Raw genomic sequence first — 121896 nt, 5'->3', positions numbered from 1 at the left:
CCTCCTGATGTGGATACCATGCACCCCAAGGTGCCCTGCTAGCAGGACATTCCCAATGCCTCTCCCAACAGATAACATCATGCTGTAGGCCTCATAGCTGTAGTGGCATCTTAATTCCCTCTGCATGCCTGCCTGTAGCCTTGGCCTACCGCCACACCAAGGTGGTGATTCCTGCTTGGCTTGGGCAACCCAGAGAATTTCTCTGCCACCCAGTGCGCTCCAAACACACCTCCCCCAACAAAGTCTGAACCCCAACCCCCAACCTTGAGGACAGAGCTCCCACCTTGAAAGTTTATTCTTACCTTTGGCACTCTCTCTCTCTCTCAACCCTAGAATTTTTAGAGTTATCCCTGTTAGAGTTAATAACTTTTTTTAAGTTTACTGATTTATTTTGGTGGGGAAAGGGGCAGAGAGAGAGGGAGAGAGAATCCCAAGTAGGCTCTGCGTTGCCAGCGCATAGCCCAACACGGGGCTTGAACCCACAAACGAGGAGATCATGACCTGAGCCGAGATCAAGAGTCAGATGCTTAACTGACTGAGCCACCCGGATGCCCCTAATTAATAACTTTTTATATCAAATTTACCCTGTTCAAATTACTGTTTGAAAATTTCTTCTGCCTCCTGAATGGACACTCACTGATATACCCACCAATAGCAGTGTGGATAACTACACTGGATATCCATGCAGTGAAATACTATGCAGACAGCAATGACCAAAAACAAGTGATTGCTACATGCAACGCTGTTGAATCTCATGCATGAATGGAAGGGAGGGACAGAGCTTGGCCTCACCCAGCAGTGCAGAGTTCTAAAGCCTCTCCAGCTTCACCTCCCAGTACAGAGTCCTCTGCGCAACCCCCTGGCCCCCCCACTCCTTGGTGAAGGCCATGACCATGTCCTCAAAAGTCACAGGTCCCTGGGACTGGGACACATCTGTCCAGCCAGACCTAGGTCATCTCCTCTCCATCCTTGCTTTGAGCAGATTCAGGGGAGGGGGCAGAACAGGCAGGATTCCATAGTGCCCAGAGATGAGAGGGACCTCGGCCCGAACCGAGAGGCACTGGAAGAGTGGACACACATTCCCAGGGAACTCCATCCCACCCACAAGACTGCTCTTCATCCCTTGCACCTTTGGTCTATCCCTGCCTTGGGGACATGCTCTTCTTTCCCCTCCACTTTTGCCAGCCCTTATACCACAGTCACATTATGTTCAGCTCCTGATTCCCCAGGCCAACTGCCCCTCCAGTCCCACCCAGAAGTCCCTAGACAGCCTAGACTTTATTGGCTCAATGCTACCTACCCCTCTAACCACTTCCTATCTCAGTGGTAACTCTATCCCTCTAGTTGCTCAGAGCTGAAACAAAGGGGGCCCCCATAATCTTCATCTGGGGTCCACGATCTGATCACCCTTCACTCTCCCACTGCTGCCATCCTTGTTTCCCATATCATGGCACTAGTCCCTTAACTGAATTGGCTTCTCTCTCACCACATCCTCTCCTCCATGTTCTTTTTGCCCCACAACAGCTAAAGGGGTCCTGCTAAAGCTTTAGTCAGTACTCCAGATATATACAACAAGGAATTGAAAATAGGTACTCAAAACGAGTACATGTACAAGATTATTCATACTTGGGGCACCTGGGTGGCTTAGTCAGTTGAGCCCCACATTGGGCTCTGTACTGGGCATGGAGTCTGTTTAAGATTCTCTCTCTCCCTCTGCCCCAACTCCCTGTTCACATTCACTCTTTCTCTCAAAAAATAAAGGTAAAAAAATTTAAATGTATTAAAAGAATGTTCATCCAAAACAAAACAAAACAAAACAAAACAAGACAAAACAAAAAAAAGTTCATACTCAAAATAGCCAAAGGTGGAAACAACCCAAATGTCCATCAACAGAGAAATGGATGAATAAATTGTGGGATAAACATATAGTGGAATAGCGAATAGCATTCAGCAAAAACAAGGAATGAAGGACTGACAGATGCTACACCAGGGCAGATGGCACTCCAGTACTATCTACATGCTAGGCCTGCTCTGAGCACTATACTCAACACCCCCCCACCCTTCCCTATACCAGAAGCACAACTATCCCCTTGACAGATGAGGAGACACAGCCCAAGAAAGGTCAGGTCTCCTGTGTGAGGGCAGTGGGCTAGGTACACACTATGCCCTATACCAGTGGACCCATCCCCTTCTCCTTGGAGCATCAGCTTTGTTTGTGACATACTTTTCTTTCAAAAGATCCATACATTAATTATAAAGCAAACTTCACATCATACAATAAACAAATAAACACTCTTCCAGTCACTTTAAAATAGAGAACTTCTAAATTAACAGATGTTCATCCACATAATCCTGTTTTACCACCTAAACCACACCTGGGAAGTCTCACCCACCCGTGCCCATCACCAACTCCAACGCCCCTCAAGTGAGCACCATCTTTTGGAGAATCAAAGGCTTTTCTGGGGTCTGCACAGGCCACAGTCTCTTCCCACACTGGCAGATGCCTATGGGTGGACCCGTCTCCTAATGAGCCATGGGTACTCAACGAGGCAGTTCACTTTTACAGGAGACTTGTGTTTTCCCATGGTCTCAGAAATACTAAGGGTATCTGAACAAGTGTCTGCCCACGAGTATGTGCTCCACCCACTTCCCATTCTGTGAAGGCCCCACCCATCCTGTCCTGACTCTGCAATGGGCTGTCTGGACCATGTCTGCCTTTCCTACTCCCCAGCACTAAACACACCCTGGAGACGTCCTCTCCTACCACATCTGCTGTCCCTTCAGATCTGGCCCCTCAAGCCATGAATAGTCCCCCCATTCTTCCCCAAAGATCCCCCCACCCTATACCCTTCCCAGAATGTTCTGCCTAGCCTACCCTTCCCAGAAGTCCCACCCACCTCACCATTCCCAGAAGAACTTCCCACCCTACCTTTTCCAAAGGTTTTCCCCTGCACCACACCATTCTCAGAAGTTTCTCCCTGTGGGCCTCCTGTCACCCAACCTCTCACAGCAGAGACCTGGCCACAACTCCAATCCATGTGGCTCTGCCTGGCCTTCCTTGGATGGGTGGCATGTCAGGAAACACAGGAGACCCAAACTCAGTGAGGTCTCACTCCAGGGCAGCCGGCAACCATGTCCACATCTCCTCAGAAACCCTTCCCCAGGGACAAGCAGTCTAGAGAAAAGAGCCAAAGAAGAAGGAGGGAGACAAACATGAGATGCCTCTAGTTATCAATATTGTTTGTCACCACGGCTCATTTACTGAGAGAGAAAATCTCATCTTGAATCATTAAACCTGAAAGCACAGGCCCAAAGAGGGAAGGGGGTGGAAGTGGAGCCCAAAGAGGGAAGGAGGTGGAGTGAATAGTAAGGGAAAGATGGGACAAGAAGACCCTGTGGACTTGGTAGTCTTTAAGAAACTTCACCACCTAAGTCATCACTATAGCCTCTGACTGTATTTGGAAAGCTCACATGCTTATGTGCCAGGCATGATTTATTCCCTAGGCCAGGATCCGTTGTTCCTGGGATTCATGGCCCAACTACAAGGGCGTCTACCACCCAGACAGGGATCCCTGCCACAGCAGCCACCCTATAAGAACAGAACAAAAGCATGGTGCCTCTACTACCTTTCACTTAAGCAGTGGGGTTTTTGTTGGGGGATGGAAGGAAGAACTGGGGAAGAGTTCTGACACATGACCAGTGCTACTCTAGTCTGAATGTTTGTGTCTCCACCAAATTCATATTGAAGGCTAATCCCCAATGTGGTGGTATTTGGTGATGGGCCTTTGGGAGGTGATTAGGTTATGAAGGCAGAGGTCCCATGAGTGAAATTGTGCTCTCATAAAAGAGACCCGAGAAAGTTCCTTTTCCTCTTGTGCCAGTGGAAAGATGGCCCTCTGTGAGCCAGGAAGCAGGCTCTCACCAGACAATGAATATGATAGTGCCTTGATCTTGGACCTTGCAGCCTCAAGAACTGTTAGAAATAAATTTCTGTTGTTTATAAGCCATTGAGTTGGTGGCATTCTGTTACACCAGCCCAAACAGACTAAGAAAACTACCTAAGCATATTTTGAAATAAAAGTAAGGATGGGGCGCCTGGGTGTCTCAGTTGGTTATGAGTCCAACTCCGATTTTGGTTCAGGTCATGATCTCATGGTTCATGAGACTGAACCCTAATCAGGCTCCTCCCTCTGAGCACGGAGCCTGCTTGGGATTCTTTCCACCCTCTCTCTCTGCCCCTCCCCGCTCACTCTCTCTGTCTTTCTCAAAATAAAAAAAATAAACTTTAAAAAAAGGTAAGGAGAGGAGCACCTGGGTGGCTCATTCTGTTGAGCATCCTACTCTTGTTTTCAGCTTGGGTCATAATCCCATGGCTCATGTGATCGAGCCCCACATCGGCTCCGTGTTGACAGTGTGGAGCGTGCTGGGGATTCTCTCTCTGCCACTCCCTCGCTCAGGCCCTCTCTCTCTCTGTCTCTCTCTCTCTCAAAATAAATAAATAAATTTTAATTAGAAAAACTTTAGGGGTGCCTGGGTGGCTCAGTTGGTTAACCCACTCTGGGTTTCAGCTCAGGTCATGATCTCACAGTTCATAGGATCGAACCCCGCATCAAGCTCTGTGGTGGCAGGACAGACCCTGCTTGGGATTCTCTGTCTCCCTCTCTCTCTCTGCCCCTCCCCCACTCACACTTTTTATTGCTCTCCAAATAAATAAATAAACTTTAAAAAATTTAAAAAATATTTTTTTAAGTAAGGAGAAAATTCCTTATCAGATGTTAAAACTTATTACTAAGCCATGCTAATTAGAGTGGTGTGGAACAAAAAAACCCAGAAACATCAATTGAATAAAGAATAAAATATGTGTGATTAGGGTGGGGGAGAAAAAAATATGTGTATGATCTGGGCACCTGGCTAGTACAGTCAGTGGAGCTAGCAACTCTTGATCTCGGGGTCTTGAGTTTGAGTCCCACATTGGGTGCAGAGTTTACTTTAAAAAACAAAAGAAAAAGAAAAAAAAATGTGTGTGATCTATCAAATAAATATTAATTCATTGTGTTTCTAGTCTGGGGCGGGAATAAGAAAAGTAGATAATTATGTTTTAAACCTTGCAAATATAATAGCAAAAAGAGTGAGTGCCCCAAGCTGTCTGGGCTTTGGGGAGCAGGGATTTGTATAAGGTGCTGATGAATCTGTAAGTCTGCACATCCATAGTGAGATCATGACCTGAGCCAAAATTAACAGTCAGACACTTACTGGGCTGAGACACCCAGGTGGCCCATACATATTCTATTATACATATCCTATTACTTAGACACTTTGGTTCAATTGTGTCTATATGTGCTGTCTTGATGGGGGCAAGTTACCTGATTAGGGCTTGTTGTGTCTTTTTATACACTGGACACTCCAGATTGTCTTCCCACTCTCCTTTTCTCTCCTGATTCCAGCCCCATGCTGTGCCCACCTTCTGAGGCTCATATCTCACCCTTTCCCCTCACTCCCTGATCTCTTTATCTCAGGTCTTCCAACACCAGTCTCCCCTTAGTGTGTCCTGACTTGGTCAAGCATCTTTGAAATGTCTTATTAACATGCTATTGGATGACAGCCATTTGTGCATTCCAAGGGGTTAGGGTCCAGGTATAACTAGCACGAAGACCTACCACCCAACATGGTGCTCCCCTGTGACCAGAGGCTAAGGCTGTACCAAATCCCCCAAACATATAAGTGAGCAAGAGAATTACCATATCACTTTGTAGTCGCACCTGTTGAGGGGCCCCAAGTCTGGGCTGTCCAGGCCTGCAGTGAACCTAATTCCTGGCCACTTGACAGTGACCCCATGGACTCTATACTGGGTATGTCCAATATGCACTCAGTGAACTGGCATTTCCTGTTTTTAAGTTGTTAGCATGAAGCAGAGGAAGAGGAGGTGTCATCTGAACAGAGAGATAACCCTTGTTATACTTCCATACACTACAGGAATAAAGACTGGAGCCATTTCCATTTGGGGAAAGACAGTGCTCCCATTCCAGGTCCCACTAGCCTTCTCTCACCTAAGTGAGAGAGGTCATAGTCAACAGGGGCCAGGGCTACAAGGAAATACATTGAGAAATGCCAGGGAAGGCAGTGGGGTCAAGAAAAAGAAGAAAGAAAGGAAGAAAAAAAAGAAGAAAGAAAGAAAGAAAGAAAGAAAGAAAGAAAGAAAGAAAGAAAGAAAGAAAAGAAAGAGAAGAAAGAAAGAAAAGAAGAAAGAAAGAAGGGAAGAAAACTATAGGAGTGGAGATATACTCCTGAGGCGCAGTCGCACTAAAGACCGAGTATTCATTGGAAGATTTAGTATGCTCCTCTCCCCTGTCACCCATACACCACATCAGTGGAGTTCCAGTGTAACAACAGTGCACTATAACTAAAACAGATGCAAGACACAGACTCTCTCCAAAGAAGAATACTTACCAGAGCACAAAGTCTAGAGAAGAGACAACAACTAGGGCACTAGAGGAATTTGAAGGCTCCAGCATCTCCTGCTACAGCAAACATTAAACACAGCCCTCCTCCTATCCATATTACCATAAATCCTCATACAAACCTCCTGTCGCCTTAGTTCCTCTTAACAAACATGTGTCTGGTGTTCAACAACAAATGACAAGGCATGTCAAAAGGCAAGAAAAAAGGCAGCCCGAAGACACACAAAGCAGTCATCAGAATGACACTCAGATATGAACAGATGTTGGAATTATCAGACGGGCGTAAAATAGCAATGATTAAGATGTTAAGGGCTCTAGATGAAAAAATTGACAAAATACAGGAATAGATGGATAATGTGAGCAAAGAGATGGAAACTCTTAAGAAAAGATCAAAAGTTAGGGCTAGAAATAAAAAACACTGTAATAGAAACAAAGAGTGCCCTCAATGAGCTCATCAGTAGGCTCAACCCAGCCAAGGAAAGAATCAGTGCTCTACACAATTCAGCCCAATGCGAGTGTTTACTACTATCTGTTTTGCTTTTACTGATATGGGAACAGGAGCTCACAGATGTCCAACCAAGTGGTTAGGGTCCAAGCACCTGCCACAGACAACACCCCCCATAACCCCCCATCTCCCGTGCCATCTTGTTCAGGGTAGAATGGGAGCCAGGTATATGTATTGGAGCTATTTTGTGTACAGAGGAAGATTTGTTGCTGCTATTCATTTCCAATTCATTAAATTATGAATTTATCAAACAATGAGCATTTCTCTCAATATTAGGCATCAAGATCCCTGTAGTCTAACTAATTCCACATTATAGGGATGATTTTATATTATTTTATTTTATCTTTTCAAGATTTTATTTGTCAGTAACCTCTACACCCAACATGGGGCTCAAATTCACAACCCTGAGATCCAAAGTTGCAAGCTCTAGTGACTGAGTCGGCCAGGTGCCCCCATACGGATACTTTTTAAATAAAATTAAATGTCTCCAAACATTCAAAGAGCTATAGAGGGAGAGGGGAACTGGCTTCCTGTGTGGCGACCAGACTCTTGGGGCCAGTCCTATAGTGACTGGAGGGGAGTAGCCGGTCCTTCAGGCTGAAGGAGCAGCCTTGGAATGTCAGGCAGGTTCAGCAGAGGCGGGCATCCTTACGGGGATGGGCATGTCTTGTGGGTCCACAGCTAGGACTTGTACAATTGCTAATTACAAGAACAGGTAAGGGCGTGGCACGTCTGGAGAGGGTCAACTTGTGCAAAGACTGGAGCACGAGTGGACACCTGGGCCCGCCTTTGGAGTGGCAGCCATCTGAAGGCCATGGGCTTGCTCTGGCTGCCTTGTATAGAGTGGCTAGTAGGGAGTCTGAGAAGACCTGTATGCCCTAGACAGGTAGGGTGGAGGGGAGGGGAGGGAAGTTTCGTCTGCAGAGTTGCAGAGCCCTGGGGTGGGGCAGGGGGGGAAGGTAAGCATCTGAGGGACACTAGTTGGGGTAGCCATTGGGACAGGGAGGCGGGTCCTGGGTCCCACAGCCAGAGCTTAGATTGTGTCTGCCTTCCCCTGCCGACTCTTGTAGGGCCTGATGGCCTTTGAGGATGTGGCCGTGTACTTCTCCCAGGAGGATGGGAGCTCCTGGACACAGCCCACGTGATGTTAGAGAACTGCCACGTGATGTTAGAGAACTTCGCGCTTGTGTCCTCGCTGGGTAAGGCCCTGGGTTTTCCGTGGGAAGCTCAGTCATTGCCAGCACTAACCCCTTCTCTCCTGTTGGCCTGTGAGCAGCCTCACACCAATTGGCTGAGTGTCCCTGTGCCACTGTGGCGCCTGTGTCTAGGCTCGGCCCCTTTCATCTGGTGCTGCCAACACGGTTCTCCTCACGGGGACCATTGAACTTTTCCTGTGAGTCCTGCCCCGCAGTGAGGCATCAGATGACACCATCTATGTCCCACAAAGCCCCTCACTCCTGCCATGTCTTGGGCAGTAGGTTGTCCTGAGCTGGGCCTGGCCCCTCACTTGCTTCTGTTTTCTCACAGGACTCTCTGCCTCACGACCCCGGGTGGTCCTGCAGCTGGAGCGTGGCGAGGAGCCCTGGGTTCTCAGCGGGACAGTTGTGACACCAGCCAGGAATGCTCAGAGAAAGCCCAGCCCTGGTGAGTGGGGGCTCAGAGGGTGTGAGCTTGGGGCTAACCAATGGCCAGGCTTCTGTCCCCCGTTTCCCTGCTTTCCTGGACACTTTCATCTCCTGCTTCCGGCCTGACTCCCTCCTGTTTTCCTACCATCAGCCTCTCCTGGCGGCTCTGGCCTTGGCTTGCCATTCAAGGGGTAGCTCCCAGGGTACCCCTTTCCAGGCACTGGGGCACAGCCTCTATCTACCAGGTCTCTCCTGCTCCTGCCCTCATAGAGTTCACCATGCTAGGGAAGAGGCTTGGGGAAATAGGGTTTGTGAGTAAAGCCTATAGGATTCGGTAGCCTCAAGCAAAAGCAGGCTTGAGGAGTGCCCTGAGATGGAAGTGAACTACATACAGGAAAGGTGTCTGGCCATGGCTTTTCTCCCCAGCTTGCATACCTCATCCTTAGAATCCCCCTTGCTTGCCCACTAGGCCTTCCCTGATCACCTCCTCTTGGCCAGGATGACTCAGTATATATCTTTTCTATGCCTTCGTCTGCATATGACAGGTTGTTCTTGAAGAAGCAGCATTACCAGTGACCTTCCAGAATGGTTCCCCTCCAGCACCTACCTTCACTGGCACCTGTGAATGTGGGAAAAGCTCAGTGGGTTGGCAGGGCACCTCCCTCTCTCAGGAGAAAAAGTCCACAGGGGGGGGGGTCTGTATTTTTGGAGGATAGACTTCTCCTATGCCAGAGCTCTGGTGAGGCTACTGTTAACCTTGAGCTGACCTCACCACTTAGGACTCCACAGGATGGCCAACCCAGGGATTTGGCCATCATAGAAGCCCTCTCGCCAGGCCAGCACCCGAGGGCATCTGATAGGTAGAAGCCATACTCATAGGAGGCCAGTAGCAGAGTCCTCCCATGCATCCCAGACCTCGAAGTTAATTGTGCTAGGTAGGGAGGAAAAGCGGGGGTGGATTGTGAGAAGCCTCATGGGCTCCCTACTAGCCAAGAACCCCCTACCTGGGATCAGCTGGGCAAGGCCCTCCACACAGGCCCCAGCTTCCTCTCCGGGGAGAAGCCCTTCGAATGCAGAGCGTGCACCAAAGTGTTTCTGAAGAGCTCTGACCTGCTCAAGCACCTGCGCACCCACACTGGAGAGCGGCCATACGAATGCTCTCAGTGTGGCAAGGCCTTCAGCCAGACATCACACCTGACGCAGCACCAGCGCATCCACAGCGGTGAGACACCCTATGCGTGTCCGGCCTGTGGCAAGGCCTTCAGGCATAGCTCCTCGCTGGTGCGGCACCAGCGCATACACACCGCTGAGAAGTCCTTCCGCTGCAGCGAGTGCGGCAAGGCCTTCAGCCACGGCTCCAACCTCAGCCAGCACCGCAAGATCCACGCAGGCGGGCGGCCCTACGCATGTGCTCAGTGTGGCCGCCGTTTCTGCCGCAACTCGCACCTGATCCAGCACGAGCGCACGCACACGGGTGAGAAGCCTTACACCTGTGCCCTTTGTGGTGCCGCCTTCAGCCAGGGTTCCTCCCTCTTCAAGCACCAGCGCGTGCACACGGGTGAGAAGCCCTTCGCCTGCACACAGTGTGGCCGCGCCTTCAGCCACAGCTCTAACCTCACGCAGCACCAGCTGCTGCACACTGGGGAGCGGCCCTTCCGCTGCGGGGACTGTGGCAAGGCTTTCGCCAAGGGCGCAGTGTTGCTCAGCCACCGACGCATCCACACGGGTGAGAAGCCCTTTGTGTGCGCACACTGTGGCCGTGCCTTCCGCGAGCGCCCGGCCCTCTTCCACCACCAGAGGATCCACACGGGAGAGAAGCCCGTGCGGCGACCTCGGCGTGGGGCAGGCCTGTGCCCCCAGGCCAGGCCTTCTTCAGGGGCGCCATCAGAGGGCACGCTGGGCAGAGTAGCTGGGCCCACTCCCACCTCAGGCCCACCGGCAGTTTCGAACCCTGCTGACGCCTGAGCTCACGGCTCTAGTCTCTCCCAGGCTGTGGGAAAATGCCCTTGTTCCCTGCACATTCTGGAGAAGCCCTGTGCGTGCCCTGTGGTGCCGTCTGCACATGATGACGATATTTGCCATTTCAGCACCAGCTCACTGCAACTCTAAGAGATCTGACTACAGAAGGATCAGGGGGATGGACGTGGAGGCTGGGACTTTGGTGGGCAGAGACTGGGCAATCAGAGTGCCGCTTCATGCCTGTTATGACTGTGAGCACTCAGGTGAGGAGGGGAATGCTGGAATGTTGGGGAGGCAGTCCTAGAAATTTCTGACGCCCGCGCACATACTGGCCAACAGGCTGACCCTCAGGATATTCTCTCAAGACCTCAGTTCATCAGAGGCTTCTGGGAGCGGGCCCAGTGGATAGTAAGTCAGGTTGGGGTCTGGTGTTGGCCTTGGGCTCTGAGCCTCAGTCTCCACCTCTGGGGAAAAGAAAGGAAGAGAGAGGGAGAGAGACTCAGGCTACAGAGGGTATTTGCAGCACCTTGACAAGCAGGATCTCGATAAGGGCCAACATGTGCCAACTGCCAGCCCTGCGAGATGGCTACTATGGCTGGTATCCCCACTTCTCAGTTGAGGAAACTGAGGCAGAGAGTGGGAGTGTGCCGCTGCACAGAGCAGAGCCCAGGACTTAAATCCAGGTCACAGGCCCAGCTCATCTCTCTGCCCCCACGCTCTGGCACTCGTGCTCTAGTCTGCCAGTGTGAAGGCTGGGCGATGCCAGGCCTGGCTTCCTGCACATGGCAGTCCCACAGGACGTGGAGGAAGTAGAGGCGGAGGTCCCTGGGGTGGGAGGAGGGAGGCAAACATCAATGTGTTCATTCAGGTTTCACCCGAGCCTCAGCCCTGGCCATGCCCTGTTGTTACCAAAGTCACCATTACAGGGGTGTTTATATCCCCACTGCCCTGGTGAGAGGTGACCACGATAACAGGTTGGAGGAGACCGGATGGGACTACTTGTTTCTGCAGGGTCAGTGGGCAAGTGCCCACCTGTGCTCTTCCCTCAGTTGGAAAGAGGATTTGCTGTTACCTAAGGCCATGTGTGTGTGATGCCCTCCCATCATGGGACACCTCCACGTGGCTGGGACACGTGGTGGACTGGGGCCCAGGTTTCTCCCTGTGGCCCTCAGCAGAGCAGGCCCGGTCTTGACCTCAGGCCTCACCCCTAGGGATGTTAGTGGTCTCTTTTCTTGGGAACAAAAAAGAAAAGACCAAAAATTATAAGTTGGAGTGGATGTACATTGTGTAAATCCCTGCACAGCACTGTGGAAATCCACAACCTCAGTCTCTCCTCCCAGCCTCTAGTCATGGTTCAGAAGGGTTTAACAATAACATCTTTTTTTTTTTTTTAAGTGTATTTATTTAGGTGATCTCTACACCCAACATGGGGCTTTAAGTCACCACCCCAAGATCACGAGCCAGTCAGGTGCACCTAACAACACAATTTAAGTATGATCATCACAGAACTTTGAAGCTTTGGCTTCAATTCATGTCCTTTTGAGAGTCTAAAGGGTAGAGATGAAATTTGTCTATTTTCCAGTGAGGTGCTAGGACGTATCTTCTTGGCAACCCGAGGTGTCGGGGGGGGGGAGTGTTCTAGGAGACTTGGGCAAGGTGGACATTGTGAGGCTGCCGCAAGTCTCAGCTCTGCCAGGAGAGGAGTCTGTGGATCCAGGCTTGGGAATCTGAGGCAAGGTGGTTCTGTCGTCCCATCACCTGCAAGGTTTGGCAGCCATCTGCCACACAGAGTGAGCACAGACATGACATTTCCCTCACTCCTCACCTGCCAACAGTTTCAGACCCATCTTCTGCTTCTGGAGCGTCACAAGTCCTACAAGGAGGGGAGATAGGGTGGCAGGGAGAGCTGTCTTGCAGCATCTGGCTCTCCGAGATCCTTGGAGTGCAAGTCCACTGAAGTAAGCCTCCTGGTACCCTGTAGGGTTCTGAGGAACTGCCCACCTCTGCTGTACTCATCCTCTCTTCTCTAGTGCACACTCTGGTCTTATCCCCTCCACACCTTCCCCCAGATTCACCACTACGAGGGAGCCTTGATTAGGTCACAGACTCAGTCTGCACAGCTGTGAAATGCAGACACATCCCTCAATCTAACTGATAGAGAGCTTTCTGGGGAAAGGAGCAAAGGCATGTGTCAGACACCTAGTGGGTATTCAGCAAGTCATATACAATCTTTTCTGCATCTTTTTTTTTAAGATTAAAAAAAAAAAGGTTTACTTTTGAGGAGAGGGAGACAGGATTGGAAGCTGGCTCTGTGCTGACAGCAGTGAACCCAATGCAGGGCTTGAAGTCACAAACCATGAGTTCGTGACCTGAGCCGAAGTCAAATGCTCAACCACCTGAGCAATGTAGGTAGCCCCAAGCTTTTCTGCATCTTGAACTGAAGTTCCTGGAGCTGTTTCCAACCTAATCCCTCCTGATCCCTTGAGCTCAGCCTGTTCCCTGCCCATCTCCCCACTAGTCTCCTTCCCACCTGTGTGGTTGGCTCCTGCTATCACTCATTGACTCCACCTTCCTCAAATCCACGCCTCCCAATGCCCATGTCTGGTCAGTGGCTCCCATCTGGATCCTATGGAAACAACTATGATCACCTGCCTTCCCCCACGTCTTGGCCCTTACATTGCCCTCTTCCAAACTAATGTGTTCATGTTGGGTCCTATGCTGCCAGGCTGACCCCTCTGCTCTTAACCTAGAGCTGGCTGTGGCTTCCCTGGCTTTCTGGTGCAAGATGGATAAAACCAACACATCTTACTTGGTTCAGAAACCCAATGAATCCACAGGGAGGAGAGTCTTCAGAACATAAACCTACAAATAGGAGGATGGAGTAAGAGGTGTCAGGAAATGGCATTCTGAAGCTAGAATCAGATGGGCATGGGTGAGCTTTCACTGATTTAGTGAAAGCCACATACAAAGTTGGCACCGGGGGGAAGTGGAGGGTGGTCCCTTCGGGCTTATGCTGCAGAACTCCAGAGGACTTGAAGACAGCAGCTCAAGCCCTGAGCCCACTTGGACTATATACATCATAGAGTTCTTCATGACCACTAGACTATAACAGCCCCCACAATGACCCAGGTGTCACTTGCAGTATCTGACCTCTCAGGGCCTATGTCATCTCAGTCTTGACACGCACATGTTCCCCAGCCTACAACACCCATAACGGTCAGGTGTGATTCCTGCCATGGAGAGGGCACAGACCACTTCACTGAGGATTAATATGTGCTATTCCTCTTTTCCAGGTCTACAGGTCTTAACATCACTGGGCAGCACCTAAAGCCCCTGACATGGGTGGAATGTACTAACCAGAGGTCCAGTGCCCTCAAATTCCTATCTGCATTTATCCTAATTCCAAAGAAGCCCTTCCAGTTCTTCAGACAGTGAGGACTACACTTCCCCTAGGCTTTGCCACTCATGACAACATCTCTTTCCCTTGGCCTACAGTTCACAGTTCCCATAATGATCAAGTAACATTTAAAGTCCCCAACACAGCATGCACTACTCTTTTCTGAAACTAGCAAAAGCGTGTAGCTGCCTACAGTGCCCAGAGGGCTCTTCTGGCCCCTAAGACACTGGATTTCGTTTACCAGAGGCCTCTGGACCTGTTCCACATCCTTTTTGCAGGTGCATTCTAACATGGATGCTCTTTTTCCAGTTATTTGCTCACATTTCTTGGCTTAGCCCGATGTCCTTGTCATACTGCCATGATAGCACATCTTACATCCTACAGACCATACACTTATCTGCTTTGCCTGAGGCTAGCCTCATCTCTCAACCCTGGAATGGCTTCAAGGCTGCTGAATCCTATCATACTTCTGGCCTTGCCCAGACAGGGCCATTCCTTGAGGCTTGTCAAGATCCTTGGTAGGGAAGCAGGGGGAACCCTGAAGTAAGGTCTCTGGAGGACAGTAGGCCCTGAATTCCTCGCTTGTATCTCCACCCACTGTTGGGGAGGAAGAATTTCCTCTGCCCTTCAAGGTCTCTCTGGCTTGTCTAAGAATCAAATTGACAAGAGATATGTTAACAGGAGAAAAATCTAATTTGGTATATATACAGTGTGCACACAGCCATAAAATTCCAAAGACAGGCAAAAGGAGGCATATATCATACTAAACAGAGGAAGGTGTAGGGGTCCATGACTGCAATAGGAAGAAATGCAATTTAAAGGAAAATGAAAGGGGCGCCTGGGTGGCTTAGTTGGTTGAGCGTCTGACTCTTGATTTTGGCTCAGGTCACAATTCCAGGGTTCTTGATCAAGTGCTGCATTGGGCTCTGCACTGAGAGTGGAGCCTGCTTGAGATTCTCCTGCCCCTCTCCCCTGCTCTCTCTCTCAAAAAAAATTTTAAAAAGAAGATGAAAAAGTAAATATTTGGGGGGTGGGCATTCGGAAACAGGACACAAGAATTCGATTAAAGAGGCCTTCCTAGGTTCCTCCCTGTCATAACGTAGTTATCTGTGGTGATAGCTCTCTTAGAGCAGATCCTCTATCAAATCCTTTTAGACAGTAGTGGGAGAGATAAAGAACTGAATCTGCCGGGTTTGTATTGCTTTTATCATAAAATCATCTTTATGCCAAAATGGCCCATCTTAGGGCTGCCTGCCCTTAGCCCTACACACGCAGACATGTGTGTACACATCCAAGTTTATTCTCACTCCACTACTGGGCCCACAGTCATCTTACTCTCTTCAACTGGGGTTATGGCCAGGCTGCGATTCATGATAACCCTCAGCAGATTTGTGGTGGAGAGGATCCTGCCAATATGAGTGGTAGTCTGCATTGGGCACTGCCACTTCAAATGTGGACAGGCCAGATGGTCAGAGTCTCCAGGTTCCATTGCACACGGCCTGGTACGTGTCCGGTGTCAGGGGCTGGAAAGTCTTAGCCTGGTTGTCCAACACGAACAAGGGGTCAGCAATGACGCCTACATTGAAGCCCTCACGCACCAACCGGGACTTCACCAGTTTGAACGTGCTTGTGATCTCCAGGGCGTCCTGCAGGGACAGTAAGCATAATCCCTATTGTGAGTCCCTGGCCAAGACCTCCCCCCCCCCCCACTTCCACCACCCTGAGCTCACCTGGATACGGATGAAATGGGGTGCAGCATAGGCAGGGAGCCAAGTGCGGACATGTTGGTACATCCTCTGACCATCGAAGGTCTGGCCTGGGGCCAGCCGCACAGCAGCCATCCCCACCTTGCCCTCACAACCTGAGAAGCACAACAGTCATTCTCCACTCACCCACCTCACAGTGCTCATGGCTGACCCTCTTCCTTGGCCCATCTCTTCTCACTGGCTGTGCCCCTGCAGCTCCCCCACCTTTAAAATCTGGATAACACCCACAGACAAAATCCAGATAAAATCTGGATAAAGCTCTTGGAGGTTTAATGAGTCGAATCCTCCACACCTGGTACAGAGACGCCGTAGACGTTCACCTCCTGCAGGAAGTCCACAAGGGATAAAACGCTCTCCACCTCCCGCGTAGATACGTTCTCACCTTTCCATCTGTGGGGTTGAAGCCAATGCTTGTGACCACAACCCTGGCAAACAGGATGCCCCGCCTCTTGCCCACCAAGCCCCTCCTCCAACGAGATCTGATTGCCGGCTCTGCTCAACTCTGGCCCCTTCAGGATCGGGAAGCCCCCCCCCCCCGCCCCCCCCCGGAATCCGGAAATCCCGCCTCTTCGCCCTGGCTCCCTCAAAGAATCGGGGAACCCGGGCCATCCGCCCTCCCAGTTCCCTGGGGACCCGACCGGAAGGTGTCCCCCAGGCGGTCCCGAAAGTAAAGGAAGCCTTCTCGGTCCATGGCCAGCACGTCTCCGGTGTTGAAGTAAACGTCGCCCCTGCGCCGCACATTCCGCACCAACTTCCGTTCCGACAGCTCTCGTGCCCCGCGGTAGCCCAGGAAAGGGTGGTGGCCCACTATCTGGGTTAACAGGAGCCCCGCCTCCCCTGGGGGTAGAAGCAGGAATTAGGGCATTAACAATGGTAAAGAACCTCAGGAGCCCAGTAGCCCCCAGCCAGGAGGTTTCCAACCATGATGGACTCCCTCATCGAGATCCTGCCAGAGAAGAGACAGAAAGAGACCTGGAGTTACAGAGGGAGGGAGAGACAGAAGGAGGCATTGGGATGCCTAGAAAAAGGATAACAAGCAGGGCACCTGGCTGGCTCGGTCAGTAGAACATGTGATTCTTGATCTCGGTGGTTAGTTCCAGCCCCATGTTGGATACATGAAATGAGATTACATGAAATAAGATGAGATGAAATATAAAATCTTAAAAAAGAAAAAGGATAACAAGGGTTAGAGGAAGGACAGAGACAAATGGTGCTGGGAAAAAAGAGATATAGCCAGGACTGTGTAAGACCCCCAAGAGAGAAGACCCTAGGAGAAGATATTGACAAGAGATTGATGCCTGGGAAGACATGACTTCCACCGAGAGCTCAAGAGAACAACTCAAATAGACACCCAGAGACCCAGCAGAAAAAGAGATTGAGGCAGGGTAGCTGGGCAGAACTGAGAGACAGAGGGTCCCAGGCAGTAGTCAGACAGGCCAAGGACAGGTTCTGGGTGAGGCAGTAGACACCACCACTGAGCACTGAACTCAAGGCTTTGGGCAACTTGTTCCAGCCAAGAAGCAGATGATCCCCGTCCTTCCCACACCCAGGGAAGGCTTCCTGACCCTCGTACCTAGTCCCACAGGGATGCAGAATCCCTGACTGTCTCTGACAGGCTCCTCAGCCTCCGTGTCAAATTGTACAAGCTCAAAGGGGGACAGCATCTGAGTGGGGGATGGAGAAGGGTCAGCAGAGGTCCTGTGAGCTCAGCTTCAGTCAGGGCCACTGTCCCACCCAACCCACTCGAAGCAAGCAGCTCATCTTGCCCAGGGCCCCACAGCGGCCTGGATAGTTGACGAAGCCAATGTTGCCTTCCGTGGAGCCATAGGTTTCCAAGATCCGAATGGGGCCAAAGCGCTGCTGAAAGGACTCCCACACATCTGCTCGGAGTCCATTGCCCATTGCCAAGCGGATTGTATGTGTCCGGTCCTCTGGTCGCTGCAGGAACATCCCAAGAAGAATGAAGAGGAAGTGACCTCAAGTGTGCCCAGGAACCCTTACCTACAAAGGCTATCTTTCCATCTTTCCATCTTTACCTGGGAGGTGATTGGAGGGTCTATACCTAGGGCATCTACCAAGGGTTCTTACTTGGAGTCTGTACTTGGAGGGTTACCTGCAGAGGTTACCTGGGGGGGAGTTACCTAGAAGCCTTACCTGGAGAGATACCTAGGGGTGACTGCAGGGCTAATCCAGGTCCTCACCTAGAGGAAATACCTGGGATTTTATATAGGGGTAGTACCTGGAACTTTTACCTGGGGGAAGTTATCTGGAGGGGTTACTTAGGGGCCTTTCTTAGAGGTAAATTGGGGAGTGACTTGAAACTTCACCTTGGGGAAGGTGATACCTGGGGGCCTTATGTGGAGCATTTTACCTGGGATCCATACCTCATTGCTGTATAAGTTCACATCTGGTGAGTTTACCCTGAGCCACCCCCTGTTCTAGGCTCTTTATATATGTTTTATTCTCACAAACATTCCCTCTGAATTATTTTCCCCATTTTCCAAATGAGGACACTGAGGCTGCTGAGAGAGGTGAAGTCACCTGCCCAAGGTAGCACTGCTGATCATCAAAGGAGCCACGATTGGAAACTTTGTGTGAGATTCATCATCTGTGGCTGTTACCTGGGGAGTTTTACCTAAGGGACCTTGCTTGACTCCTGTATGTGAATCTACCTGAAACCTTTACCTGGTATGACATCTGGGATTTCATACCCTAGGTGTTCACCATGGAGCCCTAATCTTAGCACCTCACCTGTGGAGTGTTACACAGGTACCGCAGGACCTCGCCTACATACAGGATCACAGTCACACCATGCTGCCGACAGTCATCCCAGAAGCAGGAAGCAGAGAACTTGGGGGCCAGGACACAGGTTGCTCCTGAGAGGGGAGAGAAGAAAGGGTTTCAGGTCATGCTTCCATGCCACTGTGATAAGCTGCTCTGATCATATGACCGTGACCCTCTGAAGCACAGGTTTTGGAGCCGATCTGTGTGTCCCTGGTGGAGCCAGGACTACCTGCATGAGACGAGCATAGATGGGCATGGGTTCGAATCCTATCTTCAGAATGTGTACCAAGCTCAATGCTTGGTACAAAGTGAGCACTGCTAAGTAAGGGCTATGGATATTAACCATTAATGATTATTAGAAATGTTTTATGAATGTCATAAAGGTCTTCAAGAACTGGTAAAACCCGGGGGAATGTTGATAGGGAGTTTTCCAAATAAAGCTCCCCAGTATATAAATCATAAGGTTGTACACCTGAAACTAGTGTAACATTGTGCCAACTATCAATCAATCAATCTCCCCTATTTATCTTAGCCTCTCTAAGGTAGGATAATAGTTATGGGCTGCCCTCAATGTGATGTATTAGGAAGTACAATGCACCCCACCAAGGTTCTTGCCAACAATAATTGAACTGAATCTAATAATTGAACTGAATCTAATATCTCTAGAGGGAATTTCCAGGGGAGGGGCACCTAGGTGGCTCAGTTGGTTAATAGTCCAACTCTTCATTTTGAATCAGGTCATGATCCCCCATTTTGTGAGTTCGAGCCCCACGTCAGGCTCTGTGCTGGCTGTGTGGAGCCTGCTTGGGAGTCTCTCTCCCTCTCTCTGCCCCTGCCCACTCCTGTTGTCTCTATAAATAAATAAATAAATAAATAAATAAATAAATAAATAAATAAAACTTTACAATCTGCAGGGTAAAGAGGAGCAAAGAACACACAAGTATTGTGAGGGGACTTTAACTGTAAAAAGACAATTAGACAATTGGGAAGATTTGAACATGACCTGTGCATCAGATGATATTAAAGTTACTGTTAATTTTGTCAGGTGTGATATCACTATGGTGACAGGTTGTTTTTTTTTTTAAGCTTTATGTATTATTTTTGAGAGACAGAAAGAGATAGAGTGCGAGCAGGGGAGGGGCAGAGAGAGAGGAAGACACAGAATCTGAGGCAGGCTCCAGGCTCTGAGCTGTCAGCACTGAGTCCAATGCGGGGCTTGAACCCATGAACCATGAGATAATGACCTGAGCCAAAGTCAGACGCTTAACCAACTAAGCCACCCAGCCACCTCTACGGTGACAGTTTTTGTCATTATATATTAGAGATACATACTGATATACTTATAAACAAAAAGATACAGTGGCTAAAATTTGTTCTAAAATAATCCAGAAATGAAGAGGGGAATTATATATGAAATAAAACTAGTAACATGTTAACAATTGTCAAGGGTGGATGAGGATATGTGGGATATCATCAAACTATTTTCTCTACTTTTGCTTACTGTGTATATTTGAAAGCAAAATGCTGATGGTGGCCGAAGCTGGGTGGTTGGGTACATGAGGATCATGTAGAAATATCTAGAAATTTGTATATGTTTCAAAATTTTTATAAAAAATTGAACAGAAAATATTGGAGAGGTCCCAGTCTGAATTGCTAATCAGGTGTCCAGGATGATAGCCCAGTGGAATTCTTGGTGAATACCTACCCTTCACTGACTATCCCAGCACTCATACCACCTCATTACCTTCGGACCACAGCAAAGCCATTAGGGATTGTCTAAGTGACCAAGTTTCTGTCCAAGTAGCCCTGGGGCCTGCTATTGTGTGTCCCTTGTCAAAGGTGAGAACCTTGGTGCTGGGTAACCTGTGGGGACTTGTCACCCTGAAAGCCCACTCTGATATTGAGTCTGGAGGTCCCATGGATTGGAGAGGTCTTCAGAAAAGGTCTTACCAAGCTCCAGGCAGCCAAGAATTCCAAGGATAAGCCCCATCACATGGTACAGAGGCAAGACTGTGTAGACCACGTCATCAGCTGTGACCCCACCCAGGGACAGCATCTTGCACATCTGTAGCAGCCGTTCCTGTGTGACAATGGCCGGCTTTGGGAGTCCTGGCGAATGGAGTGGGAAGGGTGGGTGGTGAAAGGACAGTACAAGAGGGACCAGCATACAGGAGTGGGTCTCTGTGGTCAGGTCTGCAGTGAGAGGCTTGAGGCTCTTAGAAGATGGTCAAGTATGGGGATTTGAGGGTGGGCTCAGGGAAGAAAAATTCCAAATTTAGTGGCTGTTTACTGGGCAGAAGCAGGATTCTGGCGCTGACCGTTGAATTCACACTGGGGATCAGAGTTCAGGCCAGGTGTCACAATCAAAGGGCAGGATGGGTTTCAGAGGTCAAGTTTGAGGCACATGTCAACTTGGGGTCAGAGCAGCATAAGGGTTCAGAGGTCAGGGCTAGAGTTGCTGGGCACCCTCACCAGTGGTCCCTGAGGTGTAGATAAACAGGGCAGGGCTTTTTGATGTGATCCGAGCACGTAGGTCAGCGGGCACAGGGTCGATGGGTGCAACGTCAAGAGCAGCCCCCAGAGCCCCCACTCCTGGGGTTGGGGAGGAGTGGCTGAGGTAGAAGCATCGGATGTTCTCTGCCTGTAGCTTGGGAAGGACCTCTTCCAGATTCTCCTGGAGGTCTGCAGGGAAAAGAAATTGGGGAAAGGCCCATATCTGACATCAAGAGGGGAGACCCAAGACCCAAAGATAGGGGAGAAGAGTCTACTGCAAGCAATACAGAAAGCAGCCCCCAGAGAAGAACTTTTGCATTCTTATGTAAAGAGCCCCATAATTAGTATTTGTTGGCAAAAAGGATCAAAACAGACGTGGTGAAGAAAAAAGTCAGCCCCCACCAGGACCACTGAATAGCAGTTCTCCAAGTCTGTCCCCTGCTCCATCCCCCTCTGTCCTCTACTAGCCTCTGAGGTCCTCACCTGGGTCCACCACCAGCAACCGAGCCCCAGAGCTCAGTACGGAGTGTAGCAGGGGTGCCCCCCGGGCATGTGGATTAATCCAGGCGACGGGGCAGCCCAACTTGGCCAGCCCCAGCCACAAACCTAGGGCCGGAATGGTCTGGGAGGCCAGCACTAGGAGGGCGGCAGGCTCCCCAGCAAGCAAGCCTGTGAGGCTGCCCAGCTCGGCCTTCAGGGCCCACACTGCCTGGCATGCTCTCTCGTCCAGCTCCCTGAAGGTGACCGAGCGGCCCCCCGGACCCTTCCACACCAAGGGCGCCCGGTCGGGCTGTGCTTGTGCTCGCCGCTCAAAGGTATCCACAAAGGTGTTGGGCGGCTGGCGGCTCATGCGCGCCTTGATGTTCAGCCCCAGGTGGAGGATCCTGAAGATGTAGGCCAAGTCTGCAGGCAGCCAGCGCAGCCCTGGGGGTGGCCGTGCGGGTAACACAGCCAGCATGAGTGCCGCGGCCACCAGACTCAGCCAGTGGGGCATCCAGGGGTAGAGCCAGGGCCGCGCCAGCATGGCCAGGCCGAGCAGCACACAGAAGATAGAGTCCCCCAGGAGCCAGCGCAGTGCCAGGGCCACCGCAGCAGGCCATGCGGACTGTCCCAGGCCCAGCAGCAGCAACAGTAAAAAGGCCAGTCGCAGCCAGACGCCCATCGCACCCGCTCCGTTCTCAGAGAAGCTTCCACAGAATGGTAACTTCTGCCAGGGGCTGCCTGGCTTTGATCTCTGACCCTTCAGCCCCACCCCCTAGCAGTAGCCCAGGAGCTGTTGACTGCTATGCTCCTGCCCTCTGGACTCTACCCCCAGCCATTTTGGACCTGTTTGTTTCACTGTGCCTACCTCCTACCAGGTACATGGCAGGCACCGAGTAAATACCTGAATGAACAAATCCAGTGCCTGAATGCAAACCCAGTTCTGATGTCCCCATCCCCACCCATGGGCTGCGCCCTATGACACTGTGCTTCACCCCCCTGGCATGGATGGGGACTGTCTTCGGGGTTCAGGAGGCTGAACTCCCCCTCCCCCGGGGAACATGGGCAGGGCAGTTTATGAATGGTTGGACAGAAAAGCCTTAACCCTTCACCTTTGGGAGGCAGTCACAGAGGGGGAGCTCAGAAAGGCGTTGCCATTGACCCAGGAGCCTACAGGTCAGGGCGGAGCACCACCCTCCAGCTCAATCCCCTCTCCACCTGCTTCAAATCCTTAAGACAGGTGCCGCCAATGCTCTGGAGTAAGAAGAGTGACCGCTTTCTTGGCTGGCAGCTGAACTGATGCGGGGTCTTGTGACACTGCTTCACTACTGGGTATCAGTATCTTCAGCTGCCCAGTGGGCAGCCCAACGGTCCTGGCTGCTGCTCCCACCTCCTGCCTGGCACTTCAGAAGTTAATGGCCGAGGCAGGTATCCTGGGGCTCAGATCCCCACATGGTAGCCTAACCCCAAAGACTCCCTGGACCCCCTCAAAAGTAAGGTGCTCAACCATCGTGCCCATCAGAATGGGGGAGGGGGAAGACTCAAATCCAAAGGACCTTGAGATTCCGGAGGTGGGGGGTGGTGAGATCTAGGGGGAAGGGCCTCAATTCTGCATCTTGGACAGCAGCAGCTGGGATTCTGAGGGTTTCCCACATGCGGCCTCTCTCTCCCAGACCCATCTCAGGCCTGGCCTACACCTCTCCCCACAGGGCAAGGGCTCTAGAAGAGTCAAGCACCAGTCATGTGTGCATCCCACACCCTCCCTGAAATGGCCAAGCCTACCGTCCTGTCTCTGCCCAGAGAGCCCAGTAGGTGGCAGCAGTGTTGCCCAGAGCCGGGGGCACTGAGTCCTGACTGCTACAGCCAGTGTGTGAGGGACAGAAACGCACCCATCCGGGAGCTCAGAGCTTCCGGGTTTCGGACCCATGGCCCACAGTACTTTATTAGAGAGCAGGAGTCCCGAGGCCCGACCCCAGTCCATGATGGGTCCACTGAGCCCCCTTAAACACCAGATTGAGGGAGGGGTAGTTCGGGGTGGGGAGCCAGGGTTCTTACCCAGCTTGACACTGGGGCAGAGAGGAGCAGCTCCAGAACCCACACTCACGCAAGGAGTCAGAGCCACAAATCTTGGGCCTGGCCCAAGGGTCTGAGCGCCCAGTTTAGGCTGGAGATGATCCAGTTCTCAGGGATGGTCGGGTCTCTGACCAACCCCATCCCCAGCCTGCCACTATCAGGAGGGTCCGAGTACGAAGGAGTACAGTAGTAAGGCAGGCTGAACCCCTGGTCAGGTCTGGAAAGAAGGGTGGTAGCAGAGGGAGGGCCTGTGCTCTGGGGAAAACGTGGTTTGGTAGTGGGAACGTGGTCAAGGCGTCTAGGCAGGTGTGAAGCGGCTCGGCAGGGGTGTTACCGGTTCCGCAGTGGTCGTGGCCTAGTTCCACAGGAGGTCGCGGACCTGCAGGGGTTGGCCTACAGCGCGGGAGCGTGGTCAATCCCGCGGCAGGCGTAGCCGGGCCCAGGCCTGGATCAAGGTGCAGGGTGCGCGGCCAGGTGGCGCTCCAGCAGCGCGCGGTGTGAGAAGACCTTGCCGCAGGCGGGGCACGGCGCGCGCTCGGGCCGATGCGTGCGCATGTGCACGTTGAGTGAGCTCTTCTGCGTGAAGCGCTTGGCGCAGACAGCGCACTGGAAGGCGCGCACGCCTGTGTGCGTGACCATATGCTTCAGCAGGTAGTCGCGCAGCGAGAAAGATCGCCAGCACACGGCGCATTGGTGGGGCTTCTCCCCTGTGGGCGACAGGGCATGCCGCGCACGTATGTCATCTGGGAAGGAGCCCCGGGGAGCCTTTGACGGGCAGGGACTCCCCTCTCCTCCCAAACTGCCCATCAACCCTGAATCCCCCTGCCCTTAAGGGACACCCCTTCCACTCCCGGACCATTCCTCACTCCTGGACCTTCCGGCCCAACAGGGAACCCCTCCCCCACCCGGCCATGACCCAGTATGTTTCCCCACTCAGCGGGGATGCCGCTTTCCCGGACCCTTACCGTAATACCAGGATACCACCGTCAGGGGCCCTCAACTCTAACAGGTATCCTCCCAACAGGGAATCCTGCCGGTCTGGGACATCGTTGCCTGACAGGACTTCACCGCTGAGGTCTCCCCCACCTCCAGGAACCTCCCTTCCCCTAACTCCTGCCATGCCCATGGAGCATTCTGTACTTTGATCGCTGGCCACCATTCTGGTAACAGTCCGGCAAGGCCCAGCACACTTACACTGTGAGGGACGCGGGCATACCTGCCTGGTTCCTGCTGGAAGCCCTGTTGCCCAGAAAACCCTTGTCTGCTGGCAGCTATAATGTACCTGGGGTGCCAGAGTAGGCTGCCCCCTTTACCCTGATCAGAGAAGGGGGAGGCTGGCTGTATTGGCCCCTAGATTCATCAGGTGTTAAGAAAACAAAAAACAAAAAACAAAAAAAACCCACCTATCTCAGCGGCAGAGGGCTGCAGGGCAGTGCCTGGGCAGGGAGTTCCCCCAGACCAGGCCTTGCACCTGGCTAAGGCCACATGAAGCTGGCAAATCTTGGCTGGTACTACCTTGGGGCCCCTGACAGCTCTCCACAGGCTACATCTATATCCTCTCTCCTTCAACCCCAAGACAGCCAGGTAGGGATTTAAAACTAAATCACATCTCACTCACTTCCCACTTCAGATCACTGATGCCTTCTCCAACATTCACAGTGAAATCCCAAGTTCCTGGCCCTGCAGAACTCCCCACTCCACTCCTACAGGTGTTCCAGCTAAACCTTTGCTTTTCCTAACAACATCCAGTTTGGCCCTGCAAGCAGTCTTTGACATTCCATACCCCTGTCCTCTACCTGAGCCTCTAGGGAGCACCCTGGACACCCTGTGACACATCCAGGACCTGCCAGCCACCACCTCAGCCCCTAGCTCCATAATCTCCAGTGCACCATCTAGCACACTCTCTACCTCTCCCTGAGCCAGTAAAGAGCCACCTCCCAGACACCCCAAGGGTTTAGGGGTACTCTCAGTGGTCTTCGAGGAGCTCCCCTTTCCTCCCTCTGCAGCTGTGGGGTCCCCACACTGCAGCCCCATCTCCCTCCAGCCGCGATCAGGCCACCTCTCTGCCAGCTCCGAAGGCTAGGCCAGCAAACCCACTCTCCCCTCACATCCAGTGCCAGTCACAGGACCCACTGACAGCCAGGGAGACCAAGGAGACTCCTCTACCTGGCCACATATTCCTGCCAAGGCTCCATCCCTCCTGCCCATCCCAAGCTTCATCGTGGTGACTAAAAGCTCCACTGCCAGCTTTCCAAAAGCTCTGGGCAAGTTCCTGCTCCTTAACCTAGCCTGAGGATTCTCCCTGCACCAATAAATTGAAATAGGGGTTGGGCAGGAGAACCTGCTTCTCCATGTGGATGGGGTTTCCCCTCCCCCCCCCCCCCCCCCCCCCCCCGCCACACATCGCACTTGGGGCTCAATTTCCAGGTTCCACTGGGGTCAAGAAAAAGCAACATAACTACATGAGTGCCTCCACCCCACTTGCCTAGTGCCCAATCACCCCTCAGGCTTGAATCTCCAATGACCAAAGGGCTCAGAGACCCATCCTGGCTCACCCGAGTGGATGAACATGTGCTTGGTGTAGTTTTTCCGCGAGCTGAACGTCTTTCGGCAGTGACTGCACTCATAGGCAGGCGGCTCGGAACCCGGGGCTCTGGCAGGGGTGGCCGAGGGGGCCACAGCGGGAGCGGTGGGCGGGGCTGGGGCCTCCCCCGGAGGAGCAGGAGCGCTAGGGGCCGCATCTGGCTGGAGTGTGGGATAGAAGGCGGAAGGGAGCGCAGGAGTAGGCCCCGAGGGTGCGGGAGGAGGTTGCGCAGGTGGCCCAGGAGCGCCCAGATGAAAGGGGAAAAGTGAGACAGGTGGCCCCTGGGTCTTCACGCCTGGGGCTCGGGATCCAGACAGGACACAATCAGGCGGGGCCGGCGTCTCGGCGGGACAGGCTTCCGCCGCGGTGCCATCCTCATCTTGCCAAGCGGAGACGTAGCTCTCGGGGAACACATCCTCGGCCGCCGAAGCGCCCCGAAGAAAGTCCCTGCCGGCGCCGCCATAGTCCGAAAGGCCGGCGGGTGCGGGCGGCTCCTCGCACGCGCTGTCAGGGGCGGCGGTGAGGAAGCCGGCAGCGCAGTCTGGGAAGGAAGGGGGCGCTTGGCCCTCTCCTGGGCCGCCGCTTTCGCCGTCCTCGCCGTCGGTTTCATCATCGGTGTCCTCCTCGCCGTCACCGCCGTCGTCTGTGGCCGCGGGAAGGGAGGGGTCGACTTCCGACCCCTCCGCCTTGGTGGGCGCAGTGGGCGCCGGCAGCTGCAAGCGCGCCGGCTGGCGCTGCTTGCGGCTATGCGCGGCACCGGGGTGGCCCGGAGGGCGCGCGGCCAGCAAGTGGCGCAGGCGGTGGCGTAGCTGCGCAGGTGCAAGAGGTGGGGGCACGGGCGTGGGCAGGGGCGCGGGCGCGCCGGGGACCGGGGCTCGGGCGCGGGCGATGATCTGGGTGCACTCGTCTATGACCGTCTGGATGCGCAGCACCGACGCGGCCGTGAGCACCTGCAGCGCTTCGCCTTGTGCCACTACAAGCGAGCCGCTGTAGAGGAACTCGACGAGCTGGCGCACCGTTTGCGCCGGCACCACTGGCGGCACGCGGATCTCGGAGTGGCCGAGCAGCAGCTTGTCCTGGAAGAAGGGCGAGCCGGCAGCCAACACGCAGCGATGGGCACGCAGCGAAGCCTCACGGATCCGCACAGTCACGTCGCAGAAATGACCACCCAGCCGCTGCCCGTTGAGGGTCTCGAGCAGCGAGCGGGAGAAGTTCTGCAGGTGTATGTGGTGCACCGCCTCTGCTGCAGCCATCTGCACCGGATGGGGGGGGGGGGAAGGTCAGCCAGGCCCCCCCCCCCTCCCCGCCTCATTGTCCCTGCCCCTTGAGCCCTTATTGCGGGACAAGGCCCATGGGCGCACCATAGTCCCAGCCCTTCCCAAAAGGCCCCTCGAGCCCTATTCCCATATAGAGGACTACCCCCAACTCCCACCCCCAGACTCCAGGACCTCTGCAGCTCCACCTAGGAAACTCCCGGCACACCCCTGGGAGAAGGTTGGGAATACCAAATATCTGGCTCCCTCCCAGTCTTGCTGACTGCCCAGCGGAGCTCAGCTTCCCCTATACTGGTTCACACCCCCCTCGCCCTAACTCCAGTATCCATAAACCTTCCCCATGTCCCCCTTCCAGGGACCAGCTCTGTGGAGAAGAGGGCAGGGATGCCCATCCCGAACTGGCTGTCACACCTTATCCACTCCGCATCAGGGCTGGCTGTGATTCCTCCCACTCTCAGCTTCTTTTTGATCTCCCTTTACTACATCATCCAACCTTGGAGCATTCAAGACCCTGTGGAGACCAAAGTCTGTTGCCTCGGAATTGGGTTATGTTAACTAGTGTATGCAGAGGTCTTCGCAGGGGCGGGATGGCAGACCTGCCTCCTGGGCTAAGCGTTTCAGGGTGTGCGTGGTCACAAAGGGTTGAGAGTAGGTTGGGCATAGCCTGGCGGGCATTCCACAGAAGAAAAATACAAGGTCTCTGGCAGACCCCAACGCAGCAGGTAGGGAGGTGCCCCCTGCAGCCTGGTGCATCTTGGAATCTTGATATAGCCTGGAGGGCACAAGGTGTGGGTGTGGTGTAGAGAGGGGGCTTGTGTGGACTTTGAAGGGTGTGTGGTTGGGAAGGGAAAGGTGGAATAGCAGCGGCCTCCAGGTGAGCATGTCTGAGCAACCCGGATGATTCTTGTCAAAACTTTAGCTTCCTAATCCCAGCACTGCCCACGCTCAGACACCAGAAAGGGGAGGGGATACCGCTCCCCAGGGGACTCTGGGAATCTGAGAAGCTCTGATACTTCACCCGTCATCACTCATCAAGTAGGCACCATGCTCACTAGGCTGTTTCCCCTCTACCAAACAAAGATGAGTTTGGCTCATCCTGTACTCAAGCCACACACAACTCCAGTCTAGGGGAGGACAGTCGGGACGCAGGTCACACCCTGACACTCACTCTCACTCCACCAGCCTAGCTCAGGCGGGGTCACAGAGCCCTGGAGTGTGGCTTCTCTTAACCTTCCTGGTCTAATGGGGTCTCAGACTCACCCCCTCTGGCTCCTCTTACCCAAACCACCTTTCCTCTTCTGGGTCCAGACCCCTCCCTTTCTTGCATGTTCTATATCTTACCCTCAGATCACTTCGCACACCTCCACTGCCCCGGTACCATTGGTGGAGGCTGATGGGAGTCATTTCCTTGTGTTACCCGCCCCCCCCCCCCCCGGTCTATTCCCCCACGCGACAGCCAGAGGGAGCCTGTTCAGACCTGACAGATCGGGACCCTCCTCTGCTCAGAGCCCTCCATGGTGATGAATTAATTCTTGGCAATTCGTCAAAAAAGCCAAGTCTTTGCACATATCGTTATCTATGCCACAGCACTTTTCCCCGTCTTTATTCACCCACCGTCTAAAGACCTTCAAATCTGTGTCTGGGCGACTGGGGCAGAAACCTGCGCATCAACCCATACGACTTGAAGCCTGCCTTTTCCGACCCACCTCCACCCTGCTCCCGGTCTGTGATCTCTCAGTCCAGACGCAGCAGGCAGGGTCTTCTTGGCGCCTCAGAACAAAGGCCCACCCTCCCGGGTATGGCGCCGCATTCTCGCTGCCACGCCTTTGCCCACGCCATGCGCTTTGCTCCAAGCACTCTTTCCCATACTCTGCTCCATTGCTCGCTCCCTACCCTAACCCCAAAGCCCCCTCTCTGATCCGCTCGGGCTGCCCCCGCTCCAGACCCGGCCAACCTGTATTTCCCGCCTCCGCGCGCTAGCCAGAGCCATGCCCCCATCCTGCAGCGCCCCCTCACGTCCACAGCGTGCACTCCAAACCTAGCGCCGGCGCCCTCCCTTGGGCACGCCCCGGCCTGCCCGCCGGCCCTGCAGCAAGGGGATGCCCGCCCGACCCCACCTCCGGCTCCTTCTCAGGCACCAGGCCGGGACTTGGCCTTCTCCCGCTCACCACCGCCAAGGCCACACTTTCAGGCTGCGACGCCGGCGGAACCGAAGTCCGCAGCCGCTGTGGCGCAGGGAAGCGCTAGGTCGGAGCACGTTTCCGGTGTTTCTATGGCGATCAGCCGCCGCTTCAGGCCGGTAGGTGTTGAACTTCCTGCTCTCGACTGAGTCGCAACTAAAGTCGCCGAGGCTCGGGCTGCGGGGCAGCAAGGAATGTCTCGGCCAGGACACGCTTCCGGCGTCGCCCTAGGGACTGGGATGCGCCGGGGCCTGCGCTGTCAATCTGCGGGCCACGCCCTCGTGCGCTCCCGGCTGTGTAGAGCTGCTGCAAGGCGACAAAGGCTGGGAAGGCGGTCTGAAGCCCTAGATGGGTCTCGGCTGGTTTAGACTCCATTGCGACCCCAGGTGGCGGCCTTCTGCCCAGAGCAAGAGTGGAGGCAGGAGTAGGGCTCACCCCTGGTCCATCGGACTCCAGCCCTTGCGTGGACTGCAGAAGAGATATTCCTGCAGCCGAACTCCACACCCGCCGGTAGCTACGAGTGGAATGAGGGAGCAGACACCACCCCAGGCCCTGGCTCCCATCTTCCACCCCTTCCGCCCCTCAAGCCTGTGTCCCAGGTAGAAGGTGGAGGCAACCTGTCTCTATGACCCCTACCTCCTCACACACACACCAGGCCCACCCGCCCCAGGGCGAGTAATGAACGAACGAATGAATGGATGTTGAACTGAATGCCTTCTGCACTCAGCGCTCTGGGACACACCTCAGAATAAAAGGAAAGTGGGGGTGAGATGGATAGTACATCTGCCAAGACTGTGGTGTCCAGCCAGACTCCAAAGATCAGAAGTCACTTTAGGGGACAGAATATGTGGGAAGAGTTGTGTGGAAACAGACTTGGTCTGCAAAGACCCTGAGGTGGGGCTAGCTACCCAGGACACCTGTGAACCAGGCTGGATGGTGAGGCTGGAGTGGTGGGCTGGCCTAGCCTTATGCTTTGTTCCTGGGGTCTAGAGGCAAGGCAGGAGGACGTAAAGGTCAGAAGATTTCCCTGAGACCTCAGTGGACCCCATGCCTTATGCAGCAGGTGTGGGGTCCAGCATGGGGGGAGGGGTGCTGACTTAGCCTCCAGTATGGGGACAAGATCAGAGGACCTGCCTCCCACCTTGGTCAGCTGCTGGGCAACTGTATTGGGCACATCTATAGATGTGTTGAAGTTAGAAGGATTCCAGGGGCTTTGAAGCTGGAGGGGGGCATGTGACAAGAAATATAGGGGGAAATTCTAGAATCTGAGAAGAGGACCACATGACAGCTAGCAAAAAAAAAAAAAAAAAAAAAAAAAAAATAGGGGCCCCAGTCTACAACTGCATGGAATTGCAATCTGCTAACTACTTGAATGAACTGGGAAGCTGATTTTTCCCTAGAGCTTCTGAATAAGAGCCCAGCCCCGCCCGAAACTTGATTGCAGCCTTTGTGAGACCTGGATCAGAGGCCACTGCCGGGGTGTCTAACCTGCAGAACAGTAAGCTAATAGATGGGTGTCGTTTTAAGTTACTGAATTTGTGGTAATTGTTAAGTAACAATAGAAAATGAATACAGCTGCCAGAGACTTAGGGCCTGCACACAGTAAGTGTCTGATAATGCCACTGTGTTCCTATCTGATGAATCTTTTCCCCTTGCCTCTCTCTCTTGCTGAATGCTTCATTTCTGCCTCACCAGCATTTATCATCCAGCTTGGTGGTCTCATTACTCCATCCTACAAGCAGAGGCACTTGGGGGTGAGAGAGGGAAACAAACATCCAGACACATGGCTGGAACAGAATCAGGCCAGTAGAGAAGCATGTATGAGGTCTCTGAGGAGGGAGGGTGGCTTCCCTAGGGTGAGGCAAGTGGGAGTTGCTATGGAGATGGCGGATGTTGAGAGTGGAGTGGGGGAGGACCAAAGTCCCATCTGCAGGTTTGAAGGACTGAGGGGAGGGTAGTGGATCTAGTGGGGCAGCAAAACAGGAGGCTTAAAAGACAGCAATGGCTGCTCAGACCTCAGTGGGAAGGCCAGAAGGGGACAGATACAGACTAGGAAGGAGAGGACATGGGTGGCTTCAGAGAAGGTCTTAGTGTTGAGGGTGAGATGGAGTAACTGGCCCAGTAGGAGGCAGAAGGGAGAAACACAAACCCTGACCCTGCTCAGGCAGCAAGGGAGGTGGGAGCTGCAGCCTCCAGTGACACAAGCCTCAAGAAGACATCTATTTTGCTTTCCTCTCCAAAGACCTTGTCTCAGTAGTTGTGCATGCAATTGGAGGAATAAATAGTATATCAAAGGACACAGGTTTAATAAGCCAAGGAGGGGTCAATGTGACCTGCAAATATTGAAAATCCTAAGCCAGGTCCTAGAGTCTTGGAACCAGTAGGTGATGAGAAGAGGCAGGTGACACTGGCTGACAGACCATCAAGGGAAGAACCTGTAAGGTTGCAATGGTCACAGACACATGAAAGGAGAAGATATTAAGCTCCTAATTGACTGGGCCTCATCAGCCGCCCGGGGGAGGCAGGACCTGCCCCTCACCCCCTACCACACCCTTACCACCACACACACAGCTTAGGTCAGAAGGCTCAGTCTCTACTCCCAGCTCGGAGTTCCCAACCTCCCTCCACCCTCCGTTACTACTAGGCCAGCTTCTCACACAGGGCCTCCTTCTGTGGCAGCCACTGCCCCCAGGTAAAGCCCAGTGTTCAGTGCTAGCGGGGCTGGATAGTGCCAGATGTGAGATGCAGGCCCCAAGATTCACCTGAATTCACACACTTCTATCTGTCAGGAGCTTCCCCTTGCCAGGGGTCAGACATAAAGCTCGTCTCTGGAAAAATGCTTCCCAGTACAAGGCAGATAGGGTAGAGATTGAGGGACGTCCCAGGCAAGGCCAGTACCAGCAGTGGGGGATTTAGCTCTCCTGACAGGACTGAGAGGAAATGAGGAGCCTTTTGGGATGGGGGAAGGGCAGTGGCAGGATCCCATTTCTAAACCAATAAGGTCTTGGAAGTTGCAGCTTGGATGAGGGCTGGCAGGAAACCCGGACCCAGGCCTTGGTGGAGTGTATAAAGGTGATGGGAGCAATGGGTCAGATGAGGCAAGGTGCCTATAGGACTTACCAAAAAGAAACATCCGGACAAGGATCAAGGACTGTTGAGGAGGGGGTGGAGGTGGAGATGGGGGTGAGGAATATTTGCAACATAGAAAAAGTTTAATTTGCTTTCATATGTAAAAAAACAAGAACATCCTACTAGTCTGTGGACCAAAGCCTGAGGAAATCACGTAGGAAGTAGGAGACCTAAACTAAATAATCATAATAACCCAACTACCATTGTCACTTCTGGGTCCCTTAACCGGGTCCTGTACTGGGCCTTTGAATTAATTTTGAAAATTAAAAACAAACAAAACAAAACAAAACAACAAACAAAACAAAAACCAAGAAACGCAGAGTACAATATAGCGTTTACAGTACAACATAGCGTATACAATATAGCGCTCCTACACTGGAGTACTCACATCCCCAAATTAGCAATGTTCTTGTTTTGTCCCTTTTGTTTTTTGTTTTTGTTTTTTTTTTGTTTTATGTTTTTTGTTTTTTTGGTCTTATTTTTAATAAACACACACACAAGAAAACAAAAGTTAAAATTTTATTTTCTTTTTTTTTAAGTAAAGCCTTTAGGCAAAGAAGAAAGCCCCTCGAGGTGGCACACCTGGGTACTTCTGTCCCTTAAAGGCCTCTTGTTTTACTCCAAGTTAAAAAAATTTTTAAATGTTTATTTGTATTTGAGAGAGACAGACAGATAGACAGACAGACGTTAGCATAGGAGGGGCAGAGAGAGATGGAGACAGAATCCGAAGCAGGTTCCATGCTCTGAGCTGTCAGCACAGCTGATGCGAACTCACTCACCAGCCCTGAGATCATGACCTGATCATAAAGATTAACTGACTGAGCCATGAGGCACCCCTACCCCCAGTTTAAAGGATCCACTGAATCCAGATTAATATGTTTTTTTTTTTACGTGTAACAATTTTTAAAAAAAATTTTTTTAACGTTTATTTATTTTTGAGACAGAGAGAGACAGAGCGTGAACAGGGGAGGGGCAGAGAGAAAGGGAGACACAGGATCCGAACCAGGCCCCAGGCTCTGAGCTGTCAGCACAGAGCCCAACGGGGGAGGGGGGAGGCTCCAACTCATAGACTGTGAGATCATGACCCGAGCGAGCTGAAGTTGGATGCTTAACCGACTGAGCCACCCAGGCACCCCAAGTTTACTTATTTTTTTAATGAGCCTTAAACTCACCACCCCTAGACCAAGAGTTGCATGCTCTTCTGATTGAGCCAGCCACGTGTCCCTAAAATTCAATCATTTTTAGTAAATTTACCATGTGTGTAATCCTTAGCATCCTCCTGTTTTAAAACATTTCTATCATCCCCAATGAGATACCTCCACCCATTTGCTGTGATTCCCTATTGCCTGTCCCAGGCAACCACTAATCTAATGTCACCATAGATTAGCCTGTGCTGGACATTTCACATCAATGAAATCACACAATACGAGGTTTGGGTCACTTTGCTTTAGGCTTCTGTGCCACCTAGATGTTGTTAAATTTGTTTAGTTGGATTTTTTGTTGTGCCCTTGGCTTTGGTCTAAAAAGCATTTCCCTGTCACGGTAGGCAACTGAGGCAGAAAAGTCTCTAGCCCTGCTTCTTTCAGCTGCCCTCCTGCTGGACCCATGCCCTCCTTCATGACTTGGTCTATTCTCCATGCTACCCTCTTTGTGCTTGAGACACTGTATCTATCCTTCTCTTTTAACGTCAGGATGCATCTTTTAAAAACGAGGGTGGTTTCCTAGTTGCCTGTCTTTGGAAGCTTCCTCATTCCTTAGCATGCTTGGTCCCCATCCCCAAGTCACCAACTATTCACAAATGAGCTTTGACAGGTGATTTGTCTCTGCCAGGAACCCATTCAGAACTGCTCAGGTTCCTTGCTCCCTGTTGGTCTAGAAGCTCCCTCACCCTTTTAAAATTAAGGTGAAATTCACATAACACAAAATTAACCATTTTAAAGTGAACAATTCAATGGATTTTAGTATAGTTACATGTTATGTAACCAGCATCTCTATCAAGTTCCAAAACATTTTGCTCAATCCAAAATAAAAACTTGTTTTGGAGCCTGGGTGGTTCAGTCAGTTAAGCATTTGGCTCTTGGTTTCAGCTCAGGTAATGATCTCATGGTTTGTGGGTTTGAGCCCCACATCAGGCTTTGTGCTGACAGCATGAAGTCTGTTTGAGATTCTCTCTCCCCTCTCTCTCTGCCCCTGCCCTGCTGTCTCTCTCAAAATAAATAAATAAACTTAAAAAAATAAATAAAAACTTGTACCCATTGGAAGTAACTCCTCATTTTCCCCTTCCTCAGCTCTTGGCAATGACTAATCTACTTCCTGTCTCCTTAAGTTTGCATATTCTGGATATTTCGTATAAATGGAATCGTATAATATGTGATCTTTCATGTCTGATTTCTTTTAATTGGTGTGATCTTTTCAAGGTTCATCTATGTTGTAGTACGTATCAATTCATTTCTTTTTATGGCTGAATTAGACTCCATTGTATGGAAATACATCTATTTATCCATTTTTCCAGCCATCGTTTGATGGACATTGAGTTGTTTATACCTTTGGCTATGTAGTGCTGCTATAAATTCCTGTACAAGGATTTGTTTGAACATGTTTTCAATTTGGGGAGGTATGTATATACCTATAAGTTAATTGCTGGATCATATGGTAAATCTATGTTTAACTGTTTGAGGCATAGCCAAACTTTTTTTTTATAGGTAGTGCACCATTTTACATTCCCACCAGCAATAAAGGAGTATCCCAAGTCCTCCATATCCCTTCCATCACTTGCTATTGTCCTTTTTTTAAAAAAAATTTTTTTTCCATTAATTTTGAGAGACAGAGAGAGAGCACAAGTTGGGGAAGGGCAGAGAGAGAAGGAGGCAGAGAATCCAAAGCAGGCTCCAGCCTCTGAGCTGTCAGCACAGAGCCCGATGCGGGGCTTGAACTCACAAACCATGAAATCTTGACCTGAGCCAAAGTCAGATGCTTACCCGACTGAGCCACCCAGGCACCCCTCTCTCTCTCTTTTTTTTAAGTGGATGTGAACTGGTTCAATTTGCACTTCCCTCATGACGAATAATGTAGAATTTCTTTTCATGTTATTATTGTCCATGCCATTTGTATGAAAGTTGTATTAATATATAGTTTAAACTATTTTTTAATAATTTTTTAATGTTTATTTATTTTTGACAGAGAGAAAGAGACAGAGCACCAGCAGGGGAGAGGCAGAGAGAGAGAGAGACAGAATCTGAAGCAGGCTCTAGGCTCTGAGCCGTTTGTCAGCACAGAGCCCGGACATGGGGCTCAAACTCACAAACCGTGAGATCATGACCCAAGCCAAAGTCAGATGCTTAACCGACTGAGCCACCCAGGTGCACCTAGTTTAAACTATTTTTTTTATTAATTAATTAATTATTATTTTTTTTTTTTCAGTAATCTCTACACCCAATGTGGGGCTTGAACTCACAACCCTAAGATCAAGAGTTGGATGCTTTTCTGACTGAGCCAGCCAGATGCCCATAAAGTATAGTTTATATGCCATAAAATACACCCATTGCGGGTAGCCTTCAAAGCTTCTGAGCAAATTAATATTCATCATGGTGCAGCTATCACCACAATCCAGTTTAATTTATTTTTATTTAAAAAGTTTTTTAAAAAATGTTTTATCTTTATTTATTCTGAGAGAGAGAGTGTGTGTGCCTGCATGCACAAGCAGGGGAGGGGCACAGAGAGAGGGAGAGACAATCTCAAGCAGGCTCTGTGCTGCCAACACAGAGCTTGATGTAAGGCTTGATCCCATGAACAGTGAGATCATGACCTGAGCCAAAATCAAGAGTTCAATGCTTAACCAACTGAGCCACCCAGGTGCCCCACACTAAAGTTATTTATTTATTTATTTATTTATTTTTATATTTATTTGCTTATTTATTTATATAATTTATTTATTTTGAAAGAGAGAGAGAGCAGAAGAAGGGCAGAGAGAGAGAGGGAGAGAGAGAGAGAACCTCAAGCAGGCTCTGCACTGTCAGTATAGAGCCCGATGAGGGGCTCAAACCCACAAACTGTAAAATCATGAACCTACCTAAAACAAGAGCCAGACGCCCAACGAACTGAGCCACTCAAGCACTCCAAGTTTTTTCTTTTTAAGTAATCTGTACACCCACCGTGCAGCGTGAACTCAGAACCCTGAGATCAAGAGTCACATCGTCCACCAAATGAGCCAGCCAGGCACACCACCACCATCAGGTTTAGAACATTATCCTTCATCTTAAAACTTCCTTTGTACAGTCTGCATCCATTTCTGTTCCACCCTGGAAGCCATTGATCTGGTGTCTGGCTAGAGATTTACAGCTCCCTCTGTGAAAACAAATAGAGGACAGTGGACCTCAGTTTCTGGTAGGACATCTCTTGCTTCTGGATGGGTCCACTGGCTACTTCTCTCCCTTCTCCCAGCATTTCATAGATGAGAAACTAGATCTAGAGATTTGGGTTTCAGGCCAAACATTACTGGCTACAACCTGTCAGAGCATGTTGGATGGTTCCCATTGCATCTCATGAAGGATCTTAGTGTTTCTGACCCTAATGTGGGGGGTAGTGACAGCCTGACTGTCTACTTCCACTCATGTGTCCCCTCCCAGATGATCATATTCATACCACACCCTCTAGTCACCTCATATCGTATACAATTGATAATCTTGACCTGCTCAGGAATCTCACAATGGGTTGGAAAATGATATTTTATGAATTCCAGAATTTAATTATCTAAGCAAGAACTGGGGCCACGTGTTACCATCAAATACAGTTCCCCTTGGAAAGGCAGGATCAGTGTTGATTTCCCAGAGCAAGGGGCCAGTCAAAAGTGAGATCATATGGTGACAGATGGGCTTACTTTCCTGGCTCTCTCCTTTTTGAGAACACTTAAGGACTCACGTGTAGGGTGGATTCATTGTATGTCAGCCAAAGACCATCAGTATTTTTCTGATACTTGAGTTGTGACATCAGGTTTGGTTTCTGTGTCCTTTTAATATATTCCTGTTATTCTTTGGGTGTTTATTTTGTGGCATAACAAGATGTTGCAGGCTCACCTGGGACTTTCTCTGTTTAGTTTTGGAATCAATCATTTCTCCCAGGAGCCCTGGTTCCTTTCTGCAGGAAAAGGGATGAAATTCTGGGCTGTGGAAGTCTCCTGTCCTTTCCCTCCTTGCCCTGCTTGGGAGTCGCAGATTCCCTTGGGAAGGAAGCAGATGGAAAAGGTGAGGGCACCCTGAGACCAAAGTGCGTTGGACTCCTGCAGCCCGTGGGGCTATGGACAACTCCTATTCTCTGAAGATTGGTTTTCCCATCTGTGAAATGTGGACTGCAGTAGGCAGAAAAATGGTCCCTAAAAATATATACATCCTAATCCCTGCCCCCTTGAAGTGTTATATATTAAGAAAAGGAATCTTTGCAATTGTTGTGTTTTTCGCCCCAATTATTTCAAGATACTTTATTTTTATTTATTATTATTTATTATTAAAAATTTAATGTTTATTTTTGAGAGCGAGCAGAGAGAGAGGGAGACAGAGAATCCAAAGCAGGCTCCAGGCTCTGAGCTGTCAGCACAGAGCCTCATGTGGGGCTCAAACCCACAAACCGTGAGATCATGACCTGAGCCATAGTTGGACGCTTAACCGACTGAGTCACTCAGGTGCCCCCAAGATACTTTATTTTTAAAACAAGTCACAGCACTAAGCGTTCGGCCCATTCTGTTGACGCACAAGCTACAAACGTTTGCCCAGCAGCTGAGGGGAATTCTTTAGTGAAGTGAATAAAAATCCATATAAAACAAATATTCAAATAGTTTCCATAGGAACACAGATAAGTGACCCCTCTCCTAGTCTTCCGTATTGGTGCATCCGTGCCAACCCTACTCACAAAGACATTTCAAAACTAGTGCTAATTAAGTGAAACGGTCCCCCCAAATCCCAGAATTCAAGCTAGACTCGAAGTTAACAGCTCCAGGAGCGGCACCCACACATTAAATCCTGGCAGCCGGGGGCGCTTCATCTGCTCTCTCCAGCGCAGGACACGGGCAGTGCGCTGACGTCCTGCTCCTCCACTTCGGGCGGAAGTCGTGGTTCTGGATCCGCTGCATCCGTTGCCATGGAATCTTTGCAATTGTAATTAAAGATCTTGAAATGGGGAGATTATCCTGAGGTATTCGGATGGGCTGTTGATGTAAAATCACACGCATCCTTATCAGAGTGAGGCAGAGGGAAATTTGACAATCCGTTTGCTCAAGCTACCATTACAAAGTACCATAGCTGGGTGGCTTAAACAACCCAAACTTACTTCTCACAGTTCTGGAGGCTGGGAAGTCCAAGATAAAGGTGCTGGCAAAGTAGATGTCATTCTTAGGCTTCTTCTCTTGGCTGGTAGGAGGCTGCTATATCACTGTGTACTCACATAAGCTCTTCTTTGTCACCACAACAAGCTCTCTAGTGTCTCATTTAAAAACATTAAAAAAAAATTTTTTTTAATAGGCTCCATTCCCAATATGGGGCTTGAATTTACAACCCTGAGATCAAGAGTTGCATGCTCTACCAACTGAGCTACCCAGTTAACTCTCATTTAAAATTGGGCCTGGGGGGCTCAGTCGGTTAAGCATCCGACTTCAGCTCACGTCATGATCTCATGGTTAGTGAGTTCTAGCCCCATGTCAGGTTCTGTGCTGACAGCTAAGAGCCTGCTTCCGATTCTGTGTCTCCTTCTCTCTCTGCCCCTCCCCCACTTGTGCTCTGTCTGTCTCTCTCTCTCGAAAATAAATAAACATTAAAAAAAATTACTTGTGTCATTGGCATACAATATTATATTTGTTTCAGGTATACAACATAGTGATTCAACAATTATATACGTCATGAAATGCTCACCATGGGGTGCCTGGGTGGCTCAGTCCATTAAGTAAACTTCAGCTCAGGTCATGATCTCATGGTTTGTGAGTTTGAGCCCCACATTGGGCTCTGCGCTGAAGAGCTCAGATCCTCTGTCTCTCTCTCTGTCTCTCCCCTGCTGCACTCTCAAAAATAAATAAACCTTTTCTCTCCATATTATAAGCCTTTATCAAAAGATTAAAGAGTTCATAGAGACAGTGGATTAGTGGTTGCTACGGTCTGATGGGAGAGGGAATGGGGAGTGAGTGCTGATGGATACAAGGTTTTCTTTTGAAGTGATGAACACATTTTAGAACTAGATAGAAGTAGTGATTGTACAACATTGTGAATGTATGAAATGCCATCGAATGTATACTTTAAAATAGCTAAAATGAGGGGCACCCGCGTGGCTCAGTCGGTTAAGCATCTGACTTGGGCTCAGGTCATGATCTCGCAGTCTGTGGGTTTGAGCCTGGCATCGGGCCCTGTGCTGTCAGCTGAGAGCCTGGAGCCTGCTTGGGATTCTGTGTCTCCCTCTCTGCCCCTCCCCCGATTACACTCTGTCTGTCTGTCTGTCTCTCTCTCAAAAGTGAATAAGCATTAAAAAAAAAAGAAGCTAAAATGATAAATTTGATGTTATGTGAATTGTAACTCAATTAAAAAAGAAGATTAAAAAGTAAGATAGCCCAGGGGTGACTGACTGGCTCAGTCAGTAGAGCATGTGACTCTTGATGTTGGTGTCACGAGTTCAAGCCTCACATAGGGCACAGAGCCTACTTAAAATAAAAAAAACAAAAACAAACAGTAAACCCTAACCTCATCTTGTAGCTCACAAAACTGGCAGGGTCAGACAGTCATCATCTTCATGCATTAATTTGTCCTTTTTTTTTTTTTTTTTTGTTCTTTTACACATTTACTGAGTGTCTACTGTGGGGCAGGCCCTGGGTTCAGCATGGTAGATGCAGCAGTTTGATTTGCTCTAGTTGAAATGTGAAGGGAGAGAAGGAATCAGTGAGAAAGAGGTGTGGAAGAATATTCTAGGCAGAAGAAACAGAACCTGCAAAGGCACTGAGATGGGAACAACAGGTTGGCTAGTGTGGCTGGGGTCAAGTGGTGAGGTTGGAGATCAGCAGGGACAGTCTAGGGTTCTCACCAAAAAATGATTAAAAAAAGTTTTTTTTAATGTTTATTTTTGAAGGAGAGAGAGAGACAGAGCATGAGTGGAGGAGGGGCAGAGAGAGGGAGACACAGAATCTGAAGCAGGTTTCAGGCTCTGAGCTGTCAGCACAGAGCCCAATGAGGGGTTTGAACCCATGAACCGTGAGATCTTGACCTGAGCCAAAGTCGGACACTTGACTGACTGAACTACACAGGTGCGCCCAAAAATGATTTTTATGTGTGTGGTAAAATACTGTGTGGGTAGGCCCATTTACATGTGAATTTTTTTTTATAAATACAGTATAGTACTGTAACTGTACTTTTTCTTGTTAAAAATTTTTTAAAAATATTTGTTCATTTTTGAGAGAGAGAGAGAGAGAGAGAGCACAAGCAGGGGAGGGGCAGAGAGAGAGAGAGAGGGAGACACAGAATCTGAGGCAGGCTCTAGGCTCTGAGCTGTCAGCACAGAGTCTGATGTGGGGTTAGAACCCACAGACTGAGATCATGTACTGAGCCGAAGTCGGATGCCCAATAGACTGAGCCACCCAGACTCCCCTTTAAGATTTTATTTTTAAGTAATTTCTACATCCAATGTGGGGCTTGAACTCACAATCCCAAGATAAAGAACAGCATGCTCTATGGACAGCCAGCCAGGTGTCCCAAGTTTCAATTGCATTTTATTTTATTATTCATTTATTTCTTTAAAAAAAAGTTTATTTATTTTGTGAAAGAGAGAGAGCGTGAGTGCACAAGTGAGCAGGGGGAGGGACAGAGAGAGGAAAGAGAGAACCCTAAGCAGGCTCTGCGCTGTCAGTGTGGAGCCTGATGCGGGGCTTGATCCCACGACCATGGGCTGGTATCAAGAGTCGGACGCTCAACCAACAGAGCCATCCAGGTGCTGTATTTTATGTATACAATTGTATTTTAAAGTATACAATTCAGGGGCGCCCGGGTGACTCAGTCGGTTGAGCGTTGGACTCTTGATTTCAGCTCTGGACATGATCCCAGGATCGTGGTATCGAGCCCTGCGTCAGGCTCCGTGTTGGGTGTGAAGCCTGCTTAAGATTCTCTCTCTTTCCCTCTGCCCCTGTCCCCTGCTCACACTTTCACCTGTTCTGTTTCTTTCAAAAAAAGAAAAGAAAAGAAAAGAAAAGAAAAGAAAAGAAAAGAAAAGAAAAGAATTCCAGTGGCATTAAGTACATTCATGATGTTGCACAACTGTCATAATACCTAGTTCCCAGATGAAGTCTGTGAAGATGGAGAAAGAGATTGGAATGATGCAGCCAGAAGACCTCCCCAGAAGTGGCTTTGGCAGTGACACCTGAAGTTTACAGGGCAAGCCAGGTGTAGGTGTGGAATTTGGGTAAGACAGAGAGTGGCTGTCTGCAAGTAGGTGCCCCAAATAAGCAGTGGGCAGGCCACGTCTGGCATGGGTGCAGTCTGAGTGACTCTTATGCATTGTTTTATCCCTTGAGCTCTGTCTGCAAGGCCAGAATATAGACAGTTTCTAGTGGTCCAGGACTGGGAAGTGTGAAATGCTATAAAGGGTGAACAAGCACAGAGGATGAGAGTATAAGGTGCCAGTGACTACTTGATCTGGCCTACTGAGGGGTACGGAGCCAAGATGTACCCATGTCATGCCATGTACTTCTGGACCTCTGAGCAAAGGTTCTGTCTTGGCCTGGGGTGTCCCCTGGTGCTTCTCTCAGTCTGTCTGAGCCTGGTTTCCCGTTGATTTCCCCTCCCCCAGTATGGTCCCAGCACTTACAGAAGACTTGGTTTCTGCATTTGGACAATGGAGCTGGCAGTGGCCCAGTACCTGATATGGTGGTTATACTCTGATTGCGTGGCTGCCATGTATTGGGAAGGAAAGTACTAGGCCCAGGAGGAAGGAGGTACTGTTTAGAGAGAAAAGCAGGAATCACTGAAAGCACAGGGTCAGTTGCCATAGTCTATTGCAGGGCAATACCAGAGGACCCAATCTAAACCTATCCCTAGGCAGCTGTTCAGCAACCTCTTGGATCCCCCAGAAATCTCCTACCATTCCTGACTTCACTGATCTCTCAGTGCCTGGTTGGCCTCAGGACCTCTGCACTTGTTTCCGCCCAGAATTGTCCTTCCCACAGGTGTTTGGGGGTAGCGCTTAGGAAAGTCCACTCCTACACTCTTTACCATCACTTTCCTTTTTTCAATGTTTTTTATTTTGGGGAGAGAGAGAGCAATAGGGGGCTGGGGGCAGAGAGAGAGGGACACAGATCCAAAGGGGCTTTGCACTGACAGCAGAGAGCTCGGTGCAGGGCTCGAACTCACAAACCGTGAAATGATTACCTGAGCCAAAGTCAGACACACAACCAACTGAGTCACACAGGCGCTCCTACTATCACCTTTTTATTTTGACTGTCTGGCCCTGACACCCTGGTGTCTGCCCCAGAGGTTAGGGTAGGTATGAGTCACCCCCTCCCAGTGATTTTGGGGCACAGTGAGGAGTGGGGTTATGGAAAATGCTCAGCACGTATCACTATTCGCACCTCACCCAGCGTGCTAGCCAACTTTCCTTCCCTGTTATCTAAGTAAGCAAGAGTCTGAGGCAAGGGCCTTGGGTTAGCTGCATGGAGAGGGCGGGCCACTCAATCGTGGGGCGTGGCCCGGGGATACATCTAAGGGGGAGGGGCGGGGCCTGGATTTGGGGGCTGAGGCGAGGCTGGAACAAAGGCAGGCACAGAGACAAAGCCCCGCGGTCCCCCAACCCCCCCGGGAACAAAGGGTACACCCCTCCCGGTAGGGCCAGACTTGCCTGTACCGCCACCACGCGTGGGCGCCCGGTTCAGCCCGCAGCTTTTGCATTTGAACTCGGTGACGCCTAGTAGGGTCTTAGGGCCGGACTCACGGCCATCCGGCATGCTCTCCATCCTCTCAAAAGCTGAACCCCGCCCCCCCCCCCCCAACCTCCTTTAACCTCGTCCTGAAACTAGAGATCTCAGCACCAAGGAGCCCTGCAAAAGGGGTCAAGGGCCACCCCAAGGACCATCTCGGAGGCATCCATCCCTCGAGTTTTCTTCGTGCGTAATGTCCTCAGACAGGATCCCCTCCCAGACTCTGCTCCCACCTCAAACTGGATCAAACTGGAGCTCTCTGCCTCCGCCATAGGCCCAGCTTGGACAGGACTTCTTTCTCCCCAGGAGACCCTGCCTAGCTCCAGGATTCTCCACAGAATTTGCTTCCTCCTCAGGATCCACAGAAAGGCCGTGTTTCTCTCCAACAGGATTCCGCCCCCCCCCACCCCCGCCCCCAGGCCTTGTTCTCTCCATCTGATAGAATTCCCCCCAGACATTGTTTCCTCTCTCAGACAGGACTCCTCCACCCCTCCACCCCCACCCCCGCACAGATCCTGCTCCCAACTGAGGCAGGATTCCTTCCCCGATGAATCTTGCTTCCTCCCTTAGGTGGGATTCTCCCTAAACAGACTCTGTTTTCTTCTCAGACAGGATTCACCGTCACCCCGCCCCGACCGTGCTTCCTTCCTTAGAATTCTCCCACTATTCAGGTTCATTCAGTTCTCCCACCTGGAAAAGCATCCAAGTCAGCGCAGCGGCTGGCTAAAAGATGCGAAGGGGACGCTTGGGGGGTCAGGCGGGATTTCACAAGACTCGTTGCTCTGTAGCCCCTTGGAATCTATTTGCTTTAGGCAGGTTTCAGTGTCTGTCACGTTAAACAATAAAACAGTTAAAACGCAAAAGTCAGCCACTTGGCTCAGAAGGGGACTTCCTCCTGGCATGGGACCCACCGCCCCGCTCCCTGGACCCAATGTCTCCCTTCGCTTTTGGCCCCGCCTCTTTCCCCAACGCTTGTGGACGCAGCGACTGGAGACTTCTCCGGCCTGGCCTAAGGGGCGGGGATTGAGGTGGTGGCCTGGACTGCCAAATCTCCTGCGCAGTTTCGCGGCCAGGGGATAGAGCTGGAGGGGGAGCACCATCTAGTTAAAGGTGCGCGCGCCCCGCCCGCGTACTCTGTTGCGGCGGTGATGTCAATCGCCCCGCCCCCGCCGCGCAGGCGGCGCCGGGATAGTGTAGGCGGAGGTAGGAAGACCCGGCTCAGGCGCGTGCGTACTCGCGGCCTCGCCTCAGGCGGCCGACCCGGGCCCCGCCCCCGGGCGCAAGGCACCCAGCGCGCTTGCGCGACGGCGTCGGCGCCAGTTATTTCTGTCCCGCCCCCCGGCCGCGGCTCTTTCTGCGAGCGGGCGCGCGGGCGAGCGGTTGTTCGCGTGGCGTGTGGCTCGGTTTCTGGGCGGCCTGTGAAGAGGAAGCGCGGTCTTCGTCGGCGGAAGACTAGCGGGCGGCGGCCGGTCGGGCTTCGGCAGCGCCCCGCGCGCAGCGGGCAGTAGCCCAGGCGGCGCGTGGCGGCGCTCGGCCTCGCGGCGGCGGCGGCCCAGCCGTTGGTGGCGAGCGCGTTTGCGCCTGCGCGGCGGGCCCCGCGCCCCTCCTCCCCCCTGGGCGCCCCCGGCGGCGTGTGAATGGCGGCCTCGGCGGCGGCGGCCTCGGCCGCAGCGGCGGCGGCGGCCTCGGCCAGCCCGGGTCCGGGCGAGGGTTCGGCGGGCGGCGAAAAGCGCGCCGCCGCCTCCTCGGCCGCGGCTGCGGCCTCGGCCTCGGCGTCGTCGCCCGCGGGGGGCGGTGGCGAGGCGCTGGAGCTCCTGGAGCATTGCGGTGTGTGCCGGGAGCGCCTGCGCCCCGAGAGGGAGCCGCGCCTGCTGCCCTGCCTGCACTCGGCCTGCAGTGCCTGCCTCGGGCCTCCGGCGCCCGCCGCCGCCAACAGCTCGGGGGATGGCGGTGCGGCGGGCGACGGCGCCGGTGAGTACGGTCCGACCGAAGTAGCCCATCCCCCACCGCATTCCCGACTCGGTGTGGGGATTGGGTTCTCAGCGTGGTGATGGCGGGGGATCATTTGGGTGAGAGGATAGGGACCTGGATAGTGCGTGTCGGAATTGGGTATGGGCATTGGAGTCTGGGCTGGGCGCTCACATGGGGTGTCTGCTTCTCAAGTTCGATGAAGGAAGGGTTTGGCCTCCTTCCTGAGGAGAGGATCCGGCCCTCCTTGGGATGGAGGTTGAGGCTCAGTGGGGCCATGGGGTTATAGCTTGGAGGTGAATTTGCAAGAGTCTCACAAAGGAATTTTTTTTTCCCCCAGTGGTTGACTGTCCTGTGTGCAAGCAGCAATGCTTCTCCAAAGACATTGTGGAGAATTATTTTATGCGTGACAGTGGCAGCAAGGCTGCCACAGACTCCCAGGATGCAAATCAGGTATGTCCTGCTCCAGCAAACCCTAGGAGCCCTGGGGACATGGTACTAGTTCCAGACTTTATTTTTCTCACACTGCAAGGCTCTAGGCAGACTGCATAGGCTAGGTAAAGACACTATTTCAGGTTGTATTACCTGGGGTGTATGTAAGGACCTATTTGGTGGTTCTGTCTCTGCTTACTTTGCCTTTGCCCAGCAGTGCTGCACTAGCTGTGAGGATAACGCCCCTGCCACCAGCTACTGTGTGGAGTGCTCTGAGCCGCTGTGTGAGACGTGTGTGGAGGCACACCAGCGGGTGAAGTACACCAAGGACCACACTGTGCGCTCCACTGGTATGCAAGGCAGAGGGGAAAAGCCTTGGTTACCTTACATCTGTTCTCAGCTGTTTGTGGTGCTGGTTACAGATGGCGGATGGGTCCCAAGGAGCTTTTTGGTTTTTTCTTCTCTTTTCTTTCTTTTTTTTTTAGGGGGTACGACCTGAAGGGTTTTAGGGCAGCAGTCAAAAATAGGGAGGCTGGGGCTCAGGTGTGCCAGTCTCTGCCTGCTGGTCCAGGTGGGAGGGAAAAGGCCACAGGCAGGGAGTGGGCAGAGTCCCGGACAGTGGGGGGTTGGAGGGGGGTGCTCTGTATGCCAGGGGGCCTTTTGCACTGAGGGTTCAAGGAAGCTCATCAGGGACCCACCCCCACTCCCTCCTCAGGGGAAAAGCTCCAGTGGGAGGGGCCAGCTTATTCCAACAGGGAAGCCCAGGGAGTTTGGAGAAAGGGTATGAGGCCTTTTGAAGAATTCACTGGCAACCTGGTTAAGTCTCTGTATGGGAACGTGAGGCCTCTGAGCCACAGTGTGTTGATAAACTGCAAGAACCTTCAAGACCATTATGGACGGAGAGTGAGTTTTAGAAATCTTTCATCTTCGGATCATACGCATTTTAAAGTTCAGCTAAAGTATTTGTAGGCTTTTCTGTAAATGTTGGTAGTGGCACATAAAAGGACTTTTTGAGTCTAGCCTGGTTTTTGGTTCAGAACTCTCTATGTGTGGCCTTCTGGTAGTTACACTGTGACTTCTCAGTCACAGAGAATAGCATAGCATTGGCAAGAAGATAAGGATGGAGGTGGTGGCTGTGGGCATGAGGAATCAGGAGCAAAGGACTCCTGGGTTTAGGCAGGGTGCAGGAGGGGGCAATATTGGAGGAACTGTGGTCTGTCTGGTTGATTTGTATCCCAGTGTTGTATGTCTTAGGCTGGAATAGTGTAGCCAAGATGTAATTGAGATTGGGCAGATGGTCTCAAGCAGCTTGCTGGTGGTGACAGGTTGGGAGTGGGGTAGCGGTGTATTGGCCTTTTTGCAGTATTACTTTAATCACCAAGATTCTTCTCAGAGAGAGGAGACTTGATCTCTCAGTGAGGGGTTTGGTCTGACATTTTCACTTTTTCTATCCTGACAAGGCTTTGTGAGGCCAGAACTGTCTGTAGGCCTATGGGTTGTAAAAGGTTTGTGGACTTAATTACTAAAGAGATCAACCAAGACATGACTTCTGAGGAAGCTGTACCTGAACAGTGTCTCTAGTCCCTGATTTGCTTCTGTGTGTGTCAGCAAGCAAACATTCTGTGTGCTTGGATGCCATAGTAGCCATAATCTCTCCTCTGCTGGACAGAACCTGCTGTGAGTAGAGGAGAAATGGAGCCCAGTGGAGGTTTTCAAGGTGGAGGGGCTCTCCTGAGTGTCTACCCAGGGAAGGTTCTAGTAAAGGGAATAGCAGATGGGAGGTCTCTGTCAAAGTCTTTAGAGTTTGTTGTCAGTGTCAGAAGCTGGAAGGAGCAGGGGTAGTTCTCTGGGTCAGGGTTGGGGCAGAGAGTTTTGAGAGGAAGGATCTAGGCTTACAGGCCTGTGCTTTTTTCCTGGCCACTGATGCAGGGCCTTTGGGTTTTCCCAGCAGACAGCCTATGGTTGCAGGACAGGTAGGAAGTGAGGCCTTAAGTTCTGTCTACCACTTGAGTTGGAGATAGCTAAAGGATGAGCTTCAGCCTCATGGTTTTTTCTGTTCCCCAGGGCCAGCCAAGTCCAGGGACGGTGAGCGCACAGTGTACTGCAATGTGCACAAGCACGAGCCCCTTGTGCTGTTCTGTGAGAGCTGTGACACCCTCACTTGTAGGGACTGCCAGCTCAACACCCACAAGGACCACCAGTGAGTACTGAAGCAGGATGGCTGGGTGCTGCCCGTTCCCATGTTCAGCACCCAGGCCCACTTCTGTTTGCCCTCAGATACCAGTTTCTGGAGGATGCAGTGAGGAACCAGCGCAAGCTCCTGGCCTCACTGGTAAAACGCCTTGGGGACAAGCATGCGACGCTGCAGAAGAACACCAAGGAGGTTCGCAGCTCGTAAGTGTGGAAGCCAGGGCCATAGTTGGGGGCAGTTCCTGCTGAGCACCTTCCTAACCTGGCTCACTCTGCTGCTCCCCCAGGATCCGCCAAGTGTCTGATGTACAGAAGCGTGTGCAGGTGGATGTTAAGATGGCCATTTTGCAGATCATGAAGGAACTGAACAAGCGGGGCCGTGTGCTGGTCAACGATGCCCAGGTATGCCCCGTTTGAGGGGGGAGGGTTTCTGGGTCCCATCTGCTGGCTGCCAACCCTATCTACAGTGGGAGGGTCTTGGGGACTAGCACTTTCTGCTGGCTGTTGATGCCATCCTTGGTGTTTTCTTTCCTTGGTCTTCTCCTCTACCTGCAGAAGGTGACAGAGGGGCAGCAGGAGCGCCTGGAGCGACAACACTGGACCATGACCAAGATCCAGAAGCACCAGGAACATATCCTGCGCTTTGCCTCATGGGCTCTGGAGAGTGACAACAACACAGCTCTGCTGCTCTCCAAGAAGCTGGTGTGTGCTGGTGGACACCCAGGTGATGGCATCCAGGCAGGTGCTGCTCAGCACCCTGGAGCCTTTTTTATTGTCTGTATGTTCATGCACTGGCCCTTTTTCAGATCTATTTCCAGCTGCATCGGGCCCTCAAGATGATTGTGGATCCTGTGGAGCCACATGGCGAGATGAAGTTCCAGTGGGACCTCAATGCCTGGACCAAGAGTGCAGAGGCTTTCGGTGTGTCCCTTTCTTTTCTGTGCTACGTATTGCAATCATTTCAGACATTGTCTTCTTATGCTAATTTTTTCTTTATGCAGGCAAGATCGTGGCAGAGCGTCCTGGCACCAACTCAACAGGCCCTACGCCCATGGCCCCTCCTCGGGCTCCAGGGCCCTTGAGCAAGCAGGGTTCTGGCAGCAGCCAGGTGAGCAGGAGGGGGGGGACCCTGGCAGCGTAGGGTAGGGGCAACGGTCGTATGGGACACCTGCTCACTGAGGTCCACCTGCTTTGCCCACAGCCCATGGAGGTGCAGGAAGGCTATGGCTTTGGCTCAGGTGAGTGCCTTGTAGGTGGGAGAGCTCCAGTGCTTTAGGTCTATCCCCAACCTTCTTTTTTCTATTTTCTGAGCAGACGATCCTTACTCGAGTGCAGAGCCCCATGTGTCAGGTGTGAAGCGGTGAGTTTGGCTATCCTTTGGTGGAGCCAGATGGGGATAGGGATGGGTGTGCTAACACCAAGCCGCACCCACAGGTCCCGCTCAGGTGAGGGCGAGGTGAGTGGCCTCATGCGCAAGGTGCCACGGGTGAGCCTTGAGCGCCTGGACCTGGATCTCACGGCTGATAGCCAGCCACCAGTTTTCAAAGTCTTCCCAGGCAGCACCACTGAAGATTACAATCTCATTGTTATTGAGCGTGGTGCTGCAGCTGCTGCTGCTGGACAGCCTGGGACTGCTCCACCTGGGGCTCCTGGTGCCCCTCCACTGCCTGGCATGGCCATTGTCAAGGTGAGTCTGCCCCAAGTGACTGGCTGGGAAATGAACGCCCACATCAGCATCCTGCTGAACACCCCTTATCTCTTTGCAGGAGGAAGAGACAGAGGCGGCCATCGGAGCCCCACCTGCTGCCACTGAAGGCCCTGAGACCAAGCCTGTGCTGATGGCCCTGGCGGAGGGCCCCGGCGCGGAGGGCCCCCGCCTGGCCTCACCCAGTGGCAGCACTAGTTCAGGTCTAGAGGTGGTGGCTCCAGAGGGCACTTCAGCCCCAGCAGGTGGCCCCGGTGCCCTGGATGACAGTGCCACCATCTGCCGCGTCTGCCAGAAGCCAGGCGATCTGGTCATGTGCAACCAGTGCGAGTTCTGCTTCCACCTGGACTGCCACCTGCCTGCCCTGCAGGATGTGCCAGGGTGCGAGGCTTGTGTAGGGTCTGTGCCGGGTGGAGGGCTGGGCTGGCTGGCTTCTGTGCAGCCCCTCATTCTCCTTCCATCCAGGGAGGAGTGGAGTTGCTCTCTCTGCCATGTGCTACCTGATCTGAAAGAGGAAGATGGCAGCCTGAGTCTGGATGGTGGTGATAGCACTGGTGTGGTGGCCAAGCTCTCGCCAGCCAACCAGCAGGTGAGGGTGAGGGCCTGCTCCTTTAAGAGTTGCTCAGCAGCCTTACCCCTCTTTGGCTCTGATGTCACTTGTCCTGTTCATAGAAGTGTGAGCGTGTCCTGCTGGCCCTGTTTTGTCACGAGCCCTGCCGTCCCCTGCACCAGCTGGCTACTGACTCCACTTTCTCCCTGGTGAGTCCTGGGACTTCAGTGGGGGAGGAGGGGGTGGGGCTGCCTGGCCTCACTTTCAGCCTGGCCTCTGTCTACAGGATCAGCCTGGCGGCACCCTGGACTTAACCCTGATCCGTGCCCGTCTCCAGGAGAAGTTGTCACCTCCCTATAGCTCCCCCCAGGAGTTTGCCCAGGATGTGGGCCGCATGTTTAAGCAGTTCAACAAGCTGACAGAGGTGAGCTTGGGGAGAATGGGGCTGGTGGCAGGGGGAGGGTAGGTGGGAGGAGGGAGAGCTAGGACCCACCTACTGCAATATGCCTGGCTCAGGACAAGGCAGATGTGCAGTCCATCATCGGCCTGCAACGCTTCTTCGAGACTCGCATGAACGAGGCCTTTGGTGACACCAAGTTCTCAGCTGTGCTGGTGGAGCCCCCACCGCTGAGCCTGCCTGGTGCTGGCCTGAGTGCCCAGGAGCTATCCAGTGGTCCTGGTGATGGCCCCTGAGGCTGTGGCCTCTTAGGCCAACCCAACGTGGCTCTGTTCTCTGTCCTGTCAAATCCCCTCTCCCCCACGTCCCCCTCTGGTGGCCTGGCTCCTACTTCTTGGTGGCCCCATCCCCCAGTCCTTCACAATATGGTTTTTACTTATGTGGATTTAATAAAAACTTCACCAGTTCTTCAGGCCTCTTTTGGTGGGGGCCGTGGTCCTGGGGCCTTGTCTCAATTCCCTCACCATGCCCTGGTGGACAGAGTAGGTGTGGGGGCATTTGCCCTCAGCCACCTTGGTGTCCATGGGATAGGGAAGAGCATCTTTCTTGGGCCCTTCCCAATGGAGAGTTTCAGATTGGGGGAAGGGTCGCATGGTGAACATGCTGGAGGTTGTTGGGTGCCCTCTAGGTGGGAAGGTCCAGGCTGATGTGTGGGGCAGGGAGGGTGAAGCCCCAGATACATCCTGCATGGTGGCCATTCTTCCTGAGTGCTTCCTAGACTTGGGTATAACTATTTTTCATAATCAGATGGTACCATACTGAGCTGGGTGTTTGAGGATCCCTGACAGATGAGCCCAGACTTCCAGGCTATGTGGGAAGCCCACTGTCTTCAAGGTGATAGGCACTGGAGACCTTGGGAGGGGTGCTGAAGCAGGGCTCACAGCTGACCATCCGCTCCCAAACTGAACATCCCCGGACGCTTGACCTGTCAACCACTGCCACAAACAGGGAAGCAGTCCAGCCTTCTTTATCTCACACCCCACCTAATGTGGCACTTAGCCTTCTGCCATGCATGCCAACCACCCCTTTACCAAGCCTATATGTGACCTCTGTCCCAAGGGACCCCAGCCTGGCCCACATCAGGCCAGTCACACAGGCCTAGGAATTAGTGTCCAATCCTTTATTACAGAAGAAGTACAGTAAAACTGCCGGGCATCTACTGCCTGCCTCCCACCAGGGTGGTATAAGGTGGTCAGTCCCTCCGCAGATTCTTGAGCCGCTCCTCCAGGTCTGCGTCGGCATCTACTAGGGCTGAGGCTGCAGCTTCTGCTTTCTTCCCACTGGCAGCCACACTGAGTGAGCCTCCAGTAGAGGGGAGGTCTACAGAGTGGGGGGAATAGGACAGCTCCTGTAGAAAGGAATAATGCTGGGAGGGGAGGGGTCGGGCTGTGGCTGGACCGTTGGGTGGGACAGGGCCCAAGGTTTGGTGCACTCACTTGACAGCTCATCTGTCAGGCTCAATCCTAGCTCATCCAGGACCTGGGACACAACGGCGTCACTTGGGAAGAGAGAAGAATTTTATGAGGGCCAGGCCTGTATGAGGACCAGGCATCCATTCCCACCCTCCCCACACCTGGTGTCCCCTAACCTCTCCTCTTCATCTTCCTCATCCCCCATGGCATCATCAATTGCATCATTCATCATCTCCTCCTTCATGTCCATGATCTCGGCCTGCCGCTCAAATTCCATCATGATCTTCTGGATTTGAGGCAACTTCAGCTGGAAGTGGGGTGTGGGGAGGGTGAGTCTGAGTCTGGTCCCTGACATTGGTTGGGGGAGGAGGGAAGGGGAATGGGAGAGGCGCACCTGTCTGTTCATGGTGCCCATGGCTTTGGTGACCCCCTTCATAGCTTGTGCCATTGAGTTGTTAGACTTCAGTGTCTGGATCTTCAGGGACACAGCCTGGATGTTGGCCCTCATCAACACAAATTTGCGCACGTAACGCCGAGTGCGCACCAAGTCTTTTGCCATGATTCGCACGGCATCCTGAGGGAGTGGACAAAGGTGGCAGGGAGAGTGGGCTGAGGGAAGAGGCTCCAATTGCACCATTCCAATTGATGTTTTCAGCAATTTACATGTGGTTAAACCCAGTGGTCACTTCCCCCTCCCTCCTCCCAACCTCATTCTCCTGTCTCTTGGGTCACCACTCCATAGGCTCCTTTGTAGCTTACTTCTCTGACCCACAAACGCTGGAAGGAAGGCTGAGCTCACTGTATTCAGTCATCCTTTTCCCTCCATATCTAGAGTCACACTCCCTTGACTTAGGATGTCTATTCCTGGCTGATGAATTTGCCTCTCCCTCCACCTCATACAGGCTCATACCTCAAGCTCTTTATCCCACATCACATGTAAATCTATCCATAGCTCCTGACTTCCTTAAATCTCTTCCTTGCCTTGCTTATTCTGGGAATTGGCACCTCTTCAACCCAACTGCTCAGGTTCAAGCTCTATCACCTGTCATGGGCTCTGCTCCCTAGTGCTTCAGGCTATTTTATTTTTTTAACTTAGTTTTGAGGGGTGGGGGGCAGAGGATATGAAGCAGGCTCTGCACTGACAGCAGTGAACCCTACGCAGGGCTAGAACTCATGAACTGTGAGATCATGACCTGAGCCTAAGCTGGATGCTCAACCAACTAAGCCATCCAGGTGCCCTTCTGTCTCTTTTACTGAGCTCCAGGGCACAGTGTATTTCAGGCCACATCTCTTTGCATTAACCCCTCTGACTCCACTCCCACTGTGGCCCTTGATTTCAACTGGTCTGGCCTATCCTCTCTTCTGAGCTCACCTATCACTCACTCATGGAACATTTGCTTCATCTGTTTGATGCACTGGTTGCTTGGGACTTTCACAGGCTCACTCTCTACTACTCAAGGTTTGTGGCCCTGATGTCACCTTCTGGGAGGCAGTCTTTCTGGATCCCCAAAATAGGGAAGCCCTGCTTGCCCTTTGTTTCAAAGCACCTATCTATTGGTGTCCTGTCATACATGGTCTGTGGTTAGAGCAATGTCTGACCAAACAGCACCTAGTCCTGTGTCCCAGCCGTTGCCCAACTGAGCTCACCATCTGGCCCTGCTTGGCCATCTTCTTGATGTCTGCAATGATTTTCTTCTCCTGGGTCTCTAGCTTCTGTCGTTCACGGTCCAACTCTCGCATGGCACGGTTCAGGGCCCGCTGGTTCTGCCTCAGCAGTTCCTCTGGTGTCTTCCGGCGCCCAAACAACAGGTCCATGGTAGCAGGAGCCCACCAGTGGGCCTGTGCCAAGTGTGAAGCCTAGCTGCAAGGTGGTGGGAGAGCCCAGAAAAAGGGCAAGAAGCAGAGCAGGGATCACAATGTGTATGGGGAGGGGTGATGGTTGGGTGTTTTGCAAAAAGGGAAGGGGTGAGTAGGGAGAGGAAGCGATAACAGAAGGCCAAAATGTAGTCTGGAACACCACAGTAGCCCCATGGATACAAGTGGGCCAGCAATATCTGAAAGTCCTCCACGATATACCCACCCCAGCCTTTCATCATAGTGCCCCCAAGGAGGTTCAAGGCTTCAGCCTCTCTCCAGATCATGGTGAGGACCTGGATTGGGACGCTGAGCGCCTAAGACAGGGCAATTGTGGGGAACCGACTGGGGATGGAAGGATAAGTGGAGGGCCTGAGTGCCAATAACAAAGTGGATACAGGGAGTTCTGAAGCTGACAGCGTATGAATGGCATTTGGATTTGGAGGGTCCAAATGGAGAAGGAACCTGGGTGAGAAGAATATGGTTGTGGGGCGTGGGAGAAACCGGTACGCTAAGGACGTGATGGACGCTGGAGAGCTTTGTAGACCTAGGAGAGTTAGGGGTCCTTGGGGATCCCTGTACACCCAGAGAGGGAAGACGGGCGTTAGGGCGCCCCGTTCACTTAGGACAGAATCGGGGGGGCGTGGGGAAGCCTGCACACCGAGAACAAGTTGGCCCGATGATGAAGCCAGGGTCCCGGGGAGGGGCAAGGCAGTAGACGCCCAGGTGGAGAGGCCCTCGTATGTCGTCGCCCACGCACCCACCCGGGACCCTCGGCACGGCAGGGGCCACTCACCGGAGCTGGGACGGGAATCCGCTTCCGCTTCCGGGTCACACTCTCCTCACTCGGATTCCAGGCGCGCCCACCAACGACAGCCCCTCGGTTCTTTCTGCCGTCGTCGCCGTTTCCGGAAAAGATGATCTGACGTAACACGTTCCGCCGGCACCCGGAACGATGGGAGGGGACAAGAGCGCGCGTGCGTACGTCTTCTGGAGGGGGCCGGCACCTAGGCGCATGCGCACCACCTTTCGTCTCTCTACGGCCTGCCTGAGGGTGTTCCATAGGTTCCAGCCGAGCCACGTCTGGGATCCCAGTTCCCGCCGGGTTGGTGCATCATCGGGCGCCTTCCGCCTGGCCACCCCAGAGGTCCCGCACCCCACCACTTCACCCACTAGAGGGCCCAGCTCATCCGACGGACCCTGACGTCTCCCTAATATTTCTAGACCTCAGGCACCTGGTAGCACCAGGGACAAGTTCTTAATAGGCCCAACCATGGCAGGAGGGGGCAGAGCTGGAGATGGCATGGACTTTCCTCTATGCTGGCTTACCAGCCAGGAAGCAAGTGGTTACTGGATCCTGCCCCTGGCTGGTCCCAGATTGGGATTCATTCCATCTAGCCTGAAGCTTGGGGTGTGGTCTCCCTACTACCCCTCCCTCCCCTAGGGCTGGTTCTAGGCACTGGATAGCCTACTGAGGGGTACCCTAGTGCCACCTGTGACCACACATCTTCCACCACGCTTACTGCGAGAGCCCTGGTGGACATCACCTCCCCCTCCCACCCCCAGAGAAGGAAGAGACGGAGGCCATGCAGTAACATTCCCCTTTAATAGCCTGGTGGGACCTCCAGTGGTGGAGGGGTGGGGTTCCCAAGCCCCAGCCACCCGGTCCCCTTGGCCACCCACCCCAGAGCCCAGAGTGGGGGGCTGGACAGCACCCAGCTGGGGGCTAGACAAGCCAATTCATTTCCCATCGCTGAGCGGGTCGGGGGGAGGCAGCGCCGACCTTAATCACATGGTGGTTAAAAAAAAAAATAACTAGGAGCGGGTGGCAAGGAGGGGAGGCAAGGCCAGGGCATGGGATTCCCCCACCAGCCACCCCATGCCCCCCACCTGTGGCCCCCAATAAATATTTGCAGGGGACGCCGGGGCTGGTGGCCCTGGCAGGGGTGGGCGTGCGCCAGCCCTATTTCAGGCAGCGCTCAAAGTAGGTGGAGCCGATATAGCCACCTCGCATGGAGCGCTGCACATTCTGCTCAAACAGCCGCCGGTTGTTCTGCAGGACCTCGGCGGCCTCCTTGTTCAGTGGGTCTTCAGGGTTGGGCTCCTGTGGCCGGTATGGGTGGGGGTCAACAGGCCCTAAGAGCAGAGAGGGCCAACCTCCACCCCCCCCCTCCGCCTCACCCCCACCCCTACTCACCAAGAAGAGATACTGCAGGCCATAAATTATGGAGTTTATCGTAAGGACTGGTTTCCAGTCCTCTCTGTGGACAAAGAATCAGGGTCAGACACTGGTGAGTGGCCACCACAGAGCCTGCTGGGACTGAACAGGTCAGGCCCAGGAGAAAGCTAAGGGCAAGACTTGAAGAAAATGTGGAGATGAAGAGATAGAGTACCACAGAGCACGGGAGAGAGGGAAAGGGCAGACATCTGTGCAGTCCAAAGTCAGGGCCCTCACCTGAGGATGTTGAGGCAGACGTTGCCCTCGAGGTCAATGTTGGGGTGATAGACCATTGTCTCACACTTCACCTTGGGGGGGTCATGTGGGTAACCCTGGCCCACCTGGCTCCAAAAAGAGAGAGAAAATAGATAGGTGCCCCAGCAGTGCCTGGTTGGGTCCTCAGCTGTTGCCTCCTCAGCCAGGGGGCCATCCCTGCCCACCTGGGACTCACCTTAAAACTGAACACAAACTTCCCACTCTTGTAGAAACCCTGTGAAAAGAAAGAGGAAGGTGTTAGGGCACCGTCCTGCAGGGCCTGGCAGGTAAACCAGGTCTCCCAACACAAGGTGCACCCCCCACCCCGGCCATGCCTGGGAGTCCAACTTAGTGTGCCCTTACCTCATCAGGACAAATAACCAGTTTGAAGTTGAGGAGATCGTCTGGATCTGAGAAACTGATGTCACACGTCTTGGGCAGGTTCAGCTCGTTTATGTCTGGGTTTGCACAGCAGAGAAAGGGAACAAAAAGAGGGAGAGATGAGGGCACTCAGAGCAGGTGTAGGTGCTAGATCCATGGCATACTTCAAACATGCATTTTCAACTGTGCTATGCAATAGTTCCTGGCCCAGGGTAAGATCCAATTCTTCTGAATTTATAGCCTTATGTCTCAGCACTTGAGAGCTGGGTACCCCCAACCCAGCTCCCAAATGCTCCCACTCCCATGTGGCCTCCAAGAGCCTCCAACTACCCTAAACCTCAGGATCCCTAAACATGACCTCCATTTTCTAGTGGACACTGTTGGTCCCCACCTATCCACCCAAACTCAAGGATGCTGCCCCCCATTGTCTCCTCACCAATCCTGTCCCCATGTCCCTCCTCTCTTCTGTTTGTCATCCCAAATTCAGGTACCCATCTAACCCTCAGACATATGCATTCCCATTGCTGTACCCCTCTAAGATTCCCACCGCCTACAGCACAACAGTCTAATTGCAACCTTACTCCCATCTCCAGTTCCTAGCACACACTCTCGCCCCTCCATGTGTCACCCCAAGCCCCAAAATAGCCGTGTGACCCCCAGACCCACAAATCCGTCCCCAAAACTTACTGTACCCCATCTGATTCTCAGATTCCTAATGATCCCAACATACTTCCCTAAATTTTCTCCCACTCCTATCCCCAATCCTTGGCCCCCCACTATCCAATCTCCTCTTTGTCACCCATATTCCTGCTGACCCCTATATTCTGGAGTCCCCCGCCTCCTACCCGCCCTCCATCGACGGACTCTCTGATTCTCGGTCCCTAATGCAAGATGCCTGGCTTTGGCTTTCTAAATATCCTAAATGTTCTACATTTGGACCCCTGTCTCTGACCCCTCCGGTGACTACATTACTTACCCCTAATACCCCATCACACCAAACTAAGGCCCTAACCTCCAACCTCCACTTCTGTGGCCACATCTCTGACCCCCACTGACTGCATAATTCCACTCCCGAAACCTTTAACATCCCCCCCCAGGCGCTGACCTCCGACCCCCACCACCATCCCCCGAACCCCTACCCTTCTGGATCCGCAGCTGCGCAGCCGACGCCTTCTTGCTGCTGCCCTTGGTGCCGCCCGCCGACTCCTCCTCCTTCTTCTGCTGCTTCAGCGAGAACAGCTTGATCATCCTGCCGCCGCCGCCGCTGCCGCCGCTGCGGGGCCCGGGACCCCGGCCACCCGGCCCCCTGCCGCCACCCGCGCCGCCTCCGCCACTCGAACCCGCCGCCGCGGCCTCCTCCGCTGCTGCTGCCGCCGCCGCCCGCCCGGCCTGCCGCGCCGCTCCGCGCCCACCGCGCGGCCCGCGTCGGCTCCCGTAGTCCGGCTCCGGCCTGGCCCAGCGCCTCGGACTCGCTCGGCGGCGCTCGGGCCGACTCGGCTGTTCTCGGGCCCGCTAGGCCCCGCCCCCACCCGGCCGCTCCCTCCTCCCCCTCGTCCGCTTAGGTCCCCTCAGGCCCAGCAGCGGCCGTGCCGCCTGTCCGTTCACTCGTTACCACCGCGAGGGGGTGCGGCTCGAGGGGAAGGAGGAGGCGGCGGCCGCGGTGGCGGCGGCCGCGTACTGAGGGAGGCTCGGCTTCCGCGGCAGCAGCGGCTTCGGCGCGGAGGTCCGCAACGGCCTCGGGCGCCCCACCGCTTCGGATATTTCCGTCGCTCGCCGACTTCGGCTTTTCTCGCCCGGCCTGCGCTGTGCGCCTGCGCAGCCGCCGCCACCCCGCGTTGCTCAGCGATAGGTCTTGGTATTCGGACTCTTTCGGCTAAGCTCGGTCATTTCCGGGGACGCTCGTGGGTCCAGGCATGGGCGGTGCCGCCGCCATCTTTAAGTGGGGCAGGTTCAGGTCGCTTCGCTCGTAGTCCACCCGTGCAGACGGCTAAGTGGGTGCGTCACACGAGGTCCTTGCCCCTGGAGGTCACAGAGGCAGGGTGACCAGGGCGGGCCGGAGCCACGGCAAGGCCATAGGCGTTGCCCAAGGAGTGCGGGGTCGAGTACCCTCGATGTCCCACCGCAAACGCAACACGCTCGCGGAGATCCTGGCTGAGGTAAACTAGCAAATAAAACGTGTATTGCGCTAGAGAGTGGTAAGCACTTTGGGAGTTCACATAGGTGGACACTTAGATGGGAATGTGGGGCAGGGGTGTTCTCAGAGCGGGTCCCGAGTTCCAGTGGGGACGCTTTGCGATCTTCAGCTCTCGGTATGGTCAGCCTCCACTCCAATCACAGCTCAGCGTTTCTCTGAGGGCGGGAGAAAGCGGCGCGGGGCGGTTCTGCGACTTCCGGTTGTCACCACGGAAACCGTCAGGCGGGTGAGCTGCGCGGCGAGCGTTGGATCGGGTTTGGGGCAGGGCAGATGGGTGCATCCGGAGCTCTGCAGCTTGGTCCTTTTGCGACCGAGTGCGGCTCCCGCTGTACGTCCCCTTGCGTCTCTAAGGCGACCTACCGTCATCGCCTGGGGCTTTGTGGAAGAGGTCTTGGCGGTCCAGTTGGGCCGGCGCTGGGGTTGGATAGGGGTGTTTACGGGTTCCTCTCAGCCGTCGACCCCGGAGCCAGGCCCGCAGTCCTGACTTAAGTGGAGTCGCCCTGACGCCGTCTCATCCCCAGCGCCTCCTCAGACCCGACCTGGCGTCCACTTCAGCCATCCTCACCTCAGGGAGTCGCCTCCACCTCTTCGGATCTTGGGCTGGCGTCCATCTTGGCCCCAGCCTCCTTAGAGGCCCTGCTCTGTGGGTTCTCTGGTACCATTGACGTCCTCGGGCTCCATGGACAGATCCCAGTCGTGTCTTTGCAACTGCTTCCTCTTAGGCCCTTCCATTCTCAATGTCACCCTCCCAGACACCCCTTTCATTCCTCTGGTTGTGCCCTTATGCCAGCCTCACAGTCTCAGCATCCTTTCTTAATTCCTTTGTGCGTTGCGTGCTGGAGAGGCGCCAGGGTGAGGAAGGGGACTCAGGAGCATCAAACAGTTCAAATTGGGGGCTGACATTGCAACCATCCCAGCGTTCTCAGGCTTCAGACATGGCTGGTCTCAGGACTCATATGGCCCCTCCAGACTCACTCTTCCTCTATCCCTTTCTCTCTGTTCTTCTCAGCCATTCTGCTCTCCCGATTTATTGTACAGGCTATCTCCAGCTGAAGGTTGATGACCATTCTTTTTGCAGCCAGTCTCAGGGGTGTTGCCTATTGGTCACACTAAACCATGTGTCCATCCTCAGGCCAGTTTCTGAGGCCCATCAGCTGAAGGCCCATCTGAGGATGGGGTACGGTTCCCTGGAGAGGTGGCGCTGCACTAGCCAAAGCTAGACTCATGTGGTCTGTGACCTTATGGCTTTCTAACCATCCAGTGGGGAAGACTGAACCATGAAACAAAATGCTGGGTAAAGGGGGTCATGGGACCTGGACCAGGAAGGAGGGGATGGCTGTGCTGAGGCCGGGGGTTGGGTTGGAAGTGGTGCAGCTGTGTTTCCCTTGTTATTCTCATGGCCACACAGTGACAGAGGGGCACAGGTGGTTTGGGTGGTGAGGGTGCCTGTATCCTCTGGGCCTGGCATTTGGAGGGATTGGGCAGCACATGGCAGGTGAAGAGTGAGAGTGGAAGTGCACTTGGGGTATTGCCACAGCTTCTGGGAGCTGTAACTGGGAAGATAGGATTGGTTTTGGTGGAAAGGAAGCGCAGGAGCGGGCAAGGAAGGGAGGCTGAGTATTGTGGGCCTCCAGGCTGGTGGTTGGGATCAGAGGAGTGGTTCTCTCCAATGGAGAGAATTGGACAGGTTTAGGAGGCTTAGGGTTGGGAATAAGAATAAATGGATGCATGCAGCATAGGGAGACTGTGCTTGGGAGTAAACAGTATAGGCTCAGGGACAGATGATCCAGGGACAGGCTGGTTGGGCACTGTTGTAGCTTCCCCAGATGCCAGTGCCTTAGGGGTTCCTCTCCTGGCTTCCCCCTGTGGCTCTGGCCGAGTGAGGCCAAGTGGTCATCCTGTCTAAGCCCTCAGCTCTGCTGACAGTATGGCAGCCGTTGGGTTCACAGTCCGCAGCCTGGCTTGCAGAGGTGTCCCCAGCCAACTGTAGAAATAGCCTTTTGTGGGGCGGGGGGTGTTGGGGCTCTCACATCAACTTTCATGTTTGTTTCTTAGAGGACTGGTTCAGCAGGTTGGGTCCATGGACTTCTCATGACTTTGGGCATGGGGCCTTGGCCTGATGTCTGCATGCTTTTCGTGTGTGTTGTAATTTTTCTTGTGTGGAATTTCAAGTTGTTAAATAGTCATGTGTGCAGATTTCTCATCATGTTCTTCTTAAACCAAGATGATCAAAACATGAGAGCAGCCTTTCTTCTCTTTGTTTCTGATTATAAAATTCACACAGGCTTTGAAAAAAATCCATGTCACAGGATTTATGAAGTTGTGGCAGTACCCCTCACCCTCAGAGCACTAGGCATCTCAGTGTTTGTGTGCCTTCCTTAATCTGACTCCCAGCCTCCGCCTAGGGACCAGTGACTGCCCTCCTCCCCTCTGATTTATATATCCCAGATTAGAGTCCTTAGAGTTCCTTTTATAGTTGGAGAGGACAGTGAGTGTTGGCATAGGGCCCAGGGGACTCCCCCCACCCCCAACTGTGTCACATGGGAGTGTCCCTACATGGGGACCTGTTGACTCTGCCAGATGTAGATTCCACAGTGGCCCTAGTCCTGGTTGGGGCTAGGCCAGGGGGAGATGGGGAGAGGGGCAGAGTAGGATAGGGAAGGGAGCAGGAAACACACCTTCTCTGGGATGGCTATTGGAAGCCTCTCGCCCAGGTGGCTTGTCTTTCCCTGATTTCAGGACTCCAGTCTTGTAGCAGCAGAGGCAAGTCCAGGTGTATTTCTGGAAGAAACTTGGACATGAGCCTCAAGAAGTTGTTCCTAGGGGTGCCTGCATGGCTCATTGGGTTAGGTGTCTGACTCTTGAGTTTGGCTCAGGTCATCTCCTGGTTCATGAGTTTGAAACCCTCAGAACGAGAGCAAGGTGATGCCTGCCCAGAGTGGGGTTTAAGTCCCAAGCCAGATCGTGATGCATGAATATTCTTTATTTGGCACTACTTTTCATTCTGTTTTTGGCGCCCAGTATACCTACCGTTTGGGGGGCAGGGGTGCTAGGTCAAGGGCCTACAATCAGATGGAGGGGGCAGATAACTAGGGCAAGAGAAAAAGTAGAGGGTTCCAGAGATGCCAGCCCACAATCTGCAGGCCATTGAACCCCTAATGGCAGCAACTGTATTTTCATGTAAGCTGCTGCTGGCTGTGTTTCCTATGGCTTGCCACTGAACACATTCCTCATAGAGACCATCCAGTGTGGGGGAGCCTTTGGGGGTTGTGCACCTGGCCAGGGTTGGTGGAGACTGTGGCCCATGGAATGTGAATGATTACTAGAGGGCTGGGGAACTGGCCTGGGGCCAGTTGACTTCAATTTCCAGACTGGCTGGGGTTCTATCCTAAAGGGAACCTAACCTGAGCACCTGCTGGTAGTTAACATGCATGAAAGAATCTAGATTTCTAGATAAAACCTTCCAGCTTTTATGCCTAAGAAATGGCTTCCTTGGTTTAAAGTTTTACAAACATATCCCTAGCTCTGGCCTGCTGGACACGAGTTTGCTACTTCTGTTGCACCTGATGATCTTGGCTGGCTGGGGAAAACTGGGCCAGCCCTCACTTGGTAGTTGACCCAACCCAAGGTTGTTCAGGTTGAAGGCATCACAGACAAATAGTACAGTAGGCATGGTACAAGGCAGCACCCACAAGATGCTGTTAGTTGTCACCTCTGCAGGGGGCCATGGCTCTCACAGAGACTGCGTGGTTGCAGAAGTAGTAGATGGGTGGGGTGGATGGAGGGACCCGCCCAACTACTGGGGAGGCATTGAGTGGGTGGATACCAGACCCAGGTTCTGTCTGTTGTTTATTGAGCACCTACTGGGGATCCAGGTCCTGGGTGGACCTGCCCGTGCCTAAGCTTGATCACAGCCCTCACAACAACCCTGTGAGGTAAGTGTTCTGCGTGGGCGTGCGTGCACACACACACACACACACACACACACTCTTCCCCCCAACAAAAGGCCAAAAGAGAGGGACGTAGAGGAAGGGTACCGTGAGCGCTGGTTACTCGGCACTGTGGATGCGCTGGTGCTGGATAAGCTTAGTGCTCTGGTGGAAGCGGCGGCCACAGTCCTGGCAGGCAAAGGGCTTCTCGCGCCGGTGGGTACGCAGGTGCTGTGTGAGCGTGGGCCTCTGGCGGAATGCCTTGCCGCACTCCGGGCACACGTAGGGCCGCTCGCCTGTGTGGATGCGCCGGTGTTGTGTGAGATTGGCGTGCTGCCGGAAGCTCTGGCCGCAATCAGGACAGGCAAAGGGCCGCTCACCCGTGTGGATACGCTGGTGCTCGGTGAGCCGGGAAACCTGCGTGAAGCCCAGGCCGCACTCGCTACAGTGGTAGGGTTTCTCCCCAGTGTGCGTCCGCTGGTGGCGCGTGAGCTTCAGACGCTGGCTGAAGCGTTGGCCACACTCGGGGCAGGCAAAGGGTTTCTCGCCTGTGTGCACGCGCAGGTGCTGTGTGAGCGTGGGCCGCTGGCGGAACGCCTTGCCACACTCGGCGCAGGCGAAAGGCCGCTCGCCGGTGTGGATACGACGGTGTTGTGTAAGGTTGGAACGTTGTCGGAAGCTCTGGCCGCACTCGGCGCAGGCGAAGGGCCGCTCACCACTGTGTACTCGCCGGTGCTGCAACAGCACTGAGCGGCGACCGAAGCGCTCACCACACTCCACGCAGCCAAAGGATTTGTCACCTGTGTGCACTGCCTGGTGTTCTAGTAGTACAGCGCGCCGCGCGAAGCTCTCGCGACACTCGCTGCAGGGGAAAGGCCCTGGGGGTTCAGGCGCACCGGGAGGTGCAGCGGGTGCAGCGCCAGGGCCGGGGGGGTCGCCGTGGATGCGCTGGTGCTGCAACAGGTTGGAGCGCTGTCGGAAGCTCTGGCCGCACTCCGCACAGTGGAAAGGCTGCTCGCCTGTGTGCACACGCCGGTGCTCCTCCAGGCGGGTGCTGCGCACGAAGCCCTGGCCGCAGTCGCTGCACACAAATGGCCGCTCCTCAGTGTGTGTGAGTTGATGGCGCAGAAGGTGCGAACTTCGGCTGAAGCTCCGGCCACACTCGTTGCACACGAATGGCCGCTCTCCCGTGTGTATTTTCTGGTGCCTCAGTAGGTTACTGCGTTGGCTGAACACCTTCCCGCACACGTCACAGTGGCCACCTCTCCCTGCCCCGGGGTCCGTGCTGGGCCGGCCCCGGCCCCGGCCCCGGCCCCTGGGAGCACGCCAGCGGGCTGTGCCTAGCATAGGGCTCATAAGCTGGCAGGAACCCTCATTCGTGGGGTTCTGCTCACCTCCTGGGCCACTGGGGAGCAGGAGCGCACGTGAGAAGCCACTTTCATGGGAGGGTGACCGGAGTTGGTCGGTGAGGCCCACCATGCGGAGGTCCCAGGGGATATGGAGGTGGGGGCTCACAGTGCCTGGGCCAGCAGAGACACTTTCCATCTGGAGTGCAAACCCTGCATTGCACAAGGGGATCCAGTCATGCATGCCAAGAGAACTGTTCCCGACCCACTCCAGCCGGTGGGAAAGAGTGTGAACTAGAGGTGCCTGAAACTAGCCAGTGAGGCAGACAGAGGTAACAAGGGCACGGGCAAGGACTCTACCTGTGTTTCCCAAAGGAGGTGACAAGGGCACAGAACCTTGCATGAGGAGGAGGATTCAGAAGTTGGGGACATGCTTTCTAGGCCTGGCTTAAGTTTGCAAAAATCGTCTTTCTGGAAGGGCTCTAGGGCAAAAATGGGTCAGGTGGCCCTTGCACTAGGTGGTGATGGTTTCCACAAATACACAGAAGTGGGTGGGTCTGAGGGAGGTTGGAAGTGGAGCCAACAGGAAGGTAACTTGGAGGGGAGTGGGCCAGGCCGCACGACTTTGGTCTGATGTGCCTTGCCTGAGATGTGCATGGGGCACCTGAGGGGCAGAGACTACATGCAGCTGTGGAGTTCAGGAGTTGGGGCTCAGTCTGCAGGGAAATGTGACCATGGCAGCTGTGGCATATGCATGGCACACAGAGCCCCGGCCCTGTGTGTGATCAAGTAAGAGTGGGTGTCTATGGAAAGAAGTAGCAGGTCCTAGCCACGCTGTGAGCACTCTAGCATTAGATGCTGTGTGAGGAAGGAGGTGTAAGCAAATGCAACTGAGAAGCAGGGACTAGAAAAAGAGGAAGGCTGCAAGGAGACTAAGAGAATAGCAAGGACTTCAGTGGGTGACAGAAAATCCAGTAAGTTGTCAAAGAAAAGTCATAAATTACACTGTGTCAAAGGAAATCGTTCATGCACAGCACTGATAACCTTAGAGCCAAAAAATGAATGACAGATTCTCCAGAAGCAAAAGGGTAATTAAGCTTCTAAGTAAAGAGCTCCAATTAATCAACAAAACCAATGACCTGACAAAACACGGGCAAAGGAGGTGAACAGGAAAGGAAATGTAACTAATACTAAATCCCATAATATATGCTCAATTCACTCCTAAGAAAACTGAATATTAGAGTTGTAGTCATCTATCATTCTCACACCGTCCCTGGAGGGACCCAAGTGTTTGCATGCCTTGCTAGTAAGCGAAATGGGAAGCCAGTGTGGCAAAATACATTAAAATAGCAAATTTCTCACACTCTGATCAGCAATTTCACTTTTATGCACTTCAAGAGTTGTGTTCCCCACTGTTCAAAATGACCTATGTATGAGATTTTTCAGTTCACCACTGGAAACCCACACAAAGGAATGTAAGTAGGAGCTGCGATGGATAAACAAGTGTGTCCACAGTGAGCCACAGGGGGGCTTTACGCAGCTGTCCAGAGAGGAGGGCACCTGCTGCTGTGTGCTGAAGTGGGAAGATGCAGGAAAAGTGTCAGGTGTGAAACATGGTGATTAGGCATTCACAGGTATTTTAAAGAGAAACAAGTATGTATCTGAATCTGTGTTTGCTTTTTTATGCACAAAATCTTTTTGGAAGAACACACAAGAAGATGGTAGTGCTGGCTGTTGAGGGACAAGACTGTATAACACAGGCAGGGGAGGGGCATTCCAGTGTACACTCCCTTGTGGCTTTTGAATTTTCTAACATGGGAATATATTAGCTATTTAAAATACTACAATGAAGGGGCGCCTGGGTGGCTCAGTCGGTTAAGCGGCCGACTTCGGCTCAGGTCATGATCTCGCGGTCCGTGAGTTCGAGCCCCGCGTCAGGCTCTGTGCTGACTGCTCAGAGCCTGGAGCCTGTTTCAGATTCTGTGTCTCCCTCTCTCTCTGACCCTCCCCCGTTCATGCTCTGTCTCTGTCTCAAAAATAAATAAACGTTAAAAAAATAAAATAAAAAAAAAATACTACGATGAAAACACTGGCTGCACAGGAGCAGCCAGGAGTCCTGAATGGAGACCAAGGTAGCTGAAGGAATCAGTTATTTGAAGATGCGAACTTTGGCTGTGTACAGAGAGAGTGTGGATACAGAGAAGGAACCTGCCAAAGTGTCTGAGGTGGTGGTGCCAGTGTGGATGGAGAAAGCTGAAAGACTGTGGGGTTCTGAACTGAGAGAGAAGCAGGTCCAAGTTAGAGGTGGTGGTCAAACAAAGTACGAGGCCCAGCCTGGCCAGCCAGTTTAAGACTAAAACAGCAGATTAGGGATGTGCCAGATCCTACTCTCTCAGCTCCAACATGCAGAAATGACAACAGAACCTGAGAAAATATTTAAAAATGTTTTGGACAGCTCCAAAGGAAAGAAAGGACAGTTGGTGGGGCTTAGGAATCCAGAGCCTGCACAGTGAGCTCTGAAGCCCCTGTGACTTTAGTCCCCAGGTCTAAAGCCAGGCTCTGTCACGAAGCTGGGGGTTGAGGACATGGGCTGGGTTAGCTCAGTCCACCCACATACCTGACCAGGAATAAGGTGCTTGCTTTTGGCTGGGCTCCAGAAGTATCGTCACTGAATGTCCTGGGGCCCAGATGGTACTTCCACTTCAAGGTTATGAGTCTTCTCACCTAGCATGATGCTTAGGGCAGGGACAAATGAAGCTCCTACAGCTATGAAGGGCAGACTGTCAACAGTACAACCAGCTGGAGAATTCACACTTGAGGAAACTAAACTAGCTAAACAGCCTGGAAAGGACACTAAAGTATGTCTAAATCCTCAAAGGAGGAATCACCATCCATGAAACAAGGACATTATGGAAAAAGGATGAATTAGGATCCTTATTGACAAAAAAACATAGCAAATGGAGACTTACAAGTAATAAAGGTATCTATTTTAACTTTGTTCTATCCTGAAATAACAGTAAAAACCACACCAAAATTTTTTGTTTTTTAACGCATAAGATCCACAAAGGTGAGAGGAAAGGAAACAAACCCCGTAACATTTTCTATTTCAGAAAGCTAAGGGGCAAATACTAATTGTGTAGCAGATTGGAGAAAGTGCATATTAAACTAGTAGTAAAGAAAGTGGAAAAACAAACAACAATAAAACCAACCCCAAAAAACCCAAACCCTGTTTGACCCCAAAGAAGACTTGAAAAGTTCAGGAGCTGGAGGTAGCAGGTAGCTCTGGCCATGGAGGTGAAGAGGCAGGGCCACCAAGCAGGATGGGGAGGCTGTTCAGCAGCAGCTGGGTTGGACTGCTGCAAGGAACAGACCTGGGATGTCTGCACAGAATTCTGAGCAAATAGTGGGCACTGCTGTAGCTCTGATTCCTGGATCTCTTCCCCCATCCTGGCAAAAGGCTGGGTTGAGGGTAGGAGACCATACTGAGGAAGCAATATAACCAAGAACCAGGTAACAGGCATACCAGAAACAAGGAAACAAAACAATGGAGAGAAAAAAAAAACGAGAGAAACTATTCGAGGTAGTTTCCCACAATTGAGTGATAATGGATTTCAAGTTGAAAGGGCTCACCAATGATGATGAAAAAGCTTTGAAACTAAATAAAAAGAATTCCTCAAGCAGCCAAACTAGCCTAATATAGAATGTTAGATCAGTGCGTTTTAGAGATGTAGCATGTCAAAACTTTTTATCTCCCATACCATAGTTCGCAGAAAGGTCCCCCAGAACAAGGGAGTAAACCAAGAAAAAGAAGGGGTCCAGGAAACAAGAAAGAAGACGCAGGGAGACTGGATGATGGCAGACCAAGAGTGGTAAAGCTGAGGTGGACAGCAGAAGGCCTTTAGTTTCCTGCTCTGTCCTGCCTGATCCTCAACCCGCGTCAAGGTCCCTCCTGCCCACTGTCTACTAACCTACTATCCTTGCCAGATCCAGACCCTCCCTCCCCGACTATCCAGACAGTGGGATGCAAACCCAGAATCCATCCAGGATGGGAGGGCTGGGAAAGGATGGGGGTGTGGGGAATACAGGCCCTGCTCTAAGGAGGTTTTACTATGGTGGGGAGCAGTAGCTGGAGGGAACAGGTTGGCTGAGGGCTTGACTTATGAGGACAGGAGATGCTGAAAGTTACATGCTGCAAGGGATGGTCCACGGAATGGAGAAGCTTGGAGATGCTGGAATGAGAGGGCCACCTGAGCAGGGCCAGGAGTGGGATGGGTTGATGTGCCGCTACCATGCAGAGGGCCTTGCCCCACCATGTTCCATCTCACTCACCTGGAGGAAAGATGCCCCCAGCTTCCTCCTGCCACAGGGCCCCAGGATGCTCCCTCCACGAAGGCCCCTCAAGCCCAGTCTCGCTGCGGGGAGAGGCCTGGTCCAGCACTATCTCACAATCCTGAAACCATAGTGGTCACTGTTCGTCTGTGCCCAGCTAGGTCCAGGGAGGGACCTATCTGACCCCCACCCACTGAGGCTCCCCAGACAGGGTGGGGAGCATGGTCTGTATGGGGCTCACCTGGGCCTCTTTAGGCAGGAGAGTGGAAGTGGCTTCCTGGGGATTGGCTAGAGGCCCAGAATCCAGAAGCTCTGTAGAGGAAGGTTGGGGTCAGGTGGCCCATGGGTGTCCCCACCCCACTGCCCTCCTCAGTGGTATGCCAAATGCTGGAATCCAAGTTTGGAGCTGGACATGGCTGGGCATCTCTAAGGGCTCAGCCTGGGGGTGGAGTAAAGCAAAGCCCCCTTGAAGACCACAGGAGAAGTTACAGCAGGATGAGATAAGCTCAGGTCTGTGCTCTGTACCCTTGCATGAGTCCTGGGTAGGATGGCCAGTGAGGGTGGAGAGAAGCACTGCACTAGGGTCCACACAGGAATGATGGATGGTGTGGGAAGCCAACTTTGGCATCTGCCTGGAAGGAGTAAAATGGGGAGGGGTATGCCTTCCAGCACCCTGGGGTCCTCCCTCAGTCACACCAACCCATATTCAAGCCTGCTGCCTGCTCTCCAGAGAATTGCTATTGTCTCCTAATGGATCCCCTTGGGGAGTGAATCCCACGTGCCTCACACACAGAACCCCAATAGCTTACTACTCCATGCTAGGGGAGAGCAGAGAAACATAGTTGTAACAGTCAGACTTGGCATGTGAGGAGTAGTGATGGCCACTAGCTAGGCAGGTTGTGGGGGCTACTAGGGCATATGAACAGTTCCATCCAGCAGGGGACCTTTAGGCTGTTGAGGCCAGGCCCCTCTGGTCCACCCAATCAGGCCTTGGGCCATGCATACCTTGCGTGCCCTCACCTGGGTCCTCTGTAACCATGGGCTCCTCTTTCACCTGAAGGCCCAGCGGTGACTCGTGTGTGGCTTCAGATGGTGTCCCGGGTCCACGTTCTGGAGTCCGTGGCTTGGTTTGAAGGAGGGGCTGGAAGTTGGAGGGTTCCATCTTCTCTGATAGCACTTCCTGACCCTGTACTTGGACTGTGACCTGGAGAGGTGCCCCCAAACATCAAGGGCCCAGGCAGAGAGTTGGGTTTTGCACAAGCAGGGGGGTTTATGGGCAACCACCCCATCACAGGACTCCAGGGGTCCTGACCTACTCTGTTCTCCAAGGACCCACTTCCCTCCAGGACTGAGCCAGGAGTGAAGGGACCACCCGCAGTTGCTTTCCTGCTGCAGGCACCCAGGAATGCCCAGTGGTCTCCCTCTCTCCCCACCGTGCATCCCTTCCCATGTCCATGACTCCAGGTGATGTAGGGATAGACCAATGAGGCTGGCCCTGGAAACGCGTCTATGCTCACACAAGGTCTGCTGCAAGTGACCACTTCTAAACCACAGGGAATAGGTGTCTGGCTGAGCATGGCACTCCCCAGGGTGGGGCAGAGCTGGATACTGTTCCAGCCTGGACCCTGGCTCAGGGCCACAGACTCACCCATCTTCGGGGCCCTCCTGGCTCCTGGCGAAGCCCCTCGACCAGGGCGGCTGCTTCTTCAGGGCTGCCTGGCCGCTGTCCCTCCACGCGGGCCTGGATCTCAGGGGGCAGTGCACCCAGGAACCGCTCTAGGACCAGGAGCTCCAGCATCTGCTCTTTGGAGTGAACCTCTGGCTGCAGCCACTGGCGGCATAGCTCCCGGAGCTGGGCCAGGGCCTCTTGGGGACCCACTGCCTCTTCATAGTGGAAGTGTCGAAAACGCTGGCGTGCAGTCTCTGGGCCCGGATCCCACAGGGCAGCGTCACCCTCCTCATCTGAGTCCTCCAGCTTCACCATGACAGGTCGCTCATCTTCCAAGGATGTGTGACCTGGGGAGCCTAGTGCTGCAGGCCTCATTGGAAAGACTGGGCTGGGGGCTCCAAGGACAGTGTCTTCCCCTGGGGGAGGAATAGGATGAGGCTGCTGGGAGGAGGACAAACAGCAGCAAATGCTTACTAAGCACCTACTGTATGCTGTGGTGTTCCATATTCAGACCTGCACCGAGTGGAAGGCAGATAAGAAAACGGGCACAGAGAGATGGTCACAAGCCAGGCACCTGAGTCTCTGGTCTCTAGCTGGGACCTAGTCTCTGGTATTCCCTGCTCCAAACACAAGGTGCTTCTTAGGAATAGAAGGCACCTCCTCTCCTCTAAATCCTGTCCTTCTATGTGCACCACCTCATCCTTGCCCTGTGGCTGTCAGGTAAATGACATTTACAACATCCACTACCCTCCCCCCCCCCCCCCCATTCAGCCTCCAACACCAGTCCATCACTGCACCACCCACACTCCCATCTAGTCTCTCAGACCATTCCCTTCTCAACTTGTTTCTACAGAGCAGCCTCCCTCCACCTCTACCCTCCCCCCCCCCCCGCCGTCCCCAGGGCAAAGTCAACTGTGTGGCCAAGCCTCCAGGCAGCATCCCCCCCACCCCCCCCAATTCAGCCCCATTCTGAACCAGCCGAACTTATTATCACGCTACGTAATGCCCCATCATCTCTTCAGTTTCCTGATTTAGGCAGGGTTAGGAGGTGATGGGGGAGCTCCAGGGGGCCCACAAAGGCCCCAAGACCACTGGACCGGGTGCCTGCAAGCAAGGTTGGAGATTCTGATCTGGCCTATTTGCTACATAACCTTGGCAAGTTTCTGTGAACCTCAGTTTCCCCATCCTTACCGATCCCCCGTAAGTGGGGGCGCTCCCCCCTCCCTGCCATTGCTGCTCCTTTTGCAGCTGGTGTTAATGTGCAGGCTTTGTGAAGAAATCTGAGTTTATTACGTGAGTAAGAATCGATTTCCAGGGTCGCCTGATCCCGTGAGTCAAATTCCGTTCCTGAAGGTTCCAGGTCAACCCGAAACCCTGGGAAAAGGTTGGACCATTTTTAAGCCGGCCAGCCCCTGCGAAGGTTTCTGCACTACATTTACCAGAAATCTTGGAGGGCAACTTCCACTTGGGAGAGCGCCCTCTTCCCACTCCCAGGGTTGGTCTAGTGCCGCCAGGGCAACCGGGAAGGGGGGGCGGGGCTCCGAGAGCTTGTCGCTGTGGCATTTCAGTGATAGATGAGCGTCGCCGACAGCACCGGGCTCACCGAGAGGGAGTGCTTAGGTCCCTGTTCCGCACTCCCGCAGGGTAGCCGCAATCCAAGAGTTCGCGGTCGCCGCCCGGGTCCCCGCCCAAGCCTTCCTCTTTGAGAGGTCCCCGCCCTCACCTCCACGCTCAGCGGGCCGCTCCGCGCTCCTAAGCATGCGCAATCGCCGACTTCCCCCTCCCCGGACGGACTAGGTCTCCCAGAATGCTCCACGCATTCAGCCCGAGTGCCACCTGGCTCTTCCCCCACCCTCGCCTCGTTTTCCACCCTCCTCCCCTGTCCCCCGGTGTAGCATTCGCAACGATCAGATCACACGCCCGGCCGCCTCTTCCGCGCTCCCCGCCTCAGATCCAGGCGTCCATGCCCCGTCGACGTGCGTAAGCTTCTCTGGGGGCTTCGAACAGCAGCACCGCCTTCCCAACCGCGCATGCCCCCCACCACGTTTTCCTCAATTCTTTACGGGTGTTCCTGGGATTAGCAGGGTTCTGCACCAATCACCGTCCTCGCTAGGGCGCCGGCAACCTACGTCTCCATGGCAACCTTCTGCCTCGAAAGGGGCACCTCCTTCATCGCCCGCCCGGACGGCAGATTCGGAGAGGCTTGGCCGCGTGCTTTCTGGGAAGTGTAGTTGGCTGAGACCTCCGTGCGCGTACGCGCAGCCAGACGACGTCCCATTGTGTACGTGGCGGGCCCGGGCGTTTCCATGGTAACCGGATGGGCTGACTAGTAGGTCTCCAGCTCAACCCAGGGGAGCCGCTGGCCGTCTGAGAGGCGATGGGGGACGTGGGATAAGGGCTTGGGGAGCGGGCCGGAGCAGAGAAGCCGAGCAGACAGTAAGGAAAGACAGACGCGAAGACTTCCGGGCAGGGAGAGACCCAAAGCCTATGAGGGTCCACTCGGGGGCAGAGAGATTCAAGGAGAGACCGTGAAAGTAATTGAACAGATACAGAGACCGAGACACCGGTAGGAAAGAAAGTCAACGGGGAGGTATTTCTCCTTTCAGAGACCTAGAGAATGTGATAAGAAGCCAGAGGATCAGAGAGTCAGGGCTAGGTAGACAGGAGTGTCCGTAAAGTTAGCAAGAGGGAGGGAGATCAAGAAGGGGTGGATATGAAAGGTGAGACAAAGTGGGAGAGTGAGAATAGATTCACAAAGACAAGAAGTGCAGATATTGAGATTCAAGAGACAGATAAGGAATACAGACATACAGAGGCAAGAGGAGAGGAAGGGACAGAAATTAGAGATGGATTGAGAGTTTTCAAAGACCTAGAGAAGGGTGACAGACGGCAAGTAGAGACAGTTGGAGGGAGACTTGTTAGGGAAACTTATCCAAAAATTGACAATAGGACAAAAAAGGATGACTGGGGACCCTCTCTGCGTTTCCTAGCATTGTCTACCAAGCCCACTTCAGCTTATCTGATTCCCTATAAGAAGTAACTCTTCAGAGGCCAGATTGCAAATGCTTGGCGTTAAGAGTTGTATCAACCTTACGACACTGAGACACCCAGGCCTGCTCGCTTGTAGGGCACCAATTCGACTTTGGGCTTTTATTTCAGTGTTCCTTATTTCTTTCTTTTCTATTAAAGAATTTTCTTTTTTAATGTTTATTTTTGAGAGACAGAGTGAGACAGCGCCCGCTGGGGAGGGGCAGAGACAGGAGACACAGAATCCAAAGCAGGCTCCAGGCTCTGAGCAAGCGTTCAGCACAGAGCCAGACGCCGGCCTTGAACTCACAAAGTGAGATCATGACCTGAGCTGAAGTCAGACACTTAACCGACTGAGCCACCCAGTCACCCCTCAGTGTCCTTTATTTCTTTCACCCTTTCTGTTCTTTCTCATCTTCCCGGAACCACCTATGTCATCCTGCTAGTTCCCTCCATGAGGTAAACAACCGTTTACCATGTACTCCTTGAGTTTATTTTTAACTTAAAAAAAAAAAAAAGGATTTGACAGTCTGAGCGGAATTAATTCTCCAGGATGGGGAACAAACTGGGAGAAAGAGGTGACAAAGCTAGGAATGGAAGGAGGTAAGGAGGATAATGGAAAGAAAGCAGGCGGCGGGAAAAATTCGAGAGAAATTAAACAGAAAGCAAGTCAGCTTTGGGTAGAGACAGCCAACGGCGCCCCCGCCTGGGCTCTGCGCGCAGCATCCTCGTCGTCGAACTACATTTCCCGGCTGGCCTGCGAGCGCGGGGCGCAGGGCCTAGAGCGCCGTCGGGGACTGGCCCCGCGCGGACTAGTCCAATCTCGATAGTCGCAGGCAATCTTCCGCCTCCGCCGACAACATGGAGGCTGAGCTCGGCCGCCCCTGGGAAGAGGCGCTGTAAGGCAGGAGATGGGGAAGAGCCGCAGCCCCAGCCGCCTAGCTGAAGCAGCCGGCCCGCGTCGCGGTCCGGAGGTGAGGGCAGTCAGCCGCGCGGGGGCCCGGGCTCCGGTGGCAGGGGCTTGGGCACCGTTTCTCTCGGTGCGAAACGGCGAGAAGGAAGAGAGGCCGCTGCGCGCGCAGGCCGGGACGAGCGCGAATGGGCCAATCGAAGATTCCGGCGGTCCCGAGGCTTTGTGGGAAATGTAGTCTCAAGGGGGACGAGCCCTTGGCTCCGCCGAGACATTGGGCAGCGAGCCTCCACCGGCGGCGGGTTTGGAGGCTTTCTCACGAGGGTGGGTGGGTGGGAGGGAGGGAATGAATGAATGAGCATGTGGGTGAATTAATTTAAAATTGTGGGTGAGCAGAGGAAGGCATGGATGTTGAAAGAACAATGGCGCAGCGCGTGAGTGGTTCAGTAAGCAAGAGGAGCCTTTCTCATGTCCACCTACATTTCCCTGCCTCCCAGGCATGGGGGACCTGTGGCATGTGCCACCTTATTTTAAGCCATGTGTAGTCCATGGATCCTTGAAGGTATCGATACCATAGCCATGGCAGAAACAAACCTGCCAGTCATTTGTCCCTTGTATTTCGCACGCACTACACACACACACACACACACACACACACACACACACACACATATATACATACATATACACATACACATATATATATGTGTGTGTGTGTGTGTGTGTACTCTTTGATCCAGTGCTACTTCCACATGATTCAAAATGCAAAACGGACAAGGTGAAAAGCATGCCTTCCACCGCTGTACTTAATTTAATAATTTCATCAGCTAGCGACTACTGGATTCACTATTCTTGGGTCTGAGGACACAAGGGAGAGCTCAGCCAACACAGCTCCTGCCTTCAGGCAGCGTGTAGGTGGAGAGGGCCTCTTTGATTAGGTTACATTTGAGCAGAGATCTGTAGGAGAGGGAACAAGCCATGCAGATAACGGAAGTGCCCAGGCCCTGCATGGGCTGAAGGCCCTGAGTCAGGAGCACCCTTAGTCTGCCCCAAGGATGTGGGCAGGAGTGAGCAAAATAAAAGAAGAGGCTCTAAGACACTTGAAGAATCTGGTGAGGATTGTGGCTTTTACTCAGAGCTGGGAGGGCTTGAACAGAGGGGAGATAGGATCTTAGTTCTTACTGGATCTTTGTGGCTGCCGTGTGGAGAACCACCATCCTCTTCTATTCTCAGGTGCTCCATAGTTTGTGGCATAAATTAGGTTGGTTCTCTTCTGTGTTAATTTCCTATGATTGCTGTAACATATTACTGAAAAATGAGTGGTTTAAAACAACACAGATGGATTATCTTAGAGTCTTGGAGGTCAGAAATCTGAAATGTTTCTCAGTGGGCTAAAATCAAGGTATCAGCAGGGCTGGTTCCTTTTTTTTTTTGTTTTTGTTTTTGTTTAATGTTTATTTATTTTTGAGAGAGAGACAGAGCATGAGCAGAGGAGGAGCAGAGAGAGAGGGAGACACAATCTGAAACAGGCTCCAGGCTTTGAGCTGTCAGCACAGAGCCTGACACGGGGCTCCAACTCACAAACTGTGAGATCATGACCTGAGCTGAAGCTGGATGCTCAACCGACTGAGCCACTCAGGCGCCCCTTGTTCCTTCTGTATCCTCTATGCTTCAGTGGTTGCATTGCCTTTTCCTGAGTGAAATCTTTTGCCTTCTCTGATTACATTTAGGGCCCATTCGGATAACCCAGGATAATCTTCCCATCTCAAGATTATTAACTTAATTATACCCACAATGTCCCTTTTTCCAGGTAAGGTAATTTATTCATAGGGATTAGGATGTGAATGTCTTTAGGAACCATTACTCAGCAACCCACACTGATGTTTGAAGCATGAAAAGGGTGAGAAGCATGGAAGTGGGTACCTCATTTGCTCATTAGTGTCTGGGAGGTGGGCCAGGGTTTCTAGACTATCTTGTGGTTGCAAGAGGTTTGCTAGGGGAAGAGAGCAGAGTCTCCTAGCAGACATCTCTTGATCTCATAAGCTAAAACTAAGTGACATGCTCCTTTAGATGCAAAGGATACTTGGAAGTGAGGGTGCAGTGTTTTTAGCAGTAGGGAAAGAAGGGACTGGGCATGCCTCTGAGGCAGTGGCCAGCAGAGCTGGGTGCTCTGTGTCAGAGCACGGAAAGGCCAGCTGATGGTTGGGACTTCCGTATGCTTACACATTAATGCCCACGTGTCCTTGTCTTACAGGCAGAAGCAGGTGTGGCGGGAGAGGCCAAGAGGCTGCCCTTGTGGGCACGCTGGTAGCTACTGTGGAAACTGGCAGTGCGGAGAGGCTTCATCAAGGTGTGTGGCTCAGGGAGGCGGCATGAAGACAACTTCCCGCCTGCAGGTGTCGGGGAAGGCACCCCTTGGTGGGATTGGCCTCCGCCGCAGTGCCAAGCGGGACCGAAAGTCCATCACCCTGCATATGAAGTTAGAGGTGCTTCGGAGGTTTGAGGAAGGTGAGAAGTTGACTCAGATCGCCCGGGCCTTGGGGCTGGCCACCTCTACCGTCGCCTCAATCCGTGTCAACAAGGACAAGATCCGGGCCAATTCCCAGGCAGCCACACCTGTCAGTGCCACGCAGCTGACCCGCTGCCGGGGTGTGGTGATGGGCCATATGGAACGCTTGCTGAGCCTATGGATTGAGGAGCAAAAGCGGCAGAACCTGCCCATCAGCACACTGCTCATCCAGGACAAGGCACGACGGCTCTTTGTGCAGCTGCAGCATGAGCAGGGCAGTGGCACTCAGGCTGAGACCTTCGGGGCCAGTAACGGCTGGTTTGCCCGATTCAAGGCTCGCAACAATGTGCTTTTGACAGATGAGCCAGCTGTGGCTGACACCCAGGCTGCTGCCCACTATCCCCCAGTGCTGCGCACCATTCTGGAGGAGGGCTGTTACTCACCACACCAAGTTTTCAACGTGGATGAGACAGGCCTGTTCTGGAAGCGGCTGCCAGAGCGCATGTTGCTGGCACTGGAGGGGGCAGCCGGGCCTGGCCTCAAGGCCTCTAAGGACCACTTGACCCTGCTGCTTGGTGGCAACGCAGCTGGTGACTTTAAACTGAAGCCTCTGCTAGTGTACCCCTCGGAGAATCCACGTGCCCTCAAGGGCTGCTCCAAGGCCAGCCTTCCTGTGGTCTGGCGCTCCAACCGCAATGACTGGCTGACACCCAGCATCTTCCAGGAGTGGTTTACTGGCTGCTTCTGTCCTGCTGTAGAGAGCTACTGTGCCAGCCATGGCCTCCCACACCGTGCCCTGTTGCTCCTGGATGGTGCACCCTGCCACCCTGCTCACCTGGGTGGCCTCTCAGCCCACGTGAGGGTTGAGTTCCTGCCTAAGAACACATCGGCCCTGATCCAGCCCATGAACCAGGGTGTCATTGCCACATTCAAGGCCTATTACCTGCGCCGCACGCTCAGCCAGCTGGTCCAGGAGACGACTGGTGAAGACCGACCCTCTGTGCAGGAGTTCTGGCGCAGCTATACTGTCGTGACTGCTGTGGACAATATAGCTGAAGCCTGGGCAGAGCTGCAGCCTGCCACCATGAACAGCGCCTGGAGGAAGCTCTGGCCTGAGTGTGTCCCTGCTGGCACCCCTGAGCCTGACACTGTGCCTCAGCTCCGCCGCAGCATTGTGGCACTAGCTCGGCATGTGGGCCTTGGAGATGCAGCTGAGGCTGATGTTGCCAGCCTGCTGCAGGCCCATGGGGAGCCCCCACCCCACAGCATCCCCCAGGATGCAAAGGATGGGGACATGAGTGGTTCTGGGCTGCCCTGGGAGACAGGGAATGGCCTGGTCTCTAGAAAACAAGAGCCAGATTTCACAGAGGCTGTGGTGGGTGCAGGCACTGAGGAAGCTGGTGTGGGTGCTCTGAGCCCTGAGCATCTCGCCCAGGCTCTGTCTCACTTTGCTGCTGGTTTACAGGTCCTCATAGAGAATGATCCAAACCGGGAGCGCAGCCTGCGGGTCTCCCGGGGTGTCCACTGTGCCCTTGCTCGCCTCCGGGAGCTACACCGGGAAAGGAGGCGACAGTCTCGGGCAGCTGCATCCTCAGGAGGCCCTGTGGTGGTGGCAGCAAGGGAGTTGGCAGGAAGCCTGCCATTGCCCCAAGTGGGTCCCATAGAGGGTGGGCAAGTGGCTAAGGGCACAGGTCCTGAAGGTCAGACCTCTGGCTGTCCTATATGATTTGGGGCTTGGACTTGACCTCACATGAGTTCTGTCTAATGGTGTTTTGTTTCTGGAGGCCAGATACTGCTCCTTCTTCCCCATGGTTCTCATATCTCATGCTCTGTGGTCTTTGTATAGTGACCCATGACTCTAGGCTTGGGGAACAGAACGGTGGTGTCTTCTGATTGGCAGATGAGATGCAAGGCCCAGGAGTGCTCACCCATGACAGAGATACACCCTGTAGTATGGTAGTTGCCCTGCACAGTCTGCCAGGGTGGTTTTCCTTGTGGTGAGGGGCCAGAACTGAGACCAGCCTCTTCCATTTTCCAAACCTGACCTCTCCCTGCACCATTGTTACCCTTCCTAGCCAACTTTAGATGAGGGTTTCCTGCTCTCGGCATGTCCTTTCTCACTTTCCATGCCACCCTTACCTCTTCTGGCTTCCACGGCCTCTGTCGTCTCAGTGCCAGAGCACTTTGGCTCACTGTGACTGTTGATACCAGGGATCACTTGCTTGGTTTGGAAATGTTTTCTTCTCTGAATTTCTGTGGCATGGTGTCTTGGTTTCCCTCCAGCCTCTGAGCTTTTTGTGATTCTGACAGTCTCCTGGTTCTGGTGCTCTTTGGAAAATACCATCCACTCCTAAGAGCTCAGTGGTCACCTCAGAGTTAGCTCCCACTGCATTGGTTATAGCCTAGCCTCTCAGATGTTAGACCCAAAGCTCTAATTCTGATGGACGCTGCCCCACCTCCTGACAGTCTTGTTGTCTCCCTTCATTCCAGTTTGTTTTCCTGTCCCCCCAAACTGTAATCACAGGCATCATGGGGTGTCCACCTGATTGCCGAAACGCCACTTGGGCCAGCAAACCACAGTCAGCCAGCAAGGGAAGGTGTTCTTGTGCTCTAGCTGGATGAGCCACAGGTGGTGGGACAGGGATGTCTGGGCTCCTGGACTCCTTTCAACACAGGTATCTGCATATGTCTGCATACATGCGCACGCACACGCGCGCACACACGCACACGCACACGCACACACACACGTGCCAAAAAATAAAGATGGGAGAAAGGATTCTTGCTACCTCTGTCTCGGCTAACATTGCATTGATGGGCTTGCTGTGAACTCATCACATGGGTCAGGACCAGTGGCTTGAAGGATCAGCCTTACTGGAAGAAAGGTGAGATGAGGCCCCTTGCTTGCTTTCCTGGGGAGAATGGTAAGGGGGATGAGAAGGAGAAGGGAAGCTTTTCTTAGGATTCTGGTGGCAGACTGGATTGGTTGCACAATGTATGAGCACTTATAATGTGCTAGGTGTGGATTCCAGGGTGAGTGAGACTGACTTCAGGAGCTGCCAGTCCAGAGGTTGTTACATTCTATGTGACAAGGCTATGACAGGTCACTCAGGAGGGACCCCACCAAGCTGGGGACATGGACATGATAGGGTAGGCTTTCTGGGGAAGTGGTGTCTCAGTCTTCATCTTCAGGGACCTTGTTGACAATCAGGAAACCCGTCATTTCAAAATGCCATGTTACAGAAGGGCTTGACAGACACAGCCCAATGTGGTAGGGTGGTTTGTAAGGGCCTAAGGAATGGGAGGAAGGAATATCCTCCATGGAGGCTGAATGCGGTGCAGCAGCTGAAGGAGGCAGGTGACCAGGCAGGAGTCGTTGAGGCCAAAGCCCGGTGGGTGGAAGGTGTAGTCGCATGAGCAGCCACTGGAGACCTTGCAGACATTGCATAGCGGAGACTAGGCATGCGTGTGCCCGTCTGGCTCCAGGGCTCGTTTGTTCAGAGCCGGGGACAGCGCCTGGCCCTCAACAAATGACTGGAGAGCCCTGGATTCGTTCAACCAGCAACCTTTAGCAGGTCCCTGAACATTTCCGGGGGGCCCTGGTGGTGCGACAGGGAAGCCCCGTGTCTCCTGTGAAATGCACGGTCTGCAACTCTACAGGTTGGATCTCTGACGCGTTGGGGACTACGTTTCCTAGAGAACCTAGCCGACAGAGGCGGCCTCCTACGCCTTTCAACTCCGGCAGCGGGCCGTTGCCATAGACCTGCAGGAGCAACCGACACCCGTGTCCCTCACCTCTTGGCCTGCTTGCGTGGGTTGTCGAGTAGAGTTGGGGGGTGTCGGGGGGATACAAGGCGCCGGAAGCTCCCGGTTCTTGTCCCCAGGGTGGTTGGTCATTGTTCAAGCGCGGTGGGACTGGTCCGTGTGGCTGCTTGGGGCGGTGAGTCCTGGCGCAATCCGGCCAGGAGTGTCGGAAAGGCCTGAGGTAGGGTGCGCAGCCGGTGGAGGACGGCAGGGGAGGTGGTGCAGAGAAGCACCACCCGTTTCCCTGGGAGCCCAGCTAGTCCTCCGGGAGAGGTGGCTCAGGGGCCCCTTGGCCCTAGAGTCCTGTGTGAGCGGGTCCTGGCCCGGAAGTGGTTCCGGGCTGAGGTCAGCTCTCGCCACCCTTCGCGGTTCCATCAGCCGGTTGGCGCTGTTATCCTACACGAGCCAATTTTCTGGGCTTCCCTCCTTCCTTTTTAGATTCACACCCAACCTACACCCTCAAAACTTCTCACTTCTTCTGGGGAGTCTCTGGATTTCCTCAGTCCAGACCTGAGTTCCTTTTTGCTCCCACTACTTGTGCGTTCATCCGTGAGAGTGATGGGGAGGGGTGCTCCCCACACATGGCGATTAAAATCCAGACCCTTATACTGCCAAACTCTCTGTAGGATCGCCCTGGCCACATGGCTCTTGCCTGTGCTGATCCTGCTGGCCAGAATGTTCTCTAGCCACCGCCTCTGGGCACCTGGTGGTTAGGTGGGTGTGCCGGGGGTGGGGGGGTGGGGGGGTGGGGGGGGCGGGGTGGTGGTGGTGGTGGTGGTGGTGGATGGAGGTTCCCCAGTTTGGGAACCTTGACCAACCCATATAACAACATGTGCTGGCACTGAAATTATGTGTTAAAGTTGCAATGGTAACAAATGGTCGTTGCCAAAAAAATTGAGACGGTGTGTAGAGATTTCTGAAAAAAAGTGGACTCCTCCTCCAGTTACTTTCCCCAGATTTGCTTGCTGGGAGTTTGTTTTTCAGGACCCGTTTCTGAACATTTATTATAACAGTAGCTTCTGCATACATGCACACACACATACACCTCAGAATTTTGTTGCTTTAAAATATGTCAACATTAGTGGGATCACATTGTGTGAGGACCGCCACAGATTAGTTTCTTGTTGAACATTGTAGAGTGGACATCTCTACTTGACATTTGTTGATCTTGGCTAATTGGTATGAGCTGAGCCTCTTGGGCTCTGTAGGAGTCTGCCATGGGGGAAAGGAAGGCCTTCCAGCGTAGGTGTCAGCTGTTGCTATCCCTGCACCTGACCCATGCTGGCTGCCCTGCAATTGTTTTTAGTTTCCATCTTTCTCTTCCAGTCTGTCCTCTATGATGAAGTTTTGGGGTGATGGCGGTGGGGGGGGGGTTCGTGGGGTCAGAGCCAATGACCAAGAAAGGATTCTTGAAGATATCTGGTGCAAAAAGATGATTTTATTAAAGCATGGGGACAGGACCTGTGGGCAGGAAGAGGTACACTGAGGTTGTGACAGGTAACTCATTATATACCCTCAGGTTGGGAGGGGGTCAGGGATAGAGTATGTCTTTAAGGAATTTTGGAAACAAGGTTTCCAGGACCTTGAGGGGCTAGCTGTTGCTAGGGAAACACCATTTATCACCGTTTAATAAAGCCTCAGTGATGAGACTCTTTAGATGCATATCGGGGAACCATAAGCTTGGAGTATGATTGCCAGCATATATCTTGAAGCAGTTGAAATAAAGGAAGTTGACTTACAGGATCCTTGAGGTTGGGATAATGTGAAGCCAAGGTTCTCTTTTGCTCCCAGCAAAGTGTCATCCTTGAGGTAGCTGAACTCCTAGAGGGAGGTCACTCTGCCGGTCTCAAGGACCTGTCAATGGGCTGTAGGCAGTAAGGGAATTTAATTTTTCATTTGCCTTGGTTTCCCACATCACCATGGCAAGCACTTAAGCCCCTTTCCTTTGTTCTTGGGTAGCCAGGAGTGTCCGAGGAATATTACACATATTCCACCTGGGGGCAGGGGGCAGTATGCCAGCCTGTATTTTGCCCTTAGCTTGCCCTATGCGTCCCCATCACCCTACATCACTCTTCCTAGTGTCTGGAAGATTGTATTCTTCACTTGCTCTGACCCTCCCTGGGCACAGACCCTCTGCTAGTTCCCACCAGCACTTCTGTTTGGCTGTTGGTGGAGTTCTCTCAGTTCACTGAGATATGGCATATCCATGCCCTCTATCTCCAGGAACAACTCTCGTACCTTTACCTAGCCTGATATGAGCTACTGTAAACTCCCCCTGCAGGGGTGGGTTCACTCTCCTCTTGACCAGATTCCCAGTGCCAGGTGTTCTCTTGAAGGCACAGATGGGGAAGTTCAGGCTGGAGATATCCCCTACCAGGTTGCCAGCTAGCCAGACTTAGGGACAGTTTCTGCAAGAGGAAGTGACCTCGAGGGTATGGGTGGCTGGAAGGGCGTGCATGGTCTGTGGCCCTGATTGGGTGGGCATTTGTCCCAGGAAGACAGTGTGTGGCCTGAGTGAGTGCAGGTGAGACCAGCTTCCCAAGGTCTTGCCATGGCAGTAGGCCCAGCACCCCTCAGTCAAAAAGAGCTTGTGGTCATCAAGAGGGAGGATGATGAGGCCACCTCATGGGATCCTGAACCTCTCTCTAACCCTCAGCCCTCCACTCTGCTGTCCAGGCTTTGTAGGGACCCCTGACAGTGCTTCTGCAGCTTCTGCTATGAAGAGGCAGCAGGGCCCTGAGAGGCCCTGGCCAGGCTATGAGATCTTTGCTGCTGGTGAATGAGGCCTGAGTCACACTCCAAGGAGCAAATGATGGAGCTGTTAGTGCTGGAGCAGTTCTTGGGTGTGTTGCCACCTGACACCCAGGTTTGGGTGGAGTCCCAGTGCCCTGAGAGTGCTGAGGAGGCTGTGGTGCTGGTGGAGAGCCTTGCTCAGATGATGCAGGAAACTGGTGAGCCACAGGGGCCCAGGGGCCTGGTTGGGAGGCCCAGGGGCTGGGGAATGCAGAAGGGGACACAACCTACCACCCTGACCCAGTGTTCTTATCACTGGGAAGAAGACTCAAAAGCTGCAACATGTTTGGAGCATTTTGTAGCCTGTGAGCCTCCCAGAGATGGGAGCTTGACATTGGCATGACATTTCACCCTCTCAGGGTGCACCAGGCCTCCTTTCTCTTCCTTCTTTCCTTACTCAAAATGTCACTGGATGCATGCCATGTTCCAGGCATCTAAGTCAATCAAGGAAGGAAACAAGCAAGGTTTCTGCCCTATTGGAACTTGGTCTGTTTAGAGAGTTGGATAGTGAGACCACCAGTCATAATTAGGGTATCCTGTTTTCTCTGGAGGGGGTGGGGCACGAGGAGGTGAACAGAGATTGGCCTCGCCAGGGATGGCTTTGCAGTTCATGCCATGTGACATCTTCACTTTGGGCAACATGTGTCTGTATGCCTGTGGGGAGGGGATAATCATGAAACCGGCTGGAGAGATGGTTGGATAGGATGCCATCATTCATCCTGGCATTTGTTCACTCATTTGCTCACAGATACCTATGCAGTGTCTTTTGTCTTCTTGGTCCTCCATATCAAGAGGTAGAAAACCTAGTGATGAAAAACAAAAACAGGTTTACTAAGTTATAATTTGCATACAAAAAAAGTATACAGTCCCTGGGTTTGGTATATTTGCAAGATTATATAACCATTACCATTGCCTCATACCATAATTTAAACATCTCAGAGAAACTGTGCCCATGAGGAGTCACTCCCCATTTTACTCCTAATGCCTTGGCAAACACTAATATTTGTGTCTCTATGGATTTGCTTATTCTGGACATTTCATTAAAGGGAATCATATGATATGTAGCTTTTTATGACTTGCCTCATTCATTGAGTGTAATGTTTTCAGTGTACATTTATGTTGTGGCATGTAATTATCTCATTTTTATGGTTAAATAATATCTTCTATGAGTATATCACATTTTGTTTATTCATTTATCTATTAATGGACATTTGGGATGTTTGTGCCTTTTGGCTATTATGTATAATGATGCTGTGAATGTATGTGTATGTGTTTTTATGTGGACAAATGTTTTCATTGCTCTTGGTTATATACCTGGGGGTGGAATGACTGGTGAGGCTGTTTGACCTTTTGAGGAATGCTAACATACCACTCGTTTTAACAGAGAGGATTTTAATGCAAATAATTTAACAGGTATTGAAGGAAGAGAAAAGTATAGAAAAAAGGTGTCATGGCTGTAGGGACTGCAGGGAATAGTACCCTCCTACAGATGTAGGCACAAAGGGAAGAGATTGGAATTGAGACAACTAGAAACTGAAAAGAGGGCCAGTGCTGGGTGGTGCTGGGCTCTTTGAAGGGGACATGATGAAGCTAGTTCTGTACATGCTGGAAAGGCTGCAAACTGGATTCACTTACTGTTAAGGAAAACCTTGATAATGCAGGTTTTCACCTAGGCATGAATGTGAGGTGCAGGCGAGACATTTTGGATGAATGTGTCTGTAGTTTTTGTGGGGTGTTTGCTTGTGGTACTGTGCTCTTTTCTAAGCCTGTTGCTGGTGTTTTGAGGCGGGCTGTCTCCTGACTGTTTGCCTCCTCGTTAGAGGTCTCTTAGTTCCAGTTCCAAGCTTCTCACTGAATAGATGCTTAGGTGATACACACTATAAAAAGAGATTTTGCAGGGCACCTGGCTGGCTCAGTCAGAAGAGCATGTGACTCTTGATCTTGGGGTCATGAGTTTGAGCCCCACATTGGGTGTAGAGATTACTAAAAAAAAACTTAAAAAGAAGAAAGATTTTGCATTATAACATTGTGGATGTTGGAATAGCAGCCTACTAGTAGGTCACTAAATGGACTCAGGCCTGGTACTCATGTGGATCTTGTGGGATGTGCATGGTTACATCCATTCATCCTTGAAATAACACAGTTTCAAGTTTGCCATAGTTCACATTTACATGAAGACTCCTGCCTTTGCTCCATGCCCTTACCTGGTCTCGGCCTATTGCTGGCCCCTCCAATGCCCCCACGTGAGAGAGGGTAGAGGGGCTGGCCCTTGCTTTCTCTGGGTGGCCTTGGAGATGATTGTTGTGATGCTGTCAGGGATTCCAGAAGCCAAATGTCTCAAACTATTTCCTTGGCTGTCAATGTCAAGGTATGTGTGTGGGTCCCCAAGACCACTTTTAGTCTTAATGATATGCTGGAAGGAGTCTCAGAATTCAACAAGGCTGTTATACTCGTGATTATAGTTTATTATAGCGAAAAGATACATATTAAACTCAGCAATGGAAAAAGGTGCATAGTCTGGGAGATAGTGGGCATAAGTTTCCACATGACCTTTCCCAGGGTAGTCATGTGGACAGTGCTTAATTCTCACAGCAATGATATGTGACAGTGTAGCAGCCAGGGATGCTTACCCGAGTTGTGGCATCCAGGGTTTTTATTGAGGGTCAGTTACATAGGTATGGAGTATACTAACCATAGTTACTCAGTCTCAACTCCTCCCAGAGGTCAGGTTGGTACAATGTGGACCAGGGTCACCACTGTAAGTCACATTGTTAGCATGAACTATCTGGTTTGGCCTAAGTCCTTAGGTAAACAGAGATACCTTTAAGAGGCAGAATATTCCAAGGGCTTAAGAGGTTACCTTTCAGGAGCAGGTCAAGGGCCAAACTTTTGGAATGTGCAAGGTTTGGACAACCCAGGCCTGCTGAGTCAACCCTTTCCTGAACATCTGGCTGCAGCCAAAGGAAGGCTCTCATGACTGTTTCCTTGGTGTTTCAGTGATTTGGGTTTCAGGGGCCTTGGATGTACTCTTAAGGTATGTATGTGTATGTGGACCAAAGGAGGAGGTGCATGTTGGCCAGGGCAGGGTGTTCTGTGTGATTTGGATGGCAGTCCTTGTTCTCATTCAGCTCAGAGTCCCGGGCCAGCATCTGGGTACATGTTAACTGCCTGGGTGCCTGACCTCTGTGTCCTTAGGGTGGGGCTGAAGGCACTAACACTTTCCTCTCCCCTCAGTGCTGGCCCAGTCTCATCCCGAGGACCAGTGGTCTGGAGACCTGGCAGAGTCAGCCAAACTCTTCACAGATGGAGCTCAGGTGAGCTGTGAAGCTGTGAGTCTTTCAAAGTCAAAGATGCCACATCTTGCTGACCACTCCCCACCCCCACAACCTTCCCTTACCCCAGACCATGGAGGGTCACTTCAGCAGCTGTGCTCAGCCTCCCCCCACCTCCCCTCACCCCCAGGCTTGGCCCTGGAGCCTGCCCTGCAGCCTCCTTCGGCTTCTGGTTGTGAGTGTGGAGTCTCCCCAGGCTTATACTGTCTGAATAGTGGAGTAGGTGCTTGTCTTGAAGTCTCAGGTCCCCAGTGCCCAAACCCAAAGACACAGGAGTAAGTCTGGGACCAGATGGGGTTGCCTGGTCTCTGCTGCTTTTGGGTATGGCTAAACATTGCCATCAGGAAAGCCCGAATCTAGGTTTTTATTGTTGGCACCAGTTCATAATTTATTTTTTATTTATTTTATTTTATTTTTTTATTTTTTAAAATTTACATCCAAATGAGTTAGCATATAGTGCAACAATGATTTCAGGAGTGGATTCCTTAGTGCCCCTTACCCATTTAGCCCATCCTCCCTCCCAGAATCCCTCCTGTAACCCTCAGTTTGTTCTCCATATTTATGAATCTCTTCTGATTTGTCCCCCTCCCTGTTTTTATATTATTTTTGTTTCCCTGCCCTTATGTTCATCTGTTTTGCCTCTTAAAGTCCTCATATGAGTGAAGTCATGTGATTTTTGTCTTTCTCTGACTAATTTCACTTAGCATAATACCCTCCAGTTCCATCCACGTAGTTGCAAATGGCAAGATTTCATTCTTTTTGATTGCTGAGTAATACTTCATTGTGTGTGTATATATATATATATACATATATACATATATATATACACACATATATATACATATATATACACATATATACACACATATATACATATATAATACATATATACATATATATACATATATACATATGTGCACATATATACATATATAATATATATACATATATATATATATATATATATATATATATATATATATACATGTACACCACATCTTCTTTATCCATTCATCCATCGATGGACATTTGGACTCTTTCCATACTTTGGCTATTATTGATAGTGCTGCTATAAACATGGGGGTGCATGTGTCCCTTCGAAACAGCACACCTGTATCCCGTGGATAAATGCCTAGTAGTGCAATTGCTGGGTCGTAGGGTAGTTCTTTTTTTTTTTTTAATTTTTTTTTCAACGTTTTTTAATTTATTTTTGGGACAGAGAGAGACAGAACATGAACGGGGGAGGGGCAGAGAGAGAGGGAGACACAGAATCAGAAACAGGCTCCAGGCTCCGAGCCATCAGCCCAGAGCCTGACGCGGGGCTCGAACTCATGGACCGCGAGATCGTGACCTGGCTGAAGTCGGACGCTTAACCGACTGCGCCACCCAGGCGCCCCTGGGTCGTAGGGTAGTTCTATTTTTAGTTTTTTGAGGAACTTCCATACTGTTTTCCAGAGTGGCCGCACCAGCTTGCATTCCCACATAATTTATTTATTTATTTTTATTTTTTTATTAAAAAAAATTTTTTAAAAACATTTTATTTATTTTTGAGACAGGGAGAGATAGAGCATGAACAGGGGAGGGTCAGAGAGAGAGGGAGACACAGAATCTGAAACAGGCTCCAGGCTCTGAGCTGTCAGCACAGAGCCCGACGCGGGACTTGAACTCACGGACCGTGAGATCATGACCTGAGCCGAAGTCGGCCGCTTAACCGACTGAGCCACCCAGGTGCCCCACATAATTTATTTTTTATTAAAAATTTTTTGTTTGAATATTTTATTTTCAAGTTATCTCTACCCCCCACATGGGGCTCGAACTCACCACCCTGAGATCAAGAGTTGCATGCTCCTCCCACTGAGCCAGCCATGTGCCCCACCAGTTTCCGGTTTAAAACAGCATTCGGTAGGTCCAGAGGACATATCTTTGGGCAGGACTGACTGCATCGGCCTGTAATGGGGGTTGAGATTCTTCTCCTGTGTCTGGGGTGCCTTGGCTGTGCCTCCTAGGTTGGCTTTGATCTTGGCTTTGCTTCTCTTGGGTCCCCACCCTAGCAGGCTTCTCCTCTCCATTTCTCTGTCCACCACTTGTCTTTGCCCGACTTCCCCAAAGTGAGTTTTCTCTTATTAATTTAGTCATAGTTTTTGTTGCAAAGAGATAGAAGGCAATACGCTGATTGTTATCAGTTTATCCTCCCATTATGTTTTAAATCTAACAATGTAACATATATGCATTATAAAGTAATTCAAATCTTAACAAAATATATAAAGGTCAAGCCTCACACCTGATCTGCCTCTTTGGAGATGGCCACTGTTAACCTTTGTGTGTCCTTCCTCCCTTGTTGTAAATTTTTTTTTTAACGTTTATTTATTTTTGAGACAGAGAGAGACACAGCATGAACGGGGGAGGGGCAGAGAGAGAGGGAGACACAGAATCTGAAACAGGCTCCAGGCTCTGAGCCATCAGCCCAGAGCCCGATGCGGGGCTCGAACTCACGGACTGCGAGATCGTGACCTGAGCCGAAGTCGGACGCTTAACCGACTGAGCCACCCAGGCGCCCCAATTCCTCCCTTGTTTTAAATACACATATGCAGCATACACACACACACACGTGTGTGTGTGTGTGTGTGTGTGTGTGTGTGTGTGTGTGTGTGTGTAGGTATATAGACACTTCTAAAGAAAGCCCCATTAATGCTCTGCACCTGCTTTTTCACTCCATCTCCCGTTGGGGACCCTTCCAGTGTCAGAAGCAGCTTGACCCTTCCCTTTTAGTGGCTTTTTAGGAGTCATTTATCTTGTCCACCCCAGGACACACACACCTGTCCTAGCTGCCACTCCTCTTTGCCTCCTCTGCCCTTATGGCTTTTCAGCACATGGATGTCCTTGGATCCCCTGCTTTGGTGCTGAGCACTGTGGAGGGCTGTTTCACCTTTAGTCCTCATGGTAGCCCTGCATGGTTGTCTCTTTTGGGCAGGAAAGGAAGCTGAGGTGTTTTGTGACAAATAGCTGGCCTTCCATTCCTTGGTCAGGCTTGCCTTGAAGTGGAGGGACCTTTTGGTCCTTGGGCATTGTACAGTCTCCCAAGGGATGGCTCTGCCCCATGAGATAGGGACCAAAGCTTGCTTCTGTGTCACAGGGTACTTGTGTGTTTGTGGTCCTAGCAGTAACCCAGGGGCTTCTCCAGGAGGAGAGAGGGTGTTGCTCACAGACATGGACTGAGCCCACATGGGAAGGAGAGCAGATCAGCCAAGGAGCATGCCCAGGGTCTCCTGCCAGGTGAGTGGGCCACACCCTGGCCCTCCCCACCCCTGACTGTCATTCCTGGAGCTTCCTGAGAGACTGCAAAACCTGAGAACTCCTACAGTTGCCCTGTCCACATGTACCCAAGCTGGGCTCAAGAGACTTTCTGTGAGTCACTGACATGCTGGTTGCTCTTGGGCATAGCCAGGATGCTTCACTGTGAAACTCCAGTCACAAGTCAGTAGTGCAAAGCTCAACTGTGAGAGATGCTGTTCCTGAAAGAAACTGGTCGGCCTTGTTGTGGAAGGCTACTAGGGAAATGAGTTTCCCTACTGCCTCTAGGCCCCTTGCCTGATTCCACAGTAGCCTGTCTGGGTCATTTTACCATGCCCATGTATAGTTGACCCTTAAATAGAATGGGCTTGAACTGCCTGAGTCCACTTATACGTGGGTTTTATTTTATAAATAGAGTATACTTCAGTAAATGTATTTTCTTTGTGGTTTTTTTTTGAATTTTTTTTAACGTTTATTTATTTTTGAGACAGAGAGAGACAGAGCATGAATGGGGGAGGGTCAGAGAGAGGGAGACACAGAATCTGAAACAGGCTCTGGGCTCTGAGCTGTCAGCACAGGGGCCCGATGCGGGGCTCGAACTCACAGACCGCGAGATCGTGACCTGAGCCGAAGTCGGTGCTCAACTGACTGAGCCACCCAGGCGCCCCTGTGTTTTTAATAACATTTTTTCTAGCTTTATTGTAAGAATACAGTGTCTAATACATACACAAAATATGTATTAATTGACTGCTTATGCTGTTGGTAAAACTTCCAGTCAACAGTAGTTAATTAGTGATCACGTTTTTGGGGAGTCAGAAGTTATAAGTGGATTTTCAACTGCTTGGAGGGGGGTTGGTGCCCCAACCCTTGGTTGTTGTTCAAAGATTAGCTATTCCCTCTAGCAAAGCAAAACAACAACAGAACAAAAACCATGCATTTTGATATCCTTAATTACGTTGTTCACGGTCTCTGCAAGCTCAGAGCCATGAAATGTGTTTATTCTAGCAGGACAGCTTTTTGTTTTCCTCCTTGGATGCCTGGAAGCTCAGAGTTCAGTTTTATGTACAGTTGTTGTAAATTTTTGTACCCTGCTACAATGTGCTGAGTGCCCCCCACCACTCCCCCATTACTTTCTGATTTCTGTGTTTGGTCTGACATCAGTGTGTTATGTATTGTATCACACTGGATCCTTCAGGAGGTGGGTTGAAGTGGGTGATTTGGAACAGTGTGCCCATTGGGAGGCATTGTTGTAAAGTGGTAATGGGTTTTCAGAAGCTTGCTCCATTACTGAGGGTAAGTTAATTTAGTCTGTGGGACCAGAGTTCATCCATTGCTCTGTGGCCAAATGAAAGAGATTTATCAATGGTCTTTAGCAGGTTTTATCCAAACTTGTCTGCACTTTCCACGAGTAAAATTTTCTTCCCATTTTACAGAGGGTCAGGGCCAGGGTGGCAGTGGCACTGAAATCAGCAGTCACAGGGTGGGAACACACTTATTCTTTAGCTGTGTCTGGAGAGAGTGATGCAGACAGAGCCTCCTCTACCATTTCTGGGCTGAAGATCTCTTTGAAGAGACCACCCAGCACAAGCCAGTGCCCATGCACCAAGTGGGACCACAAGGCTATCAACCTGCAGGATAAGCTTGAGGTGTTGTGGCTCTTTGAAGCCGGAGAGAAGCTCAGCAGAATCAGGAATGTGCTGGGGCTCTCCACCTCCACCATGGCTACCATTCGTGACAACAAGGAGAAGATCCGAGCCAGTTCCCAGGTGGCCACACTGCAGGCGGCCACCAAATTGATGCACAGCTGCAGCCTGGTGATGGAGAATATGGAGTGGAAGCTAAGCATGTGGATCAATGACCAGAATGAGCTCAATGTGCCCATCAACATCATGCTTCATCCAGGAGAAGGCTTGCAGCCTGTTCGAGGACCTCAAGTGGGAGCAGGGCGTGGGTGCCCAATTGGAGACCTTCGGGGCAGTTGTGGGTGGTTCGCGTGTTTTAAGGCATGCCAAAGCCTGCATGCCTTGGGGTGGGTGGTGAGGCTGGGGGCTGCGAGGCCATGGGCACAACTGCTGCATCTGTGTGCAGATACCCTGCCCTGCTTCAGAGAGTGATCCAGGAGGGTGGCTACACACCATGGTAGGTGTTCAACGTGGATGAGACTGGGCTTTTCTGGAAGCGACTGCCTGACAGGACGTTCCTTTCCCTGGAGGAGAAATCAGCCCCTGGGTGCAAAGCTGCCTGAGATATCCTGACGCTGCTACTCAGTGGCAGTGCGGCTGGCGATCTCGTTGAAGTTGCTGCTGGTGTATCCCTCAGAGAACTCTCACACCCTCAAGGGCTTCTCCAAGCCCAACCTGCCTGTGGTGTGGTGTTCACACAAGAAGGCCTGGGTGACCATGAGCATCTTCCAGGAGTGGTGTGTGCACTTCTTCTGCCCAGTTGTGGAGAGGTTCTGTGCCCATCACTGCTTGTCTTGGACAGTGTCCCTGGCCACCCTGGGAACCTGGACAACCTCTCCGACCATGTGTGTGTGGAGTACTTGCCCAAGAACACGACGGCCCTCATCCAGCCCAAGAACCAGGGCACTGTTGCCACCTTCAAGGCCTGCTGCTTATGGAGGGTCTTCTGCCTGTTGGCGTTGAGGGTGGGAGGCAGGGACCAGCAGTCTGTGGTCTTTGACTTCTGGCGAGTATACAGCATCCTTGATGCTGTCTACAACATCTCTGACTTCTGGGAGGAGGTCCCACCAGCGACGCTGAGTAGGGGGTGGAGAAAGCTGTGGCCTCAGTGCGTCAAGCGGGAGGCCAGAAGGCTGCATGTGGAAACTCTGCTACAGATCCGGCAGGACATCCTGGCACTGACACATGTTGCAGGTTTCAGAGAGGTGGCAGAGGCAGATGTGGTTGAGTTGCTTTAGAGCCCTGGGGCAGACCTGTCCAACGAGGAACTGATTAGCAATTGGATGCTAATTGTCACCCTGTCCTGTTCTCTGAAATGATGCTGTGCCCCATCTGATTGGTTGGGGAGAGAGAGGAGAGACTGGTGGGTGAGCTAGAGAGGTAGAATACTCACCAGATCTCCAAGCCCCCAGCAAGGGGCATCCTCATGGCTGCAGGTGTCCCTTGGCCAGAACTGGATGCTAATTCTTCCTTTCTTCTTGTCTCCTCCCCTGGTCTCTCTGCCTTGCACTCCTCTCTTTACCGGTTTCCATTTGATACCTGCCATGCCCTTTTGACTTTCTTCTCCCTGTGGACACGGCTCATTCCAGACAGTGGTGGCATTTGGAGAAAAGGCCGTGGATCCCACAAGGGAATGCTGGGGGCCACCCATTGCTCTGCAGACGGTGACCTTTGGGGATGTGACCTGTTTGGGTAAGGATGCAGATTTTGGGGAGTGGGTTGGCCTTATTGCTGGACATACAGGCCCTCAGGTGAGTGGTCTGTCTCCAGCTATGGGTTCCTGCTGCAGAAGGTCTTTACTCAAGATTACCTTCTTTCCACAGGAGTAGGGAGATGGAGGGCTGCTCTAGAGGACTGGTTATTGTTTAAATTTGGCCTGAAGGTTTTGCTGTCAAGCCTAGATGCCCACACATCTCCCATCTGCCTTCTGTACACACCTGTGCACACCTGGCGGGCATATGTCCAGACTCCAGCTCATATTACATACATGAAATGAGTACTACCTGCTGGCTGGACCTATCACACCTGAGCAGGAAATTCTTCTATCCCCAAACTTGGGCCATCTTGGACACCCAGAGCTCTGGCTTCTCCTGGGAGTGGCTACTGTGGGTGTATCTTGAGATCCCAGGGTTGCCGGTCAGCTACTCCCATTTGGGTGTCTGCACCACTCAATGTAGAATCAGAGTCAGATGAACAACAACAACAACAACAACAACAACAACAGCAACAACAAAAATCAGAGTCAGATGAAAGATTGATTTTAAACACCATTTTTGGATATGTTAATCAGATAAGGGAAGAGTCACTTGCTGTTAGTTTGCCATGGGGTGTGGGGCATGTGGCCCATTTCCATTTAGGAGTCCAAGCCTGCTGGTCAGTGAGTGCCCAACTGCCCCGGCAGGGAGACCTGGCTTAGCGTTTTTGGTAAACTGTGCCTGTATTACTTTCCACCTGGTATTGCTCCCCACTGTTATCACAGCTCCCAACTGCATCCAGGGAGGATCTTGGGTGTGATGCCAAACAGTTTTATCATTGTTTTGACCTTTTGCTGTCTAAAAAGAGAGAAGACAATTCCATGTATTTCACAAGTGACAAGTACAGTGAGATCATTGAACAAGTGAAACATACCAAACTACAAAAGAGGAAGTCTACCCTCTTGCTCCACTGCCTGAAGTGATTTGTTATCTGTATTGGGAACAAGGAAATGCCAGTTATCCCCCTGTCAGAGGCAACATGAGCTTTTGCTACTGTATTAAAAACAAGAACATGTATGCACATGTATTGCTAATGTATTAAAAACAAGAACATGTAGCACATGAGGCCCATGTTAGCATTGGGCACGGAGGGAAGCCTAGGATGCTGGCAGAGCTAAAGAGATATAAGAATGTGACACGGGAAGCCATACTCCTATACTTGAAGCTATATGCAAATCCTGTCAGCAGGAGTTGCATCCTCTGAAGAAAGGTATGTTGAAGACTGATGTTTGTGGAGACCAGGAGCCAGTGCCAGGTGGACCTTATTGACATGCAGTCGCAGGCCAACGGACAATTCAAATTCATCATGGTCTACCAGGGACACACAACCAAATTTGTCCAGTTGAGGCCTCTGACCAGCAGTAGTGGTGCGGACGTGGCCAGATGTCTGCCAGACATCTTCTGCATCTATGGGGCCCCTGCTGTTCTCCAGTCTGGGAATGGAAGATACTTTGCAAATGAGGTGAATGGTGTATTTAAAGGCACACGGAGTGGCTTAACAATCATGACCAGAAAGCACTATCTGAGCCAGAGCCCAGGCAGCCTAGAGAAGGGCCACCAACACATGGAGAGCATGCTTGTGCCTGGTTCACACAGAGGGGACCAGCACTTGGATCCTGGGGCTGCACTTTGTCCAAGTGATGAAGAGCAGAATGTTTTTTGTTGTTTTGTTTTATTTTTCATTTTTAAAGATTTTATTTTAAGTAATGTGTATACCCAATGTGTGGCTCGAACCCACAACCCTGAGATCGAGTTGCATGTTCCACTGACTAAGCCATCAGGTGGCCCAAAGAACAGATTGTTTAACTGGAGCATCTGGGGCTCACCTTATGAGGTGATATTTGTTTGTGACATCAAAGTAGATCTATCAGTGTCCTCACTGTCCAGTGGAGCACTCGGCAGGCTGGAGACAGAAGAGGATCTGGAGGAGCTGCTGCAGAGTGTAAGAATAGATACTCAGAGGTCTGAGAATGAACACGGTGGCCTCACTGTCTCCTTGCTGGAGGTGCCAAGAGTGGTGTATGCCCTCTGGGCTGTGGGGAAGCCCATGTACGTGAATCCTGCATGACACATGTGTACGTGTCTGTGGCAAAGACTCTGGGTTTTGAGAATGTGGAGACTCAGGCGTCCAGGAGAGCCTTGTTGCTTCCCTCAAGACTCCCATTTAAGAAAGTGAAGTTGGACTCTGTCAAAGCACTTTCTGGTCCTGGTATTGGCGACACTGGCAGAATTTCCATCCTGGATTTAGACAGGGAAGGCTGAGCTCAGAAACATCCTGTGTGTGATCCTTTCCATCAAAGATGGGCAGTTTTATTGATTAGGCAACAAACTAGGAACGATTGGGCAGTTTTTCATGAGGAGACAGTTCACGATGTTTTCAGAGGCTTCGGTTTCCATCAAGGAGGTCTCACCTGAGGAATGGTCCCTGAGGGAACTCTCAAGGGTCCTGTCTGTCACTGGCAGGCAGGGACACAGGCAGTGTGTATGTAAAAGTCAAGTGTGGGACCAACAAATGTCCCCGCAGAGCCTCCCAGTTTCCTCTGTTCCTCCAAGTGTCATCTCAGTTTCTGCTGTAATTAATGACCAGATGCTGATGAAGTTCTCTGCAGCCCTCCTCTCTGTGAATCAGAAACTTCTGACATGAGGAACCTGGAACCCGAGCCTCTGCCTCACTTTGTTTGCATTGTTGTACTGATCACCAAATGGGCTTTATCTGTGGTCAGGGGTTGGTTGACTTCAGCGTAAATGTGTTCAATAAAGAACTGTTTTTATTTGACTGTGTATATTAGGTTCTGTCTAGAGTTTGCTTCATCAGGACATATCTGTGGGTTAGAGCTAGTAGGGACAGGAGGAGAGTGGCCATAGCCAGTATCTGGGAGGAGATACATGGGTAATAGGACCAGGCAAGGGATGAATATGGTGTTGGGACAGGGAGGAGAGGCTCAACTCCTAGCTTCAGTGAGGAGGATCCTGTCCCTGGAATGTGGCATCCAGCTAGAGATGGAGCATGGCTTTCCCGGGAGGAGACTCATGGCTAGAGGTACAATGAATAGGGCAAGTGGCTCATGGAAAGGGTGAGCAGATCTTGGCTCCAGGGATCCCTGGACTTGGCTTTTGCTATGAGCTCCCACTCCCCCAGTCTCCTTTCTTCTTTCCTTCAGATATCCAGCCAGAAGAGAGAACTCTGTGGAACTTGTGAGCCTATAGGAAGGTAGTGTGGGCCTCAGAGGAGGGCCTGAAGATAGAGGAAGTTCCCATAAAGTCCATCAAAGTGAGGATCTCCATCTTCAGCCAGATCTGGAGGCAAGTGAGTAGGTGCCTGCCCAACCCTTCTTTCAGGTGCTCATGTTGGGCTCTTGGACCATGCCATGAATCAGCAGGCATCCTTGCCTAGAGGAATGCAGGGAAACATCAATGTTTTAGGGAGTGCAGGTATTCTGGAGGCATGGAAAGGCATCTACCACAGAAGGCTTCCTGCAAGAGGGTGAGTGAGGCAGTGAGTTGAAAATGGGTACAGGAGAAGACGTGAAGAGAGAAATTTCCCACATTCATTGCATTAGAAAAACTTCCTTCTGGTACCAACTATGTTCTTGAATAAAGAATGTTTTCTGATGAGGGACTTTCCCACATTTATTAGGATCTTTTTGAGCATGAATTATGTCATGTTTCAAAAGGAGAATGGTTCCCTGGCTAAAGGCTTTTCCATGTTTACTGCATATACATGGTTTCTTTCCATTTTGAGTTCTGCAGTGTCCAAAAAAAAAAAAAAAAAAAAAAAAAAAAAGGGGGGGGGGTGGGGGCTGAGCAGGCACTTCATTTGTTGCCACATTTACTGTATTCCCAAAATTTCTTCCCTGAGCTGGCTGGGCATCCCATGTCAGAAATCTCTTTCCTGTAGGTATGGTAGTCTTATCTACACAGGAGTGACTCTGTATGCTGGCAGCCTTTCTGTCTGTCACTAATATCCAAGAGGTATTTGTCACTTGACCCAGATCTCTGTCCTTGTTTGCCTTCTGCACCGCCCCCCCCGCCCCCCCTCACCCTGACACTCTCAGGCCTCATTCACCTAGATATCTGGGAGATAGTTCTTGCTGAGTAAGGATGAGTTCTTACCCTAAGTGTCCTCTTTGTGAAGCCTCCAATCTGGGAGATACAAACCATTAAAAAGTCTCTTGAGTACTGTGCTGGGAATTAATATGGCAATCATGAGATTGGGGTAATAAATCAGAACTTAATGCCTGCTGATGTTCATTATTATGTTATTAAAATCCACACTTAGAATAGTTTATATTAGTTAAATGCTTTCTATGGGCTAGACACATTTTCTAGCACATAATGTGTAATTAATTCACACCACTACCTTCAGAGGTAGGTCACACCATTATCTCCCTCCTATAGATGATGATATTGATGTAATTGCCAAAGGTTATATCACTGATAAAGTACAAACAAAAGCAGACTGGATGCACAGATGTTGCTTTAAAGTACTTCATTTCACAGAGAAAACCCAGAAATAACCCAAATGTCCAATGGTTGTAACATTATATTTCATAGAAATGTTGAAAATAATGTGGCCTAATTAGATGCCCACTTTTATGTTAGGTTAAAGTAACAGACTACAGACCACAGGGACGCTTGGGTGGCTCAGTTGGTAAAGCATCCGACTTTGGCTCATGATCTCGTGGTCTGTGGATTCATGCCCCGCATTGGGCTCTGTGCTGACAGCTCAGAGCCTGGAGCCTGCTTTGGATTCTGTGTCTCCCTCTCTCCCTGCCCCTCCCCTGCTCATGCTCTCTCTCTCTCTCTCTCTCTCAAATAAATATTAAAAAAATTAAAGTGGCAGACCACAAATTACTTATATGTACACTTTTGTTTTTATTTTTGTTTAAAGTTTATTATTTAGAGAGAGAGTGAGAGCAGGGGGAGGGGCAGAGAAGGATGGAGAGAGAGAATCCCAAGCAGGTACCACGCTGTCAGACCAGAGCCTGAAGCAGGGCTCGATGTCACGAACTGTGAAATCATGACCGAAGCTGAAATCAAGAGTTGGATGCTTAACCGACTGAGCCACCCCGATGCTCCTGTAGGTACACTTTTAAAAGTCCTTTATAAAAATGACAATAGCTCAACTTCTGGGGAAGATGGTGGAGTAGGAGGATTCTAAGCTCACCTCATCCCATGGATGCAACAGCTAACACCCACATCAGTGTAAATAACCCAGAAAATGACCCAAATACTGGCAGAACAGGTTCTCCACAGCTAAGTGTAGAGAAGAGGCCACACTGAAGAGGGTGAGAGGGGTGGAGATGTGGTTGGGAGCCAAACTGACCTGTGAGACTGTCTGCAGGAGGAAGAGACACTGTGGGCAGGTACAGAGAAGGGAGAGAAACTGACCCTCACAATAGTCACCCTAGGCTTGGGAACCCACACGGGAGAGTTGAATTCCCATAACGTTTGGCTTTGAAAACCAGAGGGTCCTAATTTCGTGAGTTCTTACAATCAGTTGGGCTTAACATCTGGGACTTTAAAAAACAGTGGTTTTGGCTCTAGGAAAGGTGGAGGGTGAGAGGAAACTGAGTACTTGCCCTTAAAGAGAGAGCGCAACAAACAGTTCCACTGAGATACAGCATAGAAACAGCAGTTTGAAAAATGCCTAGTTTATTAGGGAGGGAGGTTTGCTTACCAATCACAGAGATATGCTGGAGGGGCCGAGATCTTTGGGAGACTTCAACAACAAAAGAACTGTCAAGCACCATTTCCTTCCCCTGCCCCCCAGCCTAGATACATGGACACCTGAGGGAACCAGCAGAGCATGAACCCTCTCCACCTAGCTTGTCAACAGTGTGCCCTATCCCCTATGCTCTTCTGTGGATCCACCCCCTCCATCTCAGCCTAGGCAGTTTTCTCGGATAGCTGCAGGTCCCCTCCCGCAGCAGCACTGTGCGGACTTTGCTGGCACTGTGCACCCCACCTCCATGCAGACCTGTCCCCTCCAGCCTGATGGCAGGAATTTTCAAAAGTGTCTCCAGAAGACAGGCATAGACCTTGCTAACACTGTGCACCCCACCCTCATGTTCTACTGTGGACCTGCCCTCATCAGGAGTCCATTCAAAGCAGTGCCACAAGCCTGGCAGTGTGCAAATGGCCCCGACAGGAGCCACCACCACTCCAAAGTGACTTCTGAACTGAGGAGAGGGGAAGATAACCACACAGACTAGTCAGATTGCAGCCCCAGCAGTGGGCTGGGGGCAGACATCTGACCTGACAGTAGGCAATGTCCCCTTCTCAGGGAACAGGACAGATAGCATGCCCTGCAGTTTTGTGCTACTGCAGCTCTAGCAAGTGCCTGGTCTGACTCAAGTCTAGCCTAAGGTAGCTCCAGACTGGCTCACTAACAACATAGAGACCAAACCCTGCCCACAACAGGCAAAGGGAGCCCTTGCAGATGACCAGACTGAAGGAAAAAGTGGCTCAGCCACAACAGTAGGACACATGCAACACATAGATACCCCTGAAGCACCAGGTTCTGGTGAACAGGGATAATTGCACTGCAGGGCCCCACAGGACCTCTTCTTCATAAGGCCAATACTTTTAAGAGCAGGGCACATGCCTAACTTTCCTAACCCATAGAAACAGACACAGAGAGTTAGTAAAAATGAGGAGACAGAGGAATATGTCTCAAATAAAAGAACAGGACAAAATCACAGCAGAAGAGCTAGGTGAAATGGAGATAAGTAATATGCCCAATAGAGAAATTAAAGTAATGCTCATAAAGATGGATGCCTGGGTGGCTCAGTTGGTTGAATGTCCGACTTTGGCTCAGGTCATGATCTTGCAGTTCGTGGGTTTGAGCCCTGCATCGGGCTCTGTGGTGATAGCTCAGAGCCAGGAGCCTACTTCGGATTCTGTGTCTCCCTCTCTCTCACTGCCCCTCCCCTGCTCACGCTGTCTCTCTCTCTCTCTCTCTCTCTCAAAAATAAACATTAAAAAAAAAAGTAATGGCCATAAAGATACTGGACTGGAGAAGAGAGTAGAGGACCTCAATGAGACCCTCAACAAAGAGATAGAAAAAAAGAACCAATCAGAGATGAAGAGCTCAATAACTGAAATTAAAAATATACTAGAGGGAATAAATAGTAGACTAGAGGAAGCAGAAGAATGGATCAGCAACCTGGAGGGCAGAGTAGTGGAAAGTAATCAAGCTGAACAGGAGAGAGAAAAAAGAATAATGAAGAATGAAAATGGATTAAGGGAACTCAGTGACACCATCAAGCATCATAACATTCACATTATAGGGATCCCAGAAGAAGAGATAAAAGAGGGCAGAAAATATATTTGAAGAAATAATAGCTGAAAACTTCCTGAATCTGGGGAAGGAAACAGAAATCCAGATCCAAGACATACAGAGGGCCTCCAACAAAATCAACCCAAGGAGGTCCACATCAAGACACATAGTATTAAAATGGCAAAAAATGATAAAGAGAGAATTCTAAAGGCAGCAAGAGAAAAGAAAACAGTTATCTTCAAGGGAAATCAATAAGGCTATCAGCTGATTTTTCAGCAGAAACTTTGCAGGCCAGAAGGAAGTGGCATGATGTATTCAAGATGCTGAAGAATCCCCGTTTCCCCCCCCCCCCCCCCCCCCCACTACCCTGCAACCAAGAGTACTCTATCCAGCAAGGTTATCAGTTAAGTGTCTGACTTCTCGCCATTCCCGAGTTCAAGGCTTATGTTGGGCTCTGTGCTGACAGTTCAGAGCCTGGAGCCTGCTTCAGATTCTGTGTCTTCCTTTCTCTCTGCCTCTCCTCTGCTCATTCTCTCTCAAATATGAATAAATTTGAAAATTAAAAAAAATGTAATCAATATGCCAAAGTGGCACATTTGGGGTGACCTACCCTTGGCCCCTACACCATCCTGTGACACTCCCACATCCTAAATAACTTTATTTTAGAGGATTATGATGTATTCTTTTGGATGTAAAAATGCTTGGGTTTTGACAAATGCATAGTGGCAGGTATAAATCACTCAAATACCATGGAATACTTCAAACCCCTACCACTTGATCCTTTTATCATCTCTAGTTTTGCCTTTTCCAGAATCCCCTATGAATGGGATCACATAGTATGTAGCCTTTTCAGACAGGAGTCCTTCACTTAGAAGGATACAGGTAAGGTTCATCCATGTCTTTGTATGGGGTGATGGTTCATTTGCTTTTATTGCTGAATAGACTAACAGGAGAAAAACAAACAGAAGTTAACTTGCATATGTCCTGTATATGGCAGATACCCAGGAAAACGGAGTAACTCCCCGATGTGGCCCAGTCCTCACCCTAAATGCTATCTTCAGCTAAAGACCAAAAGATTTTGGGTGGTGGGAAGGCAAGTTTAGTGTTGTTGTCAGGCAAGCATAGTAAATGAGGGTATGGTTGTTATGAGGATTTAAGTGTGTGTCTTCTCTTTTGGTAAGAGTTTCTTGAGATTTAGTCGTTCTTCTGTTCTAAAAGGGCGACACCCTTATTGTAGCAGGATTCTCACAGGGAGTCATGACACTGAGGCTTTTCTTTCCAGGAAGCACTTTATTCCTGCTGGCACCGTTCAGTTGGGTTTGTACCGGAAGAACTGAGCCCCGAACACCACGTGGCCCCCCTGTACACCACCCACCTGCATGCATCCACCCCCATGCATACATCCACCTGGCCCCCTGCATGTACCCACCTGCACCCTGCATGCACCCACCTGCCCCTCTACACACACCCACCTGCCCCCTGCCCCACTGCACGCACTCATCTGCCTTCACTCCACCTGCATGTACCCACTCACCCACCTGCCCCCCTGAGCACATCCACCCCTCTTTCTGTACATCTGCACACAGATATTTGCCCCCCTGCCCCCCTGCACAGTTGTGTGCCCAGTACCACCCAGCATACACCCACCTGCCCCACTGCCTCCCTTCACACATTCACCAGCCCCTGTGCCTGCACCAACATGCCAACATACATGCACCCACCTGACCCCCAGCCCTTCTCCATGCACCCGTGTGCCCCCTGCATGTATCCATTCACCCCGATGCCCCCTTCCTGTACCCATCTTCCCCCCTGCACCCACTCACCCACCTTCACTCCCCCTGCATGCACCCACCTGCCCTCTTACATGCACCCAACCACTTTCACCTCCCTGTGCACACCCACATGGTCCCCACATGCACCCACCTACCTCTCTCATGCACAGCCCTACCTCACTGCCCCTCTCTCCACACCCACATGTCCCTGCATGCACCTCTGCCTCCCTGAACCCACCCATCTGTTGCCCCACATGCTCCCTCCCACTCCCTGCATGCACTCACCTGCCCCTGCCTCCTTGAACACATCCACTGGCCCCCCTGCACGTACTCACTTTTCCCCTTCACGCACACACCTGCCCCCCTGCGCGCACCCATCCATCTTCAGTTCCCCTGCATGCAGCCAGGGGCCTCTGTCTTACATTTTCCTAACATAAGCCAGGATTCATTTTCAGCTCCTGGGATATAGTCTCTGAGATGTTGGTCTCTTGTCTTCCTGGTGTCATCACTGAAATGAATTACTTTCTTGTGTCATTTCCACTCACATCTCTGCCTTTGGATTCTGTCGGCATCAAGTGCCCCCACCCGGTCCGTTGGTGACCCTGGATTGGAGACCTTACACCCCCTTACCCCTGTCACAGGACACTGCAAATTGCAAGGAAGAGATGAGGCCGAGCCCTCCTGGGGAGACCCGGTGCACTGGCAGGGAAGGACCCCGGGGCACCACCTCCCAGGAAGGAAGAACGGGTGTCTAGGCCTACAGCAGGTGCAGCTGAGCCACTGACACCCTGAGAGGCTGCACGACAAGACTGGAGCCAGGGAAGCTCTAATCCTGGAACTTGGAACATGAAGAGGAGAATTTCCCTCAGGATCTTTCTGGATTCAGATCCTACATTGCTGGAGGTTTACCTCAGAAGAAAGCCCAAGAATGGAACTTCTGATTTGTTGTCCTGTAATGCCCTCCCTGGAGGGAAGGTCTGCATGAGTGACAAGATGGTTCTTCCACGCGGCTGTGGGCAGCTGTGGGACCTCCAAACAGGTGCTGCTCTGCCCTCAGCGGTGTCTCTGCTCTGCTCCTGTCCTCCCTTTTCCTGGTGTCTGTGAAACAAGCAGAGAAATGGAAGAGCCAGTGAAACTTGGAAGAAGCCGTGTCCCTTTACATTCTTGGGACCGTCAGACCTGATGCTCACGGGATTGCTACTGTGAGTGTGGACAGAGGAAACACCTATGGACACTAAAAGGCTGTTGGCATGAATCATTACAAACGGTCACAGAATCTGCAGTTTCAGGGCCTGGATCAGGTTAGGGTGAGCCCTCCTGAGACACACCAACATGTCTAATGGCCCCTCTGCCCATAAAGGTTCACGGTGGCTGGGAAGTCATCGCTTCCACCCGATGGATGGTGACAGTACCTCTTGAACCCACCTGCTCAGAGCAGCACAGGTGGCAGGGACCCGTTTCCAGCCTGGCCTCCCTACCCCACACAACACCTGCTCTCCAGCATCTTCCCTGTTTCTGAGCCTCTCATCTCTTTCTGTCTGCCTTCCATCCCCTGTCCCTAACTTCCTGCCAAGTATTCCGATAAGCCAGCAGTTCAGCTCGGGGGTGGGGGTGGGGGAAGTGGGTGGCCAGGAGAGCCTCACCACACTCAATGAATTTCAGGACATTCTGGCTATTTCCTCCCAGGCCAAAAGACTGCCCAGCTCCCTGGAAGCATCCTGGCTCTTTACTGACAATGAGGCAATGAGGGCACTGTTGAAATCATCATTATTTTAAAATAACAAGTATTGATGAGGATGTGAAGGAGAAGGAACCCTCCTGGTGGGAATGCAAACTGGTGTAGTCACTGTGGAGAACAGCATGAAGAGTCCTCAAAAAGTTAAAAATAGAACCATCTGATGGTCCATAAATCCCCTCCTGGGGATTTACCCGAAGGAAAGGAAATCACTGTCTGGAAGAGATCTCCTCACCCCCACACTCATGGCAGCATTGTTCACAATGGCCCATCATGGAAACGGGTTAAGTGTCCATCCAGTGAGTGATGCATATATGAATGAATATTGCTCAGCTGTAAAAAAGAACAGGCAGATCTGGAGGACGTTATGCTGAGTGAAATAAGCCAGACACACAAGGAAAAGGCTGCGTGGTCTCACTTACACGTGGAATCTGAAACAGGCAGAAGTTGAGTCTTACATGTGTGGAGCCCCAGGCACCCCACTCAGGCCTGCCGGGGCCCAGGGAAATCAGCAGGGACCCACTTACCAAGCACAGAATCGTGCAAAACAATACATGCTGTAGCTTCCATCTGGGCATTTCTGTGTTTTGGATGCAGTGGTAGGTGACCCCAGCAAAGTCTAGTTCTGTGGTTCAACCTCAGCTGCCCTTGGCAGCATACATCCCTGTGGCTCTCTCACCAGCCTTGCCCTCCCCAGAGAAGCTTCTAGATGTTGGGAGGGTGTCCTGAGGATGGAGGGCCAGGCAATGGATCTGCTCCCTTTGCTCCAACAGGGCCCTGGACCCCCAACAGCCCGAGATGATTCTCTTTGCAGTGGCCCCAGCAGCCCTCTGAGATGCAACGCAACATCCCTGGTCAGCAGGGGCAGCCACCATACTCCTCAGTGATCCAGCCCAGGGCCCATCAGTGCTTGTGGCCAAGCCTTGGGCTGCAGAGGCTGGAATGTGGCGTCTGAACAACCTGCTGTGCACAGGTCAGGCCCTGTCTCTGTTTCTCTCTCTCAGTCTCTGTCTCTGTCTCTATCCCCCATGTGGTCTCTCTGCTGGGTACCCTCACAGTCCAGCTTGTCACATGGACACTACTTGAGCAGGTGTCCCAAGAGAAGCAGGTACAGCTGCACGGCCCCTTCAGTGGGAGCCTCAGGAGTCCCATGGGCCACAGAGCCCACCTGGGGAGCTGTGGGAGCCCAGGGAGAGGTCGACTGTCCAAAGCCCAACCCCCGACCTCCCCAGGACACAGCTGCCTGGCCAGATCCCCTCCTGCCTGCAGGTGGCCTCCACAATCCTCAGGGTCGGTGGGCAGTTTCCCACCTCTCTTCCATCTGGATGTGACACCCTCCAGGTCCCTTGTCTTCCATGAGTGTGCTGTTAGGTGGGTGGGGTGGTTCTAGATATGGCTTCTAATTTCAAGCAGGGTCTATGTTCAGATCTCCTAAATAAGTTCAAATCTCGATTCTGTTTGGATTAGAGAAGGAAGAACATGAAAATGTGAGCAATGAAGCCAACAATAACCCATCATTTAAATCCTGCTTCTCACACTTGTCTTGGAAACAAAAGTGATCCAAGGAATTCATGCCCAGTCTCCACCCAACAGAACCCTGCTGAGGCATCGATGGCCTTGCAGATCCTCTCCAGCAGGTAAGATGAGGCCAGGTGGATGCAGGCAGGGCCGGCTGCAAGGACAGCTTCTCCGGGAGCTCCCCAAAGTGGAGATCAGCCCGCACATGGGACTTCCGGCTAATCTGGATCAGAACCCTGTGCCCATGTGTCTGGGGACTCATCTCCACCTATCTGCAGGGCCTTCCAGGCTGGTGTGGTTCCTCCACCAGAAATGTGAAATCTTCTGTCACCATATACATTTGGGAAATGCCGGGAGCATCTCCTTGGGATTCAGCCCCAAAACGGATGGGCATGCACACTGGGCAGGACCCAGCAGCGGAAGCTGAGTGCCAATGTGAGTGTAAGTGGTCGGGCCACCTGGCAAGCATCTGGCAGCTTCCCCTGGAGGGAAGCACTCACCTGGCCTATTAACCGGGACAAATGAAAATACGTGCCCCCCACCCCTGCTAAAGCCACCTGCCCCTGTTTGGACAATCACCTGTCTGGACAAGGAGGCCAGCACGTCCTGCATGTTGGTGGTGGGGGGGAACTCAAGCCCCGGGGTGCCAAGGGCACAGCGCTGGCTGCCATCCACCTCTGCCCACTGGGAATGCTCCGTGGAGGGGCCTCTAACCAGACTTGATAGACAGAACATATAGACTGCACACTTTTGTGTGGGACTCTTGACACTCAGAACCATGTCTCAGAGATTCATCTGTTTCCTGGCGTGGACCCTTCATTTTCTGTGGCTGAGTGGTGTTCTACCATGTGAACACTCCGGGATTCCTTTGTCCGCTTGGATGGTTCTTAATTTGAGGTTACAATAAAGCTGCTATGAGCATTCTTGCACACGCCTTTTGGTGAACATCTGCCCTCAGTTTTGCTGGGTAAACACTTAGAAGAGAGACTGGCAGGTTAGAGGGCATGTGCCTATCTGCCTCGAATGGTGCTGCTGAACCGATTTCCAAAGCAGCTGTACCATTTCTTGCCCCCACCAGCTGCTTCACATCCTCGCCAGCACGGGGTATTGTCAATTTAGAATTCTAGTGGGTGAGTGGTTTAAAAGTACGTTTATTACAGTGTTAATTACACTAGAGCATTGGGGGCAGTTCCTAATTTGGCACTCCTATCTATTTCCCCTTCCTTAATGTAGTATCCTTGTAGCTGGGCTCGCGGTCACTCAGGTAGCGACCGCACGTCCCAGCTTCCCTTGCAGCTGCAAGTGGCCCCGTGACTAAGTTCTGGTCAGTGGTATGTGACAGAGCTGATGCGTGCCACTTCCTGTCCCACTGAATCTGTGAGCATGTCCTTCCTTCCCACAGATGCCACGCTGCCCACAGTCTGCCTGTCCACCTCTGGCAATGTTATGTTAGAAGTAAAGAGACGTCCACCTTCATTAAGCCACTGCATTTCAGGTCTCTTTATTATGGCAACAAACCATGGCCCCAAAGGATGAACTGTGATTGGACATTCACCTGTGGCTCTAACACAGCGACACCTCTGCTGGTTCTGCCTGCTCAGCACCATCCTTCCACCAAGATGTTGTTCCCACCCAGCCCTGAGGTTCTGTGAGGTGATGGACACACCCTTCCCAGGCACAGGCAGGTGGCCCAGGTCTGAGTGGTCATGGCTCCCCATCCTGTTCAGGGTTATAAGTTCACGGGTTGGACATGAGACCCAACTGTAGTCCTCCCATGAGACTCTCAGTATGGTGAGAGAGAGTATTTGTCGTTATTGTGCATTGTGGCGGGAGAGGGAAACCAACCCCAAGCAGAACCAGAGGCAATCAGAGAGAGGGGAGGAGGAAGCCCAACAATGGCCTCTCAGCCCCTGGGTCTAGCTGTACCTGCAGCACCTTTAGATGTAAGTGATCCACGATTGTGAGCTGAATTTCTGTCACTTGCAACCAAGAGTCCCATCTCTTTCCCCAATAATAAACATGTTTGGGAGTGATTTTATATAAGCATTGTGCTAAGAGTGTATATAAAGTCTGGAGATACCCCTTAAAATGTTAATTCATTTTTGTTAATGTTTATTATTTATTTTGAGAGAGAGCATACGTAGGGAAGAGGGGCAGAGGGAGGGAGAGAATCCCAAGCAGGCTCTATGCTCAGTGGAGAGCCCGGTTTGGGGCTTTTTCCCACGACTCTGGGATCATGACCTGAGCTGAGATCCTGAGTTAGACGCTTAACTGACTGAGCCACCCAGGCACCCATAAAATAGTAATTCTTAATCTGGAGAGAGTTTGGAGGCTCTATCCAGATAGAATCAATGGGGTTTTGAACTGTGCAGGTCTGCTTAGATGTTGATTTTTTAAAAGTTTTTTTTTTTTGTCTGGATTAAAAAAAAAATCATACCATACAGTCCTGTAAATATGTTTTCTCTTCCTTATGATTTCCTCAATGACATTTTCCTTTCTCTGACTTACTTTATTGTAAGAATTCAGCATATGATGCATACAACATGCAAAATACGTACTAATTGACTGTTGATGTGACCAGTAAGGCTTCTGCTAAAAAGTAGCTATTAGCGGTTAGATTTGGGGGAAGTCATAAGTTATTCATGGGTTTTTGACTGCCCTAACCCTCGTATTGTTTAAGAACATATTAATATTGGTACATATAACAGATCATCATTTTTGGAAGGAATAAAATTAAAGGAGAAACAATAGTTAGCAGAAAACCCCCAAACCCCGTCAAACCAGCGAGTGAATAGGCATTAGCATGAAATGCACAGCTGACATGTAATCTCACCAGATGTTGACATGAGACAGATGGTTACTGTTCTTGTGTCTTTTGTGTAAGTTTTGACAGATGTACACACCTGTGAGACCACCTCCACAATCCAGGACATTTCCTTCACCCCCAGAGTCTCCTCATGTCCATTCAAAGTAACCCCCTCACCCCTTGCCAGACAAGTTCACATCTGCTTTCCCTCCCTGTCCACCAGCTTTCCCTGTTCTTGACTTTGGGGTCGTGGGACGGGACACTTTCTGCAGGACATCTGAACTTCACTGTGATGCGAGGGGACGCACATCAGCGATTTGCTCATGTCTGTGTGGTCTCTCATATGCACGGTCCTACCTCTTGTTTATTCATTTACTAGTAGATGGACACTGGGTGGTTTCCATGTTTGTGATGGTTGTAAATCAATGCCTTTAACTGTGAACAGTACGAGTTTAGAAAAAACAGATGCTTATTATTTTCTGAAAAAAGTAAATTATGCTCATACCACACATAGAAATTAGAATAAAGGATAAAGAATCAATATTTCTTCAGAGTCCCACTACTCAGTTGTAACCACCAGGCTATTTTGCTGTGTTTCTTCCCCAACTGTGTCATGTGCGTGTGTGTATGTATGTGTGTATATAAAATTGTGAAAATTGGGAAAGTACAACTGTAATTTTGGTTCTTGTCTTTTATAATGAACACGGTTGTCTTAGTGTGGGTTTTCCGGGGAAATATAACGTATAACATTTATTACAAGGAATTGGCTCACAAAGTTATGGAGGCTGGGAGCCCCTGACCTGCAGCCTGCCCACTGCAGACCCGGGAGCTGGTGATGTGTGTATGTGTGTGTGTGTGTGTGTAGGGTGTGTGTGTGGTGTGAGTGTGGCGTGAAAGTGGACTTGTGTGTGTGTGTAGTGTGTGTACCTTTGTGTGTTTGGTGTGTGTGTGTGTGTATACCTGTGTGTGTACTATAAGGAATTGGCTCACAACCTTATAGAGGCTGGGAGCCCCCTAATGTGCAGCCTGCCTGCTGCAGACCTGGGAGCTGGCGGTGGGGGTCAGAGCCTGAGCTGGGAGGCCCGAGAGCGCAAGCACAGCAAATGCACATTCTGGTCCGGGGGCAGAGAACACCGGGTCCCGCTCAGCAGCCAGGTGGAGAGGGGTTTACTACCCTTTCTGCTGTATTCAGGCCTCAGTGCACTGGACGAGGCCCACCCTCACTAGGGAGGGCAGATTCAGGTGTGAACCTCACCCAGAAGCACCTCACAGATGCACCTAGAATGCTGTTCGGCACACAGAGAGATTGATTTCAGGACAAATCATTTACACAGATAACCATGCGGAAGGTATTCCATTGCTAATCTGCCTTCTCAAAGACAGGGATTTTGTTTGCAAACTTCAGACCCAGAAAATCGACTCTTCTGCCAACATGAGACGATTATCTGTCCTCCCTGAAGCAGAGTGCTGTTTCTCTGGAGCCCCGCCTAGCTGTGTGCCTGTGCTGGATGCCATGTGCACAGTGAAGCTAGAGGACCCCAGAGGAGACCGCCAGGAGCCTCGTGTGGACGCACTGGAACAGAGACAGGGCAGCGTGGCACTGTGTCCAGAAGGGGCCGGTGGGGCCCTGACCAGAGAAGCCTCTAGGCCTTCCTCCCCTCTGCTGTGGTGCAGGGGGCAGAGCTCACAGGCTCGCTGGGAAGTGCTCTTGCAGAGCATGGGACGAGGGCTTGCAGCATGAGAGAAGGAAGCTAGTTCTGAAAGCCTCAGTCTCCTCCCTGTGCCTTCACAGTGGGAGACCGAGCATTCACGCAGCCTTGTGCCCACTGGGAAGAAACATCACCACGTAGACCCCCTTCCACTCTGCACAGGGCACACACCGTCTCTTGTTTCACTGCTTCTCAAGGGTGTCTAGGCCCCTGGAAAATCTCTCAGGACTGCATTGTGGGATCACCTTGTGAAGCTCAGAGTCCTCAGGCAGTGGCACCTGCCCTTCCACGCATGCCGTGCTGCCTGTGATGCTTGAGCCCTGCATGCTGCCCACATCCAGGAAGTTTGAGGATTTTGCCCAGACCAGGTTGGGGAGGGGAGCCGCACCACCATGCCATTTGGCCTGGGCCCTGGAGACCGCCACCCCCACCTCACCATCTGCATGTTCTGTGGGATGTTGGTGTAGGGGGCATCCTGGCCCAGGGTGACACACCCCAGGACAGTAGAGAGCAGGGTCTGGTTTAGGCTGGGGCCTGACCCCGAGTGCAGGCAGTGCAGAGCCTTGCCCAAGGGGCTGCATGAACCCCTCAATCTTCTCCTCATGGGGACAGGAGATATCTATTTGTTACCCCTGTCTGCCCTTAGTGAGTAGTGAGTCCAAGATCAAGATGCCTACAAATCAGGTGTCTGTGAGAGCATGTTTCCTGGTTCACAGACAGCACCTCTTTGTCATGTCCTCACTTGGTGGAGGGGTGAGTGAGCTTTGTGGGGTCTCTTTTGTAAAGGCCCCACTCCCATCCATAGAGGCTCCATCCTCCTGACCTAAGCACCTCCCACAGGCCCCTCTCCTAACCCCATCATCTTGGGTGTTGGGATTCTAACATGAGTTTGAGGGGCATACGAACATTCAGACCATAGAGGTATGGTATCTCCAGTCTCATTTCCAGCTGTCTCACGAAGGGGTCTCCACCTTCCATAGACATTGCTTTTGGAAGTCCCAGATGAGCCTGTCATCTGTTCCCTGCAGTCATGTCTTCAAAGCCACTACCTTTCTTGTAGCCTCTCTGTTGGGGGTAAAGCTGCTGCACTGGCAAATATATCAGGTACAATATAGGCCAGGTGTCCATGTGAGCACTCAGGGCTGTGCAGGTTTGCTGTGACCAGGAACCCTTGTCCCCATGCCTGTCTGATGGAGCCAGTGTATGCCATTTTCTCCGAGCCCTTCCAGATGTGGGACTTCTGCTCATACTTGAGCTCTGGTCCCCACAAGCAGGAAAGGCTAATGTGACAGAGAGAGACTGGACACGTGACAGTTTGCACCCCTGGTATCAGGTAATGTGTTCCTTCTGTCTCATCCCCTCTGCTTCTCACTGTGCCATTCAAACTTATTTAAGGAATTTTGTGATTCCAGAATACTAATTTGGTTGATGAGCCTGTGTCTTCCATGACCTCTGGGGTAGCTTGTCCGGCAATGCACCTGGAGGAGATGAAGCGGTGTCTTCACCACCTCCTTCAGCTACGGCTCCTCCCAGTGCTCCAGAGGTTGAAGGAGACTTCCTGCCTGCCTTCAAGGGACCGTGCAATTATGGAGGCAACTGGCAGCAGCAAACAAACCCTGCGTTCTTCTCATTCTGTGAGTCAGACACAAGATCTGTGATGGCCCAGAAACAACTGTTCCTCAGGGTCATCAATCTCAGGAGATTAAATGTCACCTGGCATGTAGGGCTGTAGCCTCTGTAACATCAAACATTTTGGGTAACAAGAGTTAGGCACAGTCAGTTGGTCACATATGTGCATGTGACCATGTGACGTGTGTGGATAACCCAGACATCTTGAGGCCCTAAGTAGCCACATGATGTCCAGACAGTCACCGTGATGACATGCCTTTGCACTCAGGTGCAGCCCTCAGGCACTGCCTCCTGACTGCTTTCTCTCTTCTTTGCTGTCTTCTAAAAAGTGAAGCTGCAGGATGGGTGGAACATAGACCATGGAAGGTAGGAGGTGGTTGCTCTTGCAGGAGAGGCATGCTGGCCGCAGTGACACGAGCAAGAGATGCAGAAACTGTGAGCAGCAGATCCAAGAAATAAAAAAGCCAGTAGATGGGGCAGGGTGTCAGGGCTGCTTCCTTGGGAACCTCATTGCTTTACTTTTCAATGAGCCATGGCCTGGCCTTGCAGACACGTGTGTCAAAGCCCCAGTGGGATCTGGGATCGCCCAGGCATCTCTACCGTGTTCTCGTCAGCCGTAACTCAAGCTTGTGTCCTTCTCACCTTCAGAGGATCAAGGGTATCAGTGGTCCTTGCAAAGTACATCCTATGTCTTTGCAAGTTTGCAAACATCACAGTTTGAAAAGGGATGACACTGGGGACCTGGATTCCTGATGCAATACTTTCTGACCTCAAGATATCTACTCATTGGCAACCTGGTGAATTTTGTAAATAGGGCCCATGTTTGTTAATTCAGCTACATCTAAGTTAATAGGGTCGAATAAGGTCCTTTCATAATACATTAGTTGACATCAAATCCAATGAGATACTTCTGAAAATATGAGTTGACCGAGAAGGCTTTTCCAGAAAACGAGCCCTGACTCATGGAGCGGCAACTCAAAGATTCATCTTGTAGTTGAGACCCTCCTGTAAGCTCCCCTCCCATGGCTTGTGTCAGGTCTCCTGCTGCTGCCAAATGGGGATCAGCCCCAGGGTTGGCCTCCTGTCCATGACATTGTACTCGGCCTCAGCACAAGTAGATGGACAGCTGGCATGGAGGCTGGAACCGGGAAGTAACAACATCTGATACCAGATGTAATTTCTAAGGAGATCCAGTGTGCAGAGCAGAGCCACTAGGTACATGGGGCTGGTGTAGAGAGATGTCCATAGTTTTGGAACAACCCCTGGACACCCCTATTCCACCTCCTTCTGCCACTAGCAGATACTGACAAATTCTATTACCAGATGAGTGAGGGGCATCAGCCCAGGGACGTGGAGGGCAGGAAGTTGTCCCCAGCTCTGACTGCTCCCCACTGTGGGCCCATCCATGGCAGCATCAAGGCATCTTTGGCCTCAACCACTGTTTCAGGAAAACGCTTGAAAAAGTCAATCTCAGCATTTATTTCCAAGGTTTCAAGCCACATCTGAGGAATGAAAGATCAACAACAATGCAAAGACAGCCTCTCAGCCCAGCCCTGCTCACCAGCCCTGAGTTCCAGGGGTCCAAGCGTCCAGAGGGAAGGACTCATAGGCATGAGGAAGTCAGTCTTCTCAGCATTTACTCTAAAGGGGTGTCACTTTCTTGGCTTATCCCCCTGCAGCCTGCAGATATCCAACAGAATATGTGGGTTTTCTGGAGACTTGAGGCTGTAGTGGGCTGTGGGGCATTCTAGTTCCGTGTTTTTGAGGAAAGATGCCTCATGGTTAAGACCCCAGACCTGGGTGCTCTGGTGATGGGCCGGCTGTAGATGTGTTTAGAGGTCATGGCAATGCTCAGGGCTCTGTGGTCAGTGGGCCCCCTGCAATGCCCTTCCTGCACAGAGTGGGGCTTTTTTGTCTTTGCAATCCCAGTGACTGGCTGGCACCTGTACCTAGGTAGGCACTTAGGAGATGTTAAAAATAGAATATTAGAACTAGTCCAGCCCAGTACGCTGTTCCCGCTTACCCACGCTGCTCTGGTATCTCCCTTGATGCCTGCTTGGCATGATGTATCTGGAGGACCAGTGCCTGGGCAGAAGCTGTGCCCATCGGTGGTCAACAAGAATTCCTTGAATGCCTGATGTGTTAAGGAACTTCTCTAATCCCAACATGAAGGGTGAGGAGACAGTTGCTGGGGTGGGGGGGTCAGAGTGAGTAGGGAAAGGGGTTGGATTCAATGGCTGGAATCCCCCAAGACTCTGATACTTGGAGGGGCCCAGAGATGGTGTTCGTGGGTAAGGTGTGTGCCTTCTCTCCCAGCACATTTTATCCCTCTCTGACGCACCTCTCAGAAGTCTTCATGGGAGGGCCCGCTTGTAGGTAACCTCTGATGTGTCTGATGACCAAAGTGTCACCTGGATCACATACTTGGGCAAGGGGTGTCCGATCAGGATTCTGACCCTAAACCATGAGATGCATATGCAAACTTGGAACACCCCTCTTCAAGACAGCATCCTCAGTCAGGACTGAGAGAAGGAGCCCCCCTGGCATGGAAGCAGGTGCTTGGTCCTCGTGCCCTCAGAACAGGGCCTTTCCCATGTGCGAGGGAGGCACTTGGTGTGCTGTTGTTCATCACCTCCCTGCTGTCTGGTCCTTGCCTCTCCCCACAGGAGCCCTTTCATGAAAAGCTTCTTAGGGTTCATCCCTTTCAATTTCCCTCTTCCTTCCCTCATTGAGGAAAGTTCTGAAGCACATTCTCTTGTTCCTTTGCAAAACCATTGTTTCAGAGTTGGAAACATCACCAGGAGACAGCTGAGCCCAGCATTGTCTTTGCTGATACTTAATCAGGGGAGCTCAGGAGGAAATCAGAACCACTGAAGGTCCCACCAGTGTCCCCACTGGGAATGAATCCCATCAGGGCACCAGGGCTCATTGACTTCAGAGCAGCCCTGCCCTCCATACTGGTGCCCCTCCTTCCTCTCAACTGTTGTGGGTTTTTAGTTAGTTGTTGTGTGGTGTGTAAGATAGGGTTCTGGTGTTATGCTTGGGCTATCCAGTTTTCCCAGCACCATTCATGAAGAAATTGTCTTTTCACCACGGTGTATTATTGGCTCCTTTGTTGTGAATTAATTGACCACATATGTGTGGATTTGCTTCTGGGCTCTCCACTCTGCTCCATTGGTCTTTCTGTCTCTTAACCCCATAGCATACTGTTGGTTATTGTAGCTTTGTAATTTAGTTTAAAATCAGGGAATGTGATGCCTCCCAGTTTGTGTTTCTTTATACAGATACTTTGGCTATTCATGGTCCTCTGTGGTTTCATACACATTTTAGGATTTTTCTAGTTCTGGGCAAAATGGTACTAGAATGTTGATCAGGAGGGATTACATTGCATCTGTACATAACTTTGGGTAAAATGACAATTCTATAATATTCATTTTTATAATTCATGAACACATAATATCTTTCCATTTCTTCATCAATGTCTTATCATTTCCATGGTATAGGTTTTTCATGTCTGTGGTAAAGTTTTTTCTAATTGTTTTCTTAACTTCTTTTGATGGTTCATTATGAGTTTGTCCAATGTAATGATTTTTGTATCTTGATTTTGTACCTACATTTTCACTGAGTTTGTTTAACTTTTTTTTGTTTTGTTTTGTTTTGGTGGAGTGGTGTGGTGGAAGATTGGAACTGAAAATGGCACATTTCTACCATATCCTCGGTCATCCACAACATCCACAGCATAGTGGCCACTAATATAATTCTACCCCAGTGTCCTTTAGTAATATGTTGCATCTTGTGAACTGTGTCCATGTAGGGTTTGGGCTCCATCATGAAGTTTGATGTGTTCTACACTTTCCTGGTATGTTACTAATATAGTTGTTTTGAGAAGTAACGTAGTTTCCACGATTTCCAACATATAGAAAGCCTGCAATAGCAGTAGAAATACTCTTTATCTCTACACTCAGCTTCACCAGCTGTCATTTTACACAGTTGACACTTATGACATACTTCTTTGTTTTTTACTCAAAACAGGACACCTTCCCCAGGAACTGTCATAGAACTCCCAAACAGGGAAATCATTATGGTTTCCTCATTATAATCGAATCCAGAGGCCACTTCAAGTGTCATCACCTGCCCAAACTCTGTGATAATGACTCCTCCTGTTGTGACCCACAAGTCTGTTCTTGAGACTTTCGCTTACTTCACAACCATGATTGATTTAAAGATCACAGAGGGCTCCAATCTGTGCAGTCTTTTCTGTGTGGCTTCTGTAATTTAGTATGTTTTCAATCTTTGTTCTTGTTGTGACATGTGTTAGTACTTTAGTCATGATTTTAATTGTGGTTCAATTATAAGACATAATAGTGACCATTTAAAAGTTTTTTAAAAAGTTTTTAAAATGTTTATGTATTTTTGAGAGGGAGAGAGAGAGAGAGAGAGAGAGAGAGAGAGAGAGAGAATGAGTGGTGGAAGGATGGAGAGAGAGACAGAATCTGAAGCAGGCTCCAGGATTTGAGCTGTTGGCACAGAGCCCAAAGCAGGGCTCGAACCCACAAACTATGAGATCATGACTTGAGCTGAAGTTGGACACTTAATTGACTGAGCTACTCAGGCATTCCTAAAAGATTTTAAGTCTACAGTTGTATGCCACTAAATATATTCCCATTGTGCACAAATCACCACCTTCTACCTTGAGAATGTTTGAATTTTGACCAAGTGAAAGTCTGTGTATATTAAGCATTAACTCCCCATTCCCCTTTCCCCTTTGCCTGGCAACCATATTTTACTTTTTGTAGGTGAATTTGATTATTTTGGATACCCCAAACAAGTAGAATCTTATAATATTCTTTTCTGTGGTTGGATTATTACCCTTGCATAGTGAATTCACGGTTCATCCATGTTGTGATCTGAATCAGTACTTTAGTCCGTTGCATGGCTGGGTAATATTCCATTGTGTATACATGACCCATTCACTCTTCAATGGTTAGCTTAGCCTTTGACTATTGTACATGATGGTGCTACAAATTTGGGGGAAGAAATACAGAGTGAGTCCCTGTTTTCAAAATTTGGGGTATATACCTGGAGGTATATTAATTCTATTTTTAATATTTTGAGGAACTCCCATTCAGTTTTCCTCTGTAGCTGCACAATTTATTTCATTTCTTGATATGTTGGAAGAACATTTCAGTTTATGGATCTACCCTATGTTGTGTATTCATTTGCCCTTTGTGGCATGTTTTCCAACTGTGAATAGGATTGCTATGAATATATATGTTGGCTTTGGTTATGATTATGGTTCTGGTTCACAATGTGTGTATCATGGAGTATGGTTTATAGATTATGATTTCAGGATTTTATTGTTTAATGGTGTACAGTTTTGGGTTGGTGGCATATGGCTTTTTGGTCACATGCCCTTATGATCTGGGTGTTTTTGTGTGAGGGGGTGGGAAGAAGAGTGTCATGGGGTTTGAGATGAAATATTTCTTATGGGTGAGTGGATGAGGGGGTAAAGTGGTGGATGTTTGTGGGGGGAGGGTTTAGGAGGTTCAGTGGGTGGTGTGTGGGGGAGCTAGTGGGTTCAGAATTTGGAAGTGATGGTTTAAGGGTGGGGGAGTGAGGGTTTGAGAAGCTAATTGTTTAGGTGGTAAGGGGGTGACAATATTGGGTGTGGATTTAGACGGTTTTGGGGATAAGTGCTTATTAGTTGAGAGATTAGAGAGATCAGGTGGTAATGGTTTAGGGCATGAGGGTTTAGGAAATGAGTATAGGAGTTAGGGTGGGCCTTGAGTCATTGGAGATAATGGTTAATGTGTTTAGGCTGGGGCAGTGGAAGATGCAAGGAGAACCCGGTTGTCCAAAGAACTCATTAGGGAGAGCACTAGACTGATTAACTGGAATTTGTGGGTTCCAACCTAGAGGTAGAAGACCTTGAGAGAGCTAGGGTTTGGGATCAGGGTACATTCTGAATTCAGATACGTGGTTTGCAAATATTTTCTCCCAGTTTGTGGTTTGCCTTTTGGTTTTTTGAACAGGTTTATCAGGGTAGAAGTTTTAATTTTATAAAGCCCATGTTATCCATTTTTTTCTTTTTTGGATTGGTCTTTGTGTCTGTGTTTTATTTTTTTAAATGTTTATTAATTTTGAGAGATCGGCACTGTCTGCACAGAGCCCAATGTAGGGCCTATCTCACCAATCATGAGATCATGACTTAAGCAGAAATCCAGAGTCAGACGCTTAACCGACTGAGCCACCCAGGCGCCCCTTGTGTTTGCATTTTACTTATTTATTTATTTATTTATTTATTTATTTATTTATTTATTCATTCGTTTATTTATTCATTTATTTTTTGGTGCAAAAAGGTGATTTTATTAAAGCACAGTGTCATTCATTCATTCATTTATTTATTCATTTATTTTTTGGTGCAAAAAGGTGATTTTGTTAAAGCACAGGGACAGGAGCCGTGGACAGGAAGACCATGAGGAGAGACTGGTTATATACTATGGGGAGGTAAAGTCCAGGGGAAGTTTCCAGTGAGATTTTATATGCTAAAGAAGACTCACAGGATAATGGAGGCCTAGCTATTGTCAAGTTAAGGTTGTTTTTCCCTCTAGCAAAACATTAGCATTAAGACAGTGGGGAGTTCCTGGAGAAACATTTTACTCTGCCTGCCTCAAGTATTTGCCAATGGGCTGCAGGTTATAAGAAATTTAATTTTATCTGCTATTTCCTTCTGCCTTTGTTTTCTACATCATCCCCCCCCCCCCAGCAATTTTGACCCTTAAAATCCTTGAGGTTGCTGAGGGTGGAAGGTCTCATCTTCGGTAACTTCTTCATGCTGAGTAGGGGCGTAGAGATGTCCCTACCTATGGGTCAACATTGGTCAGTTGGGGAAGGTATGTATATGTAGGAGTTACCACAGGCAGAGACAGCCAATCCAAGGTAGACAACATATATGAACCTCCTTGAGTAGAAAGGATCATCTGTCTCCTAGAAGTTATGGCTGTGAAGGAGTCTTGGCACCAGGCAGGAAGACACTGGAAAAAAACAACAAAATAAGGTTCATACTATGGGAAAGAGAAACCTAAATATAAAAAAAAAACCTTTGGTAATTTTCCTTCAGTTCATTACTGTCATTTGAAGAGAGATTTGAGGCCTTCCACTGGTTCACAGGAATAAGAAGGCATGTCAGCTTGCGTACTAGATTCTTGTGAGGAAGGTCCACAAGACCTTCTGGTAACTGTCAGATCAGGTTCAGGAAAGCGGTGACTTGCATATTCATTTAGAGATGTATCAGTTAACCTGGCCTCAAGTGAATAAATAAAGCACTATAGTCTATCTATTGATAGGTCTACAGTGAGAAAAGATTTTCCACATGCAATTATTGGAGGAGTCCATCCCATTTTTAGTTATTTAAGCAATCATATGCCCATGGGGTCCTGTTACTATCTGCACAGAATAACAAGCAAGTAGATTGTCCATACCTGTGTTATTGTGACAATTTTTTTCAAGTTTATCTCAAGTTGTCCAGCTTAGGCAAATGATATTTATAGACTATCAGAGCTAGAATTTTACATCCATGAAGGTGAATTAGTGAAACATTGTTTTTCTCTGTAAAAACCCTCATTTCCAGAGGAAGCCAAATCAAGACTAATTCATTTATAAAACAAGTCCAGTTTTAACAAACTTGGCCTAATTATTTACATAAGCTCAGCAAGACTAGTGATTGATCCTATAGGTCTTTGAAAGTTTGCTTTGCTGGAACCATTCATAAGGAACCTCTAGATTGAAAGTTTAGGAGCCTCTCTAGGCCAGAAGCCAAGCCAAGTACTTGCCATCAGACTTGCCTGCAAAACCTTCAGATTTGGGCAGATTCCTCTTCATGAGATCCCCACAGTATCCTGAGGTTCCTGCACCTAACAGGAAGTGACATTCTTTACTCACCTGGTAAGGCTGCTGGGAACTCTGTAAGCAAGGTATCAGGCCAACATTTCCAAGGTCCTTTATTGGCATCATGCTTCATAGTCAATCTTAGTTCCTTAAAGACGTTACTATTCTGGCCAGGGTACTAACTTCCAGCCATAAGGCAGGCTTTCTCCTCCCCACACGTAACCACGGTTGAGAGGATTGCAGCCTGAGTGATCGACATGAAAGTGTTCCAATAAGACCATACTTCTCAAAAGGCCGTGAAATGAGGGTAAAGGAAGGAAAGAGTACTCATCAAGTTTGCACCAGCTCAGAGTCCAGATGAAAAGACTCATCACCCCACACAATGGGTGCCATACAAATGATGAGGTTTTTGGGGGTGATAGTGGGGTTCATGGGGTCCGGAGCCGACGCCAAGAAAGAATTCTTGAAAACATCTTTGGTGCAAAAAGGTGATTTTATTAAAGCACAGGGACAGGACCCGTAGGCAGGAAGAGCTGCCCCTTGTGTTTGCATTTTAAATTTATCTACAGTTTCCAGTGAATTTTGGTGTAGGTTGTAAAGTTTGTGTGTACATTTCATTTCATATAGTTTCTCATTAATTTTTCCTTAACTATTTTTGGCTAAGTTGGGGGATAGTGGGCTCCAGTTCAATTTCCAAAATGTCATGGATTCAGCGGGCGGCCAGGAGGGGGCGCTGCCTCCACGGACCTGTGAGCCCAGAGAGTCCTGCACTACCTCCACCGCCTGCAGGGGGCGCCCGAGCCCTGCTCCCTGACGCCGGCGCGCGCACGCGCACGCTCGTTCAGCCCGCCTCCTGCGTGACAGGAGCTCCGCTTCCTCAGGACCCACTAAGGGGGATTCGGGGGGACGTGGGGACGTGGGGCCGCGGCCACAGGGACAGGAACCGGGTCTCCTCAGGACCCACTGCGGAGGCTTCGGGAGGACGTGGGCCGAGTCTACAGGGACAAGAACCGGTCTCTTTAGGACCCACTGTGGAGGATTCTGGAGGACGTGGGGCCGTGTCCACGCCGACAAGAACCCAGTCGCCTCAGGACCCGCCGCGGAAGGAGCAGGTGGGGAGAAAGCGAGGCTGGGGGAGGAGGGGCTTCTGGAGCGGGGACGCTGAGGGGGGCGGTGTTCAGGGGACCCCGCGGGGAAGGGCCCGGCGCGGCTTCGTGCGCGGTGACACTGTGTCCCCCGCGGGTCTGTGCGCGCGGCTGTCGGGTCTTCACGCTCCGGGCTCCGGGGCCGAGGGACCGCGGGGCCGCGCGTCCGTGTACCTGCTCCGTTCTGACTCGGTTCCCGCCGCGTCCCGTTCGCGGTCCAGGAGCAGGTGGCCGGGCGATGCTCGCGCTTCCGCCGCTCTGGCCGCGTGGGGTCCGTCCCGCCTCCGCGTGCGGGTCGGGGTGTCAGTCCCGTGTCTGCGACGGCGTCGTGGGGAGTTCGTCGCGACGGCCCCGCATCTGCTGATCGCTCCGGGCAGGACGGATGTGGTCACAGGATCGATTCCTCCAAGGGGTAGCTTTCTGTCCCTGTGCGTCTTCCTCCGTTTCTGCCCCCAGTGTCCTGTCCTCAGCAGGCCTGTCGCCTCCTTGCTTAGATCCCCCCCTCCCCTCCCTGGGTCCTTCTTTCCTTCTGATGCGGTTGTAAATGGGACCGTCTGTTCATTTCTCTTTCTAATGGGTTAGGGTCAGGAGTGTGTAGATGTGCACGTGGTGTTTGTGTGTTGATCTCGTATCCTGCGGGTGTGCTTATTTATTAGTTCTGTTTACCTTAAAAATAACGCCGCCAGTTTTTACCAGCAAAAATGGGTTTATTTGGGAAGAAGGGAGTATTCGTCCTCCTGTGACTGGCGTATTTCCCTCCGCACGATGACTGAAAGGTTCAGTCCATGTCG

General features: G+C 51.4%; 7 protein-coding genes, 1 long non-coding RNA gene and 1 pseudogene across 43 annotated transcripts; 3 read left to right on the top strand and 6 right to left on the bottom strand.

Annotated features, from left to right (window-relative positions):
- Positions 1–8039: 8039 nt before the first annotated feature.
- On the top strand, positions 8040–11905 carry LOC122234215 (annotated as a pseudogene).
- A 3317-nt stretch (positions 11906–15222) lies between these two features.
- SLC27A5 (solute carrier family 27 member 5) lies at positions 15223–22149 on the bottom strand. Its single transcript, XM_007093531.3, has 10 exons — positions 21471–22149; positions 20967–21176; positions 20445–20603; positions 18462–18586; positions 17454–17648; positions 17284–17374; positions 16349–16547; positions 16003–16100; positions 15675–15805; positions 15223–15590 (listed from the first exon to the last, which is right to left on the bottom strand). Exons 1-10 carry the CDS (start codon positions 22147–22149, stop codon positions 15414–15416), a joined length of 2064 nt encoding a protein of 687 aa, XP_007093593.1. The 3' UTR covers positions 15223–15413.
- Positions 22150–23209: 1060 nt separating this feature from the next.
- Positions 23210–29909, bottom strand: ZBTB45 (zinc finger and BTB domain containing 45). Of its 3 annotated transcripts, none has more exons than XM_042969919.1 (3): positions 29516–29909; positions 26096–27377; positions 23210–24247 (listed from the first exon to the last, which is right to left on the bottom strand). In XM_042969919.1, exons 2-3 carry the CDS (start codon positions 27375–27377, stop codon positions 23991–23993), a joined length of 1539 nt encoding a protein of 512 aa, XP_042825853.1. In that variant the 5' UTR covers positions 29516–29909; the 3' UTR covers positions 23210–23990. The 3 variants fall into 3 exon arrangements, with proteins under 3 accessions (XP_042825853.1, XP_042825852.1, XP_042825855.1); XM_042969918.1 differs by lacking the exon at positions 29516–29909 and adding an exon at positions 29353–29457; XM_042969921.1 differs by lacking the exon at positions 29516–29909 and adding an exon at positions 29105–29250.
- A 6873-nt stretch (positions 29910–36782) lies between these two features.
- On the bottom strand, positions 36783–44815 carry LOC122234219. Its single transcript, XR_006212006.1, has 5 exons — positions 44325–44815; positions 39026–39178; positions 38709–38903; positions 37780–37922; positions 36783–37051 (listed from the first exon to the last, which is right to left on the bottom strand). It is a non-coding gene; the product is annotated as an uncharacterized LOC122234219 (long non-coding RNA).
- A 456-nt stretch (positions 44816–45271) lies between these two features.
- TRIM28 (tripartite motif containing 28) lies at positions 45272–51343 on the top strand. The gene is made up of 17 exons (XM_042969824.1): positions 45272–45605; positions 45943–46055; positions 46252–46384; positions 48099–48234; positions 48312–48428; positions 48512–48626; positions 48780–48926; positions 49031–49145; positions 49226–49332; positions 49426–49462; positions 49539–49584; positions 49659–49911; positions 49991–50310; positions 50395–50518; positions 50602–50688; positions 50766–50903; positions 50996–51343. The coding sequence occupies exons 1-17, from the start codon at positions 45272–45274 to the stop codon at positions 51170–51172; spliced, it is 2499 nt and encodes an 832-aa protein (XP_042825758.1). The 3' UTR covers positions 51173–51343.
- Positions 51344–52009: 666 nt separating this feature from the next.
- CHMP2A (charged multivesicular body protein 2A) lies at positions 52010–55142 on the bottom strand. Of its 5 annotated transcripts, none has more exons than XM_042969939.1 (6): positions 54999–55142; positions 53996–54205; positions 52743–52922; positions 52525–52655; positions 52373–52434; positions 52010–52284 (listed from the first exon to the last, which is right to left on the bottom strand). In XM_042969939.1, exons 2-6 carry the CDS (start codon positions 54161–54163, stop codon positions 52025–52027), a joined length of 801 nt encoding a protein of 266 aa, XP_042825873.1. In that variant the 5' UTR covers positions 54164–54205; positions 54999–55142; the 3' UTR covers positions 52010–52024. The 5 variants fall into 5 exon arrangements, with proteins under 5 accessions (XP_042825873.1, XP_042825872.1, XP_042825874.1 ...); XM_042969938.1 differs by having other exon boundaries at positions 53996–54209; positions 54999–55141; XM_042969940.1 differs by lacking the exon at positions 54999–55142 and adding an exon at positions 54864–54989 and having other exon boundaries at positions 53996–54209.
- A 647-nt stretch (positions 55143–55789) lies between these two features.
- Positions 55790–58381, bottom strand: UBE2M (ubiquitin conjugating enzyme E2 M). The gene is made up of 6 exons (XM_042969948.1): positions 58196–58381; positions 57039–57133; positions 56872–56910; positions 56658–56761; positions 56400–56463; positions 55790–56306 (listed from the first exon to the last, which is right to left on the bottom strand). The coding sequence occupies exons 1-6, from the start codon at positions 58302–58304 to the stop codon at positions 56166–56168; spliced, it is 552 nt and encodes a 183-aa protein (XP_042825882.1). The 5' UTR covers positions 58305–58381; the 3' UTR covers positions 55790–56165.
- Positions 58382–63081: 4700 nt separating this feature from the next.
- On the bottom strand, positions 63082–72743 carry MZF1 (myeloid zinc finger 1). 7 transcript variants are annotated; one of them, XM_042969825.1, is made up of 7 exons: positions 72247–72578; positions 71715–71897; positions 70503–70939; positions 69860–70058; positions 69096–69166; positions 68855–68975; positions 63082–64738 (listed from the first exon to the last, which is right to left on the bottom strand). In XM_042969825.1, exons 1-7 carry the CDS (start codon positions 72281–72283, stop codon positions 63300–63302), a joined length of 2487 nt encoding a protein of 828 aa, XP_042825759.1. In that variant the 5' UTR covers positions 72284–72578; the 3' UTR covers positions 63082–63299. The 7 variants fall into 7 exon arrangements, with proteins under 7 accessions (XP_042825759.1, XP_042825760.1, XP_042825764.1 ...); XM_042969826.1 differs by having other exon boundaries at positions 69875–70058; XM_042969830.1 differs by lacking the exons at positions 71715–71897; positions 72247–72578 and adding an exon at positions 72653–72743.
- Positions 72744–72814: 71 nt separating this feature from the next.
- Positions 72815–107969, top strand: LOC102956920 (tigger transposable element-derived protein 1-like). Of its 24 annotated transcripts, none has more exons than XM_042969842.1 (13): positions 72966–73089; positions 73997–74009; positions 74103–74153; positions 76715–78620; positions 79460–79851; positions 83447–83721; positions 86798–86877; positions 90054–90168; positions 96784–96929; positions 105185–105384; positions 105879–106048; positions 106208–106364; positions 107332–107969. In XM_042969842.1, exons 2-5 carry the CDS (start codon positions 74005–74007, stop codon positions 79589–79591), a joined length of 2094 nt encoding a protein of 697 aa, XP_042825776.1. In that variant the 5' UTR covers positions 72966–73089; positions 73997–74004; the 3' UTR covers positions 79592–79851; positions 83447–83721; positions 86798–86877; positions 90054–90168; positions 96784–96929; positions 105185–105384; positions 105879–106048; positions 106208–106364; positions 107332–107969. The 24 variants fall into 24 exon arrangements, 22 of the variants coding, with proteins under 22 accessions (XP_042825788.1, XP_042825792.1, XP_042825776.1 ...); XM_042969852.1 differs by lacking the exon at positions 107332–107969 and having other exon boundaries at positions 76715–78344; positions 78435–78620; positions 106208–106853; XM_042969854.1 differs by lacking the exons at positions 72966–73089; positions 107332–107969 and adding an exon at positions 72815–72959 and having other exon boundaries at positions 74103–74524; positions 106208–106853.
- The last annotated feature ends 13927 nt before the right edge of the window (positions 107970–121896 follow it).

The sequence above is a fragment of the Panthera tigris genome, chromosome E2 (genome assembly GCF_018350195.1).
Source record: "Panthera tigris isolate Pti1 chromosome E2, P.tigris_Pti1_mat1.1, whole genome shotgun sequence".
In the NCBI taxonomy this organism is placed as follows: Eukaryota; Metazoa; Chordata; class Mammalia; order Carnivora; family Felidae; genus Panthera; species Panthera tigris.
The sequence above is the reverse complement of the archived record's forward strand: the minus strand, read 5'-3'. Positions and strand labels throughout refer to the sequence as shown.

What these genes read in the sequence shown, in the direction of transcription:
- SLC27A5 (XM_007093531.3), bottom strand. Translation starts at nt 22,149, where the DNA reads ATGGGCGTCTGGCTGCGACTGGCCTTTTTACTGTTGCTGCTGCTGGGC. An exon ending in CTACACCTCAGGGACCACTG is followed by an intron (nt 20,604 to 20,966) that starts GTGAGGGTGCCC and finishes TCCATTCGCCAG; the next exon opens with GACTCCCAAAGCCGGCCATT. An exon ending in CCCATTTCATCCGTATCCAG is followed by an intron (nt 15,591 to 15,674) that starts GTGAGCTCAGGG and finishes CTGTCCCTGCAG; the next exon opens with GACGCCCTGGAGATCACAAG.
- UBE2M (XM_042969948.1), bottom strand. Translation starts at nt 58,304, where the DNA reads ATGATCAAGCTGTTCTCGCTGAAGCAGCAGAAGAAGGAGGAGGAGTCG. An exon ending in GTCTGCCTCAACATCCTCAG is followed by an intron (nt 56,464 to 56,657) that starts GTGAGGGCCCTG and finishes CTTTGTCCACAG; the next exon opens with AGAGGACTGGAAACCAGTCC. An exon ending in GCCTGCAGTATCTCTTCTTG is followed by an intron (nt 56,307 to 56,399) that starts GTGAGTAGGGGT and finishes TACCGGCCACAG; the next exon opens with GAGCCCAACCCTGAAGACCC.
- MZF1 (XM_042969825.1), bottom strand. Translation starts at nt 72,283, where the DNA reads ATGCTTAGGAGCGCGGAGCGGCCCGCTGAGCGTGGAG. An exon ending in CCCAGGTGAGGGCACGCAAG is followed by an intron (nt 69,167 to 69,859) that starts GTATGCATGGCC and finishes CTTCCTCTACAG; the next exon opens with AGCTTCTGGATTCTGGGCCT. An exon ending in TCCTGCCTAAAGAGGCCCAG is followed by an intron (nt 68,976 to 69,095) that starts GTGAGCCCCATA and finishes CTATGGTTTCAG; the next exon opens with GATTGTGAGATAGTGCTGGA.
- CHMP2A (XM_042969939.1), bottom strand. Translation starts at nt 54,163, where the DNA reads ATGGACCTGTTGTTTGGGCGCCGGAAGACACCAGAGGAACTGCTGAGG. An exon ending in TGGCCAAGCAGGGCCAGATG is followed by an intron (nt 52,923 to 53,995) that starts GTGAGCTCAGTT and finishes CCACTCCCTCAG; the next exon opens with GATGCCGTGCGAATCATGGC. An exon ending in CCTGACAGATGAGCTGTCAA is followed by an intron (nt 52,285 to 52,372) that starts GTGAGTGCACCA and finishes TCCTTTCTACAG; the next exon opens with GAGCTGTCCTATTCCCCCCA.
- LOC102956920 (XM_042969847.1), top strand. An exon ending in AAAGCTAGGAATGGAAGGAG is followed by an intron (nt 74,154 to 76,714) that starts GTAAGGAGGATA and finishes CTTGTCTTACAG; the next exon opens with GCAGAAGCAGGTGTGGCGGG. An exon ending in GAAGCCTGCCATTGCCCCAA is followed by an intron (nt 78,621 to 79,459) that starts GTGGGTCCCATA and finishes CCTTCATTCCAG; the next exon opens with TTTGTTTTCCTGTCCCCCCA.
- TRIM28 (XM_042969824.1), top strand. Translation starts at nt 45,272, where the DNA reads ATGGCGGCCTCGGCGGCGGCGGCCTCGGCCGCAGCGGCGGCGGCGGCC. An exon ending in TGCTGCTCTCCAAGAAGCTG is followed by an intron (nt 48,927 to 49,030) that starts GTGTGTGCTGGT and finishes GCCCTTTTTCAG; the next exon opens with ATCTATTTCCAGCTGCATCG. An exon ending in GCCCTGCAGGATGTGCCAGG is followed by an intron (nt 50,311 to 50,394) that starts GTGCGAGGCTTG and finishes CCTTCCATCCAG; the next exon opens with GGAGGAGTGGAGTTGCTCTC.
- ZBTB45 (XM_042969918.1), bottom strand. Translation starts at nt 29,388, where the DNA reads ATGGCTCTGGCTAGCGCGCGGAGGCGGGAAATACAG. An exon ending in CGCGGAGGCGGGAAATACAG is followed by an intron (nt 27,378 to 29,352) that starts GTTGGCCGGGTC and finishes CATCCGGTGCAG; the next exon opens with ATGGCTGCAGCAGAGGCGGT. An exon ending in GCACATGTTCATCCACTCGG is followed by an intron (nt 24,248 to 26,095) that starts GTGAGCCAGGAT and finishes TGTCGCCCACAG; the next exon opens with GGGAGAAGCCCCACCAATGC.